The following is a 143401-nucleotide window of genomic DNA, read 5'->3' on the forward strand; positions in this document are numbered from 1 at the left end:
CAGGGTCCACCCCCTCCTCCCTATCACTCAAAACGCATCTGTCCTCTGCCACGTCACTCAAGGATCCAGCATTTATTCTGCCTCTGATAAACCTCAGGTAACGGTTAATCTTGACAAGAGCTTCCGGAGCCCGCCGTAACTGAAAGGCAATGATAGGGGGGTCAGGGGGTGAACGCATTTCAGAGGTCAGAGGGAGTGATGGTGTCCACAGTTTATATTTTGAGTAGTGAGTGCCACGTCACTGGGGTATTCAAGTATCGGAGGAAGACTGGATTATAGGTTAGAGGCTGTGAAGGGGATTCACTTACTCATTAATCACAGTCGTCTTCCCGATTCACAGGTCACTTGAGAAATCTAATGTTTTGAGACGGTGGACTGAACGTCTGCTCAAGACCCTACTGAAATGACAGCAAAGATGTATTAATTTTTTTAGTCCTCACCTGAGGACATGCTTAGAGAGAGGAAGGGAGAGGGGGTAGGGGGAGAGAGGAACGTCAACATGAGAGAGAACAGTGATTGGTTGCCTTCTGTACCTGCCACCTCAGCCGGGCAGCAAAGACATACTTAAAGTATCACGCAACTCAACAGATTGGAAATGGAGAGAGCGTGCCATCGAGGGACCAGAACAGTTGAGCGGTTTTTAGAAAGTAAAGAGCAGAAGGGTCAAGATTGGAACAAGGTGGCAGACTGACCCAATGCTCAAGCCTTCCACTCCGCCCCAGACCTCTAGGAGTAACAGGAGAGATGAGCATAACGAGTACTGTTGCCGCGTCCTCTGAAACTCCTGAAGGGGATGTGGGGTTGGATGAAGGAGGAAATTAGAACCCCAAGCACAGGAAGAAGGGGTGGGAAGGGATCCCCGGCATATCACACACAAAGGCGAGGGGCAGGCAGGGAGGGGCTGTGGGCGAAGGAGGAGAAGGGGGTGTCAGTACATTAAAATCCAGTTACGCCTGGCTGATGTGGCTCAGGGGTTGAGCACGGACCCAGGAACCAAGAGGTGACAGGTTGATTCTCAGTCAGGGTGCATGTCCGGGTTTCCGTCTCGATCCCCAGTAGGGGGCGTGCAGGAGGCAGCTGATCTATAAAGTTTCTCTCTCATTGGTGTTTCTATTTCTCTATCCCTCTCCCTTCCTCTCTAAAGAAATCAATTAAAAGATAAAAATAAACAAATAGAAAATCAGGTTGAGCTGGGGGGACCTCAGCATAAGTCTGAGCACCCTGGGGTTCCCCCATTAACCCAGGACCTCGGACCTCACAGGACACAACCTCTCTGACAGCCTTTCACTGTGCTTAACTCCTCCCTGACCTCCACCCTCATCTCTGCTGACTAACCATTAGCTCTTTTCTCAGTTTCGTTTCCCCAGCAGGAAGTTATCTAGGAAGTAGCCTTATCCCTGAGGCCTCAGAAGTTTATGTCTCAGGTTTGTTTGTTTTTTAGGAAGGGAGGGAGAAAGAGAAACCTCAATGTGAGAAAGATCCACTGGTTGCTTCCCACACGCCCTGACCAGGGATCAAACCTACAACCTCAGTATGCGCCCTGACCAGGAATCGAACTCGCCACCTTTTGGTGTACAGGACGGTGCTCCAACCAACTGAGCCACACCAGTGAGGGCTGGCTCAGGTGTTTCAATCTCCATCATCCCTTCCACAATTGCTCCCCCGTTTCCAAATCTCATGAACTTGCCCCTGAACCAGCAACTCCAAATACCAGCACGCCAGATCTTTCTATAACCTGGGCTTGCTGGCATTTCACAAACAATCCGAGCTTCGCTGAGAGAAATACTTATTTTAAAATATGTTTTTGCAAGAAAAATTGCTTTATTGTTTTTTTGTGGTCATACAAGCAATAAAAGTTTAAATTTATCTAACATCAGAAAATTCAGAAAAGTATTAAGATCACTCATAATGCTAAAATCAAATATACACACTGAAACATTTAGGTCTTCCAGGAATCAATCATTACAAAATGAAATTAAAGAAAACATACTTACATACAATAACACAGAAACAAGTAGCTAAGAATAATATGACAAAAAAACCCCCATGAAATTCAGGGAAAATTCTAAAACTTACTCATACAGTCATTAAAGACTTAAATGAAAAGAAAGTTCAACTTCATCAACTGGGATTCTCAGTACTACATAGATGCCATTCTCCCTAACCTAATTTGTATAACTCTGATTAAACACCTCCCCATATTTTGGGTGAAATTGTACAAATTGTGTATAAAATTAACATGGAAATAGAAAGGCCAAAGGAAGCCATGGATTTTGATTTTTTTTTTAAAAAAAGAGAGAACAGAGTTTTCTATGAGATATGAATGATTATTTTAAGTTTATAGTAATTCAGACAAGGTCGGATTTTAATTCATGTAATCTTTGAGTCTTTGACCCATTTTGAGTTGATTCGTGTGTGTGGTGTAAGGTAGGGGTACAATTCATCCTACCCAATGTTCCCAGCACCATTTGTTGAAGAGAGAACCTTTGGTTTCTCCAGCAGGAAGTTACCTGGCCTTGCTGGACATCAGTGGACTGCATGTGCAAAGTACAGGCAACAAAAGCAAAACCAGGCAGGAGGGACTACAGCAAACGAAAGCGCTTCTGCACAGTAAGTGAAAGCATCCACAGAGTGGAAGGGCAAGCCCTGGAATGGGAGGAATATTTACAAACCATAAACCTGATAAGGGGTTAACTTCCAAAATAAGAAGAAGCTCCCACAAGTCAAGAGCAAAACAATTTTTTAAAAAATCTAATAGTCCTATTACTATTAATGGGCCAAGCACTTAAATAGCTATTTCTCAAAAAATAAAATAAAAATAAAAAAGACATACAAATGGCCAACAGGCCCATGAAAAGATGCTTGACATCACTAATCATCAGGGAAATGCAAATCACAACCATGAGCTATCACCTCTCACCTGCTGGAATGGTTATTCCATTTTTAAAAATATATATTTTTATTGATTTCAGAGAGGAAGGGAGAGGGAGAGAGAGATACAAACATCAACGATGAGAAAGAATTATTGATCGGCTTCCTCCTGCATGTTCTCTACTGGGGATCGAGCCTACAACCCCAGCATGTGTCCTTGATGGGGCTCAAACCCGGAACCCTTCAGTCTGCAGGCTGACACTCTATCCACTAAGCCAAACCAGCTAGGGAAGAATGGCTATTCCATTAAAAAAAAAAACAAAACAAAACACACACACACACACACACAAAAACCCCCAAAAGACACAAGTGTTGGCGGGAATGTGGAGGAATGGGAAGGAATGGGAAATGGTGCAGCCGCTCTGGAAAACAGTATGGGAATTCCTCAAGAGATTAAAATGAGCACTATGATATGATGTGTTTGGCTTTTCAAATTAAGCTACTAATTACTAACTCAATTAATGTGCTGGTGACTGCAATATTGTTTTTATAATAAAAAAAAACTCTCATAAGACAACACAGGCGGCTCACCCACACGGTAGAATGGTGCCGTTACAAGTGATGCCAAAATTTTCGTCTCAGCATGGAGAACTATGGTGAACCTGTCAGAGCAGATGACAAAGCCGGGTAGGGAGTAGGACCCCATTAAAAAGACACTGCACACCCAGGGAGACAGGCAGAGTCAGAGGAAGGGCTGAGGAGACAGGCCCCAGGTTTTACCAGGTGGGAGGGGAGATTGTGGGAGTGTTGTTGTTTTATTTCAAGTGATTTATTTTGTGAATGTTAAAGACAATAACTAAATATTGTCACAAAAGAAGACGTTTATACTCACAGATCCCTAGAAACAGGGGGGAGGGTCCCACACAGGGCCACACGGGGAAGCACCGGGGTTGAGCCACAGGGAGTGAGGGGGAAACATGGGCGAGAACCTTTACCATAGCCCCGGCTGGTGTGGCTCAGTAGATAGAGCCTCAGCCCTCAGACTGAAAGGTCCCCGGTTCAATTCTGGTCAAGGGCACGTACTTCCGTTGCAGGCTCCAGCCTGGCCCTGGTCAGGGCGCATCTGGGAGGCAACCAGTCAATGTGTCTCTCACATCGGTATTTCTCGCTGTCTCTCCCCTCCCTTCCACGGTCTCTAAAAATCAATTGAAAAATATCTGTGGGTGAGGATTAACCCAAAAAAGAACCTTTATCATAGTTCCCACGGGAAAGGCAAGCGGGGTAAGCAGGCTAGGATGGGCCAGTGCGAAGAATTCCAGCGGGCTCTGGAGTGTGGGGCCGTGCCCAGTCCCCTGGGACCTGCCCTGGGTGAGTGGGAGTCTGGGCTCTGATTGGCTGGTTTGCATCTGAAAGGTGAGCGTGTGTTCTGCTCTCTTCCACCCGGGAGGGGCACTCCGCCTGGTGAATGTGGGGGTGAAAGGGCCCAGGGCGCTGTGCACCATCGGGGAGCTGATGTGTCTTGAGAGCAGATGTTAGCCAGGCATCTTCGCCGCCTCCTTAGGCCTGTAAAGGGGAAAGGACGCGATCACGTTGCAGCGCTGGTGCCCATCTTGGCTTTGCGGGGGCTCCGTGACCTGCCACTCGGCTCCTCCTCAAGGAAAGAGGAGCAGGTCCCGGGTGGGCAAGGGGGGCTGTCAGCAACAGACTTCAGTGATCAGCCCCTTTAGGGTTGCCTGGGCTGCAGAGAGCCCCTGGCTTAAGGCCACGCCCCATCCTCAGTTGCCCCATTTAGGAACCCATCCAGGGCCCAGGGCGGGTATAACGGCCTGACCCCCTCAGACTGCAGGAGGCCAACTCCCAAGGCCATTGGAGCTCTGGGGCTCCCGAGGTGGGGGGGGGGGGAGGAGGGGGGCTGACACTGTGGCCGGGCTGCATCCCAGCTGGACTCTCCTTGTGCCCACACCTGCTTCCTTCCCCTCCGTTCCACGGGTGTCGGTTCCTGCACACCACACCCCCTCTCGGCGTCTGCTTCCTGGGGAACCCCCATGACATCACCAATCCCCTGGCGTGAGAAAGACCCCGGCCCTGGGAGTGGAAAGATCCGGGTTCAGGAGTGCCTGCCCCTACTGGCTGGGTGGCATGCCCACGCCACTCGGCTGCTCTGAGTCTCCCCTTTGTCAGGTGCTGGGGGGCGGGGGGAGGGGTGGGGGGAGAGGCAGGCTGTTTACACAGGGGAATGGGCACCAGCCTTGGACTCCACAGGTTTGAGTCCCAGCTCTGCCGCTCCCTCGCTGAAGGCGGTGAGCAGCGGCACCACCCCTCCGAGCCTCCTCCTCTCATCCGCGAGATGAGAGCGGAAAACCTACCTCACCCGGTGCTGCGAGGATCGATGAGTGAATAAAACAATGTGTGTTAAAGGCCTTAGGACAGAAGCTGGGCGCCAGGCCAACATCCCATGAGCAGTGGTTGCTATGTTTGTTATCGTTAGGAGAGTGAGACAACGGGAGGGGTTAAGAAATTGACCTTCGGCCAAGGCAGCCCGAGTTAAAGAATGAACTTTGAACAAAGGGTGTGGACATTCTAGGAACATGCTGAGTGGAGTCAACGTGATGATAAAGTTGCTGTAAAATCGGGAGCTCAGCCTGAAGCTATATGAACGTGAGAGGCAATTTCTTTGGAAACAAGGGTCCCCAAGCTGGGTGGAGGGGAGGGGGGGACGACAGGGAGGGAGCAGGGGTCTCACCTATATGTTCCAGGAGCCCACTGGAGACCCATCTCCTTTGCGAAAGCATGGGTACGTCATCCAGACCCTTGCCTCTCCCGCCAGCGGCTCCCAGCGTTCTGGCTTTCCACCAGCGACGTTTCCTGTAGGGTCCGCTGGGTCCAGAATCACAGGCCTGAGGAGCAACATTGAGAGAGGGACAGCTGAGGAGCTGGGCTGGGTCTCCGGAGTCTAGATGCCCCTGTAATTGCAAAACACCTGGGGCAGGTGGGCCGGTGGGTAGGAGGAAGGGCCCAGCAGGGCGCTGCTTCCTGGGACTCATCCTGAGTGTCATGGAGAACAGCAAACCCAGGAAAAGGAGCCTTGCTCTTGGGCCTTACAGACCCGAGCTGGAATGCCACTGTTGCCCTTGATGCGTGGTGTGCCCGTGGGAAGGTCACTGGGGCTCTCTAAGCCTCGGTTTCCTCATCTGTGAAATGGGGCGAGCTGAACATGCCCACCTCCAAGGATGTGAAGGGGACACAACCTAATGGGGGCCCATCCATATCAGTCCTCATGATAAGACGTTTTCCTGTTCGAGTGTGCGAGCCCCACAGCAAGCTTTTCACCCGGGGAACAGTGATCGGATTGCTGTAGCTGTGGCTGTGGCTGTGGCTGTCTCAGCCCACGGTTCAGCTACTGCGCTCATTTCCTGGGAAGGGTCGCACAAGCTCCTCGCCTCTCAGAACCTGTGTCCTCATCTACTTACAGTGGTTCTCAACCTTCTGGCCCTTTAAATACAGTTCCTCATGTTGTGACCCAATCATAAAATTATTTTCGTTGCTACTTCATAACTGTCATGTTGCTACTGTTATGAATCGCCATGTAAATATCTGATATGCAGGATGGTCTTAGGCGACCCCTGTGAAAGGGTCGTTCAACCACCAAAGGGGTCGCGACCCCAGGCTGAGAACCGCTGGTGGGAGCACAGTGCCCGCCTCACAGGGCGGCCTGCTGTCTGGTCAGATGGCAGTAAGGGGCCCGGCGCTGGGACCGGCAGCGGCAGATGACCAACAGACGTGGAGCCTCGCCTTCCTCACTTCCCAGGCGCCAGAGCTGAGCCCGGGTCCATGGGTGCGGGGAGGGGCCCTGTGGGGACAGAGTACCTGGGTTTCTGGAGCTGCCTCTGCAGGTATGGACCAATCACAGGATGTGAACTGTCGTAATACTGTGTCCAGTGGATGCGAAGCTGCCGGTAGTTCATGACTAATTCCAAGACCGTCTGAAATCCCTGCGCTGTGATGAAGTCGGTTTGACAGCCTGCACGCTCCCAAGCGTAGACGGTCAGGAGCTCCAGGGCGTACTGAGGCGGCAGGGACTGTGCAAGCTTCTCCTTACACTGAGAGGGGGGAAAACAGCCAGAAAAATGGGCTTGCCCAGCCCTGCGGCCGAATCCAGCCAACCGCCTGCTTTTGTAAATAACGTTTTCTCTTGGTGCAAAGTCACGCTCATTTGTGCACGTATCGTCTGTGGCTTTCACGCTCCAAAGACTGCGTTGAGTCGCTAAGACGGAGACCTGGCCCTGACCCAGTGTCTAAAATATTTACTACCTCGTCATTTATGAAAAGAGTTCGCTGGCCCTGGTTAGGGCTGGGGCTCTGGATTCCGATCGAATCCTGGCCTCAACCTCGCCTCATTCTGGGCAGACGACTCTTTTTTTTCTTTCTTTCTTTTAAATATGTTCTTTTTGGTTCTTAGGGAGAGAGGAAGGGAGGAGAGAGAGAGAGATAGGAACATCGATGAGAAAGAACCCACACCCAGGTATGTGCCCTGACGGCTATGGAACTGGTGACCTCCTGGTGCCAGGTCAATGCTCAACCACTGAGCCACACCGGCCGGGCTGGGCAGACCACTCTTGAAGCCTCAACTTTTTTCATTTACCAAGTGAATGGTAATAATAGCATCTACCTCAAAAGGATATTATGAGCCTGCAGGTGTGGCTCAGTGGTTGAGCGTCGACCTATCAACCAGGAGGTCACGGTTTGATTCCTGGTCAGGGCACATGCCCAGGTTGCAGGCTTGATCCCCAGTGGGGGGCGTGCAGGAGGCAGCCGATCAATGATTCTCTCTCATCATTGATGTTTCTCTCTCTCTCCCTCTCCCTTCCTCTCTGAAATAAATAAAGCAATGAAAAAGGATATTATGAAAATTAATTCAGAGGAAGCACTTTAAGCACTTCCTAAGTGCCTTCTAAAAGCAAACAAAATTCCCTCTGCAGGGAGATATATGATCCAAAGCCCCAAATTATCTCACAAATAATCTCAAATACTATGAGGAGCATAGAAATAGCCAGGCACACAATGAAACGGCACCGACAGGAAGAAAAAAAAAAGAGACCAAATAGCAATAAATTCCCGAAGCTCTAAATATTGCAGAGTCAAACACTGGCTTGAAAAGAACGGGGAGCACTCTATCCAAAGAAAGAGAGGCAGAGCATGGACGAGGTGGGGCCTAGAAACCATGCCCCTCTTCCTCTCATCTCTCCCCCCATGTCCCACCCCCCCCTCCCTCCTTCCCTCTCCATCCCTCCCTTCTCCTCCCCTGCCTCCCCTCCCACCCCTCCCTTTCTGCCTCCCCTCCTGCTGCCTCTCCTGCTCCCCTCCCCTCCCTCCTCCTGGGGTCTGGACAGGACCCCCACCTTTTGGTACCAGTGCTTGACCAGGCGGATGAGGCTCTTGAGCTTGGCGGGGCGCTGCTTCAGGAAGGCCCGCTGCAGCTCCGTGAAGCAGGGGGAGAACTCGCCCTCCTTCCCCAGTCTCTCGCACTCGCGGATGAGCCTGACATAGACGTCAGGGTCAGGTCCGTAGGGCCCCGTCACCTGACCTGTTAGGGACAAATCCATAACTTTAAGATGCCAGCTCTTCCCTGAGGTTCTGTCGCTCTGGGGTGACAAGCTCGCTGGCGTGGATACAGGGAAAGGGCCATTTCCAGCCCCATGCTCCCATCCGCTGCCATCGCCCAGTCCGCGCCACGAAGGTTACAGGCGTCTGCAGGATCCGCTGTCCCGCCTGCTTTCTGCATCACTTCCTGCTGGTCCTCTCCTCTCCTTCCGTCCTCAGCGTCCTGCATTTCCCCCACTACACTCAGGTCCCCTCTAACCTCCGGGCCTTTGCCTGTGCTGTGCCCTCTGCCTGGCATGCCCTTCCTCCCCTTCTCTCTCTCTTTTAAGACCACTGTACCCCAGCAGCCAACACAGGACATGGCAACCAGGGGATACTGCCAAACTTTTTTCATTTTGTGGCATTTTTCTCGAGAGTCCCCTAGGCCAGTAGTCGGCAAACTCATTAGTCCACAGAGACAAATATCAACAGTACAACGATTGAAATTTCTTTTGAGAGCCAAATTTTTAAAACTTAAACTATATAGGTAGGTACATTGTTATTAACTTAATTAGGGTACTCCTAAGGCTTAGGAAGAGCCTCACTCAAGGGGCCAAAGAGCCGCAGGTGGCTCGCGAGCCGCAGTTTGCCGACCACGGCCCTAGGCCCAAAGAAATTCCTGTCAGTTCTGTGTATTAATACATCCGTTCCTACAACTTAATAGCAGCAGTTTGCACAGTGTCCGACAGATGTCGCTGTGTTTCCCTCAGACATTTAAAATCTAAACTATTCCTACACACACCCCTGTGAGCCAGTTCACTGGGGTGTCCTGGGGTGCCTGGGTGCACAGCTGGGGAACTCCCATTTGTGAACACCTACTATGTGCCAGGCCCTGTGTAAGAGCTTAATGTAGATGCTCATTTAATACTTTAAAATAAGTATAACGTAGCTAGTGTGGTTTTACAGTTTTTCTCATGTGGGGACTGAGCCTCCTCCGAGAAGGTGTACTTCCCTGCCCACCTGTGCATCACCCATAGATTCCCAGCCCTCAGAGTAAGGTGATGAGGCTTCCTCATGTTTTGGGTCAAAGGTGAAATTAACATGCCAGATCCATGCTTCCTCATTTTTAGGAAGATAAAATACTAAGAAATGCCTTGCCCCCTAATCGTGCCAATTTGCTGTTTAATGTCACTCATTAAACAGCCTGAGGCTGGTCAGACCTTCTTCCTTCTTGCCCCGGGAGAGAACCGAAGATCTTTTCCCCGTTTTAAAGGGATGCCCTGCTTTGGGAAGACTAACGGTGAACGATTTCCAATCAGAAATATGAACCGAGAGAGAAAGAAGCCGGGTCATAGGACAGAGGCCGACATCACTCATGTCAGGGCACTCACCCAGGACATCGTAGGCGGGCAGCACATCAAACTCCACCTCCGCCTGGGAAGAGCGGCTCTTGAGGGTGAAGCTAAGTGCGCGGGGGTTCTGAAATTTAGGTTGGACCTCGAAGCGCACGGTAAACATTCTCTGTTGCTGACATGCTTCCAGCTGTGTTCTGATTTCCCGGATGAACTCTCCTCGGCGCTCAAACTGCTCCTGAAAACTTGTGAGGGGGCTGAGGAAGACGACCAGGTCGGCGTCAGACCGGTCTCTGAGGGCGGTGCCTTTGCCCGAGGAGCCGCCCTGGAACAGAGAGGAAGAGAAGGAGAACTGGCGTTTCTTGAGAAGAGCCTCCCTACATAAAAGGACGAGCCCATCGCTAACATTCTTGGGCACCGGCCACTGTCCTGAGGGCATTGCCCGTCTTACCTCCTACGATGCTCCCAAGGACTTTGCTGTTTAGGCGTTATTATTAGTTCCCATTTCACGGGTGGGAAAACAGATGCTCAGAGAGATTACCTATGGGCCCAAGCCACCGCTGACAGGTGGCAGGGACTCAGTTCAAGCCCCAGCTGCCTTGTTCTAGAAGCTGTGGTCTTCACTCCCTGGCTTTGACTGTCTTACATCATTATATGCTGTAGCCTGGCCCATGCTGGGTGGTTTACTGGATCTGCACAGCCCGGTAACATATCGGGGAGTATGGATGAGGAAACGGAGGCACAGAGAGGCTACGTGCCTTGCTCAAGGTTTTACAGCCAGCAGGGGCTACCTTCTTTTGCAATTATTATTAAATTTATTGGGGGTGACGTGGGTTAATATAACATCACATACGTTTCAGGTGTGCAACTGTGTAATACATCTGCATACGCTATTGCAGGGGTCCTCAAACTACGGCCCGCGGGCCACATGCAAATACAAATACTGTATTTGTTCCCGTTTTGTTTTTTTTTTTACTTCAAAATAAGATATGTGCAGTGTGCATAGGAATTTGTTCATAGTTTTTTTTTGAACTATAGTCCGGCCCTCCCACGGTCTGAGGGACAGTGACCTGGCCCCCTGTTTGAAAAGTTTGAGGACCCCTGCCCTATGGTGTGCTCACCAGCCCAGACCAGTCTCCTCGTGTCGCATTGTATTTGAACCCTTTTATGCTCTTCATTCTCTCCCCCCGCCCCACACACCCCACCCCACCCGATCTCCATTCATTCACCTAGTAACCAGCAACCTGTCAAAATTTAGACTCTGCATCAATGGTGAGTCCTCAGCCTGGCCATTAATTAGTAGATTGTGGATCAGAGCTGGCCTCCGCTTCCCTGTCTCCGAAATGGACGTGGCTTAGGACAGTGGTTCATGAACTTCACTGGGGCATTTGTTAAAAAATTACAGAATCTGGCCCGGCCGGTGTGGCTCAGTGGTTGAGCATCGGCCTATGAACCAGGAGGTCCCGGTTGAATCCCCAGTCTGGGCACATGACAGGCTGTGGGCTCAATCCCTGGTAGGGAGTGTGCAGGAGGCAGCCGATCAATGGTTCTCTCTCATCATTGATGTTTCTCTCTCTCTCTCCCTCTCCCTTCCTCTCTGAAATCAATAAAAATATATTTATTAAATAAATTGCAGAATCTATTTTCACAAACTGTGGTTATGCTTTTGGTAGGGATCCACTGGAAACCACCAACCCCAGATCTCGTTCTCTGGGGAAACTCCTGCCCGTTCAACGACCCCCTCCCCTGTCTGGAAGGTGGGCTCACCTTTACAACCTTCGACACCCGGACTCTGTCTTGGAGGAAACACCTCTCCTTCAGGAAACTGCAGATGATGTCAATGGCTTGCTTGACCTGCATTCGGAAAGCGGTGTCTGGCAGGAGGTGGTGTTCGATGAACCTGTCCAGATCCTTGGCTGGGATCACTTCGAGATCCCTGGCTACAATCGCTTGGAGCGACCACATTGTGATGCTGGGCAGGGACAGGAAGAGCCAGGGGCTGAAGGAAACCTCCGGCAGCGTCTCTCTCTTCTGTGGCCCAGGTCTGAGCTGCCCTGGGTTTCGTTTCCTGGGAAGGGAGGAGCTATGCCCTTGGCTCTTATCAGATGACTCACTCCCGGGATGCCGGAGCCCTCCCCCACGTTCTGCAGCCTACCCCTGCCTTTAACGTTTGCCTGTCTTCGGACTGCACTCTGGAAACACTGTGTTTTAACCCCCATTAGAACCTCACCCGACAGAAGTCAGGATCCCAAACCAATTTCTGGTTTTCTTCTTCCTAGTTTTTGCTTTGTTTTGTTATTGTTGCTGACAATTGTTTTATAGTCTCCTGTGATTAGTATGTGCATGCGTATGGCCAAAGGGAAAAGGTCAGAAAACTCAGGAAGCATAAAACCCCATTCATAACCCCAAACCTCAAAAACGACCGTTGGAATGTGTTGGTTGCGGGTGCGCCGCCCGGTCAGCGCACACACCAGGTTGCAGGTTTGATCCCCGGTCAAGGGGATCGCTGTTTCTCTCTCACTTCGATGTTTCTCTCTCTCTCCCTTCCGCTGTCTCTAAAATCAATAAACATAACTTTGGGGGAGGATTTAAAAAAAAAATTCCCTCTAATCATCGATTCCATTGCATCCCACACTTTTAATTGTTGTTTCTTTATTGTCAGTCCGTGCAAACTATTTTTAAATTTCTCTTGAGGATTCTTTGACTCATGTGTTAGTGAAGAGTGTGTTAGTCTTCAAATATTTTGGAATTTTCCAGATAGCCTACCATTATTGATAGAGTGTTTAATTCCATCGTGGTAGAGAGCATACTTTGATGAGCTGCATCCTTTCGAATGTGTTAAGGTGTGTTTTCTGGGGAATGTTGCCTGTGAGCTTGAGGAGAATGTGTATTCTGTTATTGTTGGATGAAGTCATGTATAGATGCCTGTTAGCTATCTTTCTTAATTACCCTTCTCTTCACCAGCTCCTCAGTTAACTGTGTACTATGTTGACTTTTGCTTAAAGCAAAATGTAACTATGAAGGGGTGTGTGTCATTCTACACAACATTCATTTTGCCCACCAGTTGGGTCGTGTATATATACATATCAAAGATTTCGTTTGCTCCCAAATGCCTTTATGGCAAAAGTACTTGTTCATGAAATACATACTTTGGGCTAAATCTACATATAAACAGATCCAGCATGAGTTCGGAAGAGATCTGTCCTTAGGAAACCAGCATTGTATTCTTTGGAAAAATGTAATAAAAGCATGCTTCACAAAACATGGCCTAGAATTAGGGAAGCGTGAGTTGTAAGAATTACAACTGTAAAAGATTGAGGAAATAATTGGAAGAATACAGAATTACGCCCTCATGCTTTTGCAAGTGGCTGTAAGTTCTTGTTCCCTTTAAAGAAACAGGAACAGGAAATTATAGATGGCGCTTTCTTGTGTGTTTTGTACAAGACAGACCACACAGGACTCCACTCCAGGGGCCTGGCCTCAGCAAAAAGGTCTAGGTCGGGCATGGGGAACGGCCTGCCTGTGGGCCACATAAGGCCATGGAAATCATTCGGTCTGGCCTGGCCAAGGCATCAGGGGTGAGTTCATTAAATGTTTGACCAACTATAGCAGGCTAGCTTTTAAGTTGATAATTTTGTATGGCCCTTGAATGATGTTATAAATACCCAAATGGCCCTTGGCAGAAAGAAGGTTCCCCACCCCTGGTCTAGGCCTTTCTTGAATGACTGGGCCATGAAGGCCCCTGTGTGGGCCCTGGCAGCCAAGTGAGAGGATTATGATACTCTGATGTCCTCCCTATGGAGTTGAAGACCCACAGGGGGAAGTGACTTGCTCAGGGTCACGCAGCAGTCCTGGGCCAGGGCCGAGCAAAATATCCCTTTTACATGCATGCGTGGTGATGCATATTTCCGTGGGGCTGGGCTGTATTGTTGAACTTCATTAGGCCAATGTCCCTGGCAGATCTGAGTGGAGGAGGGACCAGACTACTGACCGTTTAATCCACTTGCCCGTGGGCCCAGCTCATCCGGCTTCCACCAGGAGCCAGGGCCCTTTGATGCCCTCCCCCTTCCCGAGCCTCACCTGTGTCAGCCCTGATGGGAGACCAGAGCTTGGCAACTTGGTCTCACTTCTTTGAAGTATTTACCATTGTCCCCATTTTCCAGGTGAGGAAACTGAGACTCCACAGCTAGAAAGCGGCGGCCAGGATCTGAACGCTGGACTTGAACGAGCGAAAAAGCTGCTGTGGTTTTTGGTCAGGTGTTTTCTACCACATCATGTTGCCTCTGTTTTGTTTCAATGGGGGTGGGGGGGGGGGAGATGATTAGCCAAGTCAGGTGTACCGATATTTATGAGAACTTTTCCTGCGTGTCTTTCTCCGTTTCTTTGGGATGTCCCATGTCTAGAGAAGGAAATTAGGTTTTTCAACTGCCCATGACGGAGTGGTGGCGGCTGCCTGGATTGCTGTGTTAAGAAGGATTCAGAGGCTGCTAGGAGGCTCTGTGGGAATGATGCCATATCGATTAGTGATGTCTGCCATGAGCAGAGGGAGAGAGTGGCAAGTGTCCCCTGCCATTCCCGGGAGGCCTGGATGGCTGTAATTGGCACCTCTCTCCGCCTGGTGGCCGCCAGCTGAGTTGCATAAAAAAACAAACAGGATGTTAGGGCAGTGGTTTGCCAAGTCACAATGGAGGTGGAAACAGGTATCAACCAGGAAATATTTTAACCCATGGCAAGTGGATGAAACAGTCAGTATTCTGGTGGGCAGAGCTGGGGTAGACTGAAAAAAAATCTCCCCAGTGAACCTGTTATGCCGACTTCTGCCCCAACCCTGGGAACCTCCCTTTGGGGCGACAAGACAAGGAAGTTGTTTCGAACTTGGCCTGGAAAAGGCCCAGCTTCTGCCGGATGGAATTGACGGTTCCTTCTGGGAGGAAACCAACATTGATACCTTTTGCCGAGCACCTTGGGGACAGGTTACAGTGGGATCGGGGATCCGGCTGGAAAGTTCGTTACCTACTCAGCTCACTTTCGGGAGAACCTCGAGGGAGGGGCCATCGTGAAGGCTGCTTGCGGGATGGGATGGAAGGTGCTGGAATACAAAGGAGGTACTCGGTGATCTCATCGGTGTGAATCAACCTGCCAAGAGTAGCCCCCAGGGCGTCCCCGATCTAGCTCCCTCCCCGAGACTGTTCTTCCTCTGGGCTTTGCGTTATTCACCAGTCGGATGAGTGAGCTGACAGCTTTCACGTTATCTGAGCCCACAACCACGTGGGACTTCCCCCCAAGGCTGGGGTGGTAGGGAGGAGCTGAGGGTGCTGCCTGCCTGGTGGGTGGGCACCAGCACACAGTCCTCTTCTAAGAGGCCGTGGGGTGAGATGAGTGGCCTTGAGCCCAAGCTGACATCCACCAGGAAGCAAGCTCCAGGCGGGCAGAGACCGCGCCTTCCTTGGTGGCCACCGTGTCCCCAGTGGCTGGAACGCAGTAGATGCTCATTAAACACTGGCTATCCAGGCAGTGGCGCGTGTCCTGACGGGGAGAAGGAACCCCGGGAAACCAGAAAGGAAGAGCGCAGGCCACGGTGTTCCTGATATTCCTACTTTATTTTTGGCTACATCATCACAAAGAAAGGCGGTGGGCGCATCTGGGGTTCTGCATGCACCGGAGGGCGGAGGGCGTGTGTGTACTTGAGGCGGGGGTGGGGGGGGGCGGTTACATTTGTGGGGAGAGCGGAGAGAGCGTGCGCCTGGACTGCGGGCACTGGGAGCTCGCCACATGCTGGTTCCAGCGCCAGTACCCGCGCCAGGCTTGGGCGACGCAGCCAGCATGCTTTCTCCTAAGGACAAACCGCGGGGCAGAGGCGGGCGCCGGGGCCGCGGAGGGTCAGGCGGAGGGTCAGGGGGCCGACGGCAGCCAGGAAGCTGTTGGCCATCTCGGGGCGGGCGGGGAACGTGGGGTTTAGGACTGAACGTTTAGAAATCGGTGGCTCTCAGTGAATTGTGCGGAGAGCTGGGGGTGGAGAGCCTGGCGGGGGAAGGTGAAAAGGCATGTGTTTCCAGGAAGTGAGCGTTTGCGCGTCCATCTCAGGTCAGGGTGGGCTGCTGGACAGGGGGCGATCCTCACAGGGGCAGGCGCCGTGGGAATGGGAAAAACCAAGCTTTTCACAGGCAGCGCAGACTGCCCGAACCCAGCCTCGGATGGTGATGTGTGTCCGCGCTGCCTTCCTCTCCTTTGGGAAGCAGCTTTTTTAAAGGGCAAGACTGGATGATCCCGATGGAACAAGCCTTTGGCACCGGCACCTGTCACACTAGTTTCAGATCCACGATGACGGCGGTGTATTCCTCCCGCACATTGGAGGGTGCGAGGGACAGAGACAGAGAGACAGACAGACAGAGACAGACAGATTCGGGGCGATTCTGGGTGAGACACAGGCGCGAGAGTCAAAGCAGCCGAGTCAGAGTGTCAGGGACAGAGGTCGTAGGTCCACTGAACGGAGAGCAGAGGGAGGAGGAGCCCGATGCGGCTTCGGCGAGGCCCCCCCCCCCCCGGCCCCCCGCCCAGAGATCTGGCTTCCAGGCGCCTTCTGCGCCCACCCCGGGAGGCCAGGGGCTGGGAAAGGCCTGCTGGGGCGCCTACACAGCCTGTGGGCTGCTGCCTGCACCTGGGCAGGGCCAGCAGCCGGCCCTCCGCCCGAGGCCGCCTGGCGGTGCCCATGGGGAAGTGGGCATCGAGGAAGCAAGGGTCTACGTGGAAGCTCAGGTTTTGCCCGATTGCTGGTCTGGCAGGTGAGGGGAGGTGAGGGGGTGAGGCTGTGTTAGCACATTTTTTGCTTTTGCTATTGAACCCCTTAGAGAGGGAGAGGGGAGAAGGGGAGAGAGACGGGGGTGGAGAGGGACAGAAAGCTGGGAGCCTGGACGCTCTATGTCTACCCCGGTTCAGGGTCCCCACAGCTTTGTCCGGTGCTCACGGCTGAGGGGACACACAGACGCGACACAGGAAACGGGAGTGTCCGTGCCCTCCTGCTCAAGGCCAGGAGGGCTAAAACAGTCCGAAATGATGACGAACGTCTGTAATTACCCAAACAGGGGGGTTGTTAAAGGAACGACCTCTTTGTAAAGATCTCCCATCCCTGTCCCGACTGCTCCATCCTGGTGGGACCGGGACCGGAGCGGGGCTGCGCTCAGAGCCCACCTCGCAGCCTCGCAGGAGCATCGCGGGGTGGCGGGGGGGGGGGGAGGGGGGAGGCAGAGGAGGTCTTTGGTGGCAATGCCCAAGGTCAGGGGGACCCCAAAAGCAGGTTCAGGGAGGGCGGCAGGGGAGGGGCAGGGGCGTACAGGAGAGAGACCAGAGTGCAGTGGGCCGCTGAGGCAGGCTGGGGCAGGCTGGGGGGGACCTGGGCAGGGGGCAGGGCACGGAGCCAGGGAGCCGGGCGCCACTCTAATCGCTGGGCACGTGGTTCTCGTTCTGGAGCTGGTGCCAGCGCTCGATCTTCTTGTCCTTGTTCTTCAGACACTCGTACCAGTGTTTCAAGCGCTCTCCCTTGGCCGAGATCCCCAGCTGGCAGCCTCCTGGGTGACAGGGCGGACAGGGACAGGGCTCAGAGTGGAGGGACACAGGGGACTCGCATTCTGGACCCAAACGTCCAGTTGGGGGGAAAGCTGCCGCCAAGCAGTGAGCCCCTCCGGCGCCCGGGCATCCGCGCTCTGAGGGTGGAGGTCACGCTGTTGTGACTCCTGGCCTCTCTGCCCGCAGGCCAGCTGCTCGCGAACCTGCCGTGGCTCCCTACTGAGGCACCGCGCTGTCTGTCTGTCCAGACCGGGCACAGATCCCTGCACCCGCAGCAACCGACCTCCCGCTCCTTGTGGAAACTCCTCATCTGTCTCCAAAGAGTCACGTTCCTCACCCCGCTCCACCTGCCGCCACGCCTTTGCCCAAGCTGTGTCCCTGGCCTGGAGTTCCTTCCCCGCTCCATCTTTTTTTTTAAAAAAAATGTTTTTATTGATTTTTTTGTAGAGAGAGAGGAAGGGAGAGAGAGAGAGGGATAGAACATCAAGAGGAGAGAGAAACATCATGCATCGGCTGCCTCCTACACGCCCCCTACTGGGGATCGAGCCCACAACCCGAGCCTGTGCTCTAACTGGGAATCAAACTGGCGACCTGTTGGTTCATGGGTTGATGGCCAACCACTGAGCCACACGGGCTGGGCTCTTCATCCATGTTTAGTGACCGTGCTTCCTCATTGTTTGGAGGCCGGCTGGGACAATCAGAGCCTTCATCCTGGACTCGCACACAGATTAGGGAGACAGCCTTTGCACCCCATCTCCTGCAGAGCCACAGGCCCCGTGCTCTGTGATTTAACTATCCCGCCAGAGGCGATCTGTTCGGCAAAGAACCAATCATGACCCAATCTTCCCAACTTCGTAAGCTCGCTCCTCTGACAGCTTCTCAAACTGGACCCAAGCAGGGACCATGGTTTCTGCCTCAGGGTTTGGATGATGTGGTGCCAGAAAGAGAAAGACTCTCACCGCCCCCCGCCCCCCACAGCCCTGGGAGGACAGAGGGCAGGTTTTCGAGGGGAGCTGGGAGCGCTCACCGATGTAATCGTTGGACTTGCCGATGTCGTAGTCCCAGACCGAGATGTCCAGCGACTTCTTCGCCAGGTCGCTGTGTTTGATGTCATAGAAGAACTCCTGGAGGCAAGAGAGGAGGGCGGGTGTTTGAGCTAAGAGGCCAAGTCCGAGGGGTTCACAGACCAAGGGAGGCCCTGGAAGCAGGCGTTCCGGGAACAAGGGGCCCTCCCACTCTGAGCCTCTATTCCAGGCCTGACAATCCCTTTTCTTTCTTGCTTTATTTTAAATCCTCACCCGAGGATTCTCTTTCCATTGATTTCCAGATAGAGTGGAAGGGCGGGAGGAGGAGGGGGGGGGGGGAAGAGAGAGAGAAAGAGAAAGAGAAAGAGAGAGAGAGAGAAAGAGAGAGAGAGAGAGAGAGAGAGAGAGAGAGAGAGAGAGAGACATTTATGTGCCTCCCAAATGCGCCCCTACCGGGGCTGCAACCAAGGTACGTGCCTTTGACCAGGAATCGAACCCATGACCCTTCGGTGTGCAGGCCGATGCTCCAACCACTGAGCCAAACCAGCCAGGGCCTGACAATCACTCTTCAACAAATATTTTCCATAACAAATGCCTCGAGCCCTGTAATTCTCTTTTCAGTGACTGTTTGGAACTGGGAAGGCAGGTGGAGTTTGCTAGAGAGCTGGTCCCGGCCGAGTTTCCCTGAAGGCCGAGGGCCATGGATTCAGTCCTTCCGCTCGGGTAGGTTGCCCCGGCCGCCATCCGCTAGAGATTCAAGGTAGCTGAGGGGACTGAGGCTGACATAGCAACAGCTGCTTATGTTGCCAGTGTTTTAAAAAATGAAAATGAATATTCATTAGAATATTATATGAAATATTCATGTATTATATGAAATATAATACGAATATACCATATTGTGGCTTTCTTTTCCCATTTTATAGAACACATGGCAAAAACCAACTTCCCATGCTAGCAAATATTTCTCTGCATCACCATTTAAAAAAATATGTCTTATTGATTTTTTTTTAGTGAGAGAGGAAGGGAGAGGGAGAGGGAGAGGGAGAAACATAAATCGGCTGCCTCCTGCACGCCCCCTCCTGGGGACTGACAGATGACCTGTGGGCGCATGGGACGATGTTCAACCAACTGAGCCACACCGGCCAGGGAGGCATCACCATTTCAATGGCTTCATTGAATGGCTGTGTGGCTGTCCCGTCACCTAATGCCTGATGGTCAAGTAGTCAGGTTGTTTCCAATTTTTCATGATCATTAATAGTATGATGAAAGGCACCCTTGTAGCTAAACCATGCGTACACCCATGATGACATATCAGGATATTCCAAGAAGTGTTTTTCTGAGTTTGTAAAATTGTAAGATAGAGAACAGTGGATATATACTGCATACCATTGGTGCCCAATAAGAATGTCAGCCACACATATATCTGCTGTATCTATACCGATGTCTGTGTACACACACACACAAACACACACATATTCATCTATCTATCTATCTATCTATCTATCTATCTATCTATCTATTAGAATCTATTCATCGCCGAAACCGGTTTGGCTCAGTGGATAGAGCGTCAGCCTGCGGACTGAAAGGTCCCAGGTTCAATTCCGGTCAAGGGCATGTACCTGGGTTGCGGGCACATCCCCAGTAGGAGATGTGCAGGAGGCAGCTGATCAATGTTTCTCTCTCATCGATGTTTCTAACTCTCTATCTCTCTCCCTTCCTCTCTGTAAAAAATCAATAAAATATATTTTAAAAAAAAGAATCTATTCATCTATCTAGTCTCCTAAAAATAGATAATACCGTTGCTTCAGAAAAAAAGAGGTGGGTTCTAGAGGCTGGAGGAGGAGGGGGTTTTGACCGGATGCCCTCTATGACTTTTGGAATTTTCGAATGTGACTATATTCCCCATCCCCCAGATACATGGAACTTAAATGTAAAAATCGAAGGCTTTTGCAGGGTTTTGACAAATGTCCCTTTGGAAGCGGGACGCTGGCTCCCCCGCCCAGCGTCTGTCTCTCCCCACATGTGCACCCACACCGGGCACCGCACTTTACAACAGCGGTGTGCCCATTTGTTATCAGATATGGGGTCTGGTCTTGGTGTGTGATTCCTCTGTTGCTAATGAGCTGATTGGCGGTTTGGATTTCTTACTTTGTGACCTGCTCAGCTTTCAGGAGAGGGGAGGGCAGGACAGCAGTAGTTGGCTCTTTGCTCACAATTCGCGAATCAGAGTCAGGAAATCAGGGGGCCGTCTGAAGGAGGGACCTGGGACAGGACAGGCTATGCTCCCTGGCCAGGGGTGGCTCTGGACTGTTTCCCCAGAACACTCCCCACGCATGTGCTGATGGGCATGCGTTTTAAAAAAATGAAATGACACAAAACACACTGTTGTAACTTCCCTTTCCTACTTTGCAACATTTGGTGAAAAGCAGTGTGGCTGACTGGCCCAACATCAGATCATTATATTCATCAGGTATTTCTGGGCCCCTCGTGTCTGCCAGGCTTGTCAACAGGTCGGTGAAACCCAGAGGGACAGCATAAGACAGAGGGGTGCATAGAGCCTGGGAGCACAGAGAAAGCCTATCTCTGGGGGATCACACACTGAGTCTTGAGGGATGACTAGGAGTTCGCCAGAGAGGAGAGGAGGGAGAGGGAAGTCTGGGAAGAGGGAACGGCAGATGCAAAAGGCTGAGGGTGAGCCAGGGACCTGCAGGAATTTAGTGTGACTTGGGGAGGGGGGTTGTGTGAGGGGGCAGGGGTGGGCTGTGAGTTTGAAAGGGCTTGACTGTCGTGCTAAGAAGTTAGGGAGTCATTGTTGGGTTATTTACTGCAAGCAAGGGGGTGACACATTCAGATGCGCGTTTTACAAAGCTCAGTGCTTATGTGGAGGTGACGCAGGAGTCTACTGCAAGGGTCCAAGCGTGCCATGCCAGGGTCGCAGGCAAGGCGGCAGCAGTGAGCACACGGAGGAAGGAGCCATTCACTGAGTATCTAAACTGTGGCTTGATGTACCGGATGGATGTGGGGAGGGAGGGAGAGGGCATCGCCGGCTGGGTGCATGGTAAAGGGCATCACTGTTCTAACGTATCTCCTCAGATTTCAGTATTGCAGCCTGTTAGAACTGGTGAAGTTATGGGAGGCGATTTCATTCGATCTCTCTTCTAACTCAACTTCCTGCCTACGACATGCCTAATCGATAGGTTTTTGTCTCAGGCTTGATTCCTTCCAGGGACAAGAAACTCATTACCTCTCTTTGGGATAATTCAAGCTGATTTATGAGAGAAAGCACTTTCTTGATGTGCCTGATAGCATTCTAGTAGGGAGTTCGTTCCAGTCTCACACAGTTAAGATTCCACAGCATGACAAAAACTGGGGCAGCCTTACCTCATTAAATTCAGGATTCAAGGTTTTCCTCTTAATTTGAGTCTTGTGTTTGGCCTTCTTTCCCATGTCTGGTTTCAGCCAGCTGAGAGGAGACACAAGAGGCTGTTATGAGTGAAGTTCAATGAATAAGAATAGCCCCTTGGTGACCCCAAAGGCTCCTTCTGGTGTTAGGGGAATAACTGATGAACAGACCAGAAAGCGAATCCACATTAATGATGTCCAGTGTGCATTAGAGCTACTTGATGTCAGGCGCTGACTGCACTAAGCACCTGAGGTGCACTTATCCCTCAACAAACCCTGGACAGTAGAACTACAACCACCCATTTTACCTACAAGGAAACTGAAGGTTCAGAGAAGTTGAGACAGCTACCTCAGGTCACACAGCAGGGACTGAGCCCAGCTGTTGCATCTGGAGTCTGTGCTCTTAGCCAGGACTTGCTCTCAAAGGGTCAAATTGAGACCCTGATGCTGTGCCTGACATTTTACCATCGATCACCCCTAGGTTGGCCCCAACTCCAGGGGAGACGTCATGTGTGTAGACAAAAGGGAGAAGCTGCAAATCTAATTACTGTCACTCCTCTGCTCAAAACTATTTAATGGCTTCCCTTTGTCCTAGTGTAAAGTTCGAAATCTCTGATGTGGCCTTCAGAGCCTGAGAGGTTGGGTCCCTGCTCTAGCCCAGCCAAATCTCACCCATGCTCTTTGCCCCACTTCCCACTCATTCCTTCCTACCCCAGGACCTTTGCACATACTGTTTCCTCCGTTTGGAAGGCTCTTCCCTGGTGTAGACACAATGCCTGGCACACAGTAGGTGCGCAATCAATAGTTTCTGGGGGAATAAATAAAATGGGCTAAAAACTCCAAAGAGTTATGACATTTGGGTTCTTATTCAACTTCTCGCTAACTGTGCAACTTTGAGCCTGAGCGTAACTTCAACGTGCCTCAGTTTCCCAGCCACTAGAGAGGGCGAACATTTCTTTCTCCCTTACCAAACTGTTTTTGAGGGTACTTTCCAAGAGGAGAAACAGATGGGGAATCGACAGGTACCAAATGCTGGACAAAAATAAAGGGTGATTCTGACTTGAAATCTTTATTTGATCCTAAACGGATTCACGGTCCCCTGTTTCCCTTCCCACAACAGCCGCCAGGTCAGCTGCTTCACTGGGGACTCCTCGACCCTCCCCCTTCGGGCGGGATTGTGTGGGTGGGAGAAGGGCCAGTGGGGAGAATGATTTAAGAAAACCAACTTGCACGTGGCTGGGATTTAATGGAGAGCAGGGCAGCAGCCCGTGAGTTAACTTTACCGGACCATACGAGAAAATAAAGCCAAATTATTCCTGGAGATCAAATTCATTCCTGACCCGTGTGTTCTTTTGTTAACTAAATCCTCATTCGAAGGAAATCTGAAGTAAAGCCCATGCTGGCCTGGTTTTCCACCGAGGGCTTAAGGGAAGTGCTCCTCTCTGCGCTCGGAGGCCGTGGGGTCAGAGCGCCTCCCAGGCTGCAGAGAACATTAATAAATACTCGTTGCCTTGAGTAAGAATAACGATGGTCATTGTTTAGAACCACAACGACAGGCCTTTGTTTAGCACTTACTATACACCAGACCCCACCTAAATGCACCTCGTGGTCTCCAGCTGCAGGGGCGGAACTGCCTGACAAGCTGCTGGGCGCTGATTCCCCACTCTGTTCTCACGTGGCCATGCTTCCCGTGGCTGCTCTCAGCCACAGCCTGAGCCGGCAGGGACGCGAGGCAGCCCTGTTTCTGAGAGATGCAGGGTTCCTTTGGAGGGCGACTTCGTGCTTCTGGATTCCTCGTCACCTGGTTGAAACTTCCTCAGACGGCCCTGCAGTCTAAGACTCTTCCTGACTCCCCACCCCCCCTCTCCCCCCACAGGGAGCAGACTGTACCCAGGCCTGTTGTCTCCACAGCCCCCCTCCAGCTCCCTCTCAATTTCTTTTCACACGCGTTCTCCCCAACAAGTCTCATGCACATTTCATCCTATCTTGGCTCCTGCTTCTAGGAAAATAGGACCTAATGCACACGCTTATCCTTCCCATTTTACAGATGAGAACAGAGGCACAGAGATGTCAGGGCATGAGCCCGCGGCCACACAGTTAGAGACCATCGAAGACTATGGGACCTGGGATTCCAACTCAGGCAGTCGAGATCCAGAGCCCAGGCTCTCAACCACATCCATGCAGATACGCACTTTGCCTCCATGAGACAAGGCAGAATGCCGGTACAGTTCTGTACCAGGCACAATTCTAACTGCTTTATCTATGATGTCTCATTTGGCCTTATGTTCATTCTTGGAAATAACTGGAACTATTGTCTCCATCTTACCAATGAAGAATCTGAGGCTCAGAGAGGTTAAGTAACTTGCTTACAGTCACACAGCTAGCAGCTTCCAGAGATGGGCCGGGTGTGTGGGGGGAGGTTTGAACCCCATGTCTGATTCAAGGGCAGCTATGAGAATGTGCCTGGTGAACCTCCAACTACAAGGGGCATAACCCACCCAGGCCCCAGCTGCAGTGCGTGGAAATCCATGCCATGTTTGTGCCAAGGCCATGCCCCCAGCTGACAACAGGATGTGGTGGGGGCACTATGGCAGGCCCACTCTTAGGTGACATGGGGCCTAAGGACTCCCGGACGGCCTTGCTGGACTTGTGTCTAGGAAGCTTCCGCTCACCCTCCTCACTAGGGTCAGACTCGGGGCTGCCTAACAGCTCTGCATGTCCCCCAACTCTCCCCGCCTCCCCGCACACAGCATTCCCTCTCATGAAAGCCTCGTCTGTGTAACCCCACTGTGGCATTTTCTCAGAGGACCCTGACTAACAGCTGACAACGTCTCTTTTTTCCCCCCCACGAGGGAGATCACGGGACTCACCCCAAAGTCTAAGGTCTTTTATTTGAGCATTTCCAGACCCAATCTGGAAAAGGCCAGATGGCTTAACTGATCCTGGGGCTGGAGGTGTGTGTTGCTAGTTCTGGGGGGCTACAAATGGGGTGACTGTGACTTGCCACAGGAGGGGACAGAGTCACAGACTTCTCATAAGGGCGAGTGACGCCCCAGTGTGACTGTGTGTGTGGGACTCCAGCCTCACACCTTAGCAGTTCCGGTCATTGATCTCACGGTGTGGCCTCGGGCAGGTTCGTTTCCCTCTCTGGGCCTCAGCGTACAATGGTCTTGGGGAAGCTCTCTGGCTCCCCATTTGCAAGGATCTAGAGCCCCCTCCGGGGCCCACTCACAGTCCCAAGCCATTGACTCACAGCTTGACGAACGGATCTGAGTAGCCATTGGCGTCCATGGCGGCCAGGTGCACGCAACGTATGATGCCCACGACGAGGCCCCCCTGCTGTGTGCTGTACATGAGGGACACCAGGATCTTGCCGCGCTCCTCTATGTCGCCAATGCGCTCCACCTGCTGCAACAGGAGAAGAGGGCGCGTGAGCCCCGAGGGGAGCGGGCCAGGCACCTGGATGGGAGCATTAGGGCAGGGCCCTGGGAGGTGGCAGGAGCTGGGCCAGGGCTGGTGCCGTCAGCACCATGGACAGCGGAGCCCCGCCTCCAGGGCGGCCGATGCTGAAGGCCAAGGGGACTGGTCTGGGCACAGGTCAGCGGTTTTACTTCAACCGCAAGCTAAACCCGTGTCATGGGTAGACTTTGATCCTGGTCAGTGACCGCCCCGACTCTGACCCAGGACTGAGCCTTGACCCTGGCCTTGCCTGATCCCTGATAGAACCCCTTTTCTCACAAATGTGGTCCCTGGGGTTGCACAGAGACCTAGCCTGAGGGCACGGGCACCCAGAGCTCCAAGAGCCTCCGGTCCGTCCCCACGGAGGGAGGTGGCATCGCTCCCGTCCTGCAGGAGCACCGCAGGGCCTTTGCCAACGAGGCCGAGGAGCTCAAGGTGTCCCGGGTGGGAGAGGATGGGGCTTCCCCGGCCTCGGGCTCCGGGTGTGAAGAGCATCCACCTGGTCTCATGTCCTAACACCGTGGGCAAGGCAGTTCTCACGTGAACCCATGGGCAGGGGGGTTTGGGAAAAAGAGCAGGGGTGGGGCCGGGGAGGGAAAGAAGAGGGGGGGCCGGCCCCCGATTGGGGGTCAGCGTCCACTCAGCTCTCACCTCCTCCTCATAGAGGGCCATGCCTCGGGCGGAGCCGGTGGTCCCCGCACGCTTCATCTGAGAAGGAAACAGAAAGGACATCATCCATGGGGCTCATCTCCCTACGCAGAAAGGACCGGATGCTCCTCCCCCTCCCTTAGCACCCGGAGCCACAAGGACAGGATTTCCCAGCTTCTGCGGCATCCAGCTTTCCCCCTTTTAGCTAAAAGCTGCGTAGCACGAACCACTGGCAGACGGGGTTAGTGCCTGCGATGCAGGTTGTTCATGGCCCCATTTTACAGATGAGGACACTGGGGGTCAGAGTGGTTGAGCCACTTGCACAAGGTCACCCAGCCAAGAAGTGGCAGAGCGCCCCCTGCATAAAACCGGCAGGATTTGATCTGCTCTGGTGCTGGCGGCACAGGGGTCTTGGGGTCGGGCCACCAGGTGCTTCTGCCCCTGCGGCTCCTGAGGTCCTTTTGGGGGGACTCCAAGGCTCTAGGGAACACAGTGTGAAAACGGCTGGTTAAAGACAGCCTCCCCACTTTAGAGATGAGGAAAAGTGAGGCCCGGGGGGGGGGGGAGGAAGGGACAGCACTGACGTGGCCCCTGCCCTTGGTGGGGCTACGGGGAAAGCTGGTGGTGGGAGAACCAAGGGCACAGAGCGAATGATGGTGACCAGCGGAGGTCTGGGGCCACTGCGGCCTCTGTCGGTCCAGCCACTAGGGCCGGCTGTCCCCCTCACAGCAAGACGGGCAGACCCAAGAGCTGGCGACTCAGGCGGCGGCCTGGCCACTGTCCTGGCCACCTGGACTCATTGAGTGCAGGAAGGAAGCGGAAGCCCGAAGAGCCTGCTGTTCCTGGGCAGGGCCCAGAGGAAACGCTCCCCTCCCGGGCTGACTTCTGAGTTTTATTTGGAGCCTGGCATTCGGTGCACATTCTTCCTTGTGGTTTTCCTTGTTGTGTCTTGTTCCTTCGCCTGCGCCACACAAACACGCGTGGCACCGGATAGTCCATCCTCGGGCCAGCCATCTGGTGGGAGGTCGCTATAGGATCCCCCTCCGCCTGCCATGGCTCCCCCCGCCCCCCCCCCCCCGCCTCACCCCCCTGCGGGCAGCTGGCCCTCTGCCTGGGAGCTGGCGGCTGCAGGAGACCTGAGTTCTGGCTGGTGGGGAACATAGCCACAGATTCACGGTGTGACCGTGGCAGCTCACTCCCCTCCCTGGGCCCGAGGTGGCCCGAGCGTCGAAAAGGGCAGGTTGGATTATGTCTGAAAGTGCAGATGGCTGGTCCCACCCTGCCTCACAAAGTCGGGATCTTAGCTGGTGAGGCTCTGGTTTTTAAATCTCCAGTTGGTTCTGAGCCGTAGCCCTACTGGAGAACCTCAAGTTGGTTTTTGTTCTTTCTCAAGAGGCCAGAAGCGCATCTAACAAGCAAGTCCTCATGCTTTAGAAGAACTCTCACGGGAATCCTTAAACGCCCCGAGGAGATAGATACTCTAATAACATCCCGTTTTACAGATGAAAAAACAGGGCCCAGGTTCTATGAAAGTGGCAGAGCCAGAATTCCAACCCAGGGACTCTGGGTCCAGAGTCTGTGCTCTCAACACTGAGCTATCCTGCCCCCTGCTCATCTGCATGGGGAGTTATGCCTTCATGAGTGACAGGTGGGTCGGCAGTAGGACTCCTATAAGAACAACAGTTGACCATGCATGAGTGCTCACTATGGACTAGGTTCTGCTCTGATTGTGTCTTTCACACAAACCTCCCACGAGGCAGGCACTGTTACCATGCCCACTGACAGACGAGAAAAGCTGAGGCTTAGAGCGACTCAGACCCTCGGCGAGACCAGGGAGCAGGGAGTGTAGCGGACCCGGGCTTTGAACCCAGGCTGGCCCCACTGCCTCAGCACTCTGCCCGCCCCAGTGTCACCAAAGAGGACTCTGCCGGTCGGAGAACTGACGCTAACGCCGGGCTGGTATGAAGCAGAGCCAGGGCCCCACCCTGAGGCTCTGACCTGAAATCTTCACCCCCTCTCAGTAGCTGTACTGTGTGGCACCCTGCAGGCCCAGAGGAAGGCAGCACCCCCAGAACTCCTCCCTCCCCCCCCTGCCCCCCCATCACACCCTCAGGGGGAGGCACTTACCGGAATCACGCGCTCTAGGCAGATGTTGAAGTTCTTTCTTTGGTTGGACTTCAGCTTCTTGAGTGAGAACCTGGTCTCACCGATAAACTCGTTGTGGCCAAATTTGTCCTCATCACAGACAGAGATCCTGTGATCCCCCAAGAGGGTGGGGAGACAAAAAAGAGGAAATAGTGAGCTCTCTGTTCCGAGAGCTGCGATGGATGCTGGCAAAGAATGTGTGATGTGCACAGTGGCACTTTAACTGCCTATTTATTGAGCACGAGGCCAGGTGTGTGTTAAAGACTGAGTACTAGGCCCTGGCCAGGTGGCTCAGTTGGTTGGAGCGTCATCCTGTACACCAAAAGGTTGTGGGTTTGATCCCTGGTTGGGGCCTGTATGGTAGGCAACTGATCAGTGTTTCTTTCTCTCTCTCTCTCTCTCTCTCTCTCTCTCTCTCTCTCTCTCTCTCTCTCATCAATAAGAACATATCCTTGGGTGAAGATTTTTTTAAAAAGACTGAGTACTGTGTTCATGGAAGTTTGTTCTATTATAATCTACAGTTTTCTGTATATTTGTAATATTTATGAATGAAAGTATTTTTTAAAAAATCTGTAATCAACCCATTCTGTGGAAAACCCTGAAGCAGTTAAAATGACGTAGATCTAAATGTCCCTCATAGCTATGACTCTAAGACACTTCGTTAAGAAAAAAGGAAGGTTCCAGATACACAGCATGAAACTGTCCAAGTTGCCAACACTGGTCTGAGTGCCCAGGGTCACGGAGGAGGAAGCAGACCCCGGCGGTGGGCGGGGACTAACGTAAACGGGGTTACTTCCTCTATCATATTTTACAAGAAGAATGAATTCCCGTGTCACTGATATAACTTAAAACGCAGTGTCAGACAACATTGTAGAAGATAAGATGCCTCAACATATGGTTAAAACAGCCTGATTAATAGGACGGTCCATTTTTAAAAGTATGTTTTCATTGATTTTTTTAGAGAGAATGGGAAAGGGAGAGAGAAGTAGAAACATTAATGAGATAGACTCATGGTCAGCTGCCTCCTGCACACCCCCGACTGGGGATGGAGCCCACAACCCGGGCAGGTGCCACGACTGGAAATCAAACCGGCCACTTCTTGGTTCCTGGGTCGATGCTCAGTTGCTGAGCTACACCGGCTGGGCATGATGGTCTGTTTTTTAAAGCACTCAATTTCATAAGAAACTTTTGCATGCACACACACACACACACACACACACCCCAGGTGCCCAGACACCAAGATGGGAAGAGTTTCACTTATCTGTATTGTTAGAAGTTTCTACCAGAAATACATGTTGTTTTGCAGAAGTAAAAAAAGAAAGAAAGACACTACACAGAGAGGTTTTAACACGTGGCCCCACAAGGACCACACGCGTCTCAATCTGCCAGCCTTGGCCCCTCTGCCCACGCGGCAGGTACCTGAGCGTCTTCCGCTGCATGTCCTCGTCCGTGATGCCGTGATAGACGAGGGTCTCGTTCCAGATGGGGTTCCGGGTGTTCCGCAGGGTTTTTGTCCGAAGCTTGTTGGACTAGAGCCCAGAGACGGACAGACAGACACCAGCCTCAGTGGGGAGCCAGCCCCGCAGCCACACCCTTTGGGCTGATTTGGGGGGCGGGGTGGAGGAGTAATGTAGGAGACACTCCCTTTAGGAGCGTACAGGGGCTCAGGGGCTCCCAAATGCATGGCTCAGGGCGTGGGGGCATCTTCAGGCTGATGTCCGCAGCCATCAACAGGGCTGGACGCTGAGCCGCCCCTCCCTCCATGCAGTAGGCTCTCTCCTTGAACTTTCCATTAAGATTAAAAAGAAGTGCCATGGCCAGTGTTGTTCAGTGGTTAGAGTGTCAGTAGGTTTGATACCAGTCAAGGGCATGTACCTCAATTGTGGCTTCTTTCCCCGCCCCCAATTGGGCACATGCAGGAGGCAACCAATTGATGTGTCTCTCTCACATTGATGTTTCTCTCTCCCTCGCTCTCCCTCGCTCTCCCTCTCCCTCCCTTCCTCTCTCTTTCTTTCCTTCCCTCTCTCCCTCCCTCTCTTCCTCCCTCCTTCCCTTTCACTCTCTCTCTCTGAAAAAGCAATGGAAAAAATATATCCTAGGTGAGGATTAAAAAAAGAAAGAGTGAGCCCTAGCCGGTTTGGCTCAGTGGATAGAGTGTTAGTCTGCAGATCAAAGGGTCCTGGGTTCGATTCCGGTCAAGGGCACGTACCTCAGTTGCAGGCTCCTCCCCGGCCTGGGCCCTAGTCGGGGCTCATGCAGGAGGCAATCAATTGATGTGTTTCTCTCACATCAATATTTCTCTCTGTCTTTCCCTCTCTCTCCCACTCTCTCTAAAAATTAATGGAAAAATATCCTCAGGTGAGGATTAACAAAATAATAAATAAATAAAGAAGAAAGAAAGAAAGAAAGAAAGAAAGAAAGAAAGAAAGAAAGAAAGAAAGAAAGCTGAGACATTTTCCTTTGAGAAAAAAATCATTTATCGGTCAGGGAGGCAGAAATAGGAGTCACCCACTCCTAGGCAGCGAAGGAAGATTTCTGGGGATCCTGGGAGGGTTCTGTAGGTTTCCCCAAATAGCATCCTTCATGCCTGAAATTTGTTAGGGGGCCGGGGGCGGGGCGGGGGGGGGGGGAGGACAAAGTTTTTCACTCTAAGAGAGAGACTAGAAATGTATTAAACTCAGAAGAGGGGCCTGGTGAGAAATCTAATTCAGACTAACACGATTCACTGGATTCCTTGGCAAAGCAAGTTTGGATTTAGGAGTGAGCGAAGGAGAGCCTTCAGGAGACGCAAATGTCGCTGGGGAGTTAGAAGAAGTGGCCAAACACTTCACAGCCTGGCCATGGCCAGATGAGAGACCGTTGTTCCTTGATCTAAACAAAGGAAAAGATTGTGTGTGTGTGTGTGTGTGTGTGTGTGTGTATGTGTGTATGTGTGTATGTTCATGTACGTATGTGTGTGTGCGTGTGTGTGTGTGTATGTTCATGTACGTATGTGTGTGTGCGCGTGTGTGTGTGTGCGTGTGCGTGTGTCCTCTTTTGTCTTAAGGGGCATTCAATACTTGCAGCAGAGATTTTTAACGTGCAGTTTGCCGAGATCATGCAACCAAGTGCACGGTCACCCTTGTATTTGGCGCATCCACATCAAATGGACAAAGTAAGCCCATCTGAGTGGGTCGAACCCCACGTCTCCTCCGCAGAGCAAAGCGATGACCAGGGAGCGGCAAGGTGGGAGGGGGCACATTTCTCTCAGGACAGCACATTATCTCAGGTGCTCAGCCCTGAGATCCAAAGAGAGCGATTCCTTTCCACTGAGAGATGAGGAGTGTTTGGTTGGGGCACAAAATGGGAGGGGGAGGGGGACCATGGTCAGCACTGGAAGGTATGTGAGCAGGTGAGGCATCATGGGGCATCTGCTTCTCCCCTGGCCTTTGGAAGCTCCTGGATTTCAGGTTTCTGGGCTGGAGAGATGGGCAGAGCCCCTGCCCCTTGAGGGAGAGTGACTCCTGGCCCACCTCTCACCCCTGGCGAGGACTTGGCCACTCAGGGAGGAGGGGGTTGGGGCAGCTGGGCTATTTTAGGCTCTGGGCTGGGAACCTTGGGTGCCTGCCAGGGCCCATGTTTCTGGCTCGCCGAGAGGCCCAGGCCATATGGTACCTTGCTGGCTCCCGGCAGGAGGTGCAGCTTAACATAAGGATCGGCCAGGCCGTTGGAGTCCATGGGCTTCAGTCCCTGCAAGAGAAAAGGCAGTGGTGCGAGGGCCTTGGGAGGGCTGGCCACTCCGCTGCCGCAGCCCTGGGCGCAGCCCCTGGCCTCTGTCCCGCCCGTCAGTTCATCCCATGTGGTTCCTCTTCCGAAGAGAGAGAAGGAAAAGAGCCCTGGAATCAGGCAGATGGGCTTTAAAGCCTGGCCATGTCACTTCCTGGCTGTGTGTCCTCAGGTAAGTTTCTTAACCTGTCTGAGCCTCGTTTTCCTCGCAGGTCAAATGGGATGCGGACAACCCTGCTTCGTGGAGGGGGGAGACATACACACGATTTCACCTGTCAAGTGCCTGGCACATGGAGATGCTCCATCAAGGCTGGATTGTCACTCGTCCCCTCCAGGGAGCTGGGCTCTGCCCTTGTAGCCCAACTGCCTCTGCTCCTGGGAGGCGGCTGTGGTGAAATGACCCCCTGGGACCATCTCTGGGGGAAGTTCTCCCCCACAATATGGGCTGTGGCTAATTTCTGCCTTTTTCTCACCACTGTCACTGCCACAGGTAGGCAGGGCAACAGCGAGGAGCCTGGTGACCCGTGTCCTCCCCAAGTCCCCGAAGAAGCCAGAGCAGCCGTGTGGTCCCCCCCTTGGCCCCTCACCCACCTTGGCCTTGATGATGGTGCAGTGCAGGGAGCTGTTCTCCTGGTCGTAGAGAAGGCTGAACTCCAGGGCACCCAGGGTGGCTGGAGGGGGCAGAGGCAGGAGCCAAGAGAACATTCACTCAGTCATTCAACAAACACTGCCCGAGCGCTGATTTGTGCCCTGTCTGGGCTAAGCATCGAGCCTACAGAGCGAGGAAGGCTCCGTCCCCAAGGCCCGCGGGAGAGCACGGGATGGGGAGGGGACAGCTGGCCTTTCACCAGCTCTGGCCTCTGATGTGCGGCAGCCGGGAGACTGACCGGCAGCCCCTCCACTCACTGGCCGTGGGAGCTTGGCCAAGTCCCTGAACCCCCGGAGCCTCCGTCTCCCTACCTGTGAATCAGGAGCAGCAAAATCAACTCTTCCCAGGCCCCGTGGGCAGATCCCATGAGCACGTGCCCAGAACACACTTAGAAAAGTGTGCGTATTACGTGATACCCGTTCCTCGTGTGTGCTTAGCACTAAAATGATAATGATTTCCAGTTTACAGAGCACTTTCCCAGGGGGTGCCTCAGTTTACCCTCCTCGGTCCCGCCCAGGAGGCAGTATTCTGCTTCCCATTTTACAACGAGAAGGGGTGACATCGTGGGCCAAAGCCATGCCACCTCCCACAGCCCGCGGTCCATTTCATCTAAGCGGTCCAATCTCTCCGCCTGACCGCAAGCTCTTGGGACGTGTGTGTGTGTGTGTGTGTGTGTGTGTGTGTCCCTAGGACTTGGGTCTCAGTGGGAGGGGCATAAAGCAGGCACTTCATACACCCCTGATTGCATGGATGCAAAAAGAAACATCCAGAAATGTTTAAATGGCTTAAAAAGTTGCTCTTTGAAGACACACAGTAGAGAGTTTTGGAACTGTTAAACGCGTAGGTGTACCTAGGAGTGGATGCTGGTCACGTGATAATTCCACGATCTACTTGGTGAGGAGCCACCAAACTGGGCAAAGCGAAGATCGCCGATTTGCACTCTTTACAATGCGGTACACGGTGACTTTGATGTTACAGGTATTTTACCGCAATAAAAAAATAGGATGTTACTATTTTTCAGTAAGTTGATGCCGTGTTGTGAATACGGTAACACAAACTTGTATTTTTATGACTTGGCTAATGCCTTTGTCGTGGTTGGCATATTGTGGAGCTGGGAGGGCGTAGAGGGCCCTCCCTGGAGCCCTCCGTTTCCCTGGGAGGTGACCCTGAAGGGGCTTTTCCCAGACGCCCCTGCCCTCAGTGCCACATACTCCCTTCATCCGAATCGTAGCTGTTGGCTTCCTCCTCGTCCTCCTCGGGGGGTGGGGGCTGGCGGGCAGGGATGGTGACAGGCTGGGGGGCAGCCGCAGACACTTGCGAGTAAGGGCCTGGGGCGTGGCCCGCTCGGTCCTCCCTGGCTCCGACTCCTAGTCGCTCCTCCCAGGGTGGGATGGAGGCCCCTGGGTAGCAGAGGTCACCGGGGGCCACGTCTGCAGTGGAGATGGAGAGAGGGCAGGAAAGAGGCAGCTGAGTCCCTGTGTTACAATGGCAGCAGCAACAACCGCCCCAGCATGACCACGAGGGATGAGCACCTACTGTATACCAGCTGCACCAGACTCACCCACAGCCCTGCAACAGAGAATTATGGCCTCCCGCTGATGGGGTGACCACATTGGGCCGTTCGCTGGTTCTCAGAATGTTGTCTTTGTCAAAACCACCGAGGGGAGCTTGCCAAATACAGGTTCACGGGCCCCACGCAGAATCAGTAGCCCGTGCAGTGGGGCCTTGAAGTCCATGTTTCATAACAAGTCCCACGAGCTTAATCAGATGCAGGCAAAACAGACCTCAAAGGGGTACTGACCACTTGTGTGGGCTCTGGAGCCAGGGTAGCCTGGGTCTGCACCTCTGCTGTGTGGTATAGGGCAAATTACTGAATGTCTCTGAGCCTCAGCTTTCTCATCTGTAAAATGGGAATTATAATACCTGAAGTCACTCAAATCATAGTAGCTATTATTATTTTTAAATATATTTTATTGATTTTTGACAGAGAGGAAGGGAGAGGGAGAGAGAGTTAGAAACATCGATGAGAGAGAAACATCAATCCGCTGTCTCCTGCACACCTCCTACTGGGGATGTGCCCGCAACCAAGGTACATGCCCTTGATCGGAATCGAACCTGGGACCCTTCAGTCTGCAGGCCGATGCTCTATCCACTGAGCCAAACCGGTTAGGGCAGTAGCTATCATTTTAAAAATTATTGAATATGTATACAAAATTGTGCCTGGTGCATCAGAAAGCAAGGACTACGGTGTAGCCACAGTGATGCGTGTGAGGATGGCCAGGCATGCATGTCACATGTAATAGTCACTGTCACTTAACGTGGTCTTAAACACTCCTGGCCACGTGCTACGGTTTTATATGTATTAGTCCATTTAATCCTCACCAGTCACTGAAGTAGGTCCTAGTATTATTCCCATGTTAAAATAAGGAAACGGAGGCTCAGGGAGGTTAAGGAACTTGCCCAGGGCCACACAGCTGGGACGTGAGGGAGCAGGGATTGAGTCCAGGCAGGTGTGCTCTTAGTCACTCGACGTGTGGTCATTTTCTAGAGTTTGGGAATCAGGGTGGGGAGCCTTGGAGCTCCTCGGGGAGGTCTCGGGGTGTAGGCTGGGCCACGACCAGGCAGCCCCTGCTCTCTCGTGGAGAAGTGGGAGAGAGGCGGTCTCTCGAGCAGGCGTGGGAAGCAGCGAGCACTTGCCTGGTCTCTGGTCAGAAGAGCGTCCTGCTGGCCCAGCGCTGGGTCTGCCGCCTCCTGGGGGCCCTGAGTGGAGAGGAGAGAGGAGAGATGGAGCAGAGAAGGTGGCATCACTTCCGTGTCCACCCCGTGTCCCCCTCATTTCCTGGGCAGGGACACAGGCCCAGGGGTCACAGGCGATGTGCAGAGGTACCTGGGGCTGCAGGAACAGCCCCACGGAGGATTCTGGGGCCAGGAAGGCCTGGGTTCAAGCCCCAGTGTGTCCTTCCCGAGCCTCAGCTTTCTCCTCTCTGAAATGGGATAAGAGCCTGCTCTTCACGTTTCACTGGCTATGAGGCTGATCAAGGAGTGGAGAACTGTGCCCGAGGTGATGGGCAAGTTTACACTCTGGATCCATCAATGCTGTGGGGTCATTACTGACCCAGTGGATTGTCACAACTTCAGGGGTGGGGTATGGAATACCCGTCAACACCACCCGGAGCCCCAGGCTTTCCTGGCCTTTCAGTATGACCCCCCAGAGGAAGTCTCATTTGAGTGTGACTCTTCTTTAACTCCTCTTTGAACAAAAGCGAACAGGCCCCAGGCTCAGAACCTCCTCAGGCCAGAGGAACGAGAATTTCCTTGCCTTGTTTAATTTTCATTACATTCATTTAGGTCATTACCCTCTGCCGTGGGTTGAACTGTGTTCCCTAAAAGATCTTCAAGTCCTGACTCCCAGCACCTGTGAGTGTGACCTCGGGTGGAAGAGGGTCTTTGAAGATGGTCAGGTTCAGATGAGGTCACTGGGGCAGGCCTTAATCTATACGGCTGTGTCCTTATCAAAAGGAGCAGTTTGGCCCGGCCGGCGTGGCTCCAGTGGGTGAGCATCCACCATGAACCAGGAGGTCACGGCTCGATTCCCCATCTGGGTACATGCCGTGGTTATGGGCTCGATTTCCAGTAGGGGGCGTGCAGGAGGCAGCTGATCCATGGTTCTCTCATTCATGTTCCTCTCTCTCTCCCTCTCATTTCCTCTCTGAAATCAGTAATATATGCATAAAGGAGAAGTTTGGACAGAGAGAGAGAGACATCCTTAGAAGAAAGATGATGGGAGACACAGGGAGGATGTCATTTAGAAGCTGAGGAATTGCCTGAGGCCCCAGGAGCTAAGAGGAATGAAACAGATCCTCCCTCACAGCCTCAGGAGCTCACCTGCCGACACCTTGACCTCAGACCTCTGGCCTCCGGAACTGGGAGACCACCCATCTCTGCTAATTTACACCACCCAGTTGGTGGTGCCCACACACACTCTCTCTATAGGACGGGGCACTGGTTTGCCACTGATGCCACTATCATAGGTTTCTTTTAAAATAACAAAACCCGCACGGCACCAATTAGACATCATTCCCTTTGTCTTTCACGAGCCACATGTGTTCAGATTTCCCCACGTCACTAATCTCCCTACTCACCATTTCTTCCTGAATCTCCCACAATCCTTCTGGGAACATGTGCCATTTTATGACAGCCCAGTGGCCTTAAATCCCCCTCGAGAGAGTTTGTGATAGCAAGCCCTCAGCCATGCTTGCAAAGCGAGTCCATTTGAAGAAAGATCGAGAAAGTAAGAGGGTAGGTGGTAGGTGCGTGTGGTAAAAGGTGCCAGTGGAGTGCCCATGGCTGAAGGGGGGCGATGCTGAGGAGTGAGGTGCTGTCCCTTCTTGCATTCAGCTGGATACAATGCTGGCTTGCGCCCCGCCCAGCTCCCCAGCCCGGGGATCACTCAGTCTAAGGGTCTTAGAAGAGCTTAGGATTCGGCGGTGGCTGCAGCTTTGCAGAGAGCCGGGGCTCTACCAGCAAGGATGGAGGAATTGGGGTCGCCGCTGACTGACAGGGCAGCCGGGGTGGCTGGGTGGGCGGCAAGTACCTGGCTGCCCAGGCTGAGGCGGTGCCTGGCTCGGCGTCGAGGCTGGGGCGGGTCTGGAGGCCTGCACTGAGTTGGCCCGTCTCAAGCCTGTAGGAGGAAGGAAGGGAAACAGCCCGTCATGTTGCACGCACACACAGTGGAAGCAGAAAGAAGCTGGGACTGGGCAGCCGGCCTAAAGCAAGGCCTTCTGGATTTGAACGCAGCCCCCCAACATTCCTCAGCTCCTTCAGACCCTCTCTGCCTCTTAGTGGGTTTGCTCTTTCCAATATTCAGACCCGCCTCGGGCAAGTCACCTGGGTGTTGAAAAAGCACAAGTTGTGTGATAGCGCTCCCACCTGTACGACCTTGCACAAATGACCTCTCCTCCCTGGGCCTCAGTCTCCTGGTCTGTTAAATGGGGATGATAGTATCTACCGCAGAGCATGTGGTGGAGATGCGATGATACAATGCATGCAAAGTGCTCAGAACATGTAGTAAACTCAACACCTGGCAGATGTTGATATTATTGTATTATTCTTGCAAGAATCTGGTCTATATCTTCACATCGACCTAACTTTGCATTAGAGCATTCTCTTTTATAAGCTGTGTGACTCTGGGCTGGTCACTCCCCCTCTCTGAACTTCAGGAGCTACTGGATAAGGACGAGTTAACATTTATTCAACGCTTACCATGTGCCAGGGACTTTACATGTAAGAAGCTTATTTAATCTCTACACCCCATTTTATAAATGGGGAAACTGATGCCTAGCAAGGTTAAGGAGTTCATCCAATGTCTGTTGGCTGGTTTGTGGCAGAGCCAGGGTTAGAACTCAGGTAGTCAGTCTCCAGTCTGCTTGAGACCATCAGATACTGCTCCCCAGTTCTCCTGCCAAGAGGAACTGAGGTGCTATGCCACAAACCCCCTGATCAGAAAGAGAAGGCCAGAGGGCTGCGAGGGAACTAATATTCAGCCCATCTAATCAGAGCCAGTCTCATGACCTCGCTACAAAGAAATGCAGACATTAGAGCAAGAAAACGATACAAGCAAAACGTTTGGATGTCTGGAGTCAGAATTGTTTCTGAGTCCTAGCTTTCCTCTACCATAGGCTAGAACCAGCCTCTGGCATTGAACACGGCACACAGTAGGTGCTCAATAAGCACCGAATGGATACATGAATAAAAACACTCCCCTCCCCATTCTTTCTGATTCTCCTCATCCAGGAAGCCTGCCCGGATTTGCCCCTCTCTCTCACCTGCTGGGCTCCGGCTGGAGTCACCGGCTGCCCCGCCATGGCCATGGCCCCAGCCCTCCGAGTCCCGGCTGGCTGAGCTCATTCGTGCCTCTGAGGCCCTGCGCACAGGAGGCCCGTAGCTTCCTCGGCCAGGCGCAGAGGCCAGCTCAGGGCCTGGCTTCTGACCTGGGCCCCTCCTGTCTTCGGCGTCACCTGGAGAGGGAGAGCAGTGATGGGAGGACTAGTTTTTATGGGGCAGGAGGGCCACTGCTTAAACAGCTCCACAAAGGGGCCCACCCTCCACTCCTAAGTGCTCTTCAAAATCAAAACTCTCCCCTCCTGCCCTGCCCTTGGACGCAGCTTTCGTTTATAATCTCACATATTTCCTTTGCCTGCACAAGCATGTGAACACACACAGGCTGAACACAGGCCGAGCTGGGGCCACTGGCTACATCCTCTTCTAGGTGGGCTTTGCTCGCTTAATCCAGTTTTCCCAGGACTCACCAAGCACATTCCAACTTTAAGCCCCACGCACACCATAGTCCCGAAGATTCTTTGAGTCCTCATTACCATTTCAGTCACGTGCCTCCCCAAAGATCCTCCTCTGATGGCCCTTCTCTGCCCATTCTATCCTGAATGGGGCCTCCTGTCACTGCCTGCCCCCTTTACCTGCTCCGTGTCTATCCCCAGCACCTATCACTGCCCAATACTATATTACATTTGCATTGGCAGCTGGTCGAGCACCTGTTTCCCCCACTAGAATTTTAGCTGCATGAAGGCTGGGGTCTTTGTCTGTTGCAAACACCACTCTATCTCCAGGGCTTAGAATAGAGTCTGGAACTCCGTCGGTGCCCAGTGAATGTTTGTTAACAGAATACTGAAAGCACATATGGACATTAATTCCAAATCCATAAAGGACGCTGACATCATTCCATTTTAAATAATCCCTACTACAGCGTGGTGTGGATATTTCATAACCCAGTCAACAATTCCCCTACTAACGAACCTCTTCCAGTGCTTTGCTGTCGTAAGTAATGTTGCAACAAATATATCTATATCTTTTATATGGCACTTGGATTGCTGGATCAAATGGTATATAATAGTACATTTCCCCATTTTAATAAAGCCTGCCATATTACATTCCAAAAGGCTGGAGGTGACTTACACTCTAAACCAACAGTTTAGAAAGTATTCATCTCCCCACACATTCACCAGCACCGAAGTTATTCTAATAACTTTTTAAGCGTCACTATGCAATGCTGGTGATGTTACTTCTCTCCAGTGAAGTGAATGGGGTTACATCCACTGCATTTCCAGAGTGGTCTGTGTTGTTCAGAGTTTATCTAGTTCATGTCTGTGTAAGTGTCTGTGCACAGGTGATGAACATTATATGTTATCATTCAGCATTTACTCAGTGCTGCACTCTGCCAAGCACTTGGCATGTAGTGTTTTATTTATTTTTTAAAATATATTTTATTGATTTTTTACAAAGAGGAAGGGAGAGGGATAGAGAGCCAGAAACATCGATTAGAGAGAAACATCAATCAGCTGCCTCCTGCACACTCCCTACTGGGGATGTGCCCGCAACCAAGGTACATGCCCATGACTGGAATCGAACCTGGGACCCTTGAGTCCGCAGGCCGATGCTCTATCCACTGAACCAAACTGGTTAGGGCTGCAGTGTTTTATTTAATACTCAAACAATCCAATGAGTTATTAGCCCCATGTTATATGGGATGGGACAAAAGTAAGTCTGCAGTTGTTCATGTGAAAAACAGTAAAAATAATTAATAAACTGTGTTTCGCATACTCACAACTGTAAACCTATTTTGCCCTACCCCATAGATGAAGAACAAATCACAGAGAGGTTAGGACACTTGCCCAAGCTCACAGGGCTGGTAAGTGGCAGAGTTGGAATTCAGATTCTGGTCCCCCTGCCCTCAGATGCCCAGATCTTTTCATTTTTAATTAAAAATATTTTTATTGATTTCAGAGAGGAAAGGACAGAGAGAGAGAAACATCAATGATGAGAGAGAATTATTGATCAGCTGTCTACTGCACACCCCTATTGGGGATCGAGCCCACAACTTGGGCATGTGCCCTGACTGGGAATCGAACCATGATCTCATGGTTCATAGATGGGTACTCAACCACTGAGCCACACCGGCCAGGCATATGTCCATGATCTTGACAGTTATGCTCTACAACCTTCTCGATCTAGAGGGGGAAGTGCTTAACCAGGAAGAAGGGTGCTCTATTGGTAGAAACTGGGACTCCCCAGGATGCAGTGAAGATGGACAATTTGGAAATTCTCTGCAAGGGATAGAAATTGCTCCCTTTGTCAGGAAGTATTTGCTGATGCCTTTTGAGTGCCAGACACGGTCCCAGGTACATGAAGAAGTTATCTTATAGGAGACATACTCAGGCACTTCAATTTTTGAGACCTTCCTTCCAGAAGCACTGCTTGCACGCAACCACAGAGCTGTCATCCAGACCCAAAATGATCACTTAGTGTTAATTGGAATTATTGCAAGGGCTCGCTCTGATCAGTCCCAGTGGCCTCATCCAATTAATGTGTTTTTGTTGTGGTTGCCTTTTTTCTTTGTATTGTTTTTGCCTCTCTCTTTCGATCACCATTTTAGTAATTAATAATAATACTTGGGTGATAGTGATAGTATCCATAGTAGTGGTAATTTTCTTTCACTAATTTCCTTTCTATTCAACTTTCCGTTTTAATTAGTCCAATTTCAGATTTGCTGATGGTGGATATAAGAAATATCAGGGGTGAGGAAGGCCTTCTCAGCAAGCCCCAAATGCCCCCAGGCTCCAGTGTGTAGTTTGGTTGTATTTCTCTTTGTTCCTAATTTTAATTTCCACCTCTGCTGTACCTCTAAATACTCCATCAAAAATGCCTGTGCTATCTTCTTCATAAGGGTTCATGGTGAGCTGGAAGGGGACATAGGATTCCCAGACTCAAACCCAGAGGCTGTCTGTCCATCAACTGGGTAGAAGCACAAACATGTCAGGACATTCTCAGGTAGACCAGTTAGCCGAGAGCTGTCCTTGGTCCTGAAAGGATAAATTGTTTTGTCCTACCTTGAGTTGGAGCCCGGACAGTGTGCTTGGGTTCAGGGACAGGCTGCTCTGGGACAGCGGGCTCACTGACAGGCTGCTTGGGCTTGCTCTTCATTATGGGCATAGGCTGTGGGAGGACCTGTTTGGGGAAGCCCTTGAAGAACCAGGCTCCAGAACGCTTCCACACCTTGGGGAGGAGAGGGAGAGGATGATGACATGGCAGCCAAATATATTGCTCCTGCCTTCATGAGTGCCAATTTTTAACTTTGCTCCCCTCCTTAAGCACATGGACACAAGAGCCAGCACACTTTTCTCACCAGTATGCAACCTTTCACAATTTCTATTTAATTCCCACAATATCCCTGACCACTCAACAGAGGGGGCCTGAGTAGACCCATTTTCTTGATGGAGAAAGTTGGACATCATGAGGGTATGAGCTCATGTACATCATGAGAGCGCAAGGGCAAAGACTGGACACCGAGTCTTCTAGCTCTTAAATGTGGTGTGCTGCTCCCTATTACTAGGAAAGGAAAAGTCACAGAACTAGAAGGGAAAAGAAATTCACTCAAACACTCAGGGGCTGTTTCGCCAGAGTCCACAGCTGAGCTGGTTCCTTTTATACCAAACCCTTAAGACACATCCCTGCCGAGGTTCTCCAGCCCCCACCTGCCACCCTGTTTCCCTGGCTCTAGAGAGGAAGGGGAATTGAATAAAAGGAAGGGTGCTCTAGGAGCTAGAAAGGACACGTCTACTCACCTCCCTCTGCTCAATGCAGATTTTGCAGAGCCACACAGGATGTGGACGGTTGTTCGAGGTCTCTACCCCGCATTTGGTGCAGACATTCTGGGGACAAAATAGAGGCCAGTGTACACTCAGATATGCCAGGTGCTCATAATCAGGTGGCGATGGAAGCCCACTGCAAAAAGCTAGAACTTTCCTTCTCTCACCTTCTGTCTATGACCAGGGCCAGTTAGAATAAAGTTCCAACTTGAGTCTTAATTTCCAATACCAAGAACTGGAGTCATTCCCCAGCACTGGATAAAGAAATTCTCCAGGAGTCCCTGTGGGGCCTGAGTTTTCAGCATCCATACAGGGGAGATGACTGAGAGGATTTTCAAAGAGGAAAGGCCATGTATCCACATGGCTTACTAATGTATTTCTTCTCCTTTCCCAAGCAAATCTGAGACAACCTAGGCTACAACTACAGCTTCAAATCTTCAAGGAGAAGGAAGTTATGTGAGGAAACGCCACGACTGTGTGATGGGACATTTATATTTTTGGCTGTTTCCTGGCAGTCAAGGCAAATAGGAAAGACTGATGGGTCACCGAATTCTCACTCTTGGCTGACTGCAGCAGACAACATTTTTGGAATAGATCCACTTCCCTCAATATTCCATCTAAACGCTAAATGGGACCCCAAGCAGGAGATGCCAAGTGACTCTATGGGTGTTTCCAGGTGGCTCATTCTCCTAAGTCCCTTTCCTGAGAACCAGGCAGACCCAAGGACAGTTCTTTCTGTATCCTGGAATTGTCAAGTGCAGACAACCGAGGAGGGGGTACAGGGTGGAGAAATACGAGGATCCCCCCCCTTTCAAGAATAAAGGCTCTTGAAGCCCAGTGGTCCTAACTGGGCTGGAGAGGGGCTTTCTCAGTCACTTGTACTATAACCAGGTTAAGAGAATGCTGGGTTAGCCTTCCACGTACACACGTGTGTAGACCTGAGTCCATCATGCTCTTCAACCTGACATGTAACTTGCTAAGCCACAACCAGGATACTTGCAGGCTCAACCTTAGCTCATGTCCTACCTCAAGCTCCCAAGTTCATCCTGGATGGACCTGAGCTCTGAGGGGACAGAAGGGTAACAGTGAGTTTCAGGGGAGGAACCAGGATCAGGGTTACCTCGGGAGACAGCTGGATGGGAGAGCATCCCAGAAGGAATCATATTCTGGCAACTACCCTTCAGGATCCAAGCCCTACTCCCAAGACCCAGGGTCCCCCAAGGTTTGATCCCAGGCCTAGCCCCTCTGCATGTAATGAACAGGGATGCAGGGAAGAGAAGAGGAGGGTGATGGTACCTTCTTACAGTCCTCGCACACTACGCAGGCAGAGCCCAGCATCCCCAGCTGTTCCCCACACAGGATGCAGCGGTTCACCCCATCCCCAGCCACATTCTTTCTCATGTTCTCCAGACGGTCCACCAGGCGCCTGGAAGCAGAGACAGGGTACTAAGGACCTTTCAGGACCAGGGACCACCTGCATCTCCCTCAGTATCAGGCTGAGGGTCTAATTCTTCTCTGAGGCATGGCCTCAAGTATCTGATGAAGACTGTTGGAACCTCCCTAAGAAACAAGCACATGAAATCTGATGCATTTTCAGAAAATCACAGAACCCCTCCCATATCCCCCAAAGCCCATCTAGTCTACTGACTTCAGATTAAGAATCTTAACTAGTCCTTGCTACCTCGTGTCCCCTCTGCTAGGAAACTGCTTACTGAGCTCCATATCTGTTCATCTACTTGTCTACATGACGTTGTCACATGGATGTCTTCACAGGCATCTCAGACTCTTGCATTCATCTGGCCATCATCTTGGCAGCTCTCTATTTCCACCCCCGTCCCAAGCAAACATTTCCTTATTCTCCAAAAATGGCACCACCATTCCACTGGCTTGCTCAAACCAGGATCTGGGGGTCACCCTTTACCCCCTCCTCCCATGATATGCAGTGAGCCAACCCAAACTCTCAGTGGCGAAGAGCAGGCCTGTCTGCATGGGCAGGCTGGTTTTGTTTGCCTGCTCAATGTCTCCATATTAAGTGTCCAATTAGGTGGACATCATAAGTGCCTGTCACTCTCTAGTCATGTGTTTACATGCCCAGTTAACTTGACAATTGCCCCTCGTGCCTCACATCCAGGAGACACATCCATCACCAGGCTGCGTGCTGAAGGGGGGCTGTTGGTTACTCAGTAAGGTCGGTGGGTACCTCCCATTTCCAAGGATGCTCCCAGAGGCACCAGAAAGGGTATGTCCCCTCCTCTGGGCACCAATGGATGACCTCTGGAGGAGGTGGGACGTGGATTCTCAACTTGGTCTGACCTTGCCATCCAAATGGATCTAGATGAGCTGCTCATTAATCCTACCAGACCTGAGGCCCTGAACCTAACTGTCCCCTGCACCTGGGCTCCTGAGCATTAAAGAGAAAAAACCAACATGATATAGAAAAATGTTAGTTACATGCAAACAAGTGGTTAGAATAAGATGGAACTTGGAGACATTGTAGAAAATAGGTCTACCTTTCATCTAGCACCAATATTCCACCTTTGTGTGGAAATTACCGAAAAATCGGTCTGGTAGGGTTAATTTGACAAATATTCACGGAGCACCTACCACCTGCCAAGTAGACAGTGAGGATTCAAAAGGAAGCAAAACAGATGAGGTCCCTGCCCTCATGGAGTTGGAATTCTAGTGAGGGACTCATGTCATTTAAATAACCACACAAGCCATCATAATTAGACTCCTAGTAGGTTGTCTGAAGGACAAGTCTGAGTAGCAGTGAGAACTCGTAAGAGAGGGATCTGAGAAGTCAGGATGGGGCCTCAGAGGAAGTGACCTTGAGTTGAGACCTGAGGATAAAGAGGAGCTGACCCAGATAAGAGGGCGAGGAAGAGCCCTGGAAGAAGAGGGAACAGCATGTGCAAAGGACCCGCGAGATGCTCAGCATGCCTGGTGGGCTGGGTGGTGGGAGATGAGGCTGCAGAGATGTGCAGGGGCCCATCCATGCAGTGTCTTGAGTCTCAGAGTGACGGGAAAGCATTTAAAGGCTTTGAATGGAGGCGACTCAACTTCCCTGGGTTTAAGACAACACATGGACATAAGAATGGAGCCCTTGGGAGGCTCAGAGCAGGAAGAGTTTCAGATACCATGGTGGTTCCAGGTAGAATGAAGCAGGCAGGTCCCTAGACTTCATCTACACATGAGCTGGACCAGGTCTCTTGAAACTCCAAAGCTGTCTGAAATGGGTGTGACTCTGTAGTGGTAGAAGAGTATGCTAGCTGGAGGGCCACCAAATGCCACCGCATGCTCCCGGGTTTCAAGGAGTCGCTCTGTATATTAGTCTCCTATGGCTGCTGTAACAAGTTGCCACACTAAGTGGCTTAAAACAACAGATGTTATGTATATACTAGTGGCCCGGTGCATGAATTCGTGCACTGGTGGGGTCCCTTGGCCAGGGGGAGGGACTGAGGGAGGTTGGCCAGCAGCAAGCTAACCAACAGCGAGTAATCGGGCTCCCTCCTCCCTCCTGTCTGGGTTCAGGGTGCAGGTGAACCAGATTCAGAGCTGTTAGGGCCCCAGCAGCAAGGCAGCAAGGTCTGAGTCAGTGCATATCATAGCTATTGGCCGGTCGTTCCGGTCATTAGGTTGTAATGGTCACTTATGCTTTTAAATATATAGATAAATATGACCTTTATATATATATATGACCTTCACAGTCCTGAAGCTCAGATGCCTGGGCCAAAGTCAGGGCCTTGGCAGGGCTGCGTTCCTTCTGGAAGCTCTAGGGGAGGATCGTCCCCTTGCTGCTTCCAGTTTCTAGAAGCTGCCTGCATTCCGTGGCTCGTGACCCCTTCCTCCATCTTTAAAGCCAACAGTGTTACGTTTTCCGATCGTCCTGTGACGCTGACCCTCCTGCCTCTGTCTTACAAGGCCCCGTGTGATTACCTGGGGCTCACTGGTCATCTGGATGACCTCCCCATCTCAGAATCCCTAACTTAATTACCTCTGCAAAGTCCCTTTAGCCAGGTCAGGTCACATATTCCCAGGCTGCAGGGATTAGGATGTGGGCACCTTTGGGGGGTCCATTACTCTGTCTATTATCCTCACGCCCCGGCCCCATCTGCCACCCAGGTTCTATTTCCGCCTGATGAGGCCTGAATGAAACGTCAGCCCTCCTTTCCAGAGCAAGGTCTGGGCGATTCCTCCCTGCCTGGCTGTGGATGTCAGACAAGCCAGGCTTTGGACTCTGCCAGGTGCTCAACCCCAGGGAAGTGTGGACTCCCTACACACATGCACCAGACATTCACACCTACCTACACACACACACACACACACACACACACACACACACACACTTTCAGATGTTAGAAATAGGAGGCAGCTATGACGCGGGCATTGGATGCCAGCTCTGGAGTGAGCTTATTTGCATCCACCTTTGAACTTTGCTACTTCCTGGCTCTGTGACCCCAAGAAAGTTGCTTAGCCTTTCTGAGCCTTTATTTTTCATCTGTAAATTGGGGAAAACAAAGTCCTTACCTCCTAGGATTACTGCAAAGGCAAAATGAGAGTGTTTGTAAAATGCCCAGAACATGTTAACTACTCAGTAACGGTTGCTGCTAATTATTTCTTCTGGAAATTTGTGGCTTTTATGACTCCCTGTACTAGCATTTTTTCCTATGTAGCCAGGGTGCTATAATCTAGCCAGGAAATTTGTCTTTCTAAAGCTTTTAAAGGGGCTGCGGTAACCAGAAGTTGACGGGACTCACGTGCCCGTCTCTACATAGACATACAAGATGGTGCTTGTATTCACATGTGAGTACATAGGCCCACAGGCACACCTGTAGAGGCACATGCCCATGTGCACTATGTGCACACACATGCGTGTGCATAGTCAGCACCAACGTACAGACCACACTTTCCCATGCAGGGCTGTGCACACCCTGGCCTGGCAGGGCGCCCAGGCCCAGGGGCTGCCTTCCCCACACGAGGACAGAAGCCAACGGCAGGACCGATGGCGCGTGCCAGCTCACTCTCCCCGAAAAGGCCCAAGCAGCCTGGGAACACGCAGGCAGCTGCTTCCGTGCCCTCAGCCCAGCGCTGCTGCAGCGCCTCGCTGAACCGGGAGGGGAGGCTAATGATGTGCGACTGCGCCGGGAAGGAGGCCCCACGCGGAGCACTGGGGCTCGGGAAGACACCCCGCCTGGCACGGTGCGGTGCGAGGGACCTGGGTACCGATTCCTCAGTCGGAGCGGGAAATCGCGAAAAGCTGGGTCCCACTGCTCATGGGAGGGACCGGAGCAGCTGCGATTCGAGCAGCAGTTAAACATTACACAGCGATTCCTAAAAATGCGGCAAAGTGGGAGAGTGTGTGCCATGCTGAGAGAGAGAGAGAGAGAGAGAGAGAGAGAGAGATGCACACACACCATCAATTCCAGAATCATGCTGCTTTCGCTCTCACCCTAATTGCCAAGTGGGGGGACATTACCGGTAACTTTATTAAATGTGGCATTTTCTGAAGTTAAGATCAGGCCATCTGCTGAGGACGGGGACGGGATTTAGAAACAGGAGGCAGCTGTGGCTGTTCTGGCCCGCGCTGCCTTGAGAGCCCGGAGCAGGGCCTCTCGGGAACCTGTCCTGAAATGGCCGAGCCACTCTGTCAGGAAGCCATGCGGCGGGTATGCGGGCTGCGTGCATCTCAGACTCATTAATTCTCACGGTTGTTTATGACGGTCGTCACCTGGGGAGCCATAGAGCCCCATCCCTCCCCTTGATGGATGGGTGAATGGGATTCCTGCCCGCACCGCAGCACTTTGGGGAGGAGGGTCACCCCGACTCGGAGTTGGAGACACGGGAGCTAATGTGGTCACTGCCAGGCAAGGTGCTGGGTCCTTACAAACCCGGGAACATAACAGTAACCAGGTGCGGTGCTGAGCACTGTGCGTGCAGTGTTCTCCGTAAGTCATCTGCGGCCTGTGGGACCAGCTCTATTATTCACTCCCATTTCACAGGTGGGGAAACCAAGGCACACAGGGGAAGCCGCCTACCCGAGGGCACTCAGCCGCCAGCGGCGGAGGTGGGATTGGAGGCAAGGTCTAGCTGCCCAGATGCTGTTACTCTTTGTTTTGTTTCAGTTGCTTATGGCTGGGGCCCTTGCTAACCCTTCCACCTGCCCCGAGGGAATATCTGAGACACCCTCTAAATCAGCGGTTCTCAACCTGTGGGTCGCGACCCCTTTGGCGGTCGAATGACCCTTTCACAGGGGTCGCCTAAGACCATCCTGCATATCAGATATTTACATTATGATTCATAACAGTAGCAACATTACAGTTATGAAGTAGCAACGAAAATAATTTTATGGTTGGCTCACAACATGAGGAACTGCATTTAAAGGGCCAGAAGGTTGAGAACCACTGCTGTAAATGATCGACTTCCCTACATCCCTGAAGTCATTTGTCAACGGCCTCCCCTCTCTGCACCCAAAAGGCAATGGGAGAAAGTGGAGAGACAGATTCAGGTTCACGCCTGGTTTGGCCATGGAAAGGCTGTGTGCCCCTGGGCAAGTGTCCTAACCTCACTGGGCTTATTTCTCAGCTGTAAAGCAGAGACTGTAGTCTGTCTTCCAGTGAAGACATGAGGACGAAAGGAAATCTAACACATTTGCAAGTTCCTAGCACAGTGCTGGGCAGCGACTATTTGCCTTGTCTTTCTGTAGGGCAGCGGAGTAAGACTCAACCCTGGAGCCGGCCAGCCTGCGCTTGTAATTGCTTATTAACTGGATGACTCTGGGCAGGCTGCAGAACTTCCCTGTGCCTCAGTTTCCCCCTCTACAAAAATGGGAATAACAGGATAGCCTACTACATAGGGTTGCTGTGGGGATGACAGAAATGAATCTACCTGAAGCTTTGCGCGTGTGAACTAGTATCATGGTAAGCGGAGGAGGGTTGCAGGGAAATCCCAAGTTTGCTTCTCCCTTTTTTGTGACCCTAACAAAAGGGCCAGAGCGGTGGTCCTCAAAGGGGGTGCTGTTGCCCCCCAGAGGGCAGGTGGCACGGTCTGCAGACAGTGTTGGTTGTCGTATCTGGTTGGGGGAGGAGGGGGGTTACTACAGGCATCTGGTGGATGAAGGTCAGGGACGCTGCTAAAAACCCCTACAATGCACAGGACAGTCCACCATAAAGAATGACCTGTCCCCACATGTCAATCGTGCCGAGGTAGAAGGAGCCTGGAGACTACACGGTCCAACCTCGCACCGTGAGACTCAAGTGGTTCCATGAGAGGCTTGGACAGTTGGGTCGAGGGTTCATTGAACACATGCTCTCTCTTATGCCAGACACTGACTCATGACGGAATTCAGAAGATTTCCACTTTCTTGCACAAACAGATTCCGTACAGGCTGTGGCACATGAGAAGGCATTGTCCCAATCCCTGAGAAAGCGGAGGTGCTGCTCAGCAGTTTCAACATTGGGGTTCAGAGTCCCCCCAAACCTGGTGTGACCTATGAATATTCCTTCTTAAAAATGCACAGAGACACATGCATCAATGTGTCTAAAATACCCCCCAGGACCCCTGAAACCTATCCACAGAAGGCCTGACTCCAGGACAAAAAAGTGGGGAGTTCTTCTTTTAGAAAGAGGAGAGAGTGACCTGGCTGATGGTTGGCTTGTCAAACCACAGGAATGACGCCTACCTAATAAGCACTATTACTCACTTCTCCCGCTGTCCACATTTTGGAAAAATTCTGTGCCAAAAATACAGGGGATGATGGGACAGAGATGGAGAGGTGATAGGAACCCAGCAGATCCTGTCAACAACAGGTTGTGTCTCTCTGACTGCCTCTTCCATCACAGCATCTGGACACCAAGGTTAATGACAAATCCTAATTACTTTTTTGGGGCCCATCTGTTTACGGATGGTGACCTCAAATGGAAGCCACCCGGCTGCCTGTCCCATCACAGGCAGGATCTGTGAGCAAATGCCTTTGAGAGGCTCCGGGCAGTAAGAAATATGATAAGGATGCAGAGGGTCTTACCATTGGGGTGGGGGGGGAGGAGTTTTTTAAACCAAAAATTGCAGACACAAATTTTCCCAAGCAAATGTTTCATTCCAGCCTTAATACACATAAAAGTTCTGCGGACACCTCATGGGTGTGTGTCCAACTCACAAAGCCGCTTTGCACACTCAGGAGAAGTCCTCAGTGTCCATGCAGCCTGGCACCTCTGGCCACAGCTGATTGGATGAGGGGTGGACACTCAGAGTGAGCTGAGCCAATCAGAGTTCCTTCCCTGGGAATTTGGAGTTAGGACTAAGAAAAGCTATAACCACTGGGGAGGCATCGCATGGCTATATTTTCTACCACGTGAGATGAAAAGCAGACCTTTCATGAGGCGAGGCTGTGTTCCTGTCCTCAAATCCCTAGAAATAGCTCTGAATCCTTACATTGAAATTCCCCTTGTTGTATAATGTGGTAGAGTCTCCCAAAGTGGCCACCATTAATGCCTTCCTATGGAGGCACAAGCAGATGGGACCCATGTCCCTTCTCCAATAGAATATGGTTGACTAATACCCTACTAGTTTCAGACCCGGCTGTTAAGAACCCTGGATCTCTTGGGATGCACCTCCCATGTAAAGGAGCTCAGGCCAGACTACCAAACAAGGAACGAAAGGGACCACGTAGAGCACATGTGGACATGGACATGGGCGTGAAGCTTCCTTGGACCTTCCAGCCCAGCCCAGCCACCAGCCAAACGCAGCCGTGTCAGCAATCCCAGCCCATGCCATGTGGAGCAGAAAACCTGCCCAGCAGAGCCCTGCCTGAATTCTTCAACTACAGAATTGTCAAAAATAACATACGGTTGTTGCTTTAAGTCACTAAAGTTAGGGTGCTTTGTTAATGTAGCTAGAGATAACTTGAACCACCTTGCTGGAATTAATTTCCCTTCTGGCAAGCAAGCCAAGTGTCCTAACGAATACAGAAAGCCTGTAGCAGGCAGGGCGTGCAAAATAAACTCTGTCGTCCCACTTAGCCGTTGAATAAGGGGTGTGGGGGCAGGATGAGGTGGTTATGAGTTTCTCCTCTTCTGGCCACCATCTCCCCTCTGGGGGCGCTGAAGACAGCAGAGCTGGGTTGTGGGCTGAGTGGTGACCAAAGGTTTAGACACCCCATTGGGCAGAAGCAAAGAGGCTTCTGGGAGAGAACCAGCTCTGACCTGCTGGGGTGCCTGACTCTAGCCAAGCTGCCCCAGGAAGACAGCACCTCCTGAGAGGCCCGAGGGAGAGTCTCCCTGGAACTCTCAGAGCCACAGGAGCAGGGGGACCAGCTATGGATGCACAAATAGGTCAATAAGATCCGAAAGGCATAGGGCCAGCATAGGAGGAGCTGCGGCTTCTAGCTCCCAACGTGTCCCCTTCAGACCCGAGCCTTTCAAACGTCCATGCACCGCAGTCTAGAAATTTTGGGTCAGAGCTTCAGGAAAGACACCTAACAGCTAAGAGCATACTTCTGAGAGCCAGCCCGGCAGGACGTACATCTTCACTCGACGTGACCTTAGGGAGGGACCTGACCTCACTAGCAACATGGGGATAATAATAATAATAGCACCTACTTGACAGGGTTGAGAAAAGCAGTTCAAGGGTCAATCCATATGACGTTTTGTTATTATTGTTGTTGTTTTAAATATACATACATACATATATATAGAGAGAGATCTATATATATCTCTATGTATAGGTATATATAGATATATATGTATTTGTTGATTTCAGAGGGGAAGGGAGAGGGAGATAGGAACATCAGTGATGAGAGAGAATCGTTGGTCAGCTGCCTCCTGCACGCCCCTCACTAGGGATAGAGCCCGCAACCTGGGCATGTGCCCTGACCGGGAATGGAACCATAACCTCCTAGCTCATAGGTCAATGCTCAACCACAAGGCCACACTGGCCGGGCCATATGACGTTTTGAGGCTCAGGGTTTGGCACATAGTAAGTGCTCAATAAATGGTACTCAGTATGATGATGATTTGTTATGTGTATCAACAGTGACTTCACACCTCTCTAGATGGCTTTCACTCAGGTAACAGGAAGAGGACTCAGCAGCGGAGAGAGGGGTGTCTGGACCCAGAATGGGGCACAGAAACAGCTGCTATTTTAACTGAGTTAGAAGGAGTTCACTGGCTCCAGAGGAGCAGGTAACCCCGGGGTCTAGAGGACTCCAGCAAACACCCCACTCGTAGTCTGCTCAGGAGGGTCCTAAGAATCAGACTGACCACTTCACTGCGGGTGGAGAAGCTGAGGCTCCCAAAGCTTACTCACTGGGAGCCTCAGGTTCTGAAGTGGGGGCCCCAGTGGCACCCTGATTTCAGCCTCACTCCGCATCTGATGTGTCGCTTTGCTTTTATCTGGCTCCTCTCTGATCCTCTCTCAGGGAAGCGTGGGAAGAACTGGAACGAGGGCAGGTTCGAGCTCTTCAGACATAAATAGCACTGGGTTTGCCTCTGGCGATGCTTCCAACAAGGCCTTGCTGCTGAAAGCATGCGGAGAAACAGCCACAGCCAGAATCCCTGCCCCAGCTGCTGCTTCGACCCAGGCGGAAAACACAGACACAGCGTCTCAGCAAAGGGAGGATCGGCCACCGACAGCTCCACCCAGCTGCCCTGGGAGCCCCTCAGATCTCCCTCCACGGAAGCCGGCTGCTGGAATTCCAGGGCTTGCCAAGCAGGAGTCTCGGGGCATAAATTTTAGAACAGAGGCCTCGGCCAGTGACCAAACCTGAGCTTCCACAGCAAGTTCATTGATAAATGACTGCCGCCATTTAATGAGCTCTGCCCCAGGCACCGCATGAATCCGTCGCATGTTATACCCTCGCTGAGAAGGATGTGCTCATGTGATCCCCGCTTTGCAGAGGAGGAAACCGAGGCACAAGGAGGTAAATGGCTTCCTTAAGGTCACACAGGGGTCAGTGGTAGGCCTGGGATTTGGACCCAGGGCTTTGACTTTAGGGCCCCAGTGGGTAACCACTGTGCTAGTCCATCCTGTCACCAGGTGAGTCAAGGCAAATCACCAGACATGGAGGACAGGCAGGCAACCCATCTACCCTGTCCTAGGATGTTCAAGCTAACACCTTCTCAGGCCACAGAGACACTCCCCACACCTTAACTTGACCCCCAGAGTCAGACCAATGGCCATGTTCATATGAGATGGGCATCACAGCTGATTGGACGAGAGAGAGCACCTGACATAACGCAGCCAATCAGAGTGCCTTCCCTGGGAATTTGGACCCTGAACTACAGGATTCTAAACCCTCCAGCCTCTTGGCCACAGGAGATGGCGAGGGAAATTAGGAGGCAGCACTGTCTGTCATATTCGCTCATTTCCTCAACAAATATTTTCGCGCACACCGATTATGTACCGGGCTCTGGAGATCCAGTAGTGAACAAAACAGGCAAGCATCTCTACCCTTGGGAACCTTATCTAACAGAGAGGGATAAACAATCGTCAAAGTAAATACGTAAATATAAAATATGTTAGCTGGTGCTAAATGCTATTCAGGAAAAAGGCTGAGAGGAATTCTTGCTTCCAAGGGTTTATCCTTAACACACATATCCCTCTTCCTACAAGGCACAGGCCCACAATCTCCTTCCTCCCCATCAGAAAAACCCCGTTCCCCCTCTGGAAAAAGCCCCATCCCCAGGTAACAGCCACCCCCCCCACCCTCCAGCCCTCCAACCTCATGTGACAAAGACTCCAGTTCTGCCTGGGTGGGTGCCCTGGTGGGTCACAGACGGCAAGGCCCAAAGGCAGCCCCCCTCCAGCCCAGCGCCCCGCCCTGAGCAGCGCAGCCTCCAGGCCCCGCCCCCAGGACCGTGGAATGGGTGGGACGTGTCAGGCCTCACCCGATCCGTGCCTGCTCCATCTCCTCCATTTTCTCGGCCCGGGCGATCACCCTGTTGATAATTTCCTTCTCCTCATCTGTCAGCTCTTCCTGCTTCCTCTGTCTGTCGGGCTGACCACCGGGATGGACGGACCAGCCCGCCTGGAGCCTGAAAGGTAATTTGGGAAGGCGTGAGGCTGGACAGGAAACCCAGTGGGCAGTGTGGAGTTGTGGTTAGACCCCAGGCCCTGGGGTGGGGTAAACCCCCAGTTCACACCTTTGCCAGGAAACTCCCCGGCTGGGAGACTCTGGGCTAAAGAATCATATCTCTCAGAGCCTCAGTTTGCTCATCAGTACAATGGGTTTAGTCTCATTATGTGCTCAGCACACACTTGCAGGAAGCTCACAGAAGCCTGGAGGATAAGGGTGTTCTCAGGAGAAGATTCCAGAGCAGCAGACTTCTGCTGGAGTGGAGCCAGTTCTGGGAGGGCAGTCAGAAGCCCTGGGCTCCAGGTGGACCCCAGCCCCTGCCTGGCACAAAGATGTTGGGTTCGAGCTACAGATTTAAAAAATAACGCATTTAAAGTAGTTGCCACCGAGGCTTATAAAAATCCCCCGATTTCACATAAACATCCAGATTTCCAGCCTCAGAAGCTCCTGGAGCATTTTTAGTTCCATCCTGTGTTCTTCTTGGCTTCTCTAAACAAGCAAACACGGACATCGCACCTCCTGGGCACCACACTGCCTCACTTAATCCTCTCATCATCCCTACGAGACTGGGACTCTCACACATTTACTGGCGAGGAGACTCAGATATGGAGAACTTAGACCATTTCCCCCACATTGCGTGGCCAGGAAGTGGCGGAGGTGAGATTCGAACCTGGGCCGCCTGTGCACTTAACCTCCACAGTACGAAGAGGACTGAGTGCCCGCCCGCGCGGCCCCAGTGACGGTGCAGAGGATCAGATCATCTCCACGGATGACACGGTCCACGCCCCAGGGCACTGGGGCGCATCACCCGAGTGGAATGCAGGGTTAAACACTAGAGATGCTGGTCCCTGTTAGGGGGGGAAATAGTAACTAGAATCCTCCAGAGCCAGCACGCCATTAGCTGACCGCCTCTAGTACTTCCACTGCTCTACTCTCACCAGCAGCCATGAAATTGCCTTTTGACACTCAATGTTAAAAATCAAAAGCCCCATTTCCTCACCCGCCCTGCCCCCCCCCCCCCCCGGCCCTCTGCCATCCTCCTATCTTAGCTGGTTTGCACTAAAGAGGAGAGAAGGAAGAGTTTGAAAGTGAAGGGAAGCAGGTGTCCGGGGCCAAGTCTTGTTGGGAGAAAGGGGAGGAGGGCGAAATTCTGGTGGAAACACACCTTGCCTCGGAGCCAGGGCCTCTGGGGATGAACAAATAAATGCTAAACAGGCTCACCCCCTCTGCTCAATACCCTCCAGGGGCTTCTCACTGACTTTGGAAAAACCCCACAATGCATAGAGGTTGCACAACATTGTGATAATGCTGAAGGCCACTGAATTGTACACTGTAAAATGGTTGGGTTTATGTCCTGTGAATTTTACCTTGGTAGAAATAAAAGTCAGTCTTCTTGCCCATCTGCAAAGTCCCACCTGATCTGTCCTTAACCTGCCTCCATCCTCATCACCCCCTTACTGCACCCCGGCATCGCTGGCCTCCCTGCTCAATCTCAAACACTGAAACCTTGTTTTTGCCTCAGGGCCTTTGCACTTGCTGTCCCCTTTCCAGGAAGACTTATCCCCCCAGATATCCCCATGGATGGCTCCTTCTCATCATTTAAATCTGGTTCAAAAGTCAACTCAGAAAGGCCTTCCTTGATCCCTCATTGTCCAGATTCATTTTCTTCATTGCACCCATTGCTAATTGAAAGTATCTTTTTAAAGAATTATGTTGTAAAGAAAAAGAAGGAGGAGGAGAAGGAGGAGGAGGAGGAGAAGGAGGAGGAGAAGGAGGAGGAAGAGAGGAATCTTTGTCAATCTACAAAAGCCTGTGTGTCTCTGATGACTCTCTTACACCTCTGCCATGACATGACAGCAAGCCCAGGACAGAATGTTGGAGGATGAGAGGCCTGTGGAGCAGAGCTGAGACATTCCAGCCACAGCCATCCTAGATCAGCCAACCCTTTGCCACATAAGCGAGTCCAGCCAAGATCAGCAGAGCCACCAGCTGAGCCCAGATTCCTGGAAACAAATAATTGTTCTACACCACAGAGTTTTAAGATGGTTTGTTACACAGCAAAAGCTAGCTGATACAGTGCCCACTACGACAACAACAAACAAATGAGAAGCTTGCTAGACTCCCTACATTTACTTTGCAGTTTGGTATTATTTTATTTTATTTTATTTTATTTTATTTATTTATTTATTTTAGTTTGGTATTATTTTAAATTACAGTTGCACAAGGTTCACCATGATGTATTTAATGCTGTCAGCTACTAAAGGTCCACTCTCACCTGTCTTATCTATTTAGCTTCGGAATAAAATATTAATCAAAGAGTTTCACTGCTAACAAAAAGCCTACAGATCACTGCAACTGACCTGCTCATTTGCAGACGCCTGCCCCTCAGAGGAGGGAAGGGAGTGGCTGAGAAACATGTGTGGAGCAAGTATGCTCAGGGGCTCAAGAAACCAGCATCCTGGACCTGCTTGATCGCTACCTGAAGGTAACTGCTCAGGTGCATCAAGGGAGGGTCAGAAGGAACCCTCCACCAATGGCCCCAAATACAAAAGGAATGAGTCCTGACTCCAGGTGGAAGCCCCTCACAGATGTTTCTCCCTAAATATCTGCCAAGGGCAGACTCCCACCTCCTGTCTGCCTCCCGCCTTAATTCTTTATTTCATGCACACAATAGTCACGTAATAAATACCCACCAGATGTCTCTTTTAACAAATTATAACTCCCAAAAGGAGTGCAATGATGGAAGTGCTGTTGGGGCTCCGAGGCTCTGAAGCATTACACGGTGGCGCTGTGCAGAAAATTAATCCTTTTTCTTTCCTTTATTCTTCTCACCCCTTCCCTTCCCCCAGGATGCCGGCACAGGCAGGTGTCAGCAGGAAGCCGCTTTTCAGCTCAGTGAATGAGATTTTAATGAATCCTGGAGGAAAGGATGGGGAAGGAAGGGCAGCCACACCACAAAATGTTTTCCACATGCCCTGGAGGTATACAGGTCCTTTCAGATGAAATTTGCCCCCACCAGACTAAAGGGGGTGCAGAAGGAAGCCAGGGTCCCCCCCGAACCCCCTTCAGAATGCTAAGGGAATCTAAGGCTCCTGCTAATCTGGTAAGCCAGACCAAGCTCCACTGGGTTCTGCTAAAATTCCATGCTCTCTCACTTTTGGACTTTGCACATGCTGTTCCTCTACCTGGAACTCATCTGTCTCTACTTTCACTTGGGCCCACCTTCCGTTTCACTTCCCCCATCATGACGCCCAAGACTGTGCTAGATGCCCCTCCTGTGCTTGCTCAGCCCACCGTGACTGCACACGGGGGTATATTTGTTGGGGACTGGCTGTTTATTTGTTTGTAGACCCCGCTAGACACATACTATACTTTGGCTATCCCTGTATTCCTGGTGCTTAAGACAGTGAGTGCTTGATACGTAGTAGACATTCAGTGAATATTTGATAATGAAGGAAGGAAGGGAGAAAGGGGGAACAAAGGAGGGGAGGAGGGAGTGAAAGAGTATGGTCATAGACTCTACCTTTCAACTCTTGTATTCTGGAAGCTTCTATGAGCCTCCAGACCCTCTGGAGTCATGAGCTTCTCTCTTGTGATATTCATATCTATAATCTGACAATGTCTCAACATCTCTCCCTGGCATGTCTGAATAATACACTCACCATACTCATAAGAAGCAGATCTAGTCTGGCCAGAGTCTTATCGGCCAACAACAGAAAGTGTAGAACATTCCAACGGCCTTTAGCCATCAACTTGTCCAAAGCTCCCATTTGACAGATGGACAAACTGAGACACAGAACCGGGGAAGTCATTTCCTGGGGTCACCTGATCGATGTTAAGAAAACCTTTAGAGGATTTTGGGCCCAGCGATGTGGTCCTTTGGGTCCAAAAGAGCTGAACAGATTATGCAAGTGATATATATACACACTGTATATATACAAATATACACACAAGGTAAATATACGTATGGATACGTATGTATAATGTATATACACAACACACAGGGTAAGGCAACATTGTGATTCACACCCCCCACCCCCCCCAGCGTTGTGCTCAGTGTGCTTCACAGTTCACGGAGTTCTCCGGTGCACCTCATTGGATGCTACGTCCACCTGGTCAGGGAGGAAGGACAGGGTTACCCTGCCTGTCTTGCAGGGGAGACAGCCAGGGCTCGGGAGGTGAAAGGCATGTCCACGGCCCCACCGACGTCGAGTCCCAGAGCAGGACTCACTGGGTCTTCTGATGCCAGACCCCGTGCTCTGCCTCTGGGGCTGTGCTAACTCCCCATCGTGGGGAGGACAGACGCCTTCCCTTCCCGTGGGTTCTCAGCGTGCTCCCAACCACCCGCGCCCTGCTGCTCTGCAGCCGGCTGCTCACTGATTGGACCCGGCATCCCACCGGTCATGCCTGTTTGGGAAATGAGTCTCATTGAAAAGACAAAGGTTGTGAGCAGAGGAGGACCTCCGCGCGAAGGGCAGCTCACCGGGAAATCGGGCGACCTCCCCTGAGGGGGCAGGGGCGGCATGCATAGCGTGTGACTTCCCGCGAGCTCCGTCCTGCTCATCACCTTTTATTAATGGAAGCAGTTGTTTCAGTTAATATTTTCTTTATGTCAGAACAGAGCTCCCAGGCAAAGGCTGCGGAAACAGGGCACTGAGTGGTCACCAAACTTGTTGAAACGCCGCAAGAATGAAATTGAGGGCTCCCCTAGGGAACCTGTCCGTCCTTTCATCAACCTACTTTCTGAAATTTCATAATTCTTTTTCTCAAAAGGGTGGGTTTTTTTTCAAACCACTTAAATTTCTTTTTTAGATATATAAAATGTGCTAGTTCCTTTTCCAACCACCTGTCTTGTAGGGGCAAGCCACTTAGATCAGAAAAGATATGCTAGCCCTGGCCGGTTGCTCAGTGGTTAGAGTGTCAGCCCAGAGTGTCGGCCCGTGGACTGAAGGGTCTTGGATGCGATTCCAATCAAGGGCATGTACCGAGGTTGCAGGTTCAATCCCTGGCCCTGGTCCGGCGTGTGCATGAGGCAACCAATCGATGTGTCCCTCTCACATCAATGTTTCTCTCTCTCTGTCTCTCCCCCACTCTCTCTCTAAAAATCAATGGAAAAATATCCTTAAGTGAAGATTGACAAACCAACACACAAAGAGAGATACAATCCAGTTGGTCGAGAAATAAAATAGTGGCATAGAATACTCACTGTTCTTTATCACTGGAGGAAGGCAGAGAAAGGAGGGAGAGAGAGAACAAAGTCAGGACAGAAATCTCATCATGAGAGCAGCACTGTATGGATGCAACACCACGTGGTTTACCTGGCAAGGACCTGCTTCCATTTCCTCCCCCAAATCATCGTGATCGGATTGCGGCTCACCCAAAACAAGGTCACTGCAGGGTGGGCTTGTGAAAGCCACAGCTGGGATTAAAATGACCCATCAGTTCAGCTTATTGATGAACCGAGCTGATCATTTAGGTATTTAAATAACGGGCTTGGGGTCCTATAGAGAAATCGCGTAGTGACACGGCCAACATCATCCTTGGCTCTTGTTGTTCCGAACACTTTGAGGAGGGCCACGCGCCCTGAGCAGGAACCGGTTCCTCCCGAAGCAGAGCTCTCAGTGGCCCAGGCTGAGGGAGGAGACCAGCAGCCCCATCTATCAGGTGTGCGGCCCTACACAGACACCTACCCTATGTCCTCTCTTTGTGCCTCAGTTTCCCCCTCTGGTCTCTGGCACTCTCTCGCTGGCAGACTTCAAAGCTATAGAGCAGCGTGACCTTCTCAGCATTTCTCCCCAAGTTTTCCCAACACAAAGAGCTAAACTAGCCCAGCTGGTGTGGCTCAGTGGTTGAGCATTGACCCATGAACCAGGAGGTCACGGTTTGACCCCTGGTCGGGGCACATGCCTGGGTTGTGGGCTAGATACCCAGGGTGGGGCATGCAGGAAGCAGCCAATCAATGATTCTCTCTCCATCATTGATGTTTCTATCGCTCCCTCTCACCTCCTCTCTGGAATCAATGAAAAAAAAAAAAAATATATATATATATATATATATATATATATATATATATATTTTTTTTTTTAAAGAGTTAAACCACTGCCTGCCCTCACCAGACACAGGTTCCTTTGCCTCTTTCAAACACCCTCACGTGTTTCAAACACCTTAGACTCAAGGAGGCTGAGAGAGGAAGGCATCTGAGAATCACAAAAGCAGTGAGCGTGTCTGGCTAGCCAGCAGTTAATGAAGACTGGCCGTCTTAATTTCCCGGAGAAAGACATCACAAGCACCCGCATCACCACTGCAGCCGATGAGAGAGCATGCGTGATGACTGCAATCCACCCATTAGCATGTGTGGGAAAACAATTTTTTAAAAAAATATATTTTATTGATTTTTTACAGAGAGGAAGGGAGAGGGATAGAGAGTTAGAAACATCGATGAGAGAGAAACATTGATCAGCTGCCTCCTGCACACTCCCCACTGGGGATGTGCCTGCAACCAAGGTACAAGCCCTTGACCGGAATCGAACCCAGGACCCTAGAGTCCGCAGGCTGATGCTCTATCCACTGAGCCAAACCGGTTAGGGCAGGAAAACAATTTTAATATCCCAAGGACATGCAGGAGCGAGCCGGCCGGCCATGTGCATGGAGAATGCCAAGCTGTTTCCCGGCAGCCCGGGCGCACTGCTAATGAAACTGCATCCAGGCTGTCGGGGTCACTCTCATCTCAGCGTAAAGCAAATTGTCTGGCCTTGTACCGACGGAAGTAAACTCTCAGATGCATGGGATTTTAATTAACTGACGTTTCAGAAATAAAAGAAATGTTACCCCATCCACCCTTCGGGCAACTGTTTATCTTCCAGAGACACGCTGTTTGGTGGATAGAATATTTTCTGCAAAATAAGTCTGGGCCCAAGGGGGCATCATGGGAAGGGCTTGGGAGAGTAGGTATATTTCTAGTGGACGTTTAGAATGACATACCCGGCCTTGGCCCGGTAGCTCAGTTGATTAGAGCATTGTCCAGATACGCAAAGGTTGCGGGTTGGATCCCCGATCAGGGCACATGCAAGAATCAACCAACGAACACATACACAATGGAAACGTAAGTGAAACAACAAATCAGTGTCTCTCTCCCTCTCTGTAAAAAAATCAATTTTTAAAAAACTAAAACAATTCTACATATATATTTTTAAAAAGCAGGAAAATCAGTGGGGACGTTCCCATGACAAAGCTCCCACCGGGTTCCTTTGCCCCCCGCCCAGGAGGAACTCCAGGTCTTTGCTTGCTATTCCTGTCCTCCCTGGAGAGCGCAAACCCCAGGTCCGCACGACCCCGAACCAGCCCCTCCCAAGACGACCCGGGACTTACTTGGACTGAAGGGGCCGGTCGCTGGGACACACCCAGCGGCTGGAGCTGCTGCTGACCACGGTGTCGGTCATGGCAGATGTCCGGTGCGCCTGGAACACAGTCACCACAGAGGCCGTCACCCAGAGCTTCAGCCGCGTCTCCATCCCCAAGGCCCTCCTGCTCCACGCCCAGCACTCGGGGACACAGAGAGGACGGGACCTCACCCAGCTTGTCCTCTTCCCTGGTGGGAGCCTCAGACCCCAGAGGGAAGCTCCTGCTGGAGGTCCCAGCTCCCTCCTGCAGGAATGGATCAGAGCTGAAGATCCTGCCCTTAACCCAACATTCTTCTCATTCACCGAGTCAAGGTCACGTGCCCAGCAAGGGTAGGGGCCGCGTTCCCAGGGGCCCCCCAATTTCCCCGAAGCTCTGGTTACAGCACAGCCTTGTTCCCGGAGGAGCTGAACAGGTGAGAAGTTGGGAGGGGACACAGAAGGACCCTATGCTAGATGGGCCCACATTTGGCTTATGCTCTGCTGTCATTGCCTTGAAATTCTTAGTAAGTGGGGGCATGGGGCCTTGCATGTTCCCTTTGCAGTCAGTCCTGAGGATCATCTATAGTCGATGCTCAATAAACCCTCAGTACGTCGCAGAGCTCAGCGAGTGCAGTGGGCACTCAATCCGTCCTCCGGCAAGTGGCAGGGCCAGTCCTGGCTCCTGCTCTGCCCACCTCCACCGCTTGGCGCTAAACTTGACACCAACCTGCGTCTTAAACTGCCTCAGAGGCCCCATCCCACACCCCAAAAAGCCAGAGTCAAAGCCCCCCTTCTTCCCCCTTTCCATTTTGTTCTGCCTACTTCTCCTTCAGTGCTGTTTGCTGAGGAACCCTGCCTCCATCCCAGAATCTCAGCAGGTTTTAGCTGAACTGAAAACAACTCTTGAAACACATTTAACTCCCAGTCACAGCAGGTATCACAGCTCCACTCAGCGGGGGCGGGCTGGGCCAGCTTTAGGTGGGGCTTGGGGTGCTGCTGGGAACCAGTGTGAGCTCAGCGGTCTGCGTGGAGTTCAATGCCACAGTCAGCCTCGCCCCACCCCCACCCCTCACCCCCACCCCCACCCCACAGTCTTGGAATTAAACCAGATGCTTCGCCGCAGAACAGGCAGCTGCCAGCTGGACGGTGCGCACGCACTTCCATCTCTGTCTCTGGCCCCGTCCCTCCCTCCCTCCCCTGAGCCCAGCCCATCACTGCTCAGTGAGGGATCTGGGAAAACTCACTCAGACTATCTGACGGGGTGGGGGGTGAGCTTACACAAAGGGCCTCAAATGGGGGTGGTTGCGGGTCCACAACAGGATCCAGGCTGAAAGCAGGCTTTGCTTGGCCCATGCAGTGTTTTTTAAAAGTGAAGTTAAGCCAATGCTTTAAAAGCACAGGTTCTAGCTGAAAAATACAGATTGCCAGCTTCTCTGGAGAAACAGGAAGAATCAAAAAGTATTTATAACCCTAGTCGGTCGCTCAGTGGTTAGAGCACCGGCCCTCAGGCTGAAGGGTTGAGGGTGCGATTCCAGACAAGGGCTCCTACCTTGGTTGCAGGCTCGATCCCTGGCCCCAGTTGGGGCAGGTGCAGAAGGCAACCAATCAATGTGTCTCCCTCACATAGATGCTTCTCTCTATATATCTCTCCTCCCTTCCACTCTCTCTAAAAATCAATGGAAAAAATATCCTTGGGTGAGGATTAACCAAAAAACCATTTTTTTAATAGAACATCTACTACTAGATGCCAGACACTATTCTAGGCACTGGGGATACAGCATTAAAACAAACACCTGTTACCTTGTTACTCAGCCTTCCAGCAGGAAGACAGACAACAACCAAACAGGTCAAATATAAGACGTACCAGCCGATGATGTGCACTTTAAAGATAAATAAAACAGGGAAAAGGGACTGGTGATGGAGAGGGACGGCTGACTTTAAATAGGTGGTCAGAAGGGCTCTCTGAGGCGGAGCATTCCAGCGGGGAAGCAAGTGCAAAGGCCCTGGGGTGGGCATGTGCTCCGTAAGCTGGAAGCGCCCTCTTCCCATTGGTGTTGTTAAGCTCAAAGCACAGAAGCCTGGGGCTGATCCTGGTGACCTTTGCCACCACGGCCACCACGTGGGAAAGACTGGCCAAAGGATGGAAGTAGAGCTGAGAGATGGAGGAAGACTGGTGCCTGATGATGAGCTGGAATGCTGGATCTAGCCTTGCCTGAATCTATTAGGGCCTTCTTGGATACCATGAGCCAGTATATTCCTTCCCCCCGCCCCCTCCCTCCTTAAGTCAAATTTAAATTGAATTTCTGCATCACAACCCTCCTGAACTCTCTGTGTGTCTTCATCGATCAGTTACCTTGGATCTAACTTCCACCAGGATTGGTTGAGGTCTGGAAAAAAGTACACCAGCCTCCAGCCACTCCCTGTAGCCCCTCCCGCCACCTCAGAGGCCCAGCCACCCAAGCCCAGGCCTTGCAGGAGGACAGGAGTCACTTGTGAAACATCCACACCGACGCCTGCTGAGACCCTGCACTGACGATTAAAATTCAGCGACAATAAGCAGCACTAATTAAAAGCAAAACTAAATACTTAATAAGACAAATGAGGTGGCAGCATTTAAAGTCAGGATGAGAGAGCTGGCAGTAATTAAAAATAAAGATTAATTTCTCTGCCTTCTCTAAAAAAAATGTGTGTGTGTGTGTGCACGCGCGCATGTGTGTGTCCAGAAAAGGCTTTGTTTTGTTAATGTACAAAATGCTATGGGAACAAACAGGTGAAGGGAATGGTTCTGCCTAGGGGAGGGGTCAGGGGAGTCTTCCCAGATGAGGGAAATTGGGGCTGGCTCTTGAAGGATGAGCTGGAGTGCGCAAGACATGAAGGATGGAGGAAAGGAAGAGGGGAACTGAGGAGGCAAGCCTCAGAGGCGTCAGTGGACAGGAATGTTTGGGGAGCAGAGAAACCCATGAGGATGGAGCCTGGGGTGATGGGATGGCAGGGAGGAGGGGGAAACAGGACTGAAAAGAGAGGGGGGCCAGCGATGAATTCATTGCGGCTCAACCACCACAGTGCATAGCGTCCCCAGAACTTTCCATGCAGACAATCCCTCCTTCCACTTAAAGATCCGAAGCCAAGACCACATGCTTTTAGCAGTCGGTTCAGCAGGGTGGCTTAGGGGACGGGTTTAGGGGTCAAGCCATTCAGCCTGACAAGTATATGCCCCTCCCTGACCTCATCTGTAGAGTGGGGACAATGATAGGCTCCGTGTCAAAATAGAATTCCTGTGAGGATGGAGTAAGATAATGTACAGGAAGTCCGGGATCCAGGGCCTGGCACAAAACACCCCTGGTCAAGTGGAAGCTATCACTGATTTGTGTTATGATTAATCATTCCTTCTTCCCCTGGATTATGGATCCCTCCAAGCCCCGAGTCTACAAACCCAAATGCCACACTCGCAGCCGCAGAGGCGGACGCTGTTAACAGCCCAGCCTCGGGGGCTCCCTGCACAGCCCCGCCAATTACCTGATTCCTTGATAAAGCAGAAACTTGCCTTTGTTGTGCTGCTAACCGAGCTTATCTTGGCCTCAGCCACGGCCCGGCGAGGAGGGAGAAGAGGAAAGCTCAGGACGGGTTTCTGCATTAGTGCGTGCGTGCACAGACACACGGCCCCAAACTGGGAAATGTGATTAGGCAGGTCTGCGTATTAAAACACGTCGTTTCGCTTAATGGCCTCTGGCTGCCACTGAGGCCCAGGTTGCAATGAAACTCATTCGGGTTAAAATTCAACTGGAACGGACTCACCTACAGCCCTAAGTCTCATCATGCCATGGAGACCCCAAGTTTCATTCTCATTCTTCTCTTAAGGACAAAATACAGACAGTCCCCAACTTACAATGGTTTGACTTATGATTTTTTTTTATTTTATGACTAGAGGGGGGTTGTCCCTCAGCCCGCCCTGCACCCTCTGTAATCTGGGACCCCTTGGGGGATGTCTGACTGCCAGTTTAGGCCCGATTGCTGTGGGCAGTTGGACATCCCTCTTGCAATCTGGGACTGCTGGCTCCTAACTGCTCGCCTGCCTGCTGGCCTGATCACCCCTAACTGCCTCTGCCTTGGCCCCGCCACCATGGCTTTGTACGGAAGGACGTCCGGTCTAATTAGCATATTACCCTTTTATTAGTATAAATGGTTCCAAAGCGATACAATACTAAATTATATGAGACCAATGCTTTATTATAAAACAGGCTTTGTTTAGATGATTTTGCCCAACCGGAGGCTAGTATAAGTGTCCTGAGCACATTCAAGGTGGGCTAGGCTAAGCTATGACGTTTGGTCAGGGGTACCAAACGCATTTTCAATGTACAATATTTCCAAATAAATCTGTGTTTACTGGGGGGAAGTAACCCCATTATGACATCAAGGAGCATCTGTATTCAGAGCAGGGAGTGGCACTTATTCCTTTTTTTAAATGACAGCAGTCCCCATCCTCTCATCTGAGGAGCATTCCCATTTCACAGATGAGAAAACTGAGACCCTGATCACACTGGGAGCAGGCGGCCTATTCAAGGACTCAGACCTGGGTCGTGTATCACTGAGCCTTCCGACCACCCTTCTCTATTGATTGTCAGTACAAACAATATCACCTTTGGTTAAGCATATTAATGTGCGGTTTTTACATGGCAAATACCATTGTATGGGGGCAGCATCAAATGGTCCAACCTAATAATAAAAATAGCTTTGTTGGGTATCTTCCATTCACTCCTCCAGGTCCACTCACCCTCCACCCCGCTCTGTGCCCTGGGAGGCTGCCCTGCGTGGACCGTATCAGCAGCCACCTTGCCCTCTGGCTTCCGGTTGGGTTTATCTAACGAAAGACACCAGTAGAAGACCGGAGGGGGTGAGAAGAGAGACGCACCGGGGTTTTTACCCCCTGGACCCCTCCCACCAGACACCACGGCCTCTGTGGAAGGTCACAGCTCTTGTCAGGAGGACCGCGCCATAGAGCCCTGTCTCTTCTGGTCCATAACTGTCCCGCGTCTGCCCCTCCGGCCTGGAGGTGATGCCGGCCCTCTGTAGGATACTGGGGTGCTTTAGCATCCTGGCTTCCCTTGACCTTGCTGGCTTGCTCACGTGTCTGTAAACAGTCTCTTCGTTAAATTATCTTCATTTACTCCTTTGGGTGTGCGGCCAGTTTCTGAGTGCCTCCCATATGCCACCCCCTCTTCTGGGCATTTAACTCACCGAATCCTCACAACGACCCGATGAAACGGTGATTGGTCCCCTTTTACCAGTGCGGCGCCTGGAGCACAGAGAGGTTGGGCAACTTCTCTCAGGCTGCACAGCTAGTACATGACGGGCCACCTACGGAACCCCCGCAGTGTGACTCCGGAGCCTGTGCTCTGACCAACTCGCTGTCCTGCCCTGAGGGTCTGTACTCCGCAGAGGTGGGCAGCACAGGCATCACCAGCCTGTGCCCAGGCAGTTTCCACACACCACCTCCTTCACCTTCAGCCCCTCCCAGGAAGCAGGCCGTGGCGTGATTAACATTCCTGAGACTCAGCTGCTGCCTTAACTCGCCCAGGATCAGTAGCCAGGAGTGGTAGAGCCACCAGCTTATAAGCCAGCTGTGTCTCCCTCTGATACCAACACTTTTAACCACTACTTTGGATACCCACGCTCCTAACACAGCCGCCTGGCCAGATGTGGCATCACCAGGTGACAGGTAAAGCCAGGGAGAGTCTGGCGTAAGGTAACGAACAGCTTTGTCACCATCGGAGGTATCAACAGGGGGGCGTGCCACTCTCATGGGTGACGCGTTCCCAGGCCCTGGAGGCAACCAAGCACAATTAACACGGCCCCTTGTCGAGGGTGCGGTAAAGCGGGCAGGATAGGGAAATGGCCTCTTTCTGCATTTGGGAAAACTGCTCAAGCTCACAGACTCTTCCCTCTCAGCCTTGCCTTGGCCTCTTATCGGTCAGAGCGCATAGAAGAGGGTCCTCTCGCCATCAGTGCTCCCTGCCTGGGAAAATGCATGTTCTCACTTTATCCTTGTGAAGAGGAAGAACTAGAGCCTCAGGAAAGGTTCTTCTTGTCTTCTCACCTCACCACACACACACACACACAAACACACACACATACACACACACACACAAACACACACACATACACACACAAACACATACACGCACACACAAACACATGCACACAAAAACACATACATGCACACACACAAACGCACACACAAATGCACATACACATACATAAAAACACACCAATACACACATGCACAAACACACATACACACACACAACACGCACACAAACACACACACACATACACACATACACGCACACACAAACACACACATACACGCACACGCACATACACAAACACATATACACGCACACACACATACAAACACACCAATACACACATGCACAAACACACAAACACACACACACAACACAAACACACATATACACACACAACACACACACAAACACAAACACACACATACGCATACACACACAAACACACACATACACACACATGCACACGCACATACACAAACGCATATACACGTGCACACACATAAACACACATACAAACACACCAATACACACATGCATAAACACACAAACACACACAAACACACAGACACAGAGACACAAACACATATGCAAACATACACACAGTCACATGCGCACGCACGCACACACACAACCAAACACACAAACACACATACAAACACACAAACACACATACAAACACACAAACACACACATACACACACAAATACATACAAACACACACACAAACACACACACACACACACCACCCTCATTGCACCCGTGGTACAAATTTCATGACAGAATCTTCCATCAGAAGCTCAGGCTTTGGAGTCACATGGACCTGGGTTCAACCCCCAGCTAAGCTCAAGCTTGGTGAGCCTGAGCAAATTAATGAGCAGTTCAGAGCCTCAATTTCCCTGTCTGTAAAATGGGGCAGTAACTGCCTCTGCTTCACAGAGTTGTTGAGAGGCTGGAGTGGGAAAATGGGTAGGAGAGAGGATCAAGGTCAGTGCTGGCATCGCCCCCCCTTTCTGAGGTACCCGGGAGCTTCTGCAGACCCCACCCCCAAAATAAGCTGGGTTACAGAGTCTCTGGCCAGGAAGGGTACTTTCTGCCTCATGCAGTCTGGCCACGGCCACTCCCCTGGGGTATGGATTCTAAGAAATCCGAGACCATATCAGAAAACACACACACACACACACACACACACACACACACACACACACACAAAGCTTCTCTTAGTTCCCATGAATAATAGATCTTAAAGACCTGCCTCCACCCATTGCCCTCTCCTGCCCAGACCCCTCTGGCGCCAGGCGGGGGAAAGGAACAGAAACATGAATCTCAGTGTTGGCTGGAGAGCATGAATGAACCACAAAATCCCTGCCTCTCGCCCTGTGTCCCCCTGGAGACAGCCATCAAGTGTGGACGGAGCACTCTGCAATTTGCAAAGCCCCTGGTCTTCACAATCGAGCACCTTAAACTTGAACCTGCTTCAGAGACCCCGAGAGTCTCGTGAGAGCAGACCGATGGCCACTTCCCAGCTTCGGGGTCTCTGATTTGGGGGGTCCTGCACGGAGCTCGAGAAGTTGCATTTCTAAAAGGTCCCTGTGGTGCTGATGTGCAGGTCTGGGGACAGCCCTCTGAGAGCCTCCGCTTTGTGCGCGTCTAGAGAAAGCGGAACTGGCAGACCCAGCTTCCTGCTCCACAGCTGCGTTCACTGGTCCTGCGTCAGAGCAAACAGCTCTGGGGTGCGCTGTGTAATGTGACCCGAAATTGGGGGACCCCCGGGGGAAGGTGAGGGCTGCGCGGCTTTTCCTCCTCTTGTTTCTCTCCTTTTAAAACGAATTGGCCGCTTAAGAGACTGTCCCTGAACATTTGCTGCTGCTGCTGCTTCCGCACGCGGCCCAAGCCCTTGGCCTGCAATGCAGGGCTTCTTAAATATTGAATAAGCCTCCTGCTCCCCCAGCAGCCGCCGGGGCTGAGGTAATGGTGATATTGACAAAGGCTTAATGTAATTAATCAGGTTAAAGCGATCAGGCTGCTGAGCTGGTTTTATAAAAGAGCTTCCCCTGCTTCCCCATCCACCGACATCTCTGGCGCCTGCACGCCTTCCTTGTCCATCGCTTCGGACCCTTCTAGAGGTTTGCCGATGGCACGAGCAGGGGCGTGGGGACAGAAGCTGGGAGGGATCCCAACTTCCGAGAAAGCACGAGAACGAGCCTGCTAAGCCCCGGTTGTCCACCTGGGAGCTCCCCAGCGGAGCCTCGGCCACCTGCTTGGCGGCCAGGTGTTCTGTGGCTTGGAGTAGGTGTGGCTTCCCCTTGCACCCACCTGGAGTGCTCACAGCCCTAGCTACCAGGGCCCCCCAGGGAGGATCCCGAGGCCACCAAATTAACCGTCTGCCTTTTCCAGCCTGCCTGGGACTGCCATTTTTTGTCACTTTTTGTTGGGTTTACACGTTGTCATTGGCCTGGTGGACCTGCTTGGCCTCCGAGCTTTGTGGCTCGGCCAGTGCCATCCCTGAAGCTAAGCCTTTTTCTGGTCCCTGACTCACCGTGTGGCCTTGGGAAATTGGTTCGCTTCTCTGGGGCTCAGTCCCTTCATCTGTAAATGGAGGTAGCAATTCCAACGGCAGACGGTTATTGTGAAACAACTATGACTCCAGATGTAATTTCCTTAAAAACGTAAGTCCTGCCTGGCCAGTGTGGCTCGTGGTTGAGCACCCACCTATGAACCAGGATTCCTGGTCAGGACACATGCCCGGGCTGTGGGCTCAATCCCCGGGGGGCGGGGGGAGGGCATGCAGGAAGGAGGCAGCCGATCGATGATATCCTCTCATCATGGATGTTTCTCTCTCTCCCTCTCCCTTCCTTCCTGAAATCAATGTATTTTTTAAAAATGTAAGTCCTATATAAATAATAAGCAGCTAATATGTACACAGTCCAGCATGGACTGGCCACTCCAAGTGCTACCTATACATATGAACTCACGTAATCCTCACAGCAACTCTACGAGGAAGGTGCTATTATCATTCCCATCTTACAGGTGAGTAAACTGAGGGCAGGGAGGCCACGCAACAGGCCCAAGGTCACAGGCTGGCAAGGAGCACAGCCAGAATCCCAACTGTGCTTCTGACCACGGAGCGCACTGCCTCCTACTGGTCGGTGCACGCCAGTCCTTCGCCAGAACGACATTCATGCTTTAGATCGCGCCAGGAGGAGCTGAACACTAGACACCAAAGCTCTAGGTTGTTCAGCCACATCCTCGCTGCTCCGTCTTCACAGCAACCCTGAACCACACACGAAGTGCTGATTGATTGTTACCCCGTTTTACAGGGCAGAGGAATGGGGCCCTGGGAGGTCCATTTCTCTGCTGTGAAAATTCAGTATTTGACTTTGGCGTCCAAATGACCTGAGTCTGAGTCCCGGACCCTCCCTTTACTGACGCTGTGCATTGGGAGGACCGAGATCTCTCTGCTGTCGGCAGCCTCAGCGTCCTGGTCTGCACAATGGGCATCAGAGTAAGGCTCTTGCCCAGGTTTTGTGAGGATTCAGGGAGATCACTCATGTCAATTCCAAGTGCAGGTCTCACCCCCATGACTGCTCTGTGACTTGGTGGACAAGCCCCTGATCCCTTCACGTCCTGTGCAAAACCACAGCTCTAGGATACAACTGCCACATGGCATGGCTGGGACTTAACCCCAAATAGAGAGCTCGTAGCTCAGTGGTCTTTCTAGCAAGAGCCTGGTGCGATACAGAGAGCAAGTGGGGAGCCCCCCAGGGCATCAGAGACCCCCCAGGGCATCAGAGACCCCCTAGGGCATGGGAGACCACCCTGCAGGAGAGACCTGAGGCCACCCTGACAGTCCGTGTCAATCAGAAATGATAGCCCTGTGGTGCCCCCTTGGGGAAAAGGCCCCATCCCAGACCTGCTGCCATGACAACCAGAGGGAGAATTTTCCAGGGCGGGAGTCTGCTCGATCCCAGGGCCTTGGGGAGCCTCTGAGGCCTCTCTGGCCACCTGAGGACTCCCGCTACCAGGCTCTGTGGCATTTCACCCTCGGAGCACGTTCAGGCCACGGGGAGCCTGTCTGCAGCCACCGGTCTATTCCCAGAGGCCACGTCAGTGTTGGAGGCGGAAACCCGACAGAGGTGGCCCGAGCGGCTGACTGTGGAACGGGACCAGGGTCTCTCCACCTAGACAACCCAGAGAAAACACAGACCCAGAGAGACAGCAGCGTGTCCCTCTCTGAAAGGCACAGGCGGTGTGTCATTGGTCTGCCCTCTGAGGGCCAGCCCTTCCCGGAGTGGGTGTCCGCCGGCGCTTGTCCTTGGGCACATGCCCAGGGCTGCTGCCGCCCTCGGCTCTGGTGAACAACAGGTAGGACTTTAACGATCAGAGGAGAAACTGCAAACGTCAGAAACTTCCACCTTCCGTCCTACCCAGCAGCCTGTCCCACAAGCCCCCCATCTGCAGGGCTTTGGGAGAAAGACTTGGCCAGACTCCCCAGCCCGACACGCTGGCTGCACTTCCAGTGATTTCAAGCGCCTTTGCCAAGTTCCCATATCCTGCTTTCAGCTGACAGATTAATCCAGCCATACAGGGACGGGGGGGGAAAGCCGACAGGTGGAGGGGACAGGGTCGGGGGCCAGGCTGTGGGGCAGAATGGACCACACAGATGCTTCTGTGCCCGCATCTCCCAGGGAGGGCCTCCCCACGGACTGGGAGACCTCAGCCCTCCTCCCAGCAGCGCAGAACACTGCCCCACCATCCTGCTGGCACCGGAACCTGCTTACATAATCAGTTCTCTACTGAAAGCGGCTTCCATTCACAAGTCGCTGCTTGTCGCTGTGTAGGTGCATTAAAAAGAGGAAAGAAAGAAAAAAGAAAGGAGGAGGCAGCTGAATGAACTCACGCAGATTATATTGGGAGACGAGGCAACCCCCACCCCCACCCCCCCACTCTCCAAATGAAGCCTTCACAAGCCAAGCATCATTACGGTGATGCTGGCGGATGAGTTTCCTCTTGTTGATTCATTGGGAAGGGGAGGGCGCAAGCCCCGGCTTCCTGAGGCCTGTTATCTCGCTCAGTAACTGCATTGCTAAGCCAGAGTCTGCCACGGCTCCATCACAATGAGATTTGGGCATGCATTATGTCATTATAACTAACGACAGCAAGACAATCGCTTCGAGGAAACGGCGGTGACATTGCACACAGCAGCCTGGTGCCTCGGCACTGCCCTGTGGTCTCCCCGCATTGCCCTGGCCCAAATGGGGAGCCCAGTTGGGCTAAGAAGAGCCCCCAAAGACCAGGCCAGCCTCCCCATCACTGCTGCCTTGTCGCTGAGCTATCTGATAACCCGAGTCCCTGGGTCCTGTTTAAGAAGAAACGCCCAACCCTACCCCCCCACCCCCACCAGACTTCTGTGAGGTTTGCAGGAAACGGGTCAACCCTGCTAGGCCCAGCCCACACTCCTGTGCACACCTGAGGGATTCCGCTGCAGAGAGTAAATGGTGTCCGGGAGGCAACAGGCCTGATTCTTACTCTGCTCTGCCCTTAGGGGATGCAGGGGCCGGGGAGAACCTTGGCAACAAGTCTGAGGCTCCCCAGACCAGAACTGACAGCTAACACCTGTAAAAGCGTTTTGCATTTCACAAAACACTCCTTTACCTATGGCAGTGGGGGCTTGTAAGGGCACAGGTCCCAGGGCCCTGCGCTCAGAGTTCCTGATGGCACGGGAGCAACCCAGGAATTGGCCTTGGGTTCTCGGGCGCTTCTGGAGCTTTGCATCCCCAATAGAACGTATACCCAGCAGCGTTCGCCCATCTCTGCCTTCTGCCCTCTCTTTTACCTGCAAGATTAGTGTGTGCAAACTCCACTCCCCACTGCAAAACAACTCTCTCCTCGCTTTTGGGAAAGTCCTGTACGACTCCCCCTCGTTAAGGTAAATGGCTTCTAAGGACGGCTGGCTGCATCGTCCCACCTCAAAGCTCCTGCCCCTTTATCCAAGAACAAGCCTTGAGACAAAGAATTAAACTTTCATGATGGGATTTTGGACGTCAGTGAGCAGTCTTTTGGGGAGACTAAGTACCACCCCCCAAAAGATCACCTGTTATAAGTAGTCCCTTACTTTAAGTCCCATTGTGTCTTTGTCACCATTTTATGCCCAGTGCCCACCATGGTGCCACGCACACTGTAAGTACTCAATGAATGTGCGACGCATGAGGAAGTGTTGATGAACGTCTGGGCAGGAAAAGAGCGAGGCCTGTGGGCTGCCTGTAGCAGATCGGAGGTGAAAGCCAAGTCCTCCCAACTTCACCCATGACTCACCATAATCAGCAAACGCTAAGCGCCTGCTGCATGCATGTCTCTGGCTGGACCACAGGCCAAGGTACCTCCCCCAAATTGGCCTGTCAATCAATTGAGATTTCATTCATTCATTCATTTATGCATTCATTCATTCTTTCATGCATGCATGTCTGAAAGTCACTGCTGAGCGCTGTGCTAACTCTGACAGCAAAAATGGAGATGGCACAGCTCTGGCCTTTAAGATCCCGCCATGTAGCACCCGAGGAGCCTGTGCAGGAGCACCGTGCGGGGAGGGAGGCAACGCTCGGGTCTTCTCGGAAAAACTCACAGACGCTGAGCTGGTGATTTGGGATGACTCAGCAAAAGCCTCCAGGGCTTGGAGGAACGAGACTCAGGGGAGTCCAAAGCTTTCCCCCTCCTGGCCCTCTTCCTGCAGCACCTGCTCACCACCATCACAGCAGCCCTGGTCCTCAGGGCCTGCCACGCTTTAAGGAAATGAGGTGGTTATGCCCATTTCATGGATGAAGAAACGGAGGATCTGGGACCTCCATCAACTGCACGAAAGACACAGGGAACAAGTGGGGTGGGAAGTCTCCTGTCTCCAGGCCACGTCCTCTCTCTCCTGGGTCACAAGGCTGCGTGTCTGGCAGGAAGGAGTCACCTCCCTCTCCCTCACCCAGATGCTGTTTGGGTCAGGGGTAATTTCACTGGTACCGTCACCAACACCATCCCCATTAGTGACATGTGTTGGACACTTATTCCTTGCCAGGTCCTTTGCGAGCATTAACTCTTAAAATTCTCATAATTCCTTTATTATTCCCGCTTTATAGGTAGAAAAGTTGAGACCCAGAGAGGTGAATGGAGACAACTAGAAAGTGCCAGAACCAGGATCTACACCAAGAGTTCTATTTCCAGAGCCCACACCCTTAGCCACCACGCAGGACTACCTTAATATGCCCGAGGACACTGCGTCTCAGAGAGGTTGGGGGTCTTGCCTGAAGTCCCACAGCCAGGACGCACTGGAGTCAGGATTCAAACTTGGGTCTGGCTGCTCCCAGAGCCCCACGCTGCAGCCCTCAGAGGCTCCGGTGGCAGATGGGGAGCAAGAGGAAGAGGGGGCTGGGGTGCCTCCTTTACCTCCCAGCACATGGAGGACCTCCATCCCGGGGCAGCTGAATAATTTAAGCTCCTCGGCTCCAGCCCAGCCTGGGTCCCGGGGCTATTTTTATCCCAGGTTGCAGCCACAGTGCTTAACAGAAATAAACTGCGCCGCTGGCTTCTCGTCTTCACGTCGGCTGTCGATTTGTCTGCATTTATGACCAGCTCCCCGCTCGAAGGGGATAGAGAGCAGAAGACAGGTCCATATGTCATGGTGGTTTTTATGAGAAAGTTACAAACTCTCTGTGACTCATGTAGAGAGAGAGAGAGATGGGGAGGGGGTGGATAAAGAATAAATACCACATGCTACGAAGAAACCCCCAGAGCGGCCACCCTGACCGGCCAGGACGGGCGGGAGCAGGAGGGAAGGGGAGCAGCAGAGCCAGCTGTGGAGGCTGACTCTCCAGGCCGCCCTGTGAAACTGCAGAAACCCTGGCCGCTGCCTCTCTCCTGCGAGTGAGAAAGGGGGTGCCCGCATTTGTCTCCTGCTCTGCTTCCCGGTGACCTATGCGGGCTGGCCAGGTGCTCCTGTCCTTCCTCCATCCCAGGCTGGGGGCAGACAGGCGGCAGCCAGAGCCAGCAGTGAGGGGGCGATGCCTCGTCTTCCTGATGGTAGATGCGTGTGCTGCTGTGCCATGACTTACTGCGTGGTCTTTCCCTCTCTGGGCAGCCCCCAAAGGGGTTGGGCTAGATCAGAGGTTCTGAACTTGAGGTGCTCAGATGGGCATTAGGAAGGGCCCACAAACCCCCTGCTGTTGTGCGTTTGAGTGAATATGCATCTTTTCAGCATGGGGGGATCCTCAATGGGGTCCTTGCTGTCACCCCTGGGATTAGTCTATAGGGCCTTCATGTGCTGCAAATCTGTGTGTCTCTGCATCTGCTTGCGCCATACATACCGCAGAGCCCTCTCCACCTGAGCCCGGGACTCCGGGACCCCACCAACGTGTTGCAAGGGACCCCCATCCCACCCCAGTTTATCCCAAACAGGGACCCTCAACACATGTGATAAATTCCCAGAGACTGTGCTAACCCTTCCTAGAAGCAGGTACACACACATGTACTTAGCACACAGCCACTAACCTCAGAGCCAGAGGGGCCTGGGGGTCACCAAGGCCAACTACCATATTGCACAGGCGGAGAAACCGAGGCCCGGGAAGGGGAGGCAGAGCCAGGGCCAGAACCCAGGTCTCCCACTCCAAGTGCAAGGCTCATTCTGGAACTCCGGTCTCTGTCTTATTGGCGCACCACAATGCACCATTTCAAACGTGATGGGGGAGGAGGCAAGGCGGCCGCTTGGATCGTAGCCACCCCCAGGGAAGCACAGCTGGGAGACAGCACAGAGATGCTTCGAAAGCACCCAGTCCTGGCCACCTCAGCCGGGCTGGCATGTACCGCAGGGCTGACCCAGTCGTTAAAACACTAACACACTCCCGTGCCAGGTGGTGATGTCACGCCGAGGCCCCGGTGGCTCCCTTGTTCCTCCCCCAGTCCACTCTGAACCCTCAAAGGTTAACACTCGGCACTGCAGGGGACCCCTGAGATCCCCCACTCCAGGGCCCAGTCATAGCCCGGTCTAGCCAGTCAATGCCCAAGTTCAATATCACCCCATGGCCAGATATGTGGCTCCTAATTTGAGCCTCTCATTCCTCATTCCTCATTTATAGTTGAGGCTTCCCAGGGAGGAAACTAAGACAACTTTGTCCTCAAGGTCATCCCCCAAAGGAAGACGAGGATTTGAGGGTCACATCTTGGGCACTAACCACTGAGAACCCGCCCCCTCTTCCCATGCGTCCTGCCTGAGCAGGCACATGCCCTGGGACTAGGCGTCTCCACATGGCCCTGGGGCGGGAGAAGGTGACTGAGTGGGCTTTGCCTGCACCCCAGGCTTGCCAGTCTCTGGGAGGTGAGGCTGAATCCCTCCCACCTCCAAGAACAAGAACTTAAGGAGGAAATCCTTGGGGATGCGGAAGACTGGAGCAACCCTGAGACAACAGCAGCGATGCTAAAAATAAGGGCCTTCGCTCCCAGAAAGGTGGATGTCATCAAAGCGGGAAGCCAGGAGAAATCCCCTTTTGATAAGTCACAGATTAGCAGCAAAAGGCATTTTAAAATGAAATGTGAGTTTCTGGATTCACCCGCTAAGGACCTCCGCTTGCCACTCACTACAGGTTGGCGCAGGCTTAGCCCATCAGGACGTCAGATCAAGCAATGACAGCAGGCTAGGCTCTGCCCGGGAACAGATCTGAAACTGGAGCTCACAGCCCTTCCCCGGCATCAGCACCAACCCTGTCCCCTGCCTTCCCCACTCGGAGACGGGCTCAAGGATGGAGTCCCCCAGGATGGTGCCAGGACGCACCCCCCACCCCCCATACCCTCACTTACAGGTTACACCACCTGTGAAAATAAAACAGCGTCTGCTCAGCGGGCAGCTGGCTGCTCCCCTCTGGCCTGTCCGACCACTCGTTCCCAGAAAAATGTGGTCCTTTCATGGCTCCCACATCTCTTATCTCAGAAAGCTCAGGACAGCCAAGCTTACCCAAACCACACAATTGAATTACTCCCTAGAAGATGGCACAACCTGAGCCTGTCCTGCGCAAGCCTACCTGGTGTGCCGAGGTGACCCTAGGCACGGGTTAGCCTTCCAGCCTCAGGTGACCCTCTCCCATCCAGGGCCAAGATGCCCACCCACTAGATTAGAACACCCAGAGACCCTCCGTGCCAGGCTGGCCGGCCCCCGGAAGGGTTAATTCACTCAGAGAACTGCCGGCTACTTTCAACAGCCTCTGCTGCAGGGGAGAGGGCAAGCTGGGCAGAAGCCACAATTCTGATCGCAATGCCTAAAAACGAGCATATTTTACCCCTCCCTGGGCACTGAGCCGAAATCTAATTTGGCTTTGGGGTGCCGCCTGGGTGATCAAACAAACACTGCAGAATGTGGGCAAATAAACGTGGTCGTTCCTCAACACCCCTCCCCTCCCACCTACCCTTCACCCCACCAGCTCATGCACGCACCTCGTGCAACTGGGATTCCAATACCCCCAGCCCCTTTGCACAACTGAGGAGAATATCACTTACCACAACACCAGCGGATTGCAGGGGGAACGGCTGAGCCAAATTCTTGCCAACTCCTCCCTTCCCTGCGGGGTGGGAAGACGTTAACTCCCGGTGACTTGGTTTGAAAGCTCAGCGGAGGTGCCTGGAAGAAAATTGTCCATTTGACTCTCTTACTCTTCCCAAAATAAAATCAAAGTGCCAACACACACACACACACACACACACACACACACACACACACGCACACACATGCGCACGCACATGCACACACACGCGCACACGCACCAACTATCCCTAAATCATGCAGGACCAAGACGAAAAGAAATACCACCGCCAGGCGAGGAGAAAAGTCAGCCAGTTGGTGGGCAAGGCAGACTGTGGCTCCCTCAGACTGTCCTCCACATGGATGAAGGGTTTTGCTCTGTAAGTCAGCCTCTCTCTCTCTCTCTCTCTCTCTCTCTCTCTCTCTCTCTCTCTCTCTTCCTCTTGTCTTCCGCGTAGGCAACTCAGGGCTGCTGGCAGCCGACAAATCGGTTGCTTCCCCGGTGCGGTGCCCGAAATCAGCGGCGCTGCCTCCTCCACTGCTGCAAAGCCCTCTGCTGAGCAAGGGAGGGGGCAGCAGCTTCCCGGCCCAGGGGAGCCAAGCCTGCCTCCCACCGTGATTTATGTGCGAGGTGCCTGGAGAAAGAGAGGTGGGAGGCGGGGAGGAGAGGTTGGGCGCATCAGAGATCCCAGCTGGTCGGAGCGGCAGTCAGGAGATTGGCGATCCGCACCGCGGACAGCGCTAAGACGTGGTGGAGGAGGAGGAGGAGGAGGGGATGGGCGGGAAGCGAACCCTGAGGCAGCGAAGTTAAGTTATTGGATGGTTAGCGCAGAGAAGGGGGAGTCCAGGGGAAGGAGGGAGACGGGACTGCTCGCCATCGCACAGTGAAGTCACTGACAGCCTACCTACCACACACTCGCTCTAATAGTGTCACTCACTCTCGGAGCAAAGGAGCTGTAACTTCGCAGCCCCTTTCCCACACCTGCCCCCAGCCCTTCCTTCACGGCTGGTTCTCCGCCTGGAGGAGAGTTTGACAACCCAGCCTGGGAGCCTTCCAGTGGTTTTTCTCGAAAGAAATCAGCCCAGCTGACCTGTCCTCCCCCACACCGGTGCAGATTTCTGACCTGGACCTCGGAGCCTTGGGAATTTGGAATAGGAAAGACAAACCGTAGGAAAGGGAGATGTTTAAGGGACAGGGTGGCTTCGTTGAATGAGCACTGGACCCAGTAGTTTCTGGGACCCAGATCTAGCCTCCACACAACCTTGTAAAAGTCATTGAATGTCTCCAAGTCCCATCTATAAAACGAGATGGTGACTACTCGATTTCCCCAAAGACAGGAAGCAAGAGGTTCAAGAGCAACAAGAACCCACGAGATGTGAGCTGCTATGATCCCACGATCCACAGCCCGTCCCACGGCTCAGATGTTTTGACAGAGGGAGAGAGGGATTGACAGCCAGCCAGGATGGTGGGTGCCAGGCCCTCCTGTCCCTGGGCGCCCTGTGGTTTGAGCAGGATGACGTTGGGAGGTGACGAGGGGGTCTAAATCGGACGATTGAGCCTTCGCCAAAGACCCGGCCCCAGAAGATGCAGACTGACCTTCTGAAGTGACACCACTAAATGGACAAGAAAATGCAACCATTAAAAGGACAGATACACAAAGAGAAATTGATTCCCGTGGATCCCAGCGTTGCAGAGCTCAAGGGTCCTGCTCCTGCTGACTATGGACAAAGGACAGGAAATCTCAAACAGACCGAGGTTCATGTAGACCTTCTCTGCAAAGTGAAGGAGAAGCCTCTTTATTGGGGACCCTCCTCCAAAGGGTGCCACTCAGGTGCCCCAGGGCGCGCTGCCACATTTGCCACTTAATTTTTCCCTTGTAAAGCGGAACTTCAGATGTCAGAATCTCAGAGACCATTTAGAGCTACACTTCACAGATGCTCACAATCATGATGCTTATGCTGGTGGTGGTGATGATGGTGGTGGCCTTTATGGTGATGATGATGGTGATTTTGATGGTGGTGAAGGCAGCTGTCATTTATTGAGAACCAACTATGCACCAGCCATTCTGCTAGGATCTTTACCTGTATCATCTCCTTGAGCCCTCACCATGACCCTGTGAGGATACTATTCTTATCCCCATTTTACAGATGAGGAAACTGAGACTCAAGAAGTCTCTTGCATAAGGTTACATAGTAAGTGGCAGGCACAGGATTCAAACCCAAGGCTGTATGATTCCAAAGCCCATGTTTCAGAAGGTCAGAGTCAAGTTCAAGTGCATTCTACAATTATTTTTTGGCAGGATCTCACTGCATCTTTCCTGGGAAGGCCCTATGACACAAGTTCAACCCCCTCACTTTACACATGGAGAAACTGAGGGCCAGAGAGGGGCAGTGACTTACCCACAGCCAAAGAGCTAGGATGTAGTAGAGTTGAACCTGAAACCCAGCCTTTCTGATGCCAGGACCTCTGTCTTAGTGCCAAGAACAGTGCCAGGTACATAGTAGCCTCCTCAATAAACACCTGAAAGGTGATTCAAGAAGCCCAGAGAGGGACTAAAGTCACACAGGCTTCTGGTGGCGGATTCAGAACCCAAGTAGGTCCCAAGCCTTTCGGCTCCCGGTCCCAAGGAATATCTACTCTATCTCACAGCTTCCCTGGGCATTAGACACGTGTTCTCAGGGGGCCTGTCAATACAGCTACCACCTGCTAAATGCCAGGACATCTACCACGTACTGGGCGCTGGTCTAGGCACTCTAGAGTTTCTGCCGCCGGTCTTCACAGCCTCGTGAGGCAGGTGCTATTATGGTCCCATTTTCATACAAGACTGAGGCTCAGACAGGTGCAGGGAAGCCCCACAGCTCACACCACCAGGCGGTGGCAGAGGCAGGGATGCGAATCTTGGGTCTGACTCCAAAGCCTGTTTTTGTTGGTTTTTGCCACCCTGCTAGTTTTTCTCAAACGGGGCCCCCTGGGAGTGAAAAAGAGGCTCAAGTTGCTGCCCCCCCACACCCACCCTAGTTTCCACTAGAGCAGTAGTGCTTTACCCCGTTTTGCATACTGGGCATCTGCCCAAGTCTTCATTGAAACAAGGCTTTGCAGCAAAATTTTTAAAAAGATAATATGGTTGAAACCAGAACCCTGCATCTTCCCTGGTATCACACCATCTAGGAACTAGCCCTGTCTTCTCGGGGAATTTTGCCCCCATCCTCCTGGTCACCATCTCTAAACCCCTCTTCTGTCCCGAGAGCCCCTCGTCCGAAGAACCAGCTGCTGCTGTAACCTCTAACAGCGCTGCAGCCGGGAGCCGCCTCAGCTCCAGACACCTCAAGACTGAGCAGGCCTTGCTCTGAGCCTCCCGAAGCCGGAGCCTGCAAAGGGGGGCCTCAGCGCCCTGGATGCAGCGAGCTGCCTGCCCTGCCCTGCCCTGCCCTGCCCTGCCCTTGTTCTGCTGAGGCCGGAGGCAGCCCAGGAAGGCTGCCCATCACCCCCAGGGAGGATGGGGAATGATGGTGGTGGTGATACCTCTACCAACCAAAGCCACCCACGTGTTCCGGGTGGCCCTCGGGCACCGTATTATTATTATCCTCACAGCAATCCTGTGTGTTAATATGATCATGGTTTTATTTTTAAAAAACCATATGCTTTTATTGATTTCAGAGAGGAAGGGAGAGAGATAGAGAAACATAAATGATGAGAGAGAATCATCCATCGGCTGCCTCCCACATGCCCCACACTGGGGACGGAGCCCGCAACCGGGGCATATGCCCCAACCAGGAATCAAACCATGACCCCCTGGTTCATAGGTCGATGCTCAACCACTGAGCCATGCTGGCCGAGCTCATTGTTTTATTTTCATTTTAACAATTAAGAAAACAGACTCAGACACCGGAAGCAAATAGCCCGAGGCCATTTTGTTCTTACGCGGTGAGACTGGGATTTGAACCAAGGCCCTCTGAGTTTCTAACTATTATGCTGTGCAGACCCCTAATTATAATGGTCTCTCCCATTCACTGTTGGTGCTTATTGTTCGCCACATGACATCTGTGTCACCCCAGTCCTTCCCATGACATGACAGTGCAATTAAGCTGTGTTACATTATTCGCTCATCTTATAGATGAGGACATCAGACACAGAGAGGTTAGGTGACTTGCCCAAGGTAACACCGCTAGGAAGAGAGGGGATGGCAGGGTGTGAATCCAAGCAGTCTGCTTCAGGGCCCATTGTGCTGTACTGTCTCCCAAAGAGATGGGCACTGAGAGAGCCCCAAAGGAAAGAGGTTGCACACAAAAAAGTTTCCATTTCACTTGGCAAGTGGGACAGAAAAAATGGCCTCAAAAGATGTCCATATTCTAATCCCAAGATATTGCGAATATATTACCTTACACGGCAAAGGAGACTTTACCGATATGATTAAGGTAAGGATCTTGTGATGGAGAGATTACCTGGAGGGGCCCAGTGTAATCACAAGAACCCTAATAAGGGGGAAATGGGGGCACCGAGGTCAGAGAGGAGAGGTGATGATGGACTGTGTGGGGGGAGAAGGAGGGAAAGAGGGGGAGAGGGAAGGAAGGAGAGGGAGGGGGAGGGAGGGAGAGGGAAAGAGAGATTGATTATGTTGCTGGCCTTGAAGATGGAAGGAAGTAGCCACAAGCCAAGGAAAGCAGGCAGCCTCCAGAAGCTGACAAAGCAAAGGAAACAGGTTTCCCCCTGGAGGCCCCGAAGGGACGCAGCCCTGACAACACTTAATTTTAGGATTTCTGACTCCAGAACTGCAGATAATAAGCCTGGGCTACTTTAAGCCACGACGTTTATTTGTTACAGGGGCCGTGGGAAACGGATGCAGCAAGTCTGCAGAGGAGCCTACGATGAGAGGCCTTAGGGATCATGCGCTCCCTCTTGGCCAGAGGAACCCGTGTTTCAATCATATCACAGCACAGTGTGCACGTGCATGTGTGTGTACGTGTGCACGTGCAGCTGCACACATGTCCACACAGGAGGAGGCCTGAAGAGAAAGGACGCGTGTCCAAGCTCTCGTCCGGCCACCAGGCTCTGGGGCTGGATGGCCCTGCCAGGCAGGCGGGCGCTTTATTCCCTCCATCCTTCTCTTTTAAGAGCCTCCAGGGAAATGCTATCATCAGGAACACAAAAGGGAAGAGATGTCACAGGAGCACAGCTCAGCCCAGGGGATCCGTCAAAGACAAAACAAATACATGCAGCAGAGACACGGGAGAGCAAGAAAAAGAGAGAACGAGAAAGAGCAAACTAGAGAGAGAATGGCTGGGTCCCCGAGGCCGGCCTGTGTCCTGACAGACCCCTTCCCACTGGGAAAGGAGCAAGTCTTGAGGAAGCTCATTAGCCCCCGCAGGAGAAAATGGGGTAATTACAGAGAAGACGCTACAGGACTTGGCAGGACACGCTTTTAAGACAAGCCAACCAGCATTATTCATTAATCAGTCAATTCGGTGCTACCAGGCAAGGCACTGAGAGGGGAAAGAGAGGGGACTTGCATTCTGGAGCGCTGAGCTCCGTGCTTGGCTCCCCCATTCACCAGCTGTGTGGCCTTGAATATGTCACTTGCGTGCTCTGAGCCTCGGTCTCCCTCATCTGTAAAATGGGACTATAACACCTTCCCCACCTACCAACCAGTGAGCCCAGGACGTTTCACTGAGCTAAAGGATGTGAACAAGAGTTGTATACCCTAAATAATGAAGAGCATTCATTAAGCACCTACTGTGTGCTGGGTGCTTAACCAGTCTCCTTTCTTCCTCCAGGAGCCTAGATAAGCATCCAGCCTAAAATGTCCGCCCTGGATGGTTTGGCTCAGTGGATAGAGCATCAGCCTGCGGACTGAAGGGTCCCGGGTTTGATTCCAGTCAAGGGCACATGCCCAAGTTGCGGGCTTGATCTCCAGTGGGGGGTGTGCAGGAGGCAGCCGATCATTGATTCTCTTCATTGATGTTTCTCTCCCCGCGCCCCCATGAAATCAATAGAAATATATTTTTAAAAAACCAAACTGTCCATAGGTGCTGGAGGAAGGAGAGTCGGCAGACAGTGTGAGAAATGGTTAAAAGGCCAGGTTCAGGGCAAGGCTGCCGAGGTTCCAATCTGGCTCCTCCGCACACGGACTGTGCGGCCTGGAGGAAGTAACTGAACGTCTCCGTGCCTCAGTGTTGCCATCTGCGAAGTGGGGTATAAAAGCCATACCTCCTCGTGTGGCTGTCATTAGCTAGATCACATTAGCTAATACATATAAAAGCACTTAGAACTGTGCCTGGCGTACAGCAAGTCCCATGTGTCTCATCTTTACTTTTTTATTGTTGCTATTGTATTATAATCATTACGAATAGTAGTAATATTAAAGAGAAGCGTTCCCCAAAGAATGGCACCTATTCTGCAGAGATGCAGAAAAGGATGTCAGGGGGTCTACGGGCAAACATTGTTTTAAGGCCCAACTGTTCCGTATTTACTTTGAAGCGCGTTAGAAAAATATGGCGTCGCATTGCCAGTGGTGACGTAATGTTTTCTTCTCTGCGAATGCACTCCAGCTCGTGTCACGCAGGGCGAGGATGGGCATCACTTTTCTCCTCGATGTCCAGGACCTCGGCGGCAGCATCTTGGCGGACACCGGGCCTCCAGGTGCGCTGGCTTCACCGCAGGCCCTCCCCTTAGCAACTGCGTCTCCCGGGGGCAGCTTCCCAGTCGCTTGGTACCGGAAGCACGGTCCCTCGTGCCAAGAAAATAAAGGAAGCGAGCAGGGCCCCCTCTCCCAGGGCCCCTCCACCATCTGCTTCTGGGGTGTGACAAGTACATGGCACTTGCTGAAGGCTGACCGGAGGTACGTCCCTCGTCTGAGCTCCTCCGATTCAGCCTCACCCTCCGCTGGGCCAACCTGCACTGTAACCGGTTCCCCCATCAGACGGGACAGTCCAGGAACACAGCTCCGTCTCCTGTATCTCTGAGTTCTCAGGGCCCAGGACCAAGGTGGTGCTCGGGCAATGCCAAATCAGTGGATTCATCTTGGGGCTGTGGATGCTTGTATCTTTATCTTACTGTGACCTCAGGAAGCGGGCAGCCGGCCACCCGCACATGCGTGTTTGGTGATATATGTCGGTAGACGGTGGGATCCCGCAAGGAGCCGTGTCTTCGTGATGCTGCAGTTTTAGGAGGACCTGGGCTAGAACGTCCTCGCAGACCGTCAGCGCCAGGCGGCCGGCCGCAGGGGGAGAGCCGAGGGGGAAGGAGAGGCCAGGAAGGCTGCCGGCCGCAGGGGGAGAGCCGAGGGGGAAGGAGAGGCCAGGAAGGCTGCCGGCCGCAGGGGGAGAGCCGAGGGGGCAGGAGAGGCCAGGAAGGCTGCCGGGGGAGGGGATCGGAGCTGGACAGTGGAGAGAATGAGTGGAAAGAGGAAGAGCAGCTTGAGCAAAGAGCTCAGATGTCCTAACACCCACCAAGGCGTTAAGGATGGGCTGGCATTTGCTGGAAGAATCTACATTTTCAAAAGGAGCTTGAAGCTCTGATGGGAAAGGAATGATCCCCACTGAAACTGGAGGTGGGGGGTGGGGGGCGGGGTAAAGGGGAAGTAGGTCCTGCAAAGCGCTCCTCTAAGATGACCCTCTCAAACCCCCGGCCTGGCTTTTCCCTGGAAATGAATAGACCAGATCCCTCAATTCTGCTGGGATGGATATATATCCATGTCTTCCGGTCGGTCGGTCATTAGCTAGTGTTGGGGAGGGAGCAGAAGGGACTCTTGCTCCTCATTTGGTGCCTTAAATACTCGCCAAGCACCCAGCAGAATGACTGAAAGAAACTGGCTTGAGTCCCACTCACAGGCTGTGTGACTTTGGGCAAGTCACTCCACCTCTCTGAGCCTCGGCATCTTCATCTGTGAAATGGGGGTAATAACAGTACTTACATCATTCATCTATGGGGATCCTCCAGGGAGATACAATAGGGAAAGGGCTGGAAACAGCCTGTGAAATGCTTGCCACAGAGTAAGTGCTCAGCACATTAGCTATACTATTACCATTACTGTGATTCTCGCTCGCCTTTTGTTAGTTTTGTATCACTAGGCAGATGCTGGGGATACTGAGATGAGTAAGACTCCACAGGATTCTGCGTCACCAGATGCTGGTCTCGACACACAAGGTTAGCAGGACCTGGACGAGGTCTCCGTCCCAGGAGGCCCCTGCTCGAGGCCCGGGGCCCACATGTGTCTTCAGGTACCTGACACAGTGTCTGGCACAGAATTACTTCCCAATCAGTACCTGATACATCAACGAATGACTGCCTGGATGGGAAGGGGCACCGTTTTCTGCCGGAGATAAAAGTGTCTTTCTCTGACGTGGATGCCTGTAGCTCACGGGGCCTCCCACCATCACCACCACAGCCTGAAAAGGGCACAGAAGCTGAGCTGAAAGCAACCAAGCGCCCCATTCACCCACGGCCCCTCTCGACCGGAACCACATGGAAGAGGAGACATGGAGAAAAGATAGGAAGTGGCACTTGTGGGGGGATCAGTGGCAAACCTCCTGCCCCAGGCCCGACGGCTCGAAACCTGCAGCCTCACGCAACGTCCCTGCTCACTCAGGCGGCAAACCCGGGAACCTGGCGCTCGCCGTTTCTAGCACAGGAGACCGGGAGAGAGGAAGGCCCGGGGAACACCAGACGGCTGGCTGCTGGTTGAAAACGCCTGCTGGTTTTTCACAGGAACCAGGTAAGACCCAGGGGGTGCTTTTCATAAGAGTTTACAAGTCCTTCTCAAGTCAGCCCTGAGGGGCATCAAAGCACAAAATTGTTTCTCCTTGTTGGCCTATCCTGATACTCCCATAATCCCTTTCAGGGAAAGAAAGAGAGGTGCTGAGCCTTCCATCCCACCCCTGTAAAAAGATGCGAGAGGGTCTACTTCCCTAGATGTTCCTAGGGACCAAAGGGGATTGAAACACAGGAAGGAGCCTAGGAGATGATGTAGGCCCTACATCTCCCCACCACTCCCAGCCCAGGCCTCTTTGCCCTTATCTCCTACCACCCTCCCCACTCTCGCTGTGCTCCAGCCCCAGGCCTTTCGAACACCCAAGCTTGTTGCCACCTCAGGGCCTTTGCACCAGCTGTGCCTTCTGCCTGGACTGCATTCCTCCTGCTCTTTGCAGGGCAGGCTTCCTCCTGGTCATTCGGCTCCCAGCTTAAGCCACTTTCTCAGCGAGGCCTTCTCTGACCAGTTCCCCCTCGTTGCCTATTTTAGTTTTCTACACAGCACTTATCATCATCTGATAATTTAGCGTTCATTGAGATAGATAGATGATTGATTGATTGATTGATTGGTAAATAGTCTGTTTCTCTTACTACAATATAAGTTCCATGAGATCAGACACCTGATAGTCTGTCACAGCTGTATCCCCAGAACCTAAGAGTATATAATATACAACATGTGCTCAATAAAAATTGTTGAATGGATGGGTAGATAAATGATGGATGGGTAGATGTAGCCAAGGACAGGCTATGAAGTTTAGCTAGACGTGATATGATTTGGTCCATCATACATCAAGTTTCTCCCTGGCCCCATTTCTTTGTTTTGCTTCTCTCTCTCTCTCTCTCTCTCTCTCTCTCTCTCTCTCTCTCTCTCTCTCGCCTTTTTATTCTGTAATGATTTCAGATTTAGAGAAAAGCTGTGAGTCCTCACATACCCTTCATTCATCTTCTCCTAATGTCAACATCTTACAATTCCACAGCACAGCTGTCAAAACTAAGACGTTAACACGGGGACAACGCTATGAAGGGCCTCCGTTTGGATCTCACTCGTGTCTTTCTGGGTGTGCGAGGGTCTGAGGCTGCAGACAGTCATCGCGTCTCAGTCTCCGCCAATCAGTCTTTTCCTAGTTCATGACCTTGACAGGTTGACGAGTGCTGGTCAGGTCCTTGGTAGAAGGTCCCCCCATTTGGGCTTATCTGATGATTCTCATGATTAGGCTGGAGCCGTGGATTTGGGGAGAGCATCCCATAGAGGTGAACCGCCCGTCTCATCACATCACATCTGGGGGTACCTGCTACCAACATGACAATGTCTCGGCCGCTTTCCTTGGTTTGCTTGTGACCTGAGTCTCCTTGGCTTGGCATTTCTATGCCTCTGCTATCTGATCACAGGCTCTGTGGTTCTGGATTTATCCAATCAGCAGTGCCCATGGGGCTGGGTCCCGGGAAGGGTCAGGCAGCACAGACAGAGAGAAGAACCAGGAGGGTGGCAGGTGCTTTTAAGAGGGTGTATCAGTTTCCCAGAGCTGCTGTAACAAACTACCACCCAGTGGATGGCTAGAACAACAGATTTATCCCCTCCCAGTTTTGGAGGCTAGAAGTCCGAAGTCAAGGCGTCAACAGGGCCATGCTCTCTCCTGAAGGCTCTAGGGAAGAGTCTGCTCCGTGCCTCTCTCCGTGCTGCTGGTGGCTGCCGACACTCCTTGGCTTGTGGCTGCATCACTCCAGGTTCTGCCTCCACCGTCACATGGCAGTCTTCCCTCTGCCGCATCTGTATCCGTGCCTTCATCTCTTCTTATAAGGACACCAGTTCTACTGAATTTAGGGCCCACCCTCATCCAGTAGGACCTCCTCTTAACCTAACTATATCTACAAAGGCCCTATTTCTAAGTAAGGTTACATTCTGAGGTTCCAGGTGGTTATGAATTTGGGGGGATGCTATTCCACCCAGTGCAGGGTGGGCATGATAGGTAGGTAGGCGAAGGTCAGGATCTGAGTCCCAGCTCTTCACTGCTAGTGGAGTGGCTTGGGACACATCACTACCTCTCCTGCCTCACCTTCCCCATCTGTAAAATGGGGTGAGGTGATGACACTGTTATTTGTATCGAAGGAATCGACTTAGCTATGAGCTGTGGCAGCACCTCTGAGTCGATGAGGTGCTTTAGAAAGATGAGTTATTATCTGTGGCAGCCCTGAGAAGGTGCCTTGCAGACTTCCAGCTACAGGAAGCTTAATTGACGGAGGGCCCCAGCTGCTCCGCTCGAAAATCCATCGGTGCCAACGAGGCCACACTTCCCATGGGCTGCTCCCAGCCAATATGACGGTGCAGCAGAGACAGTCACACAAGGCCGCGGATCTCAGGAGACGTGGGGCTCCTCTGGCAGACGCCGTGGCCAGAGGACACCTGACACCTCGCCTCAACTTCCTTAGACTGAACAGAAGCCTGGGATGCTCCCAGACAACCTCCTTCCCTCCCCCTTCGCTCGGGGTCTGATGGCTCTCCCAGCCCTCCTGGCTCTCTTCCTATTTCCCCCATAAGAATGTTTCCCTAATCCAATCTCTGCATGTTTCGTCCAGTCTTGTGTGTGCTTTCTGGAGGCCCCAGGCTAGCACGTTATCGCAAAGGTCATCTTTTGCCTTTGCTGGGGTCGGGACCTACTTCCTGGCCCCTGATTGCCCTTTGGGTCAGTCATCCTCCCCCCGTAGTTGGCCCGTGAAGTCTGAGTGGAGTTGTTGCCTCCCTCGACACCAGGAGCTGGCACATGCCCACACCTGACCAACCCATCTAGTTTGTACCCCTGGCCACACTGTTGGTACCAAGAAAGGCAAGTGACCAATCAATGCAAGCCCATGCGATCCCTATTGCTAGTGCTCTTAAGAAGGAGGTATACCTTTCAGACTGGGGTTGCTAAGCCGGTATAATGGACGCCTGGAGTAGCGTTGCCCTCCTCTAGCCCGAGACTGAAGTTTATGCAAAAGAGAGAGCATTGTAAGAAAATGATTTCTGCCTTTGGTTGAGCACCTGGATCCAGCCATGCCTGAAGCTCCTGCACTTTCCCATAATGTCAATCAATGGCTATATATATATATATATTTGCTTTAGCCTACTGGAGTTGAGTGTCTCAGCTACAAAACATTAAATTTAGCATTTCCCTCTGACACCATTCTTCAAAGTGAGGGCCAGAGGACGAGATGGAGCTGCCGGAGAGGAACTACAAAGCCACGTAAACATCAAGGATGGGCAGAATAGATTCCTTTCATTCTATGTGTGAACTGCGTCCGGGGTGTCAGAAGGATTAAAGATAAAAAAAAGAAAGAAGCAAGGAAGCGTCCGTGGGAGCCAGCGTGGCTTTAGGCTGCTTTTTAAAGAAAGCCTCTCCCAATTAGGGTTTCCAAATATAATCCCTCTGCCGTTCGCCAGAGCCCAGTACCTAGACAGCCACCTTCCAGAAATAAGAGAAATAAAGTCCATCTGCTTTCTGATGAATCACAAACACATGCCATCGCTGGCTTCGCTTCTGTTTGGAGACGGGATCAAAAGAAGGCATTTCCCCCTCTTTTCAAAAAAATAAAAGTCATGGAGATTTCTATCAATAAATTCATTCTGCGCCTCTCCCTACACACGGAGATGCTTTTCGCAAACGCTGGTGCCGCCTCCTACTTGGAAGAAGGGCTGGTGTCAGCCCCATAATAGCGACTGCTGTGGAGGTTTCTCCCACGTGGTGAACAGCATCCTGGCCATTCTTCGCTTGGCAATAAATAAGAACCCCAACAAAGCCCAGACCCCCCGACCCCTCTTCTCTAAGCTCGATGTCACGGTCACTCGGCCAGCGGAGGCCCTGTCAACAGGACTATGGAACTTAGCAACGCGCCAGCCTGTGAGGCGAGTCCAACGCCAGGCTCGATCGCTCGCCTTTGGAAATAAACATAAACGAGAAACCATTAACGTGCCGCTGGCGGCAGCCTTAATGAACAGGAGGTGACCAAACCTCACTAGGCAATTCCCTCCCCGTTCCTGAGCCGAGGCAGAGGACAGGCGGGAGGTCTGTCTCCTGTCCGCACCCTTCCGCCCGGGTCAGGTGTGTCTCCATCGCTGGCCCGGCTTTGGTGGCAAACAGCAAAGGCACCTACATGTTCTTTAAATAGATCTCTGCTCCGGCTGCCTTGACAGCGCGTGGTCAAAGGACACTAACGCGCTGTGGCATCTGCGAGAAACCACTGAAGTTTTCCGTGAACTGACTGGCCCCTTTGTTGAGAGGGAAGACCATCGGGTGTGCGGGAGCCATCTGACCAGGGGAGCTGAACCTGAGAACTACACTGAGCAGATGAGGAGGATTCCAATCAATCACAATGATACTATTAATGATCACGGCAGTGGCCACGGCCGCGGCTGAGATTGGCTGAGCACCTCCTGCAAGCCTGGCTCCAACCACTGCTGCCTGTGCACCACCTCACTGAATCCTCACAAGAAGTCCAAGAAGTAAGGGCTGATGTGCTCTCCGGATAACGAGCTGAGTGTGGCTGGCTGCAGAAATGGCCCTAATTCTGCCTTCCCCGGTACCCACAGCCCTTGCAGTGGGGCTCCAAGAGGTGGTCAATTCCCCCTCCTAACCCCCCACCCCCACCCCCTGCTGCTGTGTGCTGGCCCGGGCTTGCTCTGAACAATAGAATGCCAGGAGCCTGGACTTCAAGGGGCCTTGCCCCTTCTGCTTCCTCTCCTGGTAAACAGCTGTTTGCTGCTGTGCAGGTTCCCTGGGCCGCGTGTGCCTCTGCGCCTGCCGGGCCCACGGCTGGTCGCCTGCCTAGGACAGTGCATCAGATCTCCCTGTCGTTTCGCAGACGGCACAGAGCGGCAGCAGCCGAAGGAAGAAGGCTGGCTTAGTCCCTTAGGAAACGGCCGCTGCAGTGCCCATCAGTGCCTCTCCTGATACTCAGTGAGAACACAGACTAATCACTCCTTCGGGAAACGCCGGTGGAGAGCCTCCTCGCCGGGAGACACCACACTCGGGATCCACCTGTGGGGAGGGCACCAGGGGCCTGTCCTCGGGGAGTTCCATAAACACGGGATGGAGGGTCAGGCCACTCACAGAATGAGGGGAAAGAGAAAGGCATTGTGATGTGGAGGGAGAGGAAGAGAGAGTTCCTAACAAGGGAGCTCCCGAAACGAGGGACACTTGGACCTGAGGGATGAGTAGGGAAATGGCCGGGTTGTGCGTGGTATGCGTGTGTGAGCGTGTGTGCGTGTGTGTGTGTGCACGCACATGTGTGTGTCTGTGTGTATATGTGCACGCACACACATGCAGAAGACACAGCAGACCCTGAGTGAGGCCGGAAGGACATTTTAAAGCAAAGGTGACTGAGACAAACAGTTGTTCAAGTCCGACCACAGCCATTGTTTCCAGGACCCAGCAAGGCAGCGAGGCTTCGCACTGGGGGTGGTAGAGCCCCTGCAAGGGGAGCTTAGGAAAGTGAGTGAGGCCATTTTCGGCATCGCGGCCACTGGAAGCTCCTGCCGGAGTGTCTGGGGCCAAGGAGTCTGACAGGGCAGCCCCCCAGAAAGTAGACACATCTGCCCTGAGAGTGACAGCTCCCCCTTGTGAAACAGTCCTCAGCAGCGCCTCCTGGAGGCCCAGTGAGAAGCTGTCTGCACCTGGCAGGGGGCGAGGCGGGGTCGGGTGCCCGTTGTGGGGTGGGTTTGCATCAGAACATCTTTCTCTGAGGACGGGGCAGAGATGAAGGGGGAAGGGGAACTTTTCAAACCGTTAGACCCACACCCACAGTACGATCCACGTTTCACATCACAACACGTCCACATCCACAGGCGAACACAGATACGCGACTGAAGCAGGGGGTCCACAAGCAACACTTGCCTTTGTCACAAACAGCGTTCTCTGGTACGTTCTAGTCTGTTCTCTGATGAATTCCACCCACTAAACTGGCTTCACAACTTACTAAATACATCTCACTTCTGGGTTTGAGAAATACTGCTGGAGACCTAACTAGAAGAACGTATTTTAAAGATAAAAAATGTGATAACACATCATGCCGATGAGCATGTGGGGAAATGAGCACACTCGTGTGCTATTAGCGAGCGCGGGAATGAATGCGGCCCCATTAGCGGGCCATTTGGCAGCCCTTATCAATATTTAAATGCACGTGCCTCTGACTCAGCATTTCCACTTCCAGGAACATCTTACAGATTTATCCACATGTGCTCGGGAATGGCCGTAAAAAAAATATTCGCTGCAGGATTTGTTTATGGTAACGGAAGACTGGAAACAATATAAATGTCCATCCATAGGAGGCTGGTGAATTGAATCACGGGACATCCATCCTTATTATTATAGAACTAGAGGCCCAGTGCACGAATTTGTGCACCGGTGGGGTCCCTCGGCCTGGCCTGTGATTGGGGCTGATGGGGGGCGAGGGGGGAAGGTGCCCAGCCATAGGGTTGGCCAGTGTAGGCTTTTATATATATATAGATACTAAGCAACCAGGAGAAGAAACAAGGCAAGTTTACACGAACTGGAATGGAACAAGGTCCAAGGTGTACTATATAGTTGGAAAAGCAAGGGCGGTATGCTGATCATTGTTAAGGTGAACAATGCATACAGAGGGATGCATCTTCTGTATATGTTTGGGTTTTTCCATCGTTAAACAATTAAAAAGACAAATGCCCAGACTATGTTGGGAAAGATACCATTTGTGTTAAAGCCAATTTGCTTTAATAGGCGAGAGGATATATAAGAGACTGTAAGCAGTGAGTGTCTCTGGCAAGATAACAGATGTGGGAGGGAGGAGCTTAACCTGCTATCCATTCCTCCCTTCTAATGTGTAACCACGTGTAGTGCTGATCTATGCGTGTGTGGAAAATTAAAAATAAGATAGAAAATCAAAAATAAGATAGAAATAGGAACCTCACCGAGGATAAACACCTTTTTATCTAAAGTCAAAAGAATCCAAGTTGTACCTGAAAACAACAAACAAACCAATTCACAAAGAAGAATGTACTCCCACGGTTGACCCCACCTTCACCCCCAAGCACACCACGACCTTTGGGGGTTTTCTGAGCTACCAAGCGAAAAGTGGAATTGTGTCCAATTATATTTTTCTGACAAATGGTTATTTCTTTGAATTGACAAAGAACGAAGACTGGGCCCCAGGGGACCCTCATTATACGCAGGTTACACTGAAAATGATTTCAAGTTTAACTTGTTCGATCTCCTCCCTTTAAGAATGGCAGGACTGTGGTGGAGCCATTCTAGTCTCAAGGTCTATCTGAGAGAGGAGCCTGGGCGTCATGTGATTAAACGGGGCGCCTCAGCTCAGTGCGTCTTTGGGGTGGCTGCCAACGTCTGAGCCAGGCTGCAGTGGCCGCTGCGCCGTGGGCGTCCACGCTGCCCGGACACGGGCCAGCTGGTCCAGCCCAAAGTGACTCAGCACTGGAAACGTGTGCTTCTTTAAATAGATGCTGCTCTCCACTGGCTCCCGGGGCTGATGGATGACTTACCGGTCATGGGAGGGAGGTCTCCAGGGGCTTGCAGGGCTGCTGTGCTGGAGAGCAGCGGAGGGACACAGTGGGCACTGGAGGGAAGGCGTGGCTGTGATCCTGCCGGAGAATTCAGAGCGCGATCGAGTAAGACACACACCCGGGCACAAGATGCTAAGTCAACGGCAGGACAGGTAGAAACAACCATTGTCTCTGAGATCGTGAGAACTGGTGCTAAGCCCACTCTGGCTGAAAGCAAGGCAGGTGTGTGGTTCATGGAAGGTCCACCAGGTGAGGCTCGTACACCTTCCATCCCGGTGGGAGCCAAGCTTCACCTCCTTAACAGTCACACTCGGATGTCAACCTGCCACCTGCTCATCTCGTGTCGCAAGTACAGAGGTCCGCTCCCGACCACCCATCTCAGAGAAGGAATGAGGTCTCCTGAGCCCTGGGGAGCACACGACCCCGCCCTGCTCCAGCCCCACTGAGCATCCACGCAGGACCAAGGCGGGCCTCCGGACACTCGCAGCTCTTGGCTGCAGAAGGCTGCTCCCCTGGGCCTCAGTACCGCTGCCTCTTGGAGAGCTGTCCACCGGGGCTGGTACTGAAATGTGAGGTCCTGGGCTTTTGATCAAAGAGCACAGTGAACAGCCACAGCCAGGCCCAGTCCATTCTTGCTTCTGTGGGGTTTTATTTGGGATGTTGAACCAGGGTATTCAGAGCCCCGCATTTACATTCATTTCATGTCATTCATTTGTTTATTCAGCAAAGGTGCATGAGGGAATCAATAAAAGACAACCTAATGGAAATATGGTTCAAGGGTAATGAATAGACAGGTGGTAGGAAAGAAAACGTAAATGACTCTTAAGCGTTTGCAAAGATGCTCAGATCTCGCTCCAAAAAGAGAAATGCAAATTAAAGCAACACTGAGATGCCATTTCCCCCGGCAGACTGGCAAAAATCCAAAAGGCTGATAACAGGCTTTGTTGGCGAGGCTGTGGGGAAAGGTATTCTCAAGCCCTGCTGGTGGCAGGCCTCCTACGGTGCATAATTTGACAACATCTATCAAAATTATAAATGCGGCAGATGTGCTTTGACACAGCAATTCTTCTGGAAATGTATCCTATAGAGGTGTTTGGACTTGTGCAAAATGATCTATGTGCAAGGTTATTCACCACAGAATTGTAAGAGTAAAATATTAAGATCAATCCAGATGCCTTTGAATAGAAGACTAGTTAAATGAATTAGGGTATATCCAAGCAATGATAGTCTATGTAGGTTTTTTAAACAAATGAGATCTCTCTCTCTTCCCTGATATAGGTAATATACTAGCAAATAAATAGGCAATCGGTGGCTCAGTTGGTTGGGTGTAGGTTTGATCCTCAGCTGGGGCTCATTTGGGAGGTAACCAATCTCTCTCTCTCTCTCTCTCCCTTCCTCTCTCTAAAAATCAATGAAGCTCAACTGGGGGAATCTCTTAAATTCATATTGCTTACATGAGTGATCTTCTTCCTGAATTGAATTTATGCCCTTATTTTTTGTTGTTGTTATTGACTCGGAATCTCTATTTCTTCCTTTCTTTCTTTCTTTCTTTCTTTCTTTCTTTCTTTCTTTTTTGTCATTGGCTTATGGTGTGTGATCTTATAAGGTGTTCAAATAAGGTTATTATTATGCTCCAGGCACTAAGGTGGAGCATAATATTTAATGCTCCACCTTAGTGCCTGGAGCATAATAATAACAATTAGAGATAAAACATTATTTAATGCTTTATCTCTAATTGTTCAAAAAAATACCCAGAGAAGAGGCGTCATGATGCTCACTTCACAGATAACAGACTGAGACTCAGAGATGTTAGCCGCTTGTCTGGAGTCACACAGCAGTAACTCGCCAGCCTGGTGGGTTCGTTTCCTGGTGCAGCTGTAACAAGTTGCCACAAACTTAGTGACTTAAGACAATGCGGGTTTATTATCTCACAGGCCTGAAGGTCAGATGTCCAAATGGGTGGTCAGAGTTTTCTGGAGATTCCAGGGTAATCACCTCCTTTCCCTTTCCAGCTTCTAGAAGCTGCCCACATTCCTTGGCTCATGGCCCCACACAGCCTCTGCTCCCACTGTCTCATCTCCTACTCACTTTCACCCTCCTGCTCCCCTGGTATAAGTACCCTTATGATTACATTCCCCCCACACACACACCGCAAAAAAAAATCCAGAATCATCTATCCCTCATCACGGGCTCTTTTCACTAATCTTTGCTACCTCCATGAAATGTGGGATTTCCTTCTGTGGGATCACTAATCCCAGAACCTTCCTGGGTCTATGGAGAGAGAGGAACATGCTTCTCTGCAGACTGCATGAGACAGAGGAATATGCGATGCTCTTCCAAAGAGACATTTCCCCACTCGCCGTGGCAGCTGGGAGGGCTGTTTGTACGGCAGGGCACCTAAGCATGTCCCCACCACCGTGGCTGTGACCAGGTGAGGCGTTGAGAAGTGGCTAACCTGCTTTTCTGCATTACTCATTTGTTTCCTTGGTTGTTACCTCCTCCACTAGAACGTCAGCCTCAGCGTGGGGGCCATCGCCATCAATTCCCGACTGTATCCCAGAGCCCAAGAGCCCAGAGCAGAGCTGGCATCCCTCTGATAAATGCAAACCCCCAAGGTGCCCGACGGAGTGGATACGGTTTCACTGGGTACAAAACCGGCCTATGAGGAAGGGTGCCAGGTGGGCTCTGCCCAGAACCCCTCGCCTTTGGGAGGGGGTGGTGTGGAGGCGAGGTCCCTGGTCAGGACCGTAAGGGGGGGAGCAGGAGCAGGAGCAGGCGGATGTCGGCCTCGCTGTGCCCTCTGAGAACAGAGATCCCATCTCCTGAGCAGCCTCCGCGAAGCACTCTGAATCGATCGTGCTTGGACATCAATAACAATCCACCTGTGAACAGTTCTCCCACAAGGACACCAAGATAGATGCACAAGGAGATTCGCTGCACTGTTTGCAACAGCAAAGGAATTGGACACGACCCAGATGTCCATCAGAAGGAGTTTGGGGGAATAAATGATCATACGGTTACAATGATGGAGTGCGAGGCGGCTATTAGATGGGCGAAGATACCCAAGACATATTGCTAAATGAAAAAAGTGACTTGCAGGAAAGTGTATAAAGTATGGTCCTATGTTGTTGTTATTTTAATAAAAAAAAACATGAAAACAGTATATATAAAAACTCATCAAACTGCAGTAACCTGTGCATTTTTGTACATAAATTATCAATAAAGAAAAAGCAATATATCTATGCATCCTAGTTCTTTGATTTTTAAGAGCCAAATACCTTCCAATTATTTTGAAATGAAGACCTGCCTTCTTTGCTAAGAGTCTGTTAAGTCAAAAGAGTAGCTTACCAGTGTTGGCGGTTTGGAATAGAAGAAATACGAGAGGTATATGTTAGCGTATACGTTCATAGGAAGTAAACACAGTAGGTAAGTATGTGCATAGAAAAGCTAAAAATACACACATTTTGAATTTGGGAGTGACGTAGTGGAGAGGGGAAGGTGCAGGGACTGAGTAATATATTTTTATAATTGATTTTTTTTTATGAGGGGCACATGTTACTTTGGTAACGAGGAACAAGTTAAGGTTAAAGGAAACCCTTTCTGGGGCCTTCATCTTCCGTGGGGAAGAGTGAAAGCCACTCTGTATGCAGGAAAACGAGGGGCATGAGACAATCTTACAGGTCGAGAGAACTGAACCTCATTTGTATTTTTACAATAGAAAAAATTTACCCATAGACACAGAAATCAAGCTATGGCTGCCAAAGGGAGGAGGTGGGGGATGAGAATAAACTTTAAAAACTAAAAAAAGAATGGAAATTAAATAAAACACACAAAATAATCATTTTTCCTTTCTAGACACACCGACATAAATAAACAAGCGGGAGAAATGAAACATTAAAAACAAAAATCCCTAGAGCCTGCAGGGTGGCTCAGTCGGTTGGAGCTCATTCCATACACCAAACAGGTTGTGGGTTCGATCCCTGGTCAGGGCCAGTACGGGAGGCAACTGATCAATGTTCCTCTCTCTCAAATCAATAAAAGCATACCCTCAGGTGAGGATTTAAAAAAAAAACAACCCTAGAAATGGTGATTATATTGTTTGCACAATGATAATGGCTCCTGAAATGATTTACGATGACAAGGTCAAATAAATAAAATAAATTTTGTTAAAATGTGTTTTCTGATTATAAAAGTCATCTGTGCTCATTGTGTAACTAAACACCTAAGCAACATGGAAAATAGGCACTGAAAATGAACCATAATCCCACACTCTCCCCCAAAGAGAGCAAACCTTAATGTTAAGGTGCATGCATCCTTGCATATAAGCATAACCAATAGACACATGACACTGGGGGGTGGGGGAGGCCGGGCGAAGGTCAAGGGGGAATTAACAAAAAGGAGACATATGTAATACTCTTCGTAATACTTTAAGCAATAAAACAAAATTTAAAAAAAAAAGATGCATGCATCTTTTTACTTTCCAAAGCAGCACCAGTCTCGGTGTGCCGCTGAAAAATCCGACTTCATCCCATTTAATGTGTAAAGAATATCACACTACAACATGCACCATCATTTCAATGACCCAATACATCACATCGCTTCGCCTTAATGGCTATACAGGAGGCCTTACCATTGGGCATGTACGTTGTTTCCCTGTTTTGCCCCCATTTAAATGCCGGTGCAAAGGAATTTCTCATGTGCACATTTCAGGCCCTTATCTGATTATCTACTGAGGCTCAATTCCTAGTCCACTATTGCTGCGTCAGGGAGTTTGCACCATCGGAGAACACGTGACCACGTATTCTCTCCCTAGCAGGAGTGATCGTTATCGTTGGCCATCACTGAACACGGAGTTCCTCCCAAGCCTCCCCTTCCTTTACCTTCTGAACAATCCCCCGAGGCTGGTGTTTGTATTACCCCTCATTCTGTCGAGAGGACACCTGAGGCTCAGAGAGGTATAGACACTCTCGATGTCACACAGCTAAAGACTGGCGGCACCGTGAATAAAACCCAGGTCTGCCTGCCTCCAAAAGGCCAGCTCACAGTCATCGCACTGTGCTGCCTGCTGTTAACTCGGCTTCCAGAACAGTCGTATCAGCTCATCATCCAACCACCGGCACAGGAGAAAGCCCACATTCTCACTTATTCCCCCTTTGCCCCAAACTGAGTATGTTCATTTGAATCATGTAGGGAGTATGCAGTTGCAAACAACAACAACAACAAAAGAACCTCACTGACTTCAATAATAAAGTGATTCATGGGCTCAAATAACCAGAAGTCCTAAGAAGGGCTAAGTGTCAAGGACAGCTGGATTCAACAGCAACATGACGAGACCGGGGTTCAAGTCTGTTTCTTCTCCCTGTCTCCTGCGGTGCTGGCTTCATCTTCACGTGCCCCTCCTTCATGGTCTCGAGATGGTCCCTGACAACTCCCAAAGCTGCGTGCTTTCTTCCCCTAACCCTAACCCTAACCCTAACCCTAAGTCCAGACGGGGGGAGAGAAGGATGCCTTTGGAAGTCCTCTCAGGAGAGTGGGAAATCCTTCCCAGCCTCCCCCAGACTCTCAGCAGCCCAAGTGACCCCGAGTGTTCTTCTGAACCAACACCTCTCTCCAGGGGTAGGCTTATGACGATAGTATGAGGCCTACGCTGCATATTCCCATTCCTAGATCCGAGAGCGGGTAGCGAGAGCCTCCTCCAAAGGCTAAATAGAGACTGGGTGGAATGAAAGTCAGGACACATATCAAGAGAAGGAAGGGTGGGGCTCTGGGCAGGTAGCTCCGTTGGTTAGAGCGTCACCCCTCTATGCCAAGGTTGCAGGTTCCATCTCTGGTCAGGGCACATACAGGAAGCAACCAATGAAAACATGGACAACAAATTGATCTCTCTCTTTCTTTCTCTCTCTCTCTCTCTCTCTCTCTCTCTCTTATCAATAAATAAAGATGGAAGGTTGGATACTGAGCACATACAGCCTTGTGCCCTCCACCCATCATCTCTCCTTGGGCCTCATCATTGTAGTGCACCCTACATGCCCCCTCTACCTCTACCCTTGCTCAAGGCAGGGCGAAGTATCAGAAAATTAACCCAGTGGATAATCCCTGGGGAGCAACCTTCAATCGATGATGATAATAATGATGATGATGATACAGTAGATGTAGAAATACCCCAACTCCTTCAGCCCTTGGGTGGTTCACATTCTACAGCAGTGGTTCTCAACCTTCCTAATGCCACGACCCTTTAATACAGTTCCTCATGTTGTGGTGAGCCCCAACTTTAAAATTATTTTCGTTGCTACTTCATAACTGTAAAATTTTGCTACTGTTATGAATCATAATGTAAATATCTGATATGCAGGATGTATTTAGGCGACCCCTGTGAAAGGGTCGTTCGACCCCCAAAGGGGTCGTGACCCACAGGTTGAGAACCGCTGGTCTACCGTTTCCCCGAATTCTCCCATGGGATTAAGCTCCGCAGTAATGCCCGGCTGGGAGGCTCACCCTCTTCTCACTCCCTTCTCGCACCTCCCCGCTCCCCGCCCTGTGTCACCCCCAAATAAACCCCTTCCACTTGAATCCCTGACTTGAGGTCCGCATCTAAGGGGCCCCAGCTGAGACAGGGATGCCGCTACAACGTCCACTCTGACAGTTCTGTTTTTGTCCGGTTCTGGCACATTCCACAAAGATAAAAACGCACGGTGAGCAGGCTGATGACAGGCCCCCGCAGAGGCTCGGAGAGAAACGCATCCACCTCCGGGCTACCTCTCACCTTCAGCACGAAGGAGAGGGGAGGCCCCTTCCTTCCGGAACTACTTCTCATGCACAGCGGCCTCAACGGTGACCAGACAAGAATGCATTATTAAGCACCCATCGCGAGGCTGTCCTGCAGACAGAGACATCTGGACTCCTTGGCCGGATTCCTTCAGGGAAAAGAGGGAGAACGCCAAAACCTGACTCAGTCAGTCCATGGTAGACCGGGGTTTTGAATATACCTCTTTCCGGCTGCGTTTGTTATGAACCAACTACTGGCCCGGATGAGAGATTTAAAAAATAAATAACTAAAAGGCCTTCCTCAAAAGATGGCAGACATTCATTTTTACGTTTGTGCCTGAGAGACGCAATCTCCCTTTTCGTGCCTGTTAATGGGATGTGTTTGATGATCGTTTATTTGCTGGCTTAATTAACTGCCGCATAGCTTTGCATGGCCGGGAGCAAAGTTGGCAAATGGTTGCTTTCTATCAGGAAAAGATGTGTGAGCAGCTTCATCTCAGGGGTGAGCCATACGCGAAGCAGGTCTCTGGCTCAGAAACAGCCCTTTGCAAAGGGAAAAACCTCTGGACTCTTGCAATGGAGCCAGACTCCCTGGGTCTGAGAGCAGGAAAGGAAGGGAAAGGTAATGAGTCCCAGTGCTTCCCTGTCACAGAGCAGGGGCCCAAGGGCCCCAGTCGAAGATTACAAAGCGAGATAGTGCAAAGCCAGGAAAGCACCCAGGCTTCCTGACTCCGGCTCAGTCCTTGTCTCACTAAGCCCTCGGCCCACACCCCAGAGCACTGATGAAATAGGCAACAATTTTTTCTGTTCCCAGGGGGTAGGACTGGCGGCTGTTGAATCAAATGGATTGAAGAGACAGGTAAGAGAAATATGTAGCCTGGAATGCCCTTGAGAATCTCAATCTCAGTCTCTCTCTCTCTATCTCTCTCTATCTCTATCTCTGTCTCTCGTTATGGCTCTCAAAGGAGACTGACTCTGGGGTAAACTGGACTTTCTGCGATATCACACAGGTTACTTAGACCAAGAGAATCAGAGGTAAATGCCTCTAAGCTCCAGATAGCACCAATTGTGTGAGGGCGGTGAGAGGTGAGCGTAAGGGAGTGGTGGGGACTGTGGCAAACATGAGAGCACATGTCTATCTCAAGGATCCCAGTGTTTTCAGACCATAGAAATTTTCTGAGAAAGGCCCCAAAAGTCCAAGTATTATGGGCAGAAAAAGTTACATGATATCTTCCAGCTTTTAAATCTTGGCAAGTAAAATAAAAATTAAGTCCCAGAGAAGCCAAACAAAGCATGCCATCTCCCTAGATATCAATTTGTAACCACCGGTATCGATCACCAACACCTGAGGGCAAATCTGCTCATTCACTCATTCAGGCATTAATTTGTTTGGGATCAATGGTGACAATTCCTAAATCTTTCCACACATTAGAATCATCTAGTGCCTCTGTGTCTCTGTGACCCTTACTCCCTGCTGCCACATCTTGAAGATGGCAGGCCCACTGTGGACGCAGCTGAATGGGTCCACGGAGAACTGTGAGGGCCAGGCATTGGCCGAGTCTAGTCACCTCTGAGTTACTGGTGAGATCCTCTTACAGCCGCCTGACCAATACACTATGCAATTACAATAAAGATAAAGATTATGATGGCAGGAGTACCGGATGCTGTAGGGGATAGACCCAGATTTGGGGGACCAGGGAGGGCTTTCTATGTATTCAATTACTCATTCAACCAGTATTTACTCAGCACTTGCCATGCACCAGGCACTGATCTAGATGCAATTAATCAGTAACTGATTTGTCATCTATCTATCTATCTATCTATATCCATATATAGCCATATATATATATATATATATATATATATATATATATATATATAAAAGCATAATATGCAAATCAAGCAGATGGCAGAAGGACCGGTCGCTATGATGCACAATGACCACCAGGGGGCAGACGCTCAACGCAGGAGCTGCCCCCAGCTCGCAGACCCCAATCGTCTGATCGGGGCCTGCTGACCAACCTCTCTATCCCTCCTGCCAGCCGGCAGGCTCCGATTGCCCGATGGGGAACGGGGAACAGGGAACCTGGGGTGTGTGGTGACAGATGCAGGCAGCACCAGGCCAAGGAGGATGCCAGCAGGGCCCTAATCACCCCGCCAGTTGCCTAACACACCGAGGGCGGTGGCAGGGGGTAGGGCTGGCTGTGGGCAGCCAGGGAAGATCAGCCCTGATCACAGGCCAGGCCTAGGGACCCTACCCATGCACGAATTTCATGCACCGGGCCTCTAGTTGTCATATAAATCCCTTTAAAAGTTTTGAGAAAGCTTGGCCAGTGTGGCTCAGTGGTTGAGCGTTGACCTATGAACCAGGAGTTCATGGTTTGATTCCTGGTCAGGGCACATGCCCGGGTTGCGGGCTCAAACCCCAGTAGGGGGCATGCAGGAGGCAGCCAATCCATGATACTCTCTCATCATTGATGTTTCTATCTCTCCTTCTCCCTTCGTCACTGAAATCAACTTTTAAAAATGTATTTTAAAAAAGAATCATGTGGAATCCATTTTAAAAGTAAGTTTCAAGGGATGCAGCAGGGTTGACTCAAAAACCCGTCCTTGTGGGACTTAGGCTCCTCAAAGTACAGGTGACGTTTAAACGCAGACCTGGAGGGTGAATAAGGGAGGCAGGAGTTGGGGAGGAGGGGACAGGTATCAGTGCTCCCGGAAAAGGGAACACGTGCGACAGCTGTGAGGGCGGGAGAAGGTGGCACTTTGGGGGGGTGGGGGGACTTCAAGTAACTGGGTCTGGCTGGCGCCCATGGCGGGAGGACAGGGAGCCGGCGAGAGATGACCCAGAGAGAGAGAGACATCTAAAGAGACCGAAAAAGACAGAAACTGGCAGAAACAGCGAGATGGAGGCAGAGCAAAGCAGAGAAACTGTCAGGGACAGAAGCGGAGAAACGGAGAGAGAGGACAGACCTGACAGGGGCAGGGGGACGGGCACTGCAGAGCCACCTCCCCCTGATCCGAGTCCTCGCGGCCTTACTTTCACAAGGAGACAGGTGTCCACATTTCACTTACTTTGGTCTGTTGAGAAAGTAAACATTTGATCTCCTACAGCTCCCAGGGATTTCTCTTATATAAGAAGGGCATCGTTAATTAGCCTGAGAGCAATGCAGAGTGGGCTGGGGCAGGACCAGCCTGAGGTTTGTAATTCACCACCCAGGGCTGGGGCTGAGCAATGGGGGAAGAAGGGAGACCCTCCCTGACTCTGGGAGGCTGTGGGGGCTGTGCCTCGGCTTCTTCCTTCATAAAATGAGAGGGGTGCTTTCCTTCTCTGACATTCGGTGGCAGCATTCTGTGACCACATGTTTGTTTACTTGTAAATGTTTAATGGATGTGTCACAAAGGAGAGCATGGGGGCAAATGTGTCTGTCTTAGTCCAGGGTGAGCACATAGTAGGTGTTTCAAGAGCACTGATTTGTTAAAGAAAGGGAGAGAGGGAGGGTGAGAGAAAACAGGGAGGAAGGGACAGAGGAGAAGAGAAGAATGAAGGGAAAGGGAGGAAGGAGAGAAGGAAGGAAGGAATAGGAAGGAAGGGAGGGAGGGAGAGAGGGAGGGAGAGAGGGAGGGAGGGAGGAAGAGAGGGAGGGAGAGGGGGAGCTGTGATGTCAGGAGCAGTCTTCACCCAGCAAAGAACCGGACTGTCTCCTTCAGACCTGCAGGAAAATGAACCCCACTGGTAACAGCCCCAGGATATAGCACCATTTCTTATTGGTTTTCCCACCCCTGCTCACAGTTTGGAAATAACTGTATGAAAACAGCTCCTTGAATAATCCTGACTGTCACAGGCTGCCATTAATCCCACCTCCCGAGGAAGTACAAAGGCTCATCCCTAGACGTCCGCGCATTCCAGAACATTCCTGTGCCTCCACGTCTGCACCTCCCACGCTGATTCCCTCATGGTCCTCTCAGCGCCCTCACACCTGATGCCACAGGTGCTCCCCCAGATGCACGAGGGTTATTTATAGCAGCCGCAGCCTCATCACTTCTTTACATCCTCGAAAGCATCTACTCGGAGCCAGAATTTCCTAACAACGTCATCTGTCACTGAACGTTCCACAGGGGGGCGGAGAAGAGGTGTACGTCCCAGCAACATGGACAATAGGTGGCCACTGGAGACGTCACCAGTCCCGTTACTGGGCTCTCCCTTGGGCCTTCAACTCTTGCCCCACGCCTCCCTCCAGCTTCCTGAGGCTCTCTTCCCCTCCTGCCATCTCTGTCCTTCTCCACCCTCTTCAAAGCTTTGGGGTGAGTCCCAGGACATACGGGCAGAAAACTCACCCTCTCCCCCCACAAACACCCATCAAAACGGCCTTCTAAACAAAGCTGGTTGTGTGCCCGTGAGAAATCCCAGCGGAGGGGGAAATGTTTTCGACCCTCGATGCAAAAGTAGCATGAATGTGGAATCTGGAGGTTGAGCAGCAAACCAAAATGAGAGACGAGAAGAGGGAGATCAGGGAGCCAGGAGCCCTAGCAACGTGGCACCAGGTGGGAGCCCAGGAAAGAAAGACCACTGAGGAGGAAGTCCTTCGAGTGGGCATGGCTGGGAGACGTGCAGTATCGAACGTTCCATTTTAATCTGTTTCCTGTTCTGTCTTAAGCCGTGGTCCAGCTCAGCCATCCCCAAACCTTCAGTGAAGGTCTGCTATGCACACCTGGCCTGTGTTGGTCATGCTTCGAGGCGCAGAGGAGAGGGACTGTGCTCTGAGCCAGACAAACAGAAGACAACAGCTTCAGGAGGCAAGATGTGACATGAATTCCAAACAGAAGTGAAAGAGAGTACAAATGTCCTCCGAGAACCCTTAGCTCTCCCCCAAGAAGGCCACAGGCTTCCCCCAGACCTGGGATAGGGGTGTGGACCATTTTGATTTTGATTTTAAAGGGACAACTGGCGGCCCCAGAATTGTGGAGGAGGGGGGGACATCCACGTGCAGTGGCACTTTCGGACTTTGAACCTGAGCACTGCTAATGGTCAAGGTCTCACGATCATCATGCAAAATGGAGAGGCGCCTGGATCTCGGCGACCTGGGGTGTTAATTGCATGTCTGGGAGCCTGTCAGGGGGAAGGCTAAAATTAGCCGACAGCCTGATAGGATGACACTTGATATCAGAGACCGGAGCTTCTAGGACAGACCGATTTATGCGACGAGCTTGTGTTTCATGAGAACACACAAGCTTTCAGGGGCCCCAAGAGCTTCTGCAAGGTCAGCATTTTCTCTGCGTCCACGTGGCTGTGCACGGTGGTGAGGAGAGATGCGGGCGAGAGGTGGAGGCGAGAGGGGCAGAAGCTGATAGATGGGGACAGGGAGGTGTTTTCCTGGTGGTGCTCGTGAATATGCAGACCCAGAGACAATGCTTTTCAGAAAAGCAAAGCAAAATCAGGCTCTACAGAGCGACTAACTATAGAGTTGCTTGTGCTGCTTAAATTTCTGAGAGAAACTCGGCCCAGGGTCTCTGGGCTGGGGAGATCATTCTTAGCAGATGCCAGAAACTGAGCCAAAGGCTTAACGAGAATGATCTCATTTAATCCTCACAAATGCGTTAGGTGGTGAGTACAGTGGGGCCTTGACTTACGAGTGTCCCGACTAATGAGTTTTTTGAGACACCAGCTGTCTCTCGGCCAATTTTTTGCATTGACTTGACAGAGTCATTTGAGTTAACGAGCTCCTTAACGAGCTCGGTCTCGGAACGAATTAAACTCGTAAGTCAAGGCCCCACTGTACGATTATTAGCCCCATTTTGCAGATAGGGAAACCAAGGCTCAGAGAAGTGAAGTCACTTCGCTGGTGTCTCAGTCGAGATGTTAGACACCATATCAGTATTGACAACAGAGAGAATTCAGTGCAGGGAACGGGTGACATGGGTGAGGAGTGGGTAGGGGTGGTGAGGCCACCGGAGATTCGCAATAGCAGAAAGGCTGGAGGGAGGGAAGGATGGAGGGAGTAGGTGGGGTTTCCTGAACCCTGTGGCGAAGGTCACCTGGTGGAAGCTGGAACCTTGAGGGAGTTGGCAAAATTGCCAGGGGCAGAGAGAAAGGGGACAAATGCCCTGATTTCTCTCCTCCTCCCGCCTTCTAATGTCACTCCAGCACCTCCCATTATCAGGACCCAAAGGGAACATCTCCCCTCTACTCCCCCTCCCCCCACACCCCCTCTCCCCTACACACACACAAGGAAGTTGGGAAATGCAGGACCAGGGCCAGGACAGCTAGTCCGTGGCTTAGCTGGAATTTGCCCCCAGGTCTGATATAGCTCAGCCAATCACAGCTTCTTTCATGGAAGAACAGAGCAGCAGACGTTGTTTCTCAGGGGAGCATCTTAGTCTCCCGTGGAAACCGAGGCAGCTCAGATGACCCTTCCAGATTCCAGGCAGCGCCCCCTGTGGACCCAAAGGAGTCGTCGGAGACATGCGCTCCAACCCCAGCTCGGGCGCCGGCTCCCTGTGCGGCCGGAAACAAATAATTTCACCTCTCTGGGCCTCAGTTCCCTCCTCTGGAAAAGAGGTGATGACATACCCTCCTTGCGAGGTGGATTCCAAATGGTTCACGGCAGGTGCTCAAAAAAATAGACCTCATCGCTCCCGCCCCCTCCACAGCCTTACGTAACCTGCTCACAGCGAGCTCATCGTGCCTGCAGGCTGGTGCTCCCAGGAGGAGCCAGGGCCGCGGCGAAGAATGAGTTCCTCCGTCGCGTCTGCAGAGCTGTCCTGGGCCTCCTCCTGGAGACCCCTCTGCTGTCAAGCAGACTTATTCACGTTCACTAACAGTTAGGAGCTGCTCCCCGAAGGAATTCTGTTTATTCTGTCTTCCTCTCCTTAACGAGGGCGTTTACCTCACGCTGTGCTCCTACTTTGCTTTCCTTAGAAAATGATCCGCTAGGAGAGAAAGAAAGCCCACTCACAGGCCTGCAGACCTGTTGTGCGCGGCAGGGAGGCGCCAGCCACCAGTAGGATTATGACATGTCCGAGGCGAGCATCAGCTCTGCTGTGATGGGAAACGTTTCATTTCTTCAGCATGGGGCCAGCTGGGGAGGCCCCTGCTCCCCAAAGGATGTCTCCACTCATCTTCCCGGGGGTGGGGGAGCTCTTTAAAAAATAGTTTTTATTCATTTGAGAGAGAGAGGAAGGGAGAGGGAGAGAGAGAGAGATAGGAACATCAATGAGAGAGAAACATGGATTGGCTGCCTCCTGCATGCCTCACGCTGGGGAGCGAGCCCGCAACCCAGGCATGTGCCCTGACGGGGAATGGAACCATGACCTCCTGGTTCATGAGTTGATGCTCAACCCCTGAGTCACACTGGCTGGGCCCAGGGAGACTCTTCATGCCACCTCCACACCCACGCAGGGGGCAGGACAGGGGATGGAACCAGCTCAGACAGTGCTACTCCAAATGTGTTCTGGAAAGTGCACCCTGGACCGGGTCGAAGAGTGTGCCCTGATGCCTGTCCCTCTGGAACTTCTGGATGTGACCTTCCTTGGGAATAGAGTCTTTGCCGATGCAATTAGTTAAGACGAGGTCATATTGATTAGAGTGGCCCTTGGCTGTCCTCTAAAAGTCCAATAGCTGGTGTCCTTATAAGACGAGCAGAGAGAGCGATGCCAGCAAGAGGGCAATGTAGATCGTTTCCAACTTCGCTCCCCGCACCAGAAGAACAGCTAACAACCATTCATGGACAAGACACCCCTGAGAAAACCCAAGAACACAGAGTGAGGCTGCAGCACCCCGTGCACCTCAGAGACCAAGGCAAACTGCAGGATGGACGTTCATGAAGCCCATTATGGGGATCATTTCACAATATCTGTACCCCAAGTGACCGTGCTGCACACCTGGAATGCATGCCGTGCTGCGTGTCATTTACATGTGGGTAAAACCGAAAGGAGAAAGAAAAATACACTTTTGGGATATCTACCCAAAAAGGGGAGACAACCCGCAGAGAGACACGCAGGGGCGAAGGTTGTGTGACGACTGAGGCAGAGCTGGAGTGATGCGTCTACAAGCCAAGGAATGCGGGAGCCACCGGAAGCTGAAAGAGGCAAGGACGGAAGCTCACCAGAGTCTCAGAGGGAGCACGGCCCTGCCAACACCTTGATTTTGGACTCCTGGCCTCCAGGACATGTCTATTGTTTTAAGCCACCCACTTGGTGGTCACAGACCGGTTGGTTCAAGGACCAGCACCGGCATGCGGACCACACTCTGAGTAGCTCTGATCCGAGACAGGGGGGATGTGGATTTGGGCCCTACTTTATTCAGGCATTTGGACTCCCCAAAGGGAGCTTGTGGTGGTGGCTTCCTGATGACCTGGACTAACATTCTGGGGGAGTTTTGGGGGGCAGTGGGAGGAGGGGGCAATAGCAAATTCACCCGAGGTCCAGGGAAACGTGTTCATATCATTGACCCCATGGTCTAGTGCACCTTCCCCCTCCCCCGCCACCAGAACTTAACACTTAAAGGAAATGCCTAGGGATGAAGCAGAAGTTTCGTATTGTGTGCACACAGCTATCTACTGGTGGAAGCTGCCTGGAGAAGGATGCTAAGGCTCAGACAACCAGTCATGCCTGCCTGGGACTGAAACGGAGAGTAGTGGCCTGCCTAGGCCACCCAGACACTCCCCACACAGTCCAGCTTCCCTTAGTCACCCTCACAGCCATCCTGTGAGGTAGACACTATTATTACGCCCATTTTACAGATGAGGAAAGTGAGGCTAAGTAAGTAATGAACTCAAGACTCCAACCCAGGCAGGTCTGACCCAGAGTCCTGGCCCTTAACCACCATGTCAGCGTATCATCTCTTGGCATCACATCTATTCACAACTCACTGTATAGTTTCTTTTAGCCTAAATGTACATGTGTCCCACCTTAAGAGGGGTCTCCCCGCTCCCCACCATGCCCACCTCCCCCGGGGCCACCCTTAGGAGCCTCGGTCGAACACAAACCAAGATCGGCAACCAGGAGACACGGAAGGTCATGTTGAAAGGAGTCACTGCTGAGCTGATAATGAGGTTAAACGGCGATTTAATCAAAATGTGTTTATCTGATGGAACCCGAACTTGAGAAATGAGCCCGCGACTTCACAGCCCATTGGAAGCCTGTCAAAACAGTCAAGTAAACGCACAAACGGTGGGGCTTCTTTGTGGGTGTTTTTTTGTTGTAGTTTTTGTTTCACCATCTCACTGGGCAAGAGAAAGGGAGAGGAAATAGTACAAGGACTGCGTGCCTTTGATTGAAACCTGTGCCGTGGTCGGGACCGAGAGAAAGCCTCTCTTCGTAATTAAATGTCATTGCTTTAGGAGACGCCGTCGGACAGCCGTCACAGGAGCAATGTCCCCGAACAGGTCTGACCTGGCACTGCCCTCCGAGGCGGCTCAATTAGAAGGGAGGGAAGGGGCCTGGGGAAACGGGGCGCTGTCGGAACCTCTGCACCTGAGCTGAGGTGGGAGCAAGGACATGAGAAACCTTCCTGATTCTCCGTTCGGGAAGAAGTCGCCACCCCACGTCCACAGGGGATCCAGCTGGTAGAAAACAGGCACTTCCTCTCGCTTCAATAGGAACAGAGCCGGACACTCACTGGAGCTCAATGCTGCCCACCAGGGCGTGGATGTTGTACTTGACCGGAATGTGTTTAGCACGTGTTGGGGATGGCTGGAATGGCTGCCGCCGTCTGACCTGGACTGCCCAACCCACCAGGGGTGGAATCTTCCAAAAGGCAGTGATGGGAACCTACACCCGTATTTCTTGACTTTCTTCTCTCCTTGCAATCTCTCCCTCTCTCTCCCTGTCTCTCTCTCATTCCTCTCCCCCCCCACCCCCCCGCAACACACACACACACCTCATTCACACACACACACCCCCCATAAGGTGAAATGAACTATAGAACTTAGAATTTCCCTTCCCCCAAAGTGAAAAACCCTTCCTTATTCCCCCATCCTCAATAACGAGCAATATTCAGCTGGGTGTACTGGTGCCCAAACAATACAGGGGTCCCACACTGATCAAGAAGCAGAGAACAGACACGGTGCTTAGACAACCAGTGTAGTGTTCCAGAGCATTCCTCACAAGGCACAGATGCCCGTGGTCGTCTTCCCAACTTTATTAAGCCACTTGCCTACACAGCCTGTTCACAGCCGGGATTCTTCACTCCTGCGTGAGGATGGCTTTTTGGCTCCTCACGTTTCTCTACTGTTAATGAGGGGGAGGAAGGGAGGGAGGCGATTTCTCTGACCTCTTCCGTGGCACTTTTATAAGGTCCACTGATCAGATCATCACAGGTGCAGAAAGATTTGGTCTTGAAAGACTTCGGAGAAAAGCAGATACGCTATTTTTAAACATCCATTTCAGTTCTATTTCATAAGAGTGCCTTCATTAATGGAACTTGGAAATGCATGAAAATTGGAGACATAAACTCTAGGATTAAAAAAAGTATATTAAAAGGACCACTTCCCTGCTGCCTTCTCGCCTTCATTTCATTGAGTCATATGCAACTTGGGATGCAATTACCACTGCCACGGCGGGGCCCGTAAGTGTGCATTCCTGAGGCTAGCAGCTCTTGCAAATGAGTTGAAATAGCTAAATAAGGTAGACCACCACTAGGAAAAAAAAATTCATTACTGATCATGTTATTCATTTTTACTGCAAAAGCTATTTAAGCACAGCAGGCTACTTTCATTTCTTTTCTAATAGAATATGATTTGGCTTATAATTGCTAGCCCAGCTAATCTTAAATATTTAACCTGAACAAATACATTAATGTTTCCTTCTTTTATTTTTTAAAATATATTTTTATTGATTTTTAGAGAGAGGAAGGGAGAGGGATTGAGACATGGAAACATCAATGATGAGAGAGAATCATTGATTGGCTGCCTCTTGCACACCTCCTCCTGGGGATCGAGCCCGCCACCCGGGCAGGTGCCCTGACCAGGAATTGAACCGTTACCTCCTGGTTCATAGGCCAAAACTCAACCACTGAGCTACACCGGCCGGGCTTCCCTCTTTTTAAAAATGTTTTCTAATAGATTCCTCAGAGCCGAGGATAGCCACAATCTGGCCTCCCATCTGCTTGTGTCCAGGAAATATTGCTATCCTTAGCAGCTGCTGCTGTTTGCTTTCCTGCTGATCAATTGAAGGCTTCACACTCTTCCCATTTCGAGGGTCAGATCTGGTGCCATCATCTACTGTGAGCCAAGTGAGACATATTTGGAGATTCATAGGCTCCTTCAGGTCCCTGAAGTTCCAGGAGGAGCAGCAAAGCAGTCATTTTCACGGTGGCTCGTGTCAAGATGTCTTGTTCATGGCAACACACCCTGGAGGAGTATATTCTACCACCGAGAGCTTTTGTTTTCCGCCAGAACTTCCTGAGCCCTCGCCACACGCCAACAGCTCTCAGTGGCTTGTGTGTATCGTTTTGTGTATTCCTCACAACACATCCAAGATGGGGACGGGTACCATTATTATACCCCTTCGTCAGATGGAGGAGAAACCAAAGCTCAAAGGGGCTAAGTCATGTGCTCAAGTCGTAATAGGCAGGGGCGGAGCAGGGGTTCAAATCCAGGTCTGTCTGACTCCATCACACCGGCTCTGCTATAGATTAAACTCTTGTCCCAGCGCTTCACCCTTGCCAGGATCCATGCCCTGTTCTATGTGATTCTTCCCACCAAAGACAGAGTGTGCATCCCTGCCCCTTGACTCTGGGCTTAGCCATGTGACTTGATTTGGCTAGCAGGGGTCCTCAAACTGCAGCCCGCGGGCCACATGCGGCCCGCCGAAAACATCTATCCGGCCCGCGGGTGTTTCTGCCGCCGCTGCCTGTCCTGCTTAGCAGCCGACTTGTCCCGGGCCCGCAGTGCGCGTGTGTGGAATGTCTGAGGGACAGTGAGCTGGCCCCTTGTTTAAAAGGTTTGAGGACCCCTGGGCTAATGTGATACAGGCAGATATGACACAAACGTAGGCTTGGAATGTGCAGCACAGTGGCCTTGCCCTCTTCAAATTCTACCATTACCAAGAAAAGACCACGCCTTGGCTGGCCTGCTAGTCCCAGGAGAAGAGTAAGAGACACGTGGAACAGGGCCCCTCCAGCCGGCCTACTTGCTTGTGAGCAAAAACTACAGTTTGGCGCAGCTGGCATAGCTCAGTGCTTGAGCATCAACCTATTTACCAGCAGGTCACAGTTGGATTCCCAGTCAGGGCACATGCCCGGGTTGCAGGCTTGATCCCCAGTGGGGGGCATGCAGGAGGCAGCCAGTCAATGATTCTCTCTCATCATTGATGTTTCTATCTCTTTTCTCCCTCTCCCTTCCTCTCTGAAATCAATAAATATATATATATATATATTTTTTAAAACTACATGTTTGTTGTATGCTGCTGTGATGTTGAGGTTGTTTGTTACACAGCAATAGCTAACGGATACAAAACTAGAGTTTACTGCATCTTGAGTATCATAGATCTTCATCAGAAAGGGGAGGACAATTCTATTCTTTTAATTCAGTGTTACCACTAATATTTATAGAACAAAGATATTATATAGCCACCAATTAGTAGGAGTATAACCTGCCTGCCACAGTCTGATATCCTAAGACATGTTGGCCCCATGCCATTCATCATTATATTGAAATGCCTGGCTTGATTAGCTCACATGAAATCTTTGAGTCTGACATTGAATTTTGCAGGATCTAATCAATTCCTCCAGAAATCTCCAAAGACACACACACACCTCCCTACCCCTCAGGGAGATAGCTGTCAATCTTAAACTTCTGTTTCTCTGCTACTGCAAAGAGATTCAGAAAACAGCCTGAGCCTGGAATACATTGTGGGGACAGTAATTCTGACATTTCTTTCCTTCAGAGGGTCTTTAATACAATGAGTTAGAGGGGGGAGAGGGGAAGCTGCTTCAGGGCAGAATGCAGGGGACACATGAGGGGACACTAATGCAGAAAGGAAGGAAAACAGGGAAGAGGTCAGACTCAGCAAAGAGGATGCCCAAACATCCCCAACTCCAAGGGCACCAGAGAGGCGCTCACTCAAGCTCCCCAGAGGTCAAGGCTGCTGTTGACATGAAATTCTGGAGCAGCGGCTACCACAGCTCCTCTCAGCACCAGAGCTGCATTAGCCCGATGAAAATGAGAGAACGTCCCCTCCCCGTCACCTGTGTAGACAGCCAGAACCTGTCCCGAATCCTTCGCATGCCAGCTCCCCTTCTTCCGCATACTAACCCTGTGAGACGCTCTCATGATCCCATTTTACAGATGAGGAAACTGAGGCTCACAGGGCGGTTAGGCCACGTGCCCACGGTCACCTAATCAATGCCACGAGTTGAACCCGGAGCTCAGCACTGAACACAGAAGTCCTACGTCTCTAAGGCAGTTCTCCTCTGGCTCCTCACCCACACCGCCTACCCCACCCGTGAACACCATTTGCTTCGGAACGAAGGGCAACACCGATTGTACCTCAGAGCCACCCTCCGCCACCGCCTGAGCTCTTCCCACCTGGGTGCCTGTCCCCCTTCCCTTGTTCACGCGGCGAATATTTATTGAGCATCTACCACCGGCGAGGCACTGCTAGCTGGCGGGACTCGTCTGACTCTGTTCCCGGGAATTCTCTTCCTCTTGCAAAAGCCTGGTTCCTACCGTGGTGGGTTGGCTCCATTGTTTACCGTACTGTGAGGGTGCTTTTCTTTCCCCTGCAAATTTTATGGAATCTTGCTCAATACAAAGATTTTCCAAAAATATCGGCTGAAACATGTATGGGTGGCTGGCTGGGGGAAAGACTACAAATGAAATGCATTTCCTTTTCCATGCACTGGCGATTTCACTGCAAACCTTTCCCGCCACCTGCTTCTGGAAAATAACCTCCAACTGGAGCTACCCAGAGCAACCCGAGTGGACCTCCACGTGACGCTGCAGGAGGACGCGTGCCCTTCGTTATCATGTAGATAAGGCGCCGTGCAAAACAACACAATACGTCTTGTTTGGGGACACATGCGCGAGAGATAAAAGTATAAACACGTGCCCGGCCCGGTGGCTTAGTTGGCTGAAGCATCATCCCATACAGCAAAAAGGTTGCAGGTTCGATCCCCTGTCGAGGCACGAATGGGAGACAACTGATTGATCTCTTTCTCGCTCTCTTTTTCTCTGTCTCTCTCTCTCCCCCTTCCTCTCTCTAAAATCAATAAAAATATCCTCAGGTGAAGATTTAAAAATTTAAAATATATATACACACATACATACATACATACATACACACACACACACACACACACACACAGGTATGGGAATTAGAAGCACTAAATTCAGGATGGTGGTTACCTCTGATGGGCGCAAGAGGAAGGTGATTGGGGAGCAGACTTTAATAGTGCTGGTGGAGTGTTATTTCTTAAACCGGGTGGTGAGGGCATAGGTGTCCATTACATTACTTTTTTAATTTATATTTTTATTGATTTCAGAGAGGAAGGGAGAGTCAGAGAGAGATAGAAACATCAATGATGAGAGAGAATCACTGATGGGCTGCCTCCTGCATGCCCTCTACTGGGGATTGAGCCCGCAACCCAGGTATGTGCCCTGACTGGGAATGGAACCGTGACCTCCTAGTTCATAGGTTGATGCTCAACCACTGAGCCAGACTAAAGTTATTCTTTGCAATGTATAAAATATTTACACAAAAAGGTGTAAAGAATAATGTAATAGCCCAGCCAGTGTGGCTCAGTGGTTGAGCACTGACCTATGAACCAAGAGCTCACAGTTCAATCCCCAGTGTAGCACAGGAGGCAGCCTATCAATGATTCCCTCTCATCACTGATGATTCTATCTCTCCCCCCTCCCTTCCTCTCTGAAATCAATAAAAATATTTTTTTTAAAGAAAAGAATAACTTTCAAACAGACATCTGGATACGTTATGTGCTTTGAACCCTAAGAAATTGATGAGATTCGACCATTTTTAACTGACAAGGGGTGGTTTCATATGTTCATCACAGGATACAGATACATCAATTCATCTGAAATCAGCCTTTCCAATAAAACTCGGTTAAGAATCAAGAGTCGACGACGGTGGCCTGGGGTGATTTGTATGGACGTGTGCATTCTTGAACTCCAATTAACTACAGTTTTCAAGGGACAGAACTAAAATTAGTCTCCGGGCTACGATGTACAGGGAATGGGAACAGAGATCGTGCGGGGAAAGTGGACGGACGCGGCGTGTGGCCCAGCCATCCATTTTCTGGGTTGCGTGATGAGCAGAGCCCACCCATCGGAGCAGCTTAAATAACAGGCATTCGTCATTTCTCAACAACCCAAAGTCCACTGAGGAAAATTCTTGGCTGTTAAAACCAGGAGGAAGGCTTTAGGGGAGTATAAAACCGGCCACTCGTTTCTAAGGTGCTTGAGTAGATTTTTCATTACCTCATACCAAAAAGAAAAAAATCTCTTTATGTCAAGTAGTGGGATTCACTCCAAGAACAAAGGGCTAATGAGAAAACCACATTGCATTGCTATCATTTCACCATTTCTCGGTTCTTTTCAACTGAGAGTGGTCCCCAAAGAGATGGGCTTCTGCTTTTCTTTTTCTTTTTCCTCAAGACTTTAAAGAGATGGGGGGCGGTGAGGGGAGGGAAGAGCTGTTAATAGAAACCAGGAGGGAGGCCCAAGACTGAAGCACAAATGATCAAAGCAAACAAACTATGCATATATAGGGCAAGTGGGGTTTTTTAAATGGAATGCACATAAAAAAACACTCCGGGAGCTTATCAGAAATGCAAATTCCTGGCCCTGACAGGTTCTGATTCCATAGGTCCAGCCTTGAACCCAAGAACAGAGCGATTTTAACAAGCACCCAGGGTGATCAGACCCCGCCCAGTGTTTCCAGGCCTCACCAGGAGAGAAACGTGGTCTGGGGTCCGTGGTCCAAGTGTCTGGCCCACCCTGAAACCAATCTGATTTCTCCCAATCACTGTCCTTAATCTAAGGAAGGGTAGTGCTGCCATCTGTTTGAACTTGAGCGAGTATTCCAAGGTCCGCAATTTCATTTTCCAGCCTATAGGAGTGGTTCATCTACTGTTCATGCAACATGTATTTATTGAGCACCTATATGTGCCACAGGCTATGTTACAGTAAGAGATTCATGTTCTCAAATAAAAGGAAGAAAAGGAAGAAGGGAACATGGAAGGGAAGGAAGGAGGTTAAAAAAAATCAAAAAGGAAGCATGGAAAAGAAAAATACAGGTCAGCGAAAAAGGAAAGGAAGCGGTTTTTAAAGAATTTTTTTTTTTAATTACCAGACAGCCCACTGTGGAGACACAGTGTATAATTCCTAATGACTGATTTACATACCTTTCTGCTGAATGTACCTAGATCCTTTTTATTTCTCTTCTGGATGATAAGCTCCGGGCAAAATCCTCTCATTTGTTATCAGTAATTGGGGACCATGCACACTGGGGAAAATTTTGCTTCTAGCTTTTTGGGGCCGAACATGATGAGGCCCAAAGGGAATAGCAGAGGCCAGGTGCTGGGGACTCGGGGATGTAATGGCCACCTGGGGACTTCAGGGGGCGCGGGAGCCACCCACTGCCGTCTCTTCTGTGAGTTAGAACCACCCCTCCCTGTCCTCTTCACGTTATCTCGGCCAAACATTCCACCCGAGGACGGCCGATGGTTGGTCTGTCCGGGGATGATGGGGTGACAGGGACGTGGAATGTTCAGTGCTGAAACCGGGGACGTCCCAGGAAAACCAGAGCGAGTTGGCCACCCTACCTCACCCCCACCCCCCCAGGCGCTGACTACAGGGCAGGACAGACGACCAGCCGTGAGCACGGGTCCTGGCTCAGTAAACGTCTGTGGGACGAATGGACAGTGCATGGCACAGCACCTGACCCCACCTTTTCCTATTGTCACTGGAACAAAGGTCACTTCGTAAGTGGGGAAGATGGGGTTCTATGACAGGTGGGGGGGCGGAGAGCCCACGAGGAAGGCTGATCTACTTGGGCTCGACTCCAGGACATGGGCCGGAACGTGTTTACCAGTGGGCGGGGGAGCTGTCAGGGGTGGGCTCCTCTGATGTGATTCTCCTACATCACGGATCCCCGTCTCTCCAGCCACTTGCCCCATGTGGTCAGACAAGCCGAAGAGTCCGGGATTCATACTGGGCTTGAAGAAGGACGAAGATGCCCTAAAAGCCCTGGATCCAGCCCAGCCTACCAGAGAGAAGAGGGCCGAGGTTTCAGCGCACACGCGGCTAATAATAAAATGGCACCTCATTTCTGCTCCTCTACTGTCCCCCTTGCATTTATCTCTGTCGGGGACCCTGGCTGAACCAAAGCTGGATCCTGGCATCCCGGGCCCTATAACCTGGTACCATCGAGAGCCTCCCAAAGCTCGCACTGGCCCCTGACGTACATGGGCAAGACTGTGAAGGGTGTCTTCCAAACCAGTTTTGCAAAAACGGCCATCTCTTGGAGGTACGGGGACGGATGGTTTAGATTCCCCTTGGATGCTGAGCCACATTTGCAACTCTGCTCCAACTAACATCCGTTACCTGAGTGGCCGACAAATAAAAAGAATGACGGTTTATACAATTAGATGGGATGACCCCTGTGCTCCTCAGATTTTCGGGGCGAAAACTAAAATATTCTATAGGAAAATGTTCCCGCCTCATGTTTCAGAAAAGCATGTGTCTCCTCTTGTGCAACATGCATGGCACACCTGCGTTAAGATCCAGGTCTCCCCATGGTACAATAGCCACAGAACATCACCTATCCTAACAGAACCTGACCTCCGAGCTTCACGTTTTATTACCTTACAGTGGGGCCTTGACTTACGAGTTTAATTCATTCTGAGACTGAGCTCGTTAAGGAGCTCGTTAAGGAGCTTGTTAACTCAAATTACTCTATCAACTCAATACAAAAAATCGGCGGAGAGACAGGTGGTATCTCAAAAAACTCGTTAGTCGGGACACTCGTAAGTCAAGGTCCCACTGTATTTGCTTTTTCAGCTCCGTTATGTGTAGATGTTTATTTTCAGCAACACAAGTGATCAATTCTCTCCCTCACCTCCTCTCCCCCCACCACCCCCCACCCGCCACCTACCTTCTTCGAGTCCCAAAGTGCCTTTGAAAGGGCCAGGATAAAACCCCAGTCAGTCAATGTGCTTCCCTGTTACTGTATCATCTGTGCTTACATTCAAAGCACCACTTCATTGTCTCATCTTCGTCCGATTTCAAATGGTAGTAAAAAAAAAAAAAAAAAATGAAGCTGACAATTGTCTGACCGAAGTTAATGCAGGCTTCCATCTTGCCATTGGAAATGGTCAAATATCAAATTTCCCTAGAAAAAGCCAAAACCCCAAATCAGGGCTTACCAACCAGTGAAGGTGGTTGAATTTGGCCACCACGTTTGTTCTATTTTGCCTCTAATGCAGGCAGAGGTAGCCTGCTTAGTGCTTCAAATTGGAATTTGCTATTGATATTTACAAATTGGGAGATTTCACTCCACAATCCAGACTCCCGGATTCTCTTGAAAAATCTGGGGCAATGGGGGTCCTGGGCTCACAGAGCCACTGGGCAAGCTCAGCTTGGAGCTAACAGGCCTTGGGCTCTCCTGTTCACCACAGTCGCCACCCCTCCCTATTGTCTGCCGATCCCATGACCAAGCTTCAATGGTCGTTTATCTTCTTCTACCTGGATGGCTGTACTCATTTAGGTTACCTGCCAGCTGGATATCTTAGTTTGCAACTTCTCATCTGAGTCAAACAGAGCAAATTCGGGGACATCGCTTCATTCGTATTTCAAAAGTGTATCTGTGCTTCAGGCTGCGTGAGGACAAAGACATTGTTTGCAGGGGATGGTAGAGAATGGGAAAAGTATAAAAAGACTACCTGGAGGCCCTGAATAAACGGATCATCTCTCTCTGAGTCAGCTTCTCCACTTGTGAATTTCCGTTCAGTGGCTGTGCCAGGAGGGGATGGCGAGATGGACTACACGCGGGAGCTGGCGCGACTTGAAAGCATGGCTGCAGTTCTTCAACGTGCCTCCCAGTGGGGGAGGAGGGTGTCGTGTTCCCCTCTGTTGGATTTTGGTGGGCTTGTGGCTGCTTTGAGTAATGGCCTGTGATGCTCTGTGGCCTCCACGCATAGGACACAAAAGGCCACCCAGCTTTCCCCGTGTTCACTGGGACACTCCCTCTCGGGGCCCGGAGCTGCGATGTAAGAGGTTCTCCTACCCTGTGGCTTCCATGCTGTGAGGAAGCCCAAGCCTTCACATGGAGAGACCACCTGGAGGCGATGAGATCAACAGCTAAGGCATCCCATCCAGCTCTGAGTCAGCCCAGCCCAGACACCAGATACGTCAGGGATTTTTCCAGAATCTCCAGAGGACTCCAGCCCTCAGCCATTCAGGGCAACCCCAGTTGTCAGAATCTGCCCAGCGGAGCCCCCAAGCGCCATGAAATAGGGACCAGCAACCCCCACTGTGTCCTGTCTGAATTCCTGACCCTTAAAAACTGCGAGCCTAACGAAATGGTCGTGATTTTAGGTCGCTTAACCTTTGGGGTGGGTTATTACACAGCGATAGATAACCCAAACAGGAACTTAGAATTTTGTGGAGCATAATTATCAGAGCCAAGTATTTATTGGGCACTAACTAAGTGCCGGGTACTTTGATAAGCTTTCTAACAGTCTCCAGTACCCCGTATAATTCTCACAACAATCCTAGCACCAGGCTTCTATCACCTTCTTCATTCTTCAGGTGGTTACATGGGAACAGTAGCCTCTGAGAAAAGCCTCTATGCTCAGCATTTGGGGGCAATTGACTCCCCACTCCAATACCCAAAACAAAAATCTACCAACAGACCACATTCAGATCCTAAACTAACCCTCTCTCCCTTTCTCTCTCTCTCTCTCTCTCTCTCTCTCTCTCTCTCTCTCTCTCTCTCTCTCTCTCAGTGTAGGGAGGCAACCAAAGATCACCAGGCATTTGAGGGAACCCTCCAAAGTGCAAGAGAAAGGTGCAAGGTACACCACGGCAATTGCTGGCATGGACAGCTGTGTCCCAGGACTGGCCATTCCACGGTGGTCAGCAGCCCACTCCAAAGAAAGCCCCGGTGGCTATCTCCTGGCCTGCTCTGGGAAACACCGGACAGCGCTGGAGGACCCTTCAAAGGGCACCGATTTCTGACAATCTACCAGGTGGTGTGACTTATTCAACGATGAGTGTGCAGAACAAGTGTGATCTCATCGCTGTCGCACCAAAGCCAGCTCTGTTCTTCACTGTTCTTTTCAGGGCCACTGCCCGTTCATGGAGTCCTTTGTGCAAATTAAGCAAAGGAGCCCATTTGCTAACTGCAGCCAGGCGGTAAGCAGAGTCTGAGCTGGCCTTCAACCCCCACTCAGCTCTCACCCTCGAGCAGCCAGCAACCTGCACCACCGTCCTCAGCAAGACTGCTTATCAGTGATGTATGGCTGTCTTTAGTGGATTTAGATGGAGTAGGAGATTTGAAAGAGAGAGAAGAAAGAGTCTTGTTTATTTTTCATTGCTCGGGGAGCGGCTGGGAAGACAAATTTCTGCATATAAATCTGTGTTGGTATTCTGCTCTGGGCCCAAGAGAATTAAAGCTAGAGGAAGACTGAAGAGGTGAAACCAGGGCAGCGCTGAGGATGCGGCAACACTAATTCATTCTCTGCCCGAGTGCATGTACGCTGAAAGGGTGAACCAGAGGGAAACTCAGAGCAGTCAGATTTGGGGGTGGCTGGCTTTTCCAAAAGCATCTTTGGTGCTTTTCCAAAGCACCCTAAGAGATCTTTACAGAAAATTATCTACCTGTTAGAGAGGACCAGTCTTAGAGAAAGTCCACTTATTATTTATTCATCCCACAAACATTTTTTTTTTGGTGTGGGTGCAGGGAATGAATGAGACAAATATGACCAGTGTCACCACAGCTTGGTCCACGAGCAGAGATACTAACTAAATAATCACACAAATACATAATTACAACACGTGATGGGGCCATGAAAGAAGCCATGGAAGTGTATAATGGGGTGATGATCTAGTCTGGGTGAGTCAGGGAAGGCTTCCTGGAGGAAGGGACATTGGAGCTGAAATCAGAAGAACATGCAGGGCTTAACAAGGTCAAGGGGGGAGGGGAGGACTTGCCATCATTCATTGAACACATTTTTTTTAGTTCCTACTCAGGCCAATCACTATTCCAATAAGGAACAAGAAATCAGATGAGACAGGAGACTAAGTATTTAGACTAAGTATTTATCCCCCTCTCTTCCTTGCAAAGTTGCCTCAGGATGGCTATAAACCCTGGCCTCAGTGACCCTCCAAGGTGGCCTGCTCCACACAGGTCTCTCCTTCTGCGTTCCAGTACCCCCTCTCTCTCTCCATCCATCTCAGCCCAGAATGGTAACAGCTCTTCTGCTTCCGGCCCCGGGTCCTGCACTCTCCCTGGAGTTCCCTTTGTTCACATCTTTCTGGATGGCCCCTTTATAAATAACTCCTGAAATTACCATGATTTGAATAGGCCCTGTTTCTGGCTGGGACTCTGACTGATGTGCAAGGAAATCACAGGTGACGCTTGAGCAAAGAGGTAAAGGCACCATCTGCAGAGATGAAGCTGTGGAGAAGGCAGGGCTCAGGGTGGGAGAGGGAGTCAAAAGTTATCTTTGACATATTATCTGAGCTTCCTATCGACATCCAAGTGAAGGTGTAGATTTATGCACAATTCCTAGGTATTTCTACAACTCTGCATTGCAGGGTAGAGGGTGGAGCTAGAGAGTCAGATCTGGACGTCGCCAGGACATCAATAGTAATTAAAACCTGGGCTGCGTGAGATCACCCAGGAAGGAAGAATAAAGCACAGAAGCAGCAAAGGCCCCGTGACAGAGGGAGTGAGGCACTCCCCTTTCAAGGAACTTGGGGAAAGCCCATGAGACGGGGCAGAGACGGAGCGAGGGGCCTGGGAGGAGACCACAGAGGCCCCATGGAGAGGATTCGGTCTTCATCTTCAGAGCCTTGGAAGGCACCGAGAGGCTTTATTTTAGGGAGACAGACTGGGAGCAGCATTTCCAAATGATGGCGCCCGTTAAGGTGTGGAGAATGGATTAACGCTAAGTCCCTGGTGACCGGAGGTGAACCATAAATGAAGAGAAAGCCCATCTGAACCTATGACAATGATGCTCCACAAAGATGTGGGCTCCAGAAATGTGGTGTACGCAGATTCTCAGGACCTTTGCTTCAGGCAAAGAAGATGTGCTGGGGGTGGGAATTAGCGCTAAAAAAAAAAAAAGGATCCCAGCCACAGTGGATCAGTGGTTGAGCGTCAACCTATGAACCAGGAGGTCACGGTTCGACTCCCGGTCAGAGCACATGCCGGGGTTGTGGGCTCGATCCCCAGTAGGGGGCGTGCAGGAGGCAGCCAATCAATGTTTCTCTCATTATTTATGTTTCTATCTGAGGGAAATAGGCCTCTGTGGTCCATCTCCAGCTTAGTCTACTTTTAATAATAATAAAAAAAAACACAGTGACTGAATTTCCCCAGAGCAAACAGAATGTAGGAAGGAGGGAAGCAGGTATAAGAACAAAGAACTGGGGACAGGAGTCAGCATCATGGTGGAAACCCCCAAGGCACCTGCCTCAACTAGACAAGGGGAGGTGGAGACCAAAGGCCTCGGCCCAAGTTTCTAAAACGGCCCAATGGGAGACAGTAAGACCTCGGCGGCCCGTGAGGAAGCAGGTGACCCCACAGCACTGAGCCAATGAGGAACCGGAGGCGGGACTGGGTGAACGGGCTGGTCTCGCTGCTCCGTGTGCGCCTGTACATCGGGACGGACACCCGCTCTCGAGAATATATGAAAAGTCTCAGTTTTCGCCACACTTCTGTCTCCAAGTCCGTTATCTGAATTCAGACAGGTGAGCATTTCTCACACATTTCCCTCTCCCTTCCTCTCTAAAATCAATAAAAATATTGATTCCCCCCCCCCTCCCCTTCGCAATGTGCCTTTCAGAGCCTACTGTGTGGATACAGCAGTTGGATCTTCACACCCTCCACTGGCCGGCTGCACTGGAGCAATGAAACATAAGAGTGTTCTGGTGAGGCTCAGAGCAGCTGGAGGTGCTGAGCTGGGAGGCACAGGCTGCTTCCAAAGGCAGGGCGAATGGGTGGCAATAAAAGCTGTAGAGACGGGCCAGGGGAGAGAATTCAGAATGTGGTCACCAATCTAATGGATGAAACAGAACTCGAAAAAGCAAGGCTTTCAGGCACGCCCTCCCCCACTTTCCCTGCACCATTAAAACACCCCTGGCACCACACAGCAGAGAAAAAAGATATAAGCTATTACGTTCCATTTCCATCTGAAACGGCAGCGTGATAATTTCCCGTCAGTGACCTACATTGTGGCTGCAGCCGGGGCTGAAGCTGCAGAACCTGACTCCCAGCTCAGGTAAATGAAAGAAACCCCAGTCGTCTGACATGTCCCTGCTCGAGTGAGGAGGGGAAGGGGGGGTCTGTTAGTCCTGAACCTGATGCTTTTGACTCCAAATCCACTTAGATTCCCCTGACTGGGAAGCAGCTCTGTGCCCTGGCAGTTACTGTGCCCCCTACAAGGGCCACATGAGGCCTGGGAGGGCTTGCCCTCGCTTTCAGGGAACCTAATGGTTCTGAAATCGGGGTTTATAAGGACAATTAAGAGCGATCATTTGCATTACAAGATGATGCCTCCTCTTTTTCAAGGGAATTCACAACGGGGTTCCTATAAATAGTAAATCTCTTATGCAATGAAGTTTTTGTTTATAGAGCATCAACTCAGAGAATAAAAGAAATCTGAAGAAAGACGAGGAATAGCCAAAATCAAGCAAACATTCAAATGCAAACAAATAGTAATAACTGATCCTTATAGACTATCCAGCCTTATGCCAGGCAGGCACTGTTTCAAGCTCTTTTTTTCTATATACACTCACTTAATCTTCATCATATTCAACCCCTGAGATAGAGACAAGCATTGTCCCCATTTCACAGCTGAGGAAGCTGAGGCGCCAGGAGGAGAAGTGATTTGTCCTATGAGGCAGTGGGAAAATGTGGGCCTTTTAACACATGAGGTTCAAAGAACCATGTAGAATGCCTCGCAATGCCCCCTTCGAAGGACGTTCCGGGGTATTTATCCGCCGGCTCTTGTCTCCTACTGATTAAAGGTTACTCCCGGGAGTGTTAACTCCCCAGCCCTCCCAGCCTGTGCATGGGCTAAGCGGCCTTCAGTGCCATGGGTAAGAGATCTAAGGCAGAAACGCACAGATAAGATAAAGGGACAGGTAGCTGTCCGTCCCCGTGGTGCTGAAATCACTCACAAAGGGGATGTGGTACAGATCACAAAACTCATCTCCTACTGAGACAGGGGTCCGTCCACCTGTCCTGCTGCCATCAATCAAAACTGAAAGTGGCCCTTCTCTCCTGTAGGTTTCCTTCTGAACAAAATGAGTTTTTAAGGACAGACATGTGGCCCAAGCTTAGCAATCAGATTTCCTTCCTTGTGATAAAGACAAGAACAATGCACTCCAACCCAAACCCTCAGGGAGGCAATCCGGCAGCACCCACTCCCTGCAGGACCCCGCCAGCCCTCTGAGAAGCTATATAAAGGTGGGTTTTCCAACTATTGCATCCAGGAGACATGTTCGCACGCCCCACGTCCACTTCCACCTGCCTGGGAAACTACAAATATTCCTTACTGGCTTCCCAGTCTGGCCCATTCTTTATCCTACCAACCAAAGGCCATTTTCTGGAGAGAGAATATGATTAGCCAACTTTTGCTTAAATCCCCCAAAAAGATCCCCACTGCCCTCAACACATAATCTGAACTTCTTGCCATGGTTTACTCTATCCTTCCTTCATCCTTCTTGGTCTGACCTCTGACCTTTCTTACCTCAAACCTCATTTCCTCATAGTTTCTCCAAATGTACCTTATGCCTATATGGTTAAGCCACCTGGACTCCCAGCATTTCCTTTATATTCCCTGTCTTTGCACATGCTGTTCCCTCTGCCTGGAATAGTTTGACCTCTCCATATCCAGTCTTCAAGACTCAGGCCAAGAATTATTCCCTTCAGGAACTGCTGGCTTTAGCTTCTCAGTACATGCCCCACACACTTCTTTCCCCGTCCCACTCCTACCATGGGATCGGCCTTTGATCTGGCCCCAGGCCATCAGTCAACCTTCTGGAAATGTTTGCCGATCCCTCCCTTGCTAATAGCAAAACCCAGCACTTTTTGTTACTGGCTGTGTAACCTGAGGCACATCACAACCTCTCTGAGCTTTAGGTTCCTTATGTATAAGATGGAAATAACAATGCCTTCTTCACAGGATGAATGAGTGGATGGATGGATGGATGGATGGATGGATGGATGGATGGTGGATGGATGGACACGTGCATACACACACAGAGAATGGAATACTGGAAGTCCTTTGTCCAGCACTGCATTCCTTTAGAGTTTGATTTAATTGGGAAAAGGTTAATCTGGAATGAGTTGAATGGGAGACATGCCAGGGAAATGCTCCTCCACAATAAATAAAGACCTTTACAAAGTCACACATAAGCACTCTGTGCACAGTTGACCAGGAAAAAAAAAAGGTTAATGGAAACCCAAAGAAAGGAGAGCTACCCCACTGAATGAGAGCAGAGCAAGGAACTTTGTCAAGGTACAAAAGGACTTGCTTTTTTTAAAAAAAATAAATCTTTATTGATTTCAGAGAGGAAGAGAGAGATAGAAACATCCATGATGAAAGGCAATCATGGATTGGCTGCCCCTGCACGTCCCCTACTGGGGATCAAGCCCACAACCCAGGCATGTGCCCTTGACCGAAATCAAACCTGGGACCCTTCAGTCCGCAGTTTGATGCTCTATCCACTGAGCAAAACCAGCTAGGGCCAGAAGGACTTTCAGCATTTCATCCTCTCTTCTCCCTGCTGGGATCCTGATGCAATTATGTCTCAATCAGAAGAAAGCAATTTTGTCCCCGTTGTGGAGAGAGAAGAGGATGGTCCCTGCTTTGATGTGCAAACACCTCCTAAGGTTCAGGTACAATGGCAGGTGAGGTCACTGCTGCCCCAGAAGCACTGGGTTGCTTGTTGGGAGGGAGAGGGGATGAAGAGTGGGGTTTGTTCAAAGCTGCTATGAAAGCAAAGTGTTTTTGTTTTAACCAAAAGTGCTTCGAGAGTAACTCTTCCTGAATTGCTCACAGAAGGTAGCCCACCCACTTTTAACAGAACATTCTGAAGACTGAACCCGAGACAAAACTTGCAGTGCCACACCTGCTTCCGGTCAAGAGCTTCTGACTCTTTCCAGGACTCAGTTGACTCATCTGTAAAATGGGAAGACAACGCTTCATTTCCATGAAGATCCCTTCCGGGTGCCAAGATCAGATTGTGTCTCTACTATTTCCCTCTTTTGAGTGAAACACACTGTTTTCTGAAACCTCAGCAAGGATCCAGGTGCATCTTCACCATGAACCAGGTTCTCTGCTGCGGCTCTACACCTATCGCTCCTGAGAGAGTTGCTCTGTCTTCCCAAAGGCCACCATCAGGTCAGTGGTACCCAAGATTGTTTTTTTTAGTTAATATATATATTTCTTTATTGATTTCAGAGAGGAAGGGAGAGGGAGAGAGAGAGAGAGAAACATCAATGATGAGAGAGAATCGCTGATCAGCTGCCTCCTGCACGCCCCCTACTGGGGATTAAGCCCACAACCTGGGCATGTGCCCTTGGCCATAATCGAACCTGCGACCCTTCAGTCCGCAGGCTGATGCTCTATCCACTGAGCCAAACCGGCCAGGGCAATGGTACCCAAGATTTCAACTTAGGTTTCTCTGATTAAAACCCCAAGCTCCTGACCTTATTATACTAGAGGAAACTGAGGCACCAAAAAGCTAAGTGGGACAACTTACTGTCCAACGATTCAGCAGGAAAAAAAGTCGGTAAGGTACTCCCAACTTCTCTGTAAGTTTGTAATTACTTCTGATTTTTTTCCTAAATATATAACAAAGAATATCTATCTCCCATATCAGATATGGGTGCTAAGAACAAGGCCTGGCATCAAGTTAAGTTCTCAAGCAATATTAGCTGTTACCATTATCAGCCTCGTCTTCTGCCTCCTTCAGACCCAAGTAGATAGACCAAGAAGCACCAGAGGTGAAGGTCAATTAATCTCCCCACCTGGGCGCCAGACCAACAGCAACCATCATCTATCAACGAATGGATCTGCCTCAATAAATCAAACATTTAGCAGCCATTCCTGCAGGTGCAGCAAAACATGTGTTTTCTTTAGAGCATCCTTCTGACAAACAAGTCGCATGATCCATCAGCAAATTCTATTGGCTCTGCCCCCGACACACATCCAGAATCCAAACGCTTCTCATCGCGCCACAGCGCACACCCTCAAATGCGCTCTCATCTTCTCTCGCCAGGATCATAGCCACTGTCTCCTAAACGGTCTCCCTGCCTGAACCCGGGTCCCCCCTGTCGTCCGCTCTCAACAACACAGCAGGCAGAGGACTCCTGTTGTAGGCCCTGGTCTGTGGGACCAGGAAGAGACTCTATCCACTAGCACTAGAAATAGAACTTACTAAATCTAGTCCCTTGTTGCAATCACCATCATCCTCTTTAACTGCGTAACAAACATGATTGGTTGCCTTCCCAACGTTCTTTCCTCCTTACCATCAAAGCTCCAGTTATTCCCATGGTCTGCTCACCTCCCCCTCCCCCTTCCCCTTCCCCTCCCCCTCCCTCTCCCTCTCCCTCCCTCGTTATGGTTATCTTTTGGTGGATAACAAACCACTCCAACATTTAGTGTTTTAACATGACAACTATCATTTACTTTACTCAGAAATCTGCCCCTTGGGCAGAGCTCAGTGAGGATGGCTCATCCTCACTCCACACAGTGGGGCAGCCTGGCCAGGAGCTGGGGGGTCCACTTTGAAGATGGTTCACTCACATGGCAGCAAGATGGGGCTGGCTGTGGGCTCGGAGTCCCGGTTCCTCTCCACATGGGACTCCCATGGGCTAGCTGAGCTTCCTCCCAGCATGGCGGCTGGGTTCCAAGAGCAGGCCTTCCAAGAAAACAGGGAGGAGCCTACAGTGGGCCTTTGTTGCCTCCCCTCAGAAGTGACAGGGGTTCGCTCCACCACAGTCAGAAGCATGCCCGGGTTCGAGGGGAAGGACCACAGGCACTGCTGCTCCATGGAAAAAGCCTCAGACTCACATTACAAGAAGAGGATGGGAGACGGGAGAATCGTCCGATACTTGGAAAATGCAATCTACCACAAAGTTCTTGGGCAAGGGTGACCCCTCCCAGGGTCAGCATCGGGGTCCATTCCCTTTGACGCAGGCATGTTCCAGCCAGCGAGAGGTGAGGAGAAACCTGCGGGGGTCTTCGGAGAAAGGCTTTTCTGCTCTTAAAGAGACACACAAAAGAAAATAACAATTCGCCCCAGACTGGACGTGAAACTGCATCGGAAATGATACCTAAAGCTGGGAGAGCCACCATGCGATCATTAGCGCCGCTGACATTCGGAGAGCAGAGAGGGACGTGCGGACATTGATCTGCGGTGAGGTTATCGAGGTACTGCATTAATCCTGGAGCCACTGCTCCTGGGGATAATAAATCTTCCTTTATGTTCAAACCAATTGAATTAGGATGTTTTTCCTCATAATAAAAGCAAATCCTGATTGATACAAACACCTGCCTTTTACTGAGCATTTACTTTGTACCCACAGCACATAGTGCCATAACTTTGCCCCTCGGCTCAGGACTGCACATTCGTTATCAAATTTTTAAAAAATATTTTTTATTGATTTTTTTACAGAGAGAAAGGAAGAGGGATAGTTAGGAACATCAATGAGAAAGAAACATCGATCAGCTGCCTCCTGCACATCTCCTACTGGGGATGTGCCTGCAACCAAGGTACATGCCCTTGACCAGAATCGAACCCGGGACCCTTCAGTCCACAGGCTGACGCTCTACCCACTGAGCCAAACCGGTTAGGGCTCCTTATCAAATTTAATCCTCGCAGCAACCCGAGAGGCAGGTTCTGTTATTCACGTCTTTTTACAGAGAGCAAACTGAAACTCAGAGACAAGATGATAATTGCCCAGGGACCCCCAACTAGTGGCAGAGCGGGGATTTGAACCTGGGGTGGGAGCCCTGCATTTCCCCATTCTCCTATGAAACTGCCTCCCTTGACTCCCCACAAGCTGTCTGCTTCCATCCCCCGGCACTCAAAACCCCATTCATATTTACACATTGATTCAGAGAGCAGCTGTTGCAGCCACGAACTTACGAATCGGATCTACCGGAAGCAATTGCAATCTTTGAACAATTCTGTGAAGACGCCTAAGAGCCACACTATCAAATCCAAACCAGGTGTGACTGACCCCCAAGGACAGCCACTCGAGCCCCAGCTGGGGTGGGAAGGTCTGCAGAGGAGAGCTCGCTCCACTCCGAAACACCCCACAGCTGCCTCTCCAAACGCGAGGTTCCGATTTGGTTCAGGCGCTGCTTGCAGACTCTTTTTACTTTTTATTTTCTGGTTGGGATCATCTGAAAACCCAGTTCAAGAGCTTTGCTTGAGCGACTGCAGCACACCTTTCGGAGAACAACAAGGCTTCATAGCAATAAAACGGAGCACAGCTATAAAGTGCCTGGATGATCTATACCCAGAGAACCTAGGAAAACCACAGAGATAAGAACAGCATTTGACAAAACCAGAGAAACCAGTAGACGTTTAATGACACCAAGTGCACTCACTTCAAACGGGCAGAAACTCGTGCATACTGATGTTGGACAATAGGACCCTTTGCTGTGTGGCCAAAAGAATCAAGGGTCACATTAAAATTAATAACGTCTTGTGGTTTGACGTAGTAAACTATCCTTTCAAACTCTAGACCGCACAAGCTTTATTTCTCCCACTCACAGTTTCTTCATGCTTGACATATCAGTCAGAACCCTTTATATGTGGACACAGCCCAACTTTACAAGCATTTTAGAAAATAAGAATTTTTATTTCAGGTAAATGTAATCACCAGGTACAGCTTCAGGTACAGCTGGATCCAGGCACTCAAATGATATCATCAAGGTTAGGCCCTCCCCAGGTCACGATTCTGAGTTTCTCTGCGTTAAATGAACGAAGGCAGCTGTACTTTTACCACATCTGAAGCCGTTACAAGAGTCCGCTTGTCTCTCTCCTAAAAATACAGTCACAGATCTCCACCATTTCTAGCATTTCTCTGAGGTTAAAAGCCTAACCTCCACATTCCACACCCCTCTCTGACCCAGGGCACTTACGGCACGCTGTTCCAGGCAACCCTGAGATATGCTCACCAGAGCAAAGTACACAAACAAGCAGTGACTTTACTGCATGGCTTTGAATTCAATAGAACCAAGACGCGGGCTGGCTGCACGAGGCAAAAATTAAATGGTGACCTTTTCAAAATGTGCTTTCTCCGATGCAAATGCTAGCCCGTGGCTGCAACCAGACATTTATCATGTCTCATTAGTAGATTTATAGTCGGACAATTCTAAACACACAGAAAACGAAAACGTGCCCTAATGTAACCGTCCCCAGCCCTCTTTCTTCACAAGCTTCTTTTTTTTTTTTTTTAAATATATTTTATTGAGTTTTTACAGAGAGGAAAGGAGAGAGATAGAGAGTTAGAAACATCGATGAGAGAGAAACATCGACCAGCTGCCTCCTGCACACTCCCCACTGGGGATGTGCCCGCAACCCAGGTACATGCCCCTGACCGGAATCAAACCTGGGACCTTTCAGTCCGCAGGCCGACGCTCTATCCACTGAGCCAAACCGGTTTCGGCTCTTCACAAGCTTCTTAATGCTTGCCTGTTCCGTGTGACCCAGCCACTTGCCATGCCCCGGACACACAAATATCCCGTTAAGAATGACTGCATTTACACTGCGTTTATTTTTTCCCATCATCTATGCTGGAGAGGGGGAGGAGGAGCGGGGAGGATGCTTCAGAGGAGAGAAGAAGGAACCAACAAAGAAAAGGAGAAAATCTAGAGTGTGGAGGAGGAGGAAACATCGGGAACTAAAGGATTCCCACTTCTCATGTTCATCATTCTTCACGCTCTTCCGCTCCACGCCTCTCAGAGAATTTCAGGAAGTTATTGAGATTTGCAAACGGTATTCAATTCCGTGGCCAAAACTCGCTGTCTCCGCAGAACTTGCATGCACTCTGATTTTCTGGCAGCGGATTCAATCAAAATTTAGTGAGCTAAGCATCTACTGCTCCAGACTGGGGTGCTACTCAATTCAAAAAAAATATTTATTGGACACTGAGTGTGCCAGGGAAACTGTTCTAAGAAGTCAGAAGGAGGGAGAGAGGGAGGAGAAGAGAGAGGAGGGGAGGGACAACTAATGAGCATCTTACCCAGTGGTCGGCAAACTCATTAGTCAACAGAGCCAAATATCAACAGTACAACGATGGAAATTTCTTTTGAGAGCCAAATTTTTTAAACTTAAACTATATAGGTAGGTACATTGTTATTAACTTAATTAGGGTACTCCTAAGCTGGCCTTTGCTAAACACGTCCTCAATCTGGGGGGTTGACCTCAGCGAATGTACCCCCACTTCTACTAACGCCACTTCTTCAAAATAGACTCGCCCAGGCTGAAAACCGACTTCTGCACATGGGCCACAAAGTTTCGATCGCACTGTACGTGCGCGCCCGCACGTGGTGTTTTGTGAAAGAGCCACACTCAAGGGGCCAAAGAGCCGCATGTGGCTCACGAGCCGCGGTTTGCCGACCACGGATCTAGGTAATGTGTAATGTGGCTGTGTAGTGCAGTGGTTAAGGTCAGCCAGCCCAATTTTGAACCCTGGCTTCACTCTCCCCCAGCTGGGTGACCCCTGATGAGTTGCTAAACCTCTCTGGGCTTTCATTTCCTTGTTGGTAAAATGGAGACCATTGCCAGTGGCCATCAGAGCTGTTGTGAGGACTCAATCGTGTGCACGGCACATTAACAACTGATAGATGTTATCACTGCTTCCAGGCGCCTTGCTGAGCGGTTTTGGGTCCCACCCTCCCCTAACTCAGGCGGTGATGCAATGTGTGCTGATCAGGCTATGGGGCTGGAGCTGATATTCGGGCCTTCGCCCTTCAGTGTCCTCCAGCCATTTCCAGCTGCCAACATCTGCATCTTTGTGGGGCTTTTTACAGAACCACCACGGCCTCGCTTGCCGTGCAAGCAGAGCAAGAAGTGCCAAGGCGTCAGCCTCACCCCCACCTGGGACGTAGCCTTCTCCTTGGCCACTCCCTGCACCACTCTGGAGGCAGCTCAATGCTGCCCCACACTGGCCACTGCCCTTTCCTGGTATCACTCCTGCACTCTTCTAGCACCTCCCCAATCAATCACGTCCACAGGAAGCTTGGGGGTAGGGTCAGTTTCTCAGCAGAGGCTCAGAGAGGTGGAGGCAACTGCCTAAGGACACACGGCTATCAAGTAAGAGCGGGGGACAGTTCTGACCTCGATCTGTCTCATTCCCTAACGGCTGTGATCACTTATCATCCTGTCTCCCCCAACTAATGACATTCCGGTGGTTAGGGAGGGTGGCACTAATCAAGGGGACTTGTCCTGGGCACCCACATTCAACGGAAAAGGCTGCCGACCTCAGCCATATTCTCCTCCTCGTTCCGTCCTCTAACATCTTAAGCCTCCCCGCCTCCATACAGGGCAGTGGGGCAACGTTCTTTCTGCCTTCTGTATCTCGGGACACTTGACTAGATGATGAAGGAAGCATTTCCGGAGACCTTTGCCCAAGACAGGTATTAGAGATCAGAGTCCTGGGTGTGGAAACGAGGCGGGGGCGGTTCTGGATTTGCCAGCCCCTCCCTGGAGCTTCAGGGCACCATTCATGTTCCACGGGCTCTCAGAAGGCCTGCAGTGACACCGTGTGTAACCCACTATTGTCCAGGCTTCTTTGACTACAAAATCCTGGGGGGTTTATCAGTTACACAAGATCCCCATAAACAGTAGTGCCCCGTGGAACACATCCTGGCCAACAGTCTTTAGGGAATGATCAGAGATGAGAGCCTTCATCTTGTTTGTTATGCGGGATTCATTTAACGCGGATGGTTATCTAATTAGCGTGTGTGGATCTGGCCACTGGGATAAGACGTGCTTGGGCTGAAGTAGCAACTTGGTGCCAAGAAGCCAACACCAACTAGATCCATCCAGGGAGTGTCATGGTGCCAACTGGCAGGTCCTTACTATCTATATTACGAGATGCCAAGAAGCCAAAGCACGAGAGAGGACCAGGTAGACCCCTCGCCTCATCCCAGCTCTTGCTGTTGATCACGGGTTGTGTGATATGGCGACAAGGGGTGGCTGACTAGAGAAGAAAACAAAAATGCTAATGTGACATGGAAGGGAGCCTGGCTATAGGAATGGTGGGGAGAGTTGATTTATGAAACATTCAAAAAAAATACCCATGATATCTAGACTCTGTCCCAAGATAATACAGGAGGGAGGAAGTGGGAGGGGTATAGATGAAACAGCATTGGGCATGAGCTGACCGTTGCTGAAGCCGGGTCCTTGAGGCTCACACTATTCTTTCTACTTTTGCATGAGACAGTGCCCATAAAAAAAGTAAATATAGCCCTAACCCAGTGGTTCTCAACCTTCCTAATGCCGCGACCCTTTAATACAGTTCCTCATGTTGTGGTGACCCCCAACCATAAAATTACTTTCGTTGCTACTTCATCACTGTAATGTTGCTACTGTTATGAATCGTCATGTAAATATCTGATATGCAGGATGTATTTTCATTGTTACACATTGAACATAATTAAAGCATAGTGATGAATCACAAAAACAATATGTAATTATATATTCAATATGTGTTTTCCGATGGTTTTAGGCGACCTCTGTAAAAGGGTCATTCGACCCCCAAAGGGGTCGCAACCCACAGGTTGAGAACCGCTGCCTAACCGGTTTGGCTCAGTGGATAGAGCGTCGGCCTGCGGACTCAAGGGTCCCAGGTTTGATTCCGGTCAAGGGCATGTACCTGGGTTTCGGGCACATCCCCAGTAGGGGGTGTGCAGGAGGCAGCTGGTCGATGTTTCTCTCTCATCGATGTTTCTAACTCCCTATCCCTCTCCCTTCCTCTCTGTAAAAAAAACAATAAAAAATATATATTTTTTTAAAAAAAGTAAATCTATGTCTGAGCAGAGCGTTGGAGAGAAATCAGAACAAGTGTTAGGGGCCCAGGAGCACCCCACAGAGGCTTTCTCCATGACCTCATCTGAAGGGTGGACAGGATTTGAAAAGAGGACACACTCTTCTCTGTGTGATTCATGAGGTTATGCAATGCTGGGCCTCCCATCATCTCGCGCCCCCTCGGAAAGCGTCTCCCATACCAGGGAGGCACACCCTGGGGAGCTCATCTCTTCCTCATATGAATCACAAAGACAACAGTGATTGACGTGGATGTCAGTCACTCAAACCGGTGACCCATTTTCTTTCCTAAACTGGCATTAAACGTGAACGTCACTGCCACCCCGGAACCGTGTCCTCTGGGTCGATAGCGCTCACTTCCTGTTTTGACTCAGAACCGGAGTGCTGTCTCCCAGACGGAGAGTCAGAAAGCAGAGACACGCCGGCCAGCCGGTGTGGCTCAGCGGCTGAGTGTCAACCAGGAACCAAGAGGTCACCGGTTCGATTCCCGGTCAGAGCGCATGCCTGAGTTGCGGGCTCAATCCCCAGTGGAGTGTGTGCAGGAGGCAGCTGATCAATGATGTTTCTCCATCTGTCCATCTCTCTATCCTCCTCCTTTCCACCTCTCTTTAAAAATCAATTTAAAAAAAAAAACATTAAAAAAAGAAGAAGAAAGAAAGCAGAGACGCACAGTCCATGTGATTCTACAGGGAGGAGAGAGCAGAGATCCCAAATGACGAGCGAGGGCCACCAGCTGAGCCGAGATTTGAACCTGAGGCCCCACTCCAGGCCTCGAGATATTCACAAATTCTGAGCTTCAAGAAATACCTTGTCTCCAAGCTCAGAATCATCAGCAACGCTTTCTCTCTACCCGAGGCCATGGTCACGCTCAGCCCCTCTCCTGCCCCCATGTTCCTATGGCCAGGCCCCTTTCCCTAGCACAGCAGTATGTCCATTTCTTCTGAAACCGGTGGGCAAGCCTTCCCCTTCCCACACTCCCCCCAGTCCTTTGATGTGGGCGGAGCAGGCCGTTTCCTGGTCACCTTCCCAGAACTTGCCTCCCCCGGCCCAGAAGCCCCAAATAAACCCCTTTCCTTTAGCCTAAGAGGGCCTGTCAGCACAAGCCCTAAACACCCCTCAGTGTCACTCATCTCTTCTGCTTTCCTCCTGGAAACCCTTTCTCTGCCTTCTCTAAGAAGGTTCCAGCAAGGTCCACATGGCTCAGTAGGGCTTTTGATGCACGCGCATGGATTATTTTGCAAGAACTCAAAGATGTGGGAGAGTCTGCGGTTGGCCTGGGGGAAACTACAAACCACCCAGAGGCTGGGAGGCTGACATCGGATTACACACATACACAAACATAGAAAGACCTCGAAAGGATAAATGCCGCACCGTAACGGCGGCGGCCTCTGGAGGCGGGATTCAGAGCAAGGAACAAGACGGCTGTCGTGTGCTGCTCTGACATGCTTCTGCCTCGTCTGAGTTTGTGGCAATGAGCGAGACCCATTTTGTCATCCTGAAAAGGTGAAGAAGACAACTCAAGTGCCGCCTCTTCCAGGAAGCCTCCGGGACTGACATAAGGACTCTGCCTCGGAGTCTGTTCCTTCTGCTATTTTCAGAGCCCTGAGGGCAGAGGCTGTGCACTTTGTCTCTGATACAAAGAACGTAGTGAATACCTGGGAAATGAATGAATGGAGAGTGAGTGGATGAGATGAATGAACGAATGAATGAGTTCAGCGAGGCCCACAAGCAGCCCTGAATCCCACCAGCCTTTACCCACGCTCATCCTACTGAGACTGGCTAAGTGACAAGAGTGGCCATTTGGGGATGCTGGGCCACTCCAAGGTGCCAGAGATTAATTACACCTCCGCCAACACCTCGGCGGTAGTGGCAGCGCGGATTTGCAAGTCTTAATTACACGCAGGGACCATCAGGAATGCTCATCCGCTAACTCTGACCCCAGAGTCTCTGCTCTTCTCTTCCTGACACCCCCAAACTCCATGAAGAAAGCAGGGGACACAGATGGAGAAGAGATGCTCTTCAAACAGGACGAAGAGGGGGCTTCAGGCTGCAGGACTCGAGAGGGGAAAATGTCCTCTTGTATTTTTAGGAAATGGCTCAGCCACAGGTGACGGTGGGGAGCTGGGTCCTTGCCCAGGCTCAGATCTGCATTACAAATGCCTTTCAGATCCACCTGAGAGGACAGGATGGGTTTGGTACAGTCTGTTCTCTCAGCTGAGCTGTGAGGGACCGGAGCCGTGGATGAGCATTTGACCTTTGGGTTTAGGGCACCTGACAGGTTGTCTCCCGTGTGCATGACTCTGGGTGAATGACTAAAGGACTGAGAGAGAAAGGAAAGTAGACCCAGGTTCAAATCCTAGCTTTGCTTACCAGCTGTGTGGCCCCGAACAAATGGCTTAACTTCTCTGAACTTCAGTGACACCATCTTTTTGTTGTTGCTAAATCCTCTCACTGCCTGGTTCCTGGCAACATTCACCCTCCCAAGATCTCGCCTTGGAATGAAGACCTGATCATTGCTGGGCCTGCCCTTCTAAGATGCAAAAATCTCTTGAAAAGCCTGCAACTCACCCTTGAACATTCAGAATCATAAACAACCAGTTGTTTAGCAGGGGCCTGGTGTCGGGAGGCAACAGGCAGGCAAGTTTTGATTGTGGGAAAGAAAGAGGAAGAAGCCCAGGGAGGGAGGTGGTCCCAGAGAAAGGGGGAACAGGCTTGATGCCTGGGAGGGTCCTGGGGCCAGGAGCCAGGCCTTAGCTCCCCGTCTCAAATAACAGAGAATATACAGTGAGCCCACTGAGTAGTCGCCAGTTCCCACGTATCCTGCTTAAGGGCATCACAGTTCTCTGTGTGTTTGCAAAAACCCCATTTCACAGGTAACTGATGGTTCTATAGAGGCCCCAGGATCTTCGAACGGGGTTGGGAGTGGAGGACACGACACAAGAAGGGAGCAAGGTGTGAAAAGAAGTCACTGAAAGACAAGCCTAGCCACTCCCCAACTGCTCCAGGATCTGCCACACTCCGCAGCCAAGATCTCTGCTAGAGACACAGCATCCCGGCTTGTGTGGGTCCCTGAGAGGGGCTGGCTGGCATGGACACCCTTCCCTCCTTTACTCCCTCTGGCCGCTGTTAGCCCAGTGCGCCTGACACAGTTGCCATGGAGATGACTCCTCCAGTGGGCAAAGCAGGGAGCCCGGCTGAGTGGCAGGAGGCTGAGAGAAAGGGCTGGTACCGGGTCTGGGGAGTGAGCGCTGGAGGCCTTGGGGACGCGGTGCCCGGGTTTACCAGATGGCTGGGGGCGGGAGGCCAGCTCATCCCACAAGGCAGGTCTCCAGCTGTGCCAGGGCCTGCCAGCCCCTCCTCAAAGCTCCCAGAAAATAACAAAAAAACAGCAAAAAGCACAGAAACACAACCAGAAAGCAGGTCCTCACGGAATCTGCTGTCCCCTCGATCTTGGACGTCCAGCCTCCAGAGCTGTGAGAAAGACAGTTCTGTTGTTTCTAAGCCACCCAGGCTGGGGTATCTTGTTGCAGAGGCCCAAACGGATGAAAACAGGATGCTCTTACCCCAACCCTCCTGCCTCCTCCCCTAAGGACCCTCATGGTCACAGCAGGACCACCAGCCAGTCCAGGGTCATCAATCTCCCCATCTCCAGAGCCTTCACTTCCCCACATCTGCCAAGTTCCTTTTGCCATATGAGGTCCGTTCATGGGTTCCAGGGATTAGGACCCTGAAACACCAGGCCAGCAAGAGCACCCTGACCCCTCACTCCCAGGGAGCGGCGTGCCCGGGCTCCCCAACCAGTGCACGGAGGATGCTCCTAAAGCCAGGCCCTGGACGAACTCAGCCTGGAGGCCACGGCAGGTGAGCACCCCCACGCATGGCTCTGGAGCATTCATGCAGCAGAAAGAGGAAAACTTCGAGCTTTGGAGTCAGGCAGTGCTGGGCTTCAGTCTCCACAATGACCTCTGCTGGCACTCTGACCTTGGGCATGCACTTTGCCCTCTCTGAGACTCAGGTTTCCTATCTGTAAAGTGGGCATAATTAGACCCACCTCACAGGGCTGTTGTGCAGGTTAAATGAAAGAAAGGGCTTAACACAGACCCAGCACAGAGTTGGAGCTCATTAGGTAACAATTTATTATTATTATTATTATTATCATTATTATTGAAAAGGTACAACCCTTCTTAAATAACTTCATTTATATCCTGGGTGCTCTCCGTGGGCATCACCCTGAAGATCTCAGAGGTTACAAAGTCAAACTCCCTCCTCCTGTGACCCCCAAGGGCCCAGACACTCCACCGGTAACACCCCCCTCCCCCCCACAAACAGACAAGAGAGCCCCAATCACAGGTGAAACGTTTAACAGAACAAACGTGAAATGCTAGCAACTTCCTAGAGGCAAACACGATGAGCAGCCCACCCCAATTCCCCGCCCCGTGAAAGGGGTGTGTGTTCTGAGAACCGAGGTAACAGCCCACTGAGCCCCAGTCCCGCCAACAGGCTCCTTCGAAAGCCAGATGTGTGTCGTGGAAGATGAAACCAGACAGAGGCAGGCGGAACTGGCTCAGCCCTGGAAACGCACTAAAGGCTGTAATTAAAAGGGGCCCCTGGAGCGTTTCCAAATGAATAGCCCACCCCCGAAAAAAATATTTTGACAGGCGGGGCTGAATTATTCAATAGACATTGTTCCGTATTTAAAGCAGAGCGTGGGTTGGCAGGAGGTTATTCTGTTTCCACTCTATTTCTCCACCCGAGTCTTTCCAATGCGGATTTTGTTAGAGTTCCAAGAACGCCACGCTGCAGAGCAGGAGGAAATGTGTAGCGTCAGCTCAGACCCTGGCGGATGCACCTACATCTGATAAATAAACGCCTCAGCCACTGGCCATTTGCACATCCATGCAAATGAAGGAGTAGGGCGCACAGTCACCCTCCTGCGGGCTGCTAATTTCATTGAGAGGACAATTCCTTTTCCTTTTCCTTTTTTCCCCCTCCTTCCAGGCTAGGACAATGCCAGTTACATAAGAGCATTTCCAGTTGCCAGAACTAAACCTTAGAGTAAGAAACAATGCCGATGATTTCTCTCCACGGGACTGGGTGGGTAAGGACCTCGGCAAGGTTAACACATTCTCAGAAGCCTGGCGGGACCCTCTCTCCTGGGGCAGATCCGTTCACTGTTCCTGGGGGAGGAGAAGGATGCTGGGCTGGCTGTATCTCACGGCGGCACGTGACTACATTCATTTGTCTACACTCACAAAACGGGGGGTTTTATGAACCAGCTCTCTCACATAAAAATGAAAAGACATATAAATGCAACTAACGGACAAAACTGATTCACAGACTAAAAAGTAAAGAAAAGAAGAAGAGTGGCCGGGATCTGCCTGAACGGGTCCCCGGGAGTCAGCCTGCTCGCAGGAAAGTTAATTCTCTAACTGTGCATTCACTGAGCAAGAGTTTATCGAGCACCTCTGAACCGCGGGGACGTTTAATTTCAGGAATCCGGTATCCAGTCAAGAGGCTGAGCTCACAAGCTTTGCAATCAGACAGATCTAGGCTTGAATCTGGGGTTCTGGCATGTACTGTGTGATCTTGGCACAGTCACTTCCCCTCTCTGATCTTTCTATTTAATGTCTTTAAAATGGGGATAAAGCTATCGGTTTCACTGTGTTGTTTTGGGGAGGAAATGAAATGATGCATAGCATAGTCATCTCTGTATCCCTGGGTGGTAAACTGCATCCCTGACTGAATTTCACATGAAAGAGAAATCCTTTGGCTCTGGGTCCTGGAAGTTTGAGTTTGATGCTGACAGGCAGAAACCTCGGGGAGGGAGAGAAAGGCAGGGGAGACGGAGGGAACAGAACGAAGGAACCGATAGAGGCACATGTTAAAGTCTCCAAGCAGGTGTGGGAGAAGCAGGTCCACCGCTTTGGCTTCCTAGGAAAGGTAAGACCGGATTCTGAGCTGAGGAGCCTGTCCTCCATGCCAGAGACAACAGGGAGCCATGAAGGTTGTAGAGCAGGAGAAGGCCTTCGAGGCACACTGCCTTTGTTAGCCGTAAAACGAACTGCACGCTGAGCCAAGAACAGTGCGTTTAAGACATAAAAGGCGAGGCCGGAATCATAGCGAGGCTTCTGGGGAAGAGGAGGAGTTGGAGAGAGAGAGAAGCCGAGAAGAATAGAGCTCACTGGCGCTGCGCATTTCACCAAGAAGCACACGCAGGGAGCCCTTTATTCATCTACTCCATGGGGAGGACAAGAGCCGCATTTCCTAGGGGTGGGCAGCGGAACTTGCCGCACAGCCTTCAGACACTCAAATTCAGGCAGGTGATTAAAAAGCACTTTTTGACAACTGAGTGCTTCTCCCTGCTTCAGCGATGCTATTTCGTGCATCTTCAATTTAACATAAAACTGCCTTCGCCGGATTTTCGAGCCAACAGGAGGGGGAAGACATCACTGCTGGCTTTTGAGTATGCCCTCTTAGACTGCAAAGGAAAAAAAGGGTAATTATGTACATCAGCGTATTGCTCAGCCTCCCACGTTAACAAAAGTCCTGCAGAATTTCTCTGGCTTCCATTAATTCTGTGCCACTATTATCTAAAATTAATACAGCACGCAAAGGCAAGCAGGGTATAATGAATAGATTATTTAAATAAATGGCTACGGGTGTGCTGTATGGGCAATCTGAGGGTGATGAATTGTTAGCGCCGGAAGGAACTTCAGAAATTGTGCCATCAAACCCATTCATTGTACAAAGGGAACGTAGCCGAGAGGCCACGCAACTTCTCCAAGTCACACAGCAAGCTGGAGTCTCGGGGTGCAGGGAAGTGGCACCTGCACGAGGGCGGGGTGTCGAGCCATGTAAGATGCCTTTGATGCTGTCGGTCTGCCACCCACTGAGCTAAGCTCTTTGAATGTACTGTCGTATCTGAGCCACAGAACAGTCCTATGACGCAGGCACGGCTTTCATCCCCATTTTACAGATGAGAAAATCAAGAGTCAAAGGAGTGTGTTGCCCAAGGACCGGCAGCTGATAAATGGTAAAGCTAGAGTCTGAGCCCAAGTCTGACACAAACCTATGCCCTTGACACAAACCTATGCCCTTGTCACAAACGTATATGCAAATCAGAACGGGAACTCTGACAGGAGTCAAAAAATGCGGCCAGGGAGGCCAGTTGGGTAGAAGCGTTATTTTGAGCTGCAGGCAACTAAAAAACAGCCAACATGACCCACCCACCCCCCCCCCACCCCATTCTGCCTAAAAAGGCAGCGTATAAATTCCCTTTGTAAAGGTGACAGAAGCTCCCATTTGTAAAGTGCCCCCCTCTCACACACCAGGAAAAGGAGAATGTCTCTTATCACTGGAGATTACTTGAGTCTGCACACAAGCCTATCTAAGCAACCCTCTCTACCACACGCTGCCTAGAAACAGAGGGTAACTTGTGAATGAAATAATTATGGAACCCAGTAGCCAAAAGAAACTAATCCAATCCAGCACTGTCCTTGCACAAATCGGAAACACTGGGAGTCGGAGGTTAAGTTACTTGTCCAAGATGACACAGTCGACTGGTGGCAAAACAACAACAAAAATGGACAAAATCCAGGTTTGCTGACTCCCTTTTATTCATTCAACAAACATATTTTGAGCACTTGCTAGGTGCTGGAGAGGCAGCACTGAGTGTGTGAGGAAGAGAGATGCAGGACCTACCCTCAGAGCCCTTGAAAGTCTAAGGGGAAGTACCAGGAGTTAGGAGAACACATATCAGTGAGAAGTAATCTGGCCTGGAGATCAGGGAAGGCTTCCTTGAGGAGGAGGCGTTAAAGTTAAGACCTAAAGTCCTGCCCTAGATGGTCTGGCTCAATGCATAGAGCATCAGCCTGTGGACAGAAGAGTCCTGGGTTCGATTCCGATCA

General features: G+C 51.2%; 2 protein-coding genes across 3 annotated transcripts; both read right to left on the bottom strand.

The window, feature by feature from the left end:
• Window positions 1-1812: 1812 nt before the first annotated feature.
• On the bottom strand, window positions 1813-11768 carry OAS1 (2'-5'-oligoadenylate synthetase 1; the record flags this gene model as incomplete). The annotated part of the gene is made up of 6 exons (XM_081114018.1): window positions 1813-4434; window positions 5615-5768; window positions 6739-6971; window positions 8271-8455; window positions 9843-10128; window positions 11571-11768. The coding sequence occupies 5 exons, from the start codon at window positions 11766-11768 to the stop codon at window positions 5615-5617; spliced, it is 1056 nt and encodes a 351-aa protein (XP_080970144.1). The 3' UTR covers window positions 1813-4434.
• A 3618-nt stretch (window positions 11769-15386) lies between these two features.
• Window positions 15387-78296, bottom strand: RPH3A (rabphilin 3A). Of its 2 annotated transcripts, XM_081113970.1 has the most exons (20): window positions 78175-78296; window positions 61554-61642; window positions 59392-59403; window positions 53998-54144; window positions 43415-43544; window positions 42095-42181; window positions 41360-41525; window positions 38285-38476; window positions 37054-37140; window positions 35157-35219; window positions 33671-33889; window positions 32402-32481; window positions 31700-31774; window positions 29465-29574; window positions 28028-28154; window positions 25904-25960; window positions 25047-25201; window positions 21773-21854; window positions 18394-18490; window positions 15387-17368 (listed from the first exon to the last, which is right to left on the bottom strand). In XM_081113970.1, the coding sequence occupies exons 2-20, from the start codon at window positions 61622-61624 to the stop codon at window positions 17238-17240; spliced, it is 2088 nt and encodes a 695-aa protein (XP_080970096.1). In that variant the 5' UTR covers window positions 61625-61642; window positions 78175-78296; the 3' UTR covers window positions 15387-17237. The 2 variants fall into 2 exon arrangements, with proteins under 2 accessions (XP_080970096.1, XP_080970095.1); XM_081113969.1 differs by lacking the exons at window positions 59392-59403; window positions 61554-61642; window positions 78175-78296 and having other exon boundaries at window positions 15389-17368; window positions 53998-54099.
• Between the last annotated feature and the right edge of the window lie 65105 nt (window positions 78297-143401).

Source organism: Myotis nattereri (genome assembly GCF_964212035.1).
Source record: "Myotis nattereri genome assembly, chromosome: 19".
Classification (NCBI taxonomy): domain Eukaryota; kingdom Metazoa; phylum Chordata; class Mammalia; order Chiroptera; family Vespertilionidae; genus Myotis; species Myotis nattereri.

What these genes read in the sequence shown, in the direction of transcription:
- RPH3A (XM_081113970.1), bottom strand. Translation starts at nt 61,624, where the DNA reads ATGACCGACACCGTGGTCAGCAGCAGCTCCAGCCGCTGGGTGTGTCCC. An exon ending in TCCTGCCGGGAGCCAGCAAG is followed by an intron (nt 29,575 to 31,699) that starts GTACCATATGGC and finishes TCTGGGCTCTAG; the next exon opens with TCCAACAAGCTTCGGACAAA. An exon ending in GCCTAGAGCGCGTGATTCCG is followed by an intron (nt 25,961 to 28,027) that starts GTAAGTGCCTCC and finishes TTTCCTTCTCAG; the next exon opens with ATGAAGCGTGCGGGGACCAC.